The sequence below is a fragment of the Amblyraja radiata genome, chromosome 2, assembly GCF_010909765.2.
Source record: "Amblyraja radiata isolate CabotCenter1 chromosome 2, sAmbRad1.1.pri, whole genome shotgun sequence".
In the NCBI taxonomy this organism is placed as follows: Eukaryota; Metazoa; Chordata; class Chondrichthyes; order Rajiformes; family Rajidae; genus Amblyraja; species Amblyraja radiata.
Window position 1 is genome coordinate 103,932,239 of NC_045957.1, and position 144,179 is coordinate 104,076,417.

Below are 144,179 nucleotides of genomic sequence, written 5' to 3' on the forward strand. Positions count from 1 at the left end.
CATGGGACAGGTATAGGCAGCTGGGATCAAGTGCATCCCTGGAGGAGTTTTGGGAGCTAAGGAGTAAACTAAAAAAAGAAATCAGAGGGCAAAAGGGGGCCAGGAGATAGCTCTGGTGGGTAGCATTGAGGACAATCCCAAAAGATTTTATTAATACTTTGGGGGGGAAAGGGTAACTAGAGAGAGAGTGGGACCTCTCAGGAATCAAACCTGGAGCCAAATCTCTAGGGCCTGATCTATAGACAAAAGGTGCAGGAGTAGGCCATTTGGCCCTTCAAGCCAGCACCGCCATTCAATGCGATCATAGCTGATCATCCACAATCAGTACCCCGTTCCTGCCTTCTCCCCATATCCCCTGACTTCCTGCCTCTAGCATGTCCAAACCCTTAATAATCTTATATGTTTCAATAAGATTCCCTCTCACCCTTCTAAACTCCCGAGTATACAAGCCCAGCCAGCTCCATTCTTTCAGGATGACATTCCCGCTATCCCGGGAATTAACCTTGTGAACCCACACTGTACAACTGCAGAAGGACCTCTTTGCTCCTATACTCAACTCCTCTTGTTATGAAGGTCAACATGCCATTTGCTCTCTTTGCTGCCTGCTGTGCCTGATATATAGAAACATAGAAAATAGGTACAGGAGTAGGCTATTCAGCCCTTCGAGCCTGCATTCAATATGATCATGGCTGATCATCCAACTCAGTATCCTGTACCTGCCTTCTCTCCATACCCCCTGATCCCTTTAGCCACAAGGGCCACATCTAACTCCCTCTTAAATATAGCCAATGAACTGGCCTCAACTACTTTCTGTGGCAGAGAATTCCACAGATTCACCACTCTCTGTGTGAAAAATTCTCATCTCGATCCTAAAAGACTTCCCCCTTATCCTTAAACTGTGACCCCTTGTTCTGGACTTCCCCAACATCGGGAACAATTCTCTTGCAACCCGTCCAACCCCTTAAGAATTTTGTGCGTTTCTATAAGATCCCCCCTCAATCTTCTAAATTTGGATAGAACCCTAGTGAGACCACACCTAGAGTATTGTGTACAGTTTTGGTCCCCTAATTTGAGGAAGGACATTCTTGCTATTGAGGGAGTGCAGCGTAGGTTTACAAGGTTAATTCTCGGGATGGTGGGACTGTCATATGCTGAGAGAATGGAGCAGCTGGGCTTGTTCGCTCTGGAGTTCAGAAGGATGAGAGAGGATCTCATTGAAACATATAAAATTGTTAAGGGTTTGGACACGCTAGAGGCAGGAAACGTGTTCCTGATGTTGGGGGAGTCTAGAACCAGGGGCCACAGTTTAAGAATAAGGAGTAAGACATTTAGAACGGAGTATTATGTGCAGTTCATGGCACCATGTTATAGGAAAGATGTTGTCAAATTGGAAAGGGTGCAGAGAAGATTTACGAGGATGTTGCCGGGAATCAATGTCCTGAGCTGGAGAGAGAGGTTAAGCAGGCTAGGACTATTCCTTGTGGTGCAGGTGGATGAGTGATGATCTTATAGAGGTGTCCAAAATCATGGGAAGAATAGATGAGGTAGTTGCCCAGTGTAGGGGGATCAAGAACCAGGGGCCATAGGTTTAAGGTGAGTGAGGAAAGATTTAGTAAGAACCTGAGGAGTAACTTTTTCACACAGAGGGTGGTGGGTATACAGAATGAGGTGCCAGAGGAGATAGTTGAGGCAGGAACTATAGCAACTTTTAAGAAACTTTTGGACAGATACATGGATAGGACAGGTTTAGAGGGATATGGGCCAAATGCAGGCAGGTGGGACGAGTGTAGATGGGACATATTGATCGGTGTGGGGAAGTTGGGCTGAAAGGCAGTTTCCACTCTATGACCACATTACATATTATCTGTGTGTATTGTGTCCAAACCTGTAATGCTGCAGTAAGTAAGAATTTGTTCTGCTGTCGGTACGTATGACAATTTAACACTCTTGACTCTTGACTCTTAGATCTCTTGACTTGCCTTTACTTTCTATCCTCCTGCATTTGTTGAACTTCTTAAATAAGACCAGGCATATCAGATGAATCCTCGCACTTGAGTGATGTTCACCAGATAACATGAGAAAGCCGATTTAACCGATCTTATAGCATAATCCTGTAATGTGGAAGAAGATTATCCAAGAGGGAGACACACGAGACTGGATCCTCGAATCTTGAGCAAAAAACCCAATTCTAAGCCTCTTCAAGTTGGCGCAACTCTAAAGCTCTGTGTGTAAGTAATAGCCGTAACAATAAATATCAACACATAAATCCATGTCCACAATATAACCATTTGCCAACTCTTTTCAATGTGTGCTCTGTTAAAAAAGCCAAAAGGTATTTCAAGTTATGCAAGAGTAAAGTGATAGCTCTCTTTGATGAGGCAATTGTGACTTAAACATTGAACCATTGTTCACGTACACAGTATTTGCTTGAAATAGTTCAATCTTTTGGTGATTATTGAAGTTGATGGAGTGAAATTTAGACGACTGAAGAACAGGGTAGCTTTCAGCAGTAAAGGAGTGGTGTTTCTGATGGAGCATTGTTCATCTGGGGCTCAAGTTCAACTTCTGAAACATTTCTTTGCACTTGTTCCAATACCTAGGTTTACCTATCCAAAGCAGTATCCCATCCCTGCCTTCTCTCCATACCCCCTGATCCCTTTAGCCACAAGGGCCACATCTAACTCCCTCTTAAATATAGCCAATGAACTGGCCTCAACTACCTTCTGTGGCAGAGAATTCCACAGATTCACCACTCTCTGTGTAAAAAATGATTTTCTCATCTCGGTCCTAAAAGACTTCCCTCTTATCCTTAAACTGTGACCCCTAGTTCTGGACTTTCCCAACATCGGGAACAATCTTCCTGCATCTAGCCTGTCCAACCACTTAAGAATTTTGTAAGTTTCTATAAGATCCCCCCTCAATCTTCTGAATTCTAGCGTGTACAAGCCGGGTCTATCCAGTCTTTCTTCATATGAAAGATGACCCATTTCCACCAATACAGACAGACTGTGGTCTGTGAATGAGGACATCGAGGATCCAATTGCAGAGGGATGCACAGAGACACAGATCTGAGAGCTTGGTAACCAGCTTGGAGGGGATGATGGTATTAAATGCCGAGCTGTAGTCAATGAATAACAGCCTGACATATGAGTTTTTGTTGTCCAAATGGTCCAGAGCGGAGTGACGAGCCAGTGAGATCGCATCCACCGTTGATCTGTTGTGGCGGTAAGCGAAATGCAGTGGGTCCAGGTTTTTGTTGAGGTACGAGTTGATTTGCGCCATGATCAACCTCTCAAAGCACTTCATCACCACAGACGTTAGTGCCACTGGTTGATAGTCATTGAGGCACGTCACCTTGCTCTTCCTGGGCACTGGTTTTATTGATGCCCTTTTAAAGCTGGTGGGAACCTCAGAATTGAGAGGTTGAAAATGTCCGTAAAAACTCCAGCCAGTTGGTCCGCACAGGTTTTTACAACACGACCGGGTATACCATCAGGTCCAGGCGCTTTCCGAGGGTTCACCCCTCTGAAGGATTTTCTGACATTGGCCTCTGTGACTGTGACCGATATACCATCACGGCGGATGGGGGCTCAGGTAAGCACATCAGTGTTCTGCCTATCAAAGCGTGCGTAAAACGCATTGAGCTCGTCAGGGAGTGATGCTTCGCTGACATTTGAGCTGCCACCTGAATTCGCCTTATTGGAGATGATTGCATTCAAGCCCAGCCACAGTTGCCGAACATCCGTCTCATCCTCCAGCTTGGAGCAGAAGTCACTTTTGGCCTTTTTGATGGCCCTACCAAGGTCATATCTGGACTTCTTGTAGACCTCTGTATCTACAGACCTGCATGCCCGGGATCTGGTCATCAGAAGAGTGCGGATCTCATGGTTCATCCAAGGCTTCTGGTTAAGAAACATTCGGACGGTTTTTGTTGGAATGCAGTCCTCCCCACATTTCTTTATGAAGTCTGTAGCGACTGTGGCGTATTAATTCCCTGAACATTGCCCAGTCTACAGACTCCAAACAGTGCTGGAGTTGTTCCTCTGAGGGATTCCCCTGAGATCTGGAATTCCCTTACAGTCGGCACCTTCAACTCCGTTGCTGCTGGGAGATCCTGCCTGACGGCCACGATTCCAGACTCCATGAAGGCCTCCCCAGCCTTCGCTCCTCCATGAGCTCGGGGATTCCCCTCCCCACTTGCCCGTATTTGGCCCATATCCCTCTGAACTTTTCCTATCCATTTAACTGTCCAAATGTCTTTTATATGTTGTTATAATAGTTTAGTTTAGAGAAACAGCGTTGAAACAGGCCCGTCGACCCACCAAGTCCATCCCGACCAACGATCCCCACACACTTACACTATCCTACACTAGGCCAATTTACCATTATACCAAGCCAATTAACCTACAAACTTGTACGTCTTTGGAGTGTGGGAAGAAACTGGATATCCTGGAGTAAACCCACGCAGTTCACGGAAGAATGTATAAACTCCGTACAGAGAAACACCCGTAATTAGGATGGAACATAGGTCTCTGGCACTGTCGGCAACAACTCGACCACTGCGCCACCATGCTGAAAGTTACTTGCCTCAATCATCTCTTCTGGCAGCTCGTTCTATGTACCCACCACCCTCTGTATAAAATGTTGCCTCTCGGGTTCCTATTAAATCTTTCCCCTCACACTTTAAACTTATGTCCTCTGGTTCTTGATTCATCTACGCTGGATAAAAGACAGTGCATTCACCCTGTCTATCCTATCATAATTTTATACTCAGACATAAGATCACCCCTCAGCCTTCTGTGCTCTAAGGAATATAGTTCAAGCCTGCTCGACCTCTCCCTATAGCATAGGCCTCAAAACCTGGCAACATCCAAGTAAACCTTCTCTGCACTCTTTCTAGCTTAGTGACATCCTTCCTATAGTAGGGTGACTAAAACTGAACACAATACTCCAAATGCGGCCTTGTACAATGGTAACATAACATCCCAACTTCTTTACTCAATACTTTGACTGATGAAGGCCAAAGGACTGAAAGCCTCTTGACCATCCAATGCAGAGAAGATCTACCGGTGATACCACTTTCAGGGAACGAGATTCAGGGAACGAGATATACCAGCATTCCTAGATCCCTCTGTTGTCAATCAATCAATCAATCAGTTGTATTCGTCACTTGCATATAAAGTGCAAGTGAAATGAATTTGCCAGCAGCGGTACAATGAAAAAGAACACACAAAAACACAATTAAAATTTAACACAAACATCCACCACAGCATTCATCACTGTGGTGGAAGGCACAAAATCTGGCCAGTCATCCTCCATTTCCTCCCGTGGTCGGGACCTCAACCCTCCGCTGTCGCCAGTTGAATGAAAGTCAAGGTAAGTCCTGAAACGGTGCCTCCCCCACCGGAGACCGCGGCTTCATGTTGGTGTTGGCCGCAGGCCGGCGGTCGAAGATTTAAAGTCCCTGCCGCGCCGCAGCCAGAAGCACCGCAGACCGCAGGGTCGGCGGTCGAAGCTTCTCTCCAGGGGTCCCCGGCGATGGACCCCACTCCTGATGGTAAGTCCCCGCCGCGCCCGTGGTAGAAGTTGGCCATGGGCCGGCGGTGGGAGCTCTTCTCCCGGGTCACCCACGAGAGATCCCGGGCTGCAAACGCCGCGCCAGCTGGAGCTCTGTAGACCGCTGCTTCAGGCTGCCACGGGCCAGCGAATGGAGCACTCGCCTCCGGCGAGCCCTGGCGAGGCCTCACCCGCTCCACACAGAGAGTCCACGCTGCGCCCGCTGCGCCTGCTGCTGAAGCCCCGGCCGCGTCTCCGGGAAAGGCCGCACCGATCCTCGATGTTAGGCCACCGGGGAGGTGACATGGAAAAAGTCGCCTCTCCGTGGAGGAGGCGACCAAAGTGGTTTCCCCCTTACCCCCCCCCACACCACCCCCCACACAAAACACACAGAAACATTAAAAACATACATTTAAACACACTAAAAAAATTAAAAATGTAGAACAAACTGACACGCTGCTGGCAGGACTGCCAGCTTGCAGCGCCCCCCCACTGGGTATTGTTGTGCAACAATACCCAGGGCCCTACCATTCGATGTGAAGCACCTGCCCTGATTTGACTTTTCAAAATGCAACACCTCGCACTTCTCCACGTTAAACTCCAGCCCACTTGCCCAGCTGATCAAATTCCTGCTGTGATTATTGATGCCATCTTCGCTATCTAAGATAAACTTTAGTGCGATCTGCAAACTTACTTATCATGTCTTCAACATTGTCATGCCAATTGTTGATATGAACCACAAACCGCAATGGGCCCAGCTCCGATTCCCGAAGCACACCACGAGTCACAGGCCTCCAGGCTTCCTTCCATGAAGCCAATTCTCTATCCAGTCAGCTAGGTCTCCCTGGATCGCATCTGATCTAAACTCCCAGAGTAGCCTACCATGTGGAACATTATAAAGTGCCTTGCTGAAGTCCATATAAACACTGCCTATGGTTTTGCTTTCATCAGTCATTTTGATTACTTCTTCAAAAAATTCAATCAGATTCATAAAACATAATACTCCATGAACAAAATCATGCATTTTATAAATTATAGGATACTATGGCAGTCCTAGTCTATTTTGGGAAAGTTAAAATCTCTTATTATGTCAACCCTATTGATCCTGCAGCTGCCTGCAATCTCCTGGCATAATTGTTCTTTTAATTCCCGTTGAATATTTGGGGGCCTATCCACACTCCCAACAAGGTGATCATCCCTTCTACATTCCTCAGCTCCATCTTACTGGACAAACCATCAGTAATGTAATCTTGGACAACTGCCATGTCATTCCCCTTGCCTGCAGCACCTGTACCGTGGAACATTAAGTTGCCAGTCCTGTCCCTCTCTTAGCCAGGTTTCCACAACAGCTATAACATCCCAGTCGCACGATCCTATCCATGTCGTGAGTTCATCCACTTTACCTGCCAGACCTATCGCATTAAAATAAATGCAATTCTTTCCAACGCTCGCTCCATGCGGTGCCCCTTTCTATCCAGTCCACTAAACTATCTTTCATCAAATTCATATTGAATTTCAATCTCTCACTTGCCTCAGTCCTGCATTGGCCCTTCGGTCCAACTTGCACACAGCGACCAACTGTGCTGGATGGTTGCCCTGCGACCCTCTATACCTGCCTGTGTTTGGCCCACATCCTTCTAAACCTATCCTATCCTATCCATGTGTTGTACCTGTCCAAATGTTTTAAAAACAGTGCGATAGTACCTGCCATAACAGCCTCCTCTTACACCCCAGCTTGCACCCCAGCGGTATGAATATTGACTTCTCTAACTTCAAGTAACCATTGCTTTCCCACTCTCCATCCCTTCCCCCTTCCCAGTTCACCGACCAGTCTGACTGCCCGATTACATTTTATCTCTGTTTGCTTTGTTGTCACCTTCTCCTTGCTAACACAGAGCTATTATATATTTTCCTTGAACTACATCTCTTTTGATGTCTCGTTTTCACACACCTTACCCTTCCTTATCTCTGTGTCTCCCTCTCCCTGACTCTCAGTCTGAAGAAGGGTTACCGAAACATCACCCATTTCTTCTATCCAGGGATACTGCCTGTCCCACTGAGTTACTCCAGCATTTTGTGTCTACCTCCTCTGGCAGCTCATTCCACAAAATAACCACCCTTTATATAAAACAGTTGCCCCTCAGGTTCCGATTAAAGCTTTCCCCCCTCACACTAAACCTTTTCTTGATTCCCTTAATTTGAGTAAAATACCCTGTGCATTTATCCTATCTATTCCTCTCATGATATACACTCTTTAATTCCCCAGTAGATTTCTGTAACTGACTATTAAATCTCAACATTTTCCTTCCTATGGCAGTAACTTTCATGGGGGTCATGACATCAGGCTGTTTCTAACCAGTCTATCCCACCCCTGCTAACTGTCCCACCCACTGATAATCATTACACATAAAATAATATTTGATTACACAGTATTTAATAGAAACATTGAAAAATGAATTAACATAATTGAGTATTGCAGAACCTTGACCAGCATAGCAGCAATTTCAGGAAGCAGGAAAATAGACCCATGGAATTATACCATTCAAGCAGAGCTACATTTATTCTCATTCATGTAAGTATTAGTAAATAATGCACGAAACAGACTACTGAATGTTTATATACAGCTGCAAAGGAAATGATAAAAGAGGAGAAACACTGGAGATCCAGGATGTGTCATGTTAACTACACTTGCACAGGCTTGTGCAACTGGCAATTCACTGGTATTGCCAAAAGCAAACAAGCAGTCAGGACAAAGGAATGATAAAAATAAATTAAAAATATGAACAAATATGATGCAAAAAATGAAATGAAAAAATGAAGGTGTTTCTTTGTAGTTCAGTCTTAGTGAATTATTCCAGATTTATGAACAATGACCTGTGCAAACTAATTCAAACAGACTATTCTCTGACCAACATGTGTTATTATATTAAATAATACCGTGAAGTTGAAAAGATTTGCACTGAATTTTGGAGAAGCTTTGCCCTGAAGTGCGATTTATAATGAAGCAACTCGTTCAAGTTGGTAACTTTTTTTGAACTGAGTCATTCCAGCTTTTCATAGTATTGCGCTATGAAAATTTGAATCTAAAATGTGTTATTTTGGTGAGCAAAGAGATCTAGGAGTTTGTTGAAAGTGGTGTCACAGGTAGTTAGGGTGGTGAAGAAGACCTTTGACACGCTGACCTTCATTTGTCAGGGAACTAAGCATAGTTAGCGGGATATTACAGTGCCCTCCATAATGTTTGGGACAAGGACCCATCATTTATTTATTTACCTCTGTGCTCCACAATTTGAGATTTGTAAGAGAACAAAGCACATGTGATTAAAGTGCACATTGTCAGATTTAGATAAAGGCAATATTTATACATTTTGGTTCACCATGTAGAAATTACAGCAGTGTTTATAAATAGTTCCCACATTTCAGGGCACCATAATGTTTGGGACACGGCAATGTCATGTTAATGAAAGTAGTCATGTTTAGTATTTTGTTGCATATCCTTTGCATGTAATGACTGCTTGAAGCCTATGATTAATGGACATCACCAGTTGCTGGGTGTCTTCTCTGATGATGTTCTGCCAGGCCTGTATTGTAGCCATCTTTAGCTTATGCTTGTTTTGGAGGCTAGTCCCCTTCAGTTTTCTCGTCAGCATTTAAAAGGCATTAAAAGGAGTAGGCCATTCGAGCCAGCACTGCCATTCACTGTGATCAAGGCTGATCATCCACAATCAGAACCCGTTATGCCTTCTCTCCATATCCTTTCACTCCTCTATCTTTTAGAGATCTATCTAAATCTATCCAAATTGAAAGCATCCATTGAATTGGCCCACACTGCCTTCTGAGGCAGAGAATTCCACAGATTCACAACTCTCTGTGTGAAAAGGTTTTTCCTCATCTCCATTCTAAATGGCTTACCCTTTATTCTTAAACTGTGGCTCCTGGTTCTGGACTCTCCCAACATCAGGAACATGTTTCCTGCCTCTAGCGTGTCCAAACCCTTAATAATCTTATTTGTTTCAATATGACATCCTCTCATCCTTCTAAATTCCAGAGAATATAAGCCCAACCGCTCCATTCTATCAACATATGACAGTCCCACCATCCTGGGAATTAACCTCGTGAACCTACACTGCACTCCCTCATGATGACATGGACATCACACGCCGCAGCACTCGTGAGTAAGGCAAGGCAGCGCCTTTACCACCTCAGGCAATTGAGGAAATTCAGAGTGTCTCCGAGGATCCTCCAGTGCTTCTACTCAGCGGCTGTGGAAAGCATCTTGTCCGGAAATATTACAATCTGGTTAGGGAATTGCTCTGCCAGGACAAGAAGGCTCTGCAGAGAGTAGTGCGTTCGGCCGAACCCACTATGGGAACTTCACTCGCCCCTCTGCAGGAACTATACATCAGAAGGTGCAACTCCAGAGCCAATAAGATCATGGGAGACCCCTTCCACCCCTCCAACGGACTGTTCCAGTTGCTACGTTCAGGCAAACGCCTCCGTTGCCATGCTGTGAGAACGGAGAGGTTGAGAAGGAGTTTCTTCCCAGAGGCCATTCGTAGTGTAAACTCCTATCTCACCAGGGACTAACTTTACTGTACCACTCTACTGCTTTTTAAAAAGTTTGCTGGATTTTTTTCCTTTTTCCTTCCGCCCACAATATTAAATATGTAAACGTATATGTGATTCTGTTCCATTCTGTTTGTAGTTTGTTTGGTTGTTTGTTTGTTTGTCTTTTTGCACAAAACTCCACGAGCATTGGCACTTTTCATTTCACTGCACATCTCGTATGTGTATGTGACGAATAAACTTGACTTGACTTGACTCATTCGCAAGAATGTCCTTCCTCAAAATTGGAGACCACAACTGCACACAATACTCCAGGTGTGGTCTCATTGGGGCCCTGTACAACTGCAGAAGGTCCTCTTTGCTCCTATACTTAACTCCTCTTGTTACGAAGGTCAACATACCATTCGCTTTCTTCATTACCTGCTGTACCTGAATGCTTGCTTTCAGTGACTGATGAACAAGTCCCCCAGATCCCGTTGTACTTCCCCTTTTCTCAACTAGACACCATTCCGATAATAATCTGCCTTCCTGGTTTTGCCACTGGTTACTGACCTTTTGTGGCGGCAGAGGAGATGGACCCGGGGTGGACGGGTGGACGGGACCATCATTGCCGCAGAGGGCGGGCGGGGAAGAGGGGTGAGTGATGAGGGAGAGAGAGACGGGACGAGTGCCTACACTGGGCCTCCACTGAACACCCCCCGCGGCCGCCAATTTACTGTGAGGAGGGGAGAGAGAAGTTTGTGAGTGAGGTGGGACAGGCCGCCGCTGATGGGGCAGGAAGGGGCGTCGCCATCCTGGCTGTGGCATTGACTGACAGGAGAAGAGACCAATTTGCGTGGTGCTGACTGAAGGAATCGGGTACGCTTGTTTTTTAAGAATTTTAATCCTCAATAACTTTTACATTATACCACTGATCAGAATGAAGCTTGTTGCACTCACAGCACAAGAGAATGGTGAGTAACCTGGCGAAAAATCGTAGCACTATCGCATACCGTTTTTGCACAAATAGTAAACCACGCAAACCGGAAGAGCACAAGATCAGAGTTGTAGATATATATAGATAAATTATTAGCTAGTTGGTACAATTAGATTTTTTTATCTTGAGAATCGGAGGCTGAGAGGAGACTGATAGAAGTTTATAAAATTATGAGAGGGTAGTCAGTCAGTCTTTTTCACTGGGTGGAAATGTCAAGGACTAGAGGGCATAGCTTTTTGGTCAGAGGGGGTAAGTTAAAAAACGATGCGTGTGACAGGTTTTTTGCACAGAGAGTGGAAGCAGATATGACAGTTGTGTTTAAGAGGCTATTAACAAGCCACATAAACATGCATGGGATGGAGGGGTGTTGATCATGTGCAGGCAGAGGAGATTAGTTTAATTTGGCATCATGTTCAGCACAGACATCGTGGACTGAATACATTTTGTTCCTGTGCATACTGTTCTATGTTCTTTCCTGACATTTTAGTGCACCAATATCCTTGGGAATTTCCCTCAAAAGCTTTCTGGCTCAATACGTATTCTTGAGGCCAGCATCATTTCCCTTTCCACGATGCATCCTCCTTGGAAGGATTCTGCTTGTGCGAGTTCAAACATTCATTCAATTCGCAGTCTGGCAAGCAGGAAAAGTAATGCTGTTAGAGAATTCATTGCATTCATGATACCAATCATGTAAAAACTAATCAAAACCTAAACTGGGGAATAATTCTAAAAGTACAGAATGGGCACCTGGATAAAGACACCATAAATTTTAACCGTAAATCTGACATAGAGTTGAGACATCTCAGAAGGGAGTGGACAGATCAAGACATTGTAGTAGCTTCCTACATGTAATGACATTGAGTTGCATGAAATGCATTCTCATTTTGTTTGTGTATTGATCAGACAGAGAAGATTGGCTATACTTCGTGGAACCTTTCTGAGTTTACTATAATTGTAAGTAAAGATATTGGTGTTCCATCTTCAATTTTACCAGTGTCAGAGGTTATGGGGAGAAGGCAGGAGAATGGGGTTAGAGGGGAGAGATAGATCAGCCATGATTGAATGGCGGAGTAGACTTGATGGACTAATGGCCTAATTCAGCTCCTATCACATGACCATCTACATAAACCATTAGGAGGAACGTTGACATTTTAAGCTTTCCCTGAAGAGCTATTTGGCAATCGTGTACTTTTGGTGGAAGCATTGCTCTAATTGAATGTTATTCAGCAAACCATTGGTTTTGCATGATGTTCTCATAGCAGGCAATATTCCTCTTGGTAGAACTGAGTCATTGACAGCTTATGAAAATAAGAAGTTATTTGCACAGTTGCAGAACAGAACCATAAATTGGTTCCAGCAATGAAGAAGGCGATTTACCCCATAATTTATGTTAACTCAAAAGTGTTTAATTGTCTTCACACGACAGAGGAACAATAAAATATGTAGTTTCTGCAGTTTAAACAATAACAAGCAATTACGCAGATAATATATAATAACAAATGCAGATAATAATCATAACGCTAAGTAGCTCAAATAATGTTTAAAAAAATGAACTGGAACCAAAGACTCAGACCATAGAAGACCATAGTTGCTGAAGTTAGTGTTGTGTAGTGTTCAAGGCCCTGATGGTTGCTGGGAAGAAGTTCTTCTTGAACCTGGTGGTCATAGTTTTTAAGACATGTATTTTCCTCCCGATTGTAGTAGCAAAATAAGAATGGCCAGGGCGGTGTGGGTCTTTGATTATATTTTTAAGACAATACTTCCTACTGGTCTGTCCGATGGTGTAGAGATCAGTAGATGTGATGGACAGGGCAGTGTCTACCTCTCTCTGTAATCTCCTTAGTTTCTGAGTATTCAAGTTGCTGAATCAGGCTGTGATGCATCGTTCACTATGCTCTCTACCATCAACTTTGCAGATGGCACTAAAGTGGGTGGGATTGTAAGTAGTGAAAAAGGTTGTCAAAAATTACAGCAGGACCATGATCAATTGGGCAGTTGGGCTGAGGAATTTAACTCAGATAAAATGTGAATTGTTTCAAAGCTTATGCCCCTGTGTTACCTCTGCATGGTAGAATCGGTTCTTAGGTCTGGTGGTACGTTCAGACAATAGACAATAGGTGCAGGAGTAGGCCATTCGGCCCCTCGAGCCAGCACTGCCATTCAATGTGATCATGGCTGATCATCCCCAATCAGTACCCCGTTCCTACTTTCTCCCCATAATATAACCTCTCATCCTTCTAAACTCCAGAGTATACAAGCCCAACCGCTCCATTCTCTCAGCATATGACAGTCCCACCATTCCAGGAATTAACCTTGTAAACCTACACTGCACTCCCTCAATAGCAATAATGTCCTTCCACAAATTAGGAGACCAAAACTGCACACAATGCTCCAGGTGTGTTCTCACTAGGGCCCTATACAACTGCAGAAGGACCTCTTTGCTCCACTACTCAACTCCTCTTGTTATGAAGGCCAACATGCCATTCGCTTTCTTCACTGCATGCTTACTTTATAATTTACAGAAGCCAATTAACCTACAAACCTGTACGTGTGGGAGGAAATGAGTGCACCCACGTGGTCACAGGGAGAATGTGCACTCTGCATAGACAGCACCCGTTGTCAGGATCGAACCTGGGTCTCTGGCGCTGCAAGGCAGCAATTTTACTGCTGCTCTGCTGTGCTGCCCCTGTCATACCCAATTTTCCTTTAACCTATTACTCATTTTTGAAACTTATCTGTTAATGCTATAAGTAAATTTTAATAATTGAATTTATGCTTGGCACAGAAGCCTGTCCTATTTCAATAGCTCGGCCTTATTTGGCTATCCTTATCATCTGCTCATCCATTTTCGACATTAAGCAGCAAACAGCTAATCAGGAAGGATGAGGATCAGGCGTACTCCTGTTCCTTCAGTACTTTGTTTTAATTATGCTTTAGTAGCTTCACTGGTATCCCGTCTGCTTTGCCAGATGAGATAGTCTTTGTGGGCTCCTTTGTCCACAGCAGCTTAGATTGCCTTCTGGTTTCCTGTACTTCATTATTAAGAATGACTCGGCTACAACCCAGTGGAAAATCCACCCTCTTCCAAATCCAGCAGTCTTGGCACTCTGAGGCAACAGAAGATTTTAATAGCTATCAAAGTCCTTCCTAGCTAATCGGGGTGGAACTACCGATGATTACAGATATGATTCAATGGTGGGAAACTCTTGTGCCGTTTCCTCTAAATATTTACAGAAGATCATCTGGCAATAATAAGTGTTGGATGAGGAAGAAACTATTTTTTTATTTTACAAGGTCGAACAATTTATAGATAGATACTACAGCCCCCAGATAATCAACTGGAATTAGAAGAACAAATATGCCGGGTGATTGCAGGCAGCTGCAAGAGTAATAGAGTTAGAGCAGAGGATTTTTACTTTCCCAATATAGATTGGAACTAAAACTGTGCCAAGGGCTTAGGCTCAGAAAAAAAAAAAAAAAAATGCGACCAGTTGATTCTTCTAAAGTGTCATCTTTTGGGACTGAGTCCAAGTGGCAATTGCCTAGCTCCAAAATTTTCGATAACTCACAACTGGGTTTCCCAGCAGCTGAAAGTCCTCAACGCAAAGCTAAATCTGAGGGGAATGAACGTGATGACTGGCCCAAACCTTCTGCTTCTGATCCTCAATGTAAAATGCAATGAATGGTGTCTGATGCGGAGTGTGAATAGGTTAAAATCCATCAGGTGGACTCACTATTGTACAGCTATTGTTATGTTGCTCACTGAACTGTAATTAGATTGTACACTTTCAATTGTACTTTGTAGCTCAGATTATCAATGATGTTGCAATAATAAGAGGTTATTTTCTTGTTAACTGTGGTGAACAAGAAAACAAATGACGAACACACAATGCACAGATTTGGAATACCTTTTTTCTGCCAACATTGGTATTTCTTGTTTCTGATTCTACTTTCATAAAATGAATAGCGGCAGCAACATTTATGTCAAATAAATAAGGGTAATAGTTGAATTGTGTGAAATATTTCTGTATCACTTTCTGTAGCAATATTTAAACAACAGTTGGTAGTAAAAGAGGCTGTTTATTGAAGTATGACAAGGAGAATATGATACCTACAGACATGCAGCATGGAAAGAAACCCTTTATCCAATTAGCCCGTGCCCATCTAAGTCAATTCTATTTGCTCGCGTTTGGCCCATATGCCCCTCATTGGTTCCTATCCATGTACCTGTCCATATGTCTCTTAAATATTGGTATTATACCTACCTCAACCACTTAATCTGGGACGACAGATGGCACAATGGGCTAAGTGTTCGGCTGGCGACCAGAAGGTGGCCGGTTCGAATCCCGCTTGGAGTGCATACTGTCGTTGTGTCCTTGGGCAAGACACTTCACCCACCTTTGCCTGTGTGTGAATGTGTGTGAGTGATTGGTGGTGGTCGGAGGGGCCGTAGGCGCAGAATGGCAGCCACGCTTCCGTCAGTCTGCCCCAGGGCAGCTGTGGCTACAGAAGTAGCTTACCGCCATCGAGTGTGACTGAGGAGTGAATGAATAATGCGATGTAAAGCGCCTTGAGTATTAGAAAGGCGCTATATAAATCCCATCCATTATTATTATTAGGTGGGATGGAATTTGTCAAATGTCTTCAGGAACATTTCTTTGAGCAATATGTAGAGGACCCGACAAGGGAAAGGGCAGAGCTTGACCTACTCTTAGGAAATTGGGAAGAGCAAATGACAAAAGTGTCAATAGGTGAACCTTTTGGGACCAGTGACCATTGTTGTTCCATTAGCTTTAAAATACTTATGAATAAGAACAGGGTGGGCCTACAAGTTAAAATTCTGAATTGGTTCAAGGCCAACTTGAATGGTATTAAACAGGAACTTGCTAAAGTTGATTGGAGTAGGTTGTTTGCTGGCAGAGGGATGTCTGGAAAGTGGGATGCTTTTAAATGTGTGATAATGAGAGTTCAAGGCATGCATGTTCCTGTTAGAGTGAAGAACAAGGTGTAAGGAAGCTAGGATTATGAGAGAAATTGCATAGGTTCCAGTGGCGCTTCAAGTCGGCTGCCTCGCCTGCAGCGGGTTCGTTGTTTCGACTTTTTTTGTTTTTTTTAGAATGTCCAAAAGTATGTTTTAGTGTTCCTCTGTATGTCTTATGTGGGGGGTGTTGGGGGGGAATAGAGGGAAAACGTTTTCAGGCATCTAACCCGACAGAGATGCAGGTTTCTTCCTTTTCGCTTCTTCGTCCCCCCTTCCTCGCAGCCTCAGCTGGTTTGGTGCGGCCTTTCCCGGAATCGGGCCCAGAGCTTCAGCAGCGGTGCAGTGGGGACTTTAACATTGCGAGCCCTATACTTCAGTGGCCTACAACATCTTGGAGCCTCTGTCTGTGGAGCTTCTGACGGCAGGCATGGAGCAGACCTTCCATCATAGAGTGGGTGATCCCTCACCGGGGGTTGCCGGAGAAGAGCTCCGACCGCTGGCCCGCGGTCTACAACATCTGGAAGCCGCGGTCTCTGGTAAGGAGGTGGCCAATTTCGGAGCTCCGGGCCGTGGGGTGTGCTCGACCTCTCCCGAAGTCGGCGTTCCGATCATCCCGAGCAGAAGGCTTGAACACCGGGCCGTCCGTAGCGATGACTACGGAGGTTCAGGGCCCTGATCATGGGTGAACAAGGGAGGAGAAGGAGGAGGAGGACTGTCTGAACTGTATTGCTTTCCACCACAGTGAAGAATGCTGTGGGGGATGTCTGTGTTGAATTATGTTGTGTATTGCATCCTTATTGCATGTGGCAGATAAATTTGAACTTGAACTTGAACTTGAACTGGGATCTCGTGTATCCCTAAAGGACTGAGGAGCATACTTAAAGAAGGAAATCAGAAGGGTAAAAAGGGGGCAGGAGATTTTCTGGCAGATAATATTCAGGAGAATCCAAAGAGATTTTATGTACATTAAGGGAAAGAGGGTCATAGAAACATAGAAACATAGAAAGTAGGTGCGAGAGTAGACCACCAGGTCCGTCGAGCCCGCACCGCCATTCGCTCATGGCTGAACACTAAACAGACACACTTACCCACAAACAGTAGACACAAGACACAGAACACAAGACACTACCCTCCCCTTTATACCGCTATCACCCCTCTCCACCCCAAAAACCTCGTGATCTCCTGGGGGAGGCAAAAAACCGGATAAAAACCCAGGTCCAATTCGGGAAAAAAATCCGGGAAATTCCTCTCCGACCCCAATCTAGGCGATCGACACTTGTCCAGGAGATCACTCAGGTCTTACTATACTAACCATACCTAGGTCCATATCCCTGCCCTCTCCCCGTAGCCCCTTATCCCCTTGGCAGCTAAAAAACCATCTATTTTAGTCTTAAATATATTTAAAGTTTCTGCTTCCACTGCTCCCTGGGGCAGTGAATTCCATAAATTAACCACCCTCTGGGTGAAGAAGTTCTTCCTCATCTCAGTTTTAAAAGAGCCCCCCCTTATTCTGCAACTATGTCCCCTAGTTCTAGTTTCCCCGATCATTGGGAACATCCTCGGTGCATCCACCCGATCAAGGCCCCTCACGATCTTATATGTTTCAATGAGATCGCCTCTCATTCTTCTAAACTCCAAAGAGTAGAGTTCCAGCCTACTTAACCTTTCCTCATATGTCAATCCCCTCATTGCAGGAATTAATCTTGTAAACCTTCGCTGCACTGCCTCCAGGGCTAGTACATCCTTTCTTAAGTATGGACCCCAGAACTGTACACAGTATTCCAAATGTGGTCTCACTAATACTGTGTACAGCTGCAGCAAGACCTCCGTGTTTTTATACTCAATCCCCCTAGCAATAAAGGCCAAAACTCCATTGGCCTTCCTGATTGCTTGCTGCACCTGCATACTAACTTTTAGTGATTCATGTACTAATACCCCTAGATCCCTTTGCGTTGCATTACAACGCAGCTCCTCCTCATTTAGAAAATAACTTGCCCTATCATTTTTTTTCCCAAAGTGAATGACTTCACATTTATTAGTATTAAACTTCATCTGCCAAGTTGTTGCCCACTCACCTAGCTTATCTATATCCTTTTGCAGACTCTTCCTATCCTCCTCATCCCCTACTTTTCCTCCCATTTTTGTATCGTCCGCAAATTTTGATATATTACACTTGGTTCCCTCCTCCAAATCATTTATATAAATTGTGAACAACTGGGGTCCCAGCACCGACCCTTGCGGAACCCCGCTAGTTACCGGTTGCCATCCCGAGTATGAACCATTTATCCCCACTCTCTGCTTCCTATTTGTTAGCCAATCCTCTACCCATGCTAATATATTACCCCCAATTCCATAATTTTTTATTTTTAGCAATAGTCTCTTATGTGGCACCTTGTCAAAAGCCTTTTGGAAGTCCAAGTATACCACATCCACCGGTTCCCCTTTATCCACCCGGGTTGTTACTTCCTCAAAGAATTCGAGCAAATTCGTTAAACAGGACTTCCCCTTCACAAAACCATGCTGGTTCTGTCCGATGAAGTCATGTTTATCCAAGTGCCCCGTTAGTGTTTCTTTAATAATTGTCTCTAACATTTTACCCACCACCGATGTTAGACTAACCGGTCTATAGTTACCCGCTTTCTGTTTACTTCCTTTTTTAAATATAGGTGTTACATTGGCCATTTTCCAATCCACTGGGACCGTTCCTGCCTCCAGGGAGTTTTGGAAAATTATCACCAATGCATCCACAATCCCCACCGCTATCTCCCTCAAGACCCTTGGATGTAATCCATCAGGCCCAGGGGATTTATCCTCCTTCAGTCTCATTAATTTCCCTAATACCACCTCCTTGGTGATCTTAATAGTATTTAGCTCCTCCATTCCTACCGCCCCCTGTTTATCCAACGTTGGAATATTTTTTGTGTCTTCTATGGTGAAGACTGATACAAAATACTCGTTTAATGCCTTTGCCATTTCCATGTTCCCCACCAACAACTCTCCAGTCTCACCCTCCAATGGACCAACGTTCACCTTAGCCACCCTTTTTCTTTTTATATAGCTATAAAAACTCTTACTATTAGTTTTTATGTTGTTCGCTAAATTCCTTTCATAGTCTATTTTCCCCGTCTTAATTAATCTCTTAGTTATTTTTTGCTGACCTTTAAATGCTTCCCAATCCTCTACCCTCCCACTATCTCTGGCTACCTTATATGCCCTTGCCTTCAGCCGAATACTATCCTTTATAGTTTTACTGAGCCATGGCTGACTGTTCTTACCCTTACCCCTTTTTTTCTTCATAGGAATAAATTTTTCTTGAAGGTTATACAGTAGACCCTTAAACGTACACCACTGCTCATGTACCGTCTTATTCTTGAGTCTGCTATCCCAGTCAACTTTGATCAGCTCAGTCCTCATACCTTCATAATCCCCCTTATTTAGGCTAAGCACCCTAGCCTGAGTTTCAACCTGCTCCCCTTCTATTTGAATATGGAATTCGACCATATTGTGGTCACTTGTTCCCAACGAGTCCCTAACTATGACATTTTTAATTAATCCTGCTTCATTACACAGGACCAGATCCAAAATTGCCTCCCCCCTTGTCGGCTCTGTGACATACTGTTCTAGGAACCCGTCTCTAATACATTCTATAAATTCTTCCTCTAGTCTACCCTGCCCAGTTTGGTTTGCCCAATTAATATGAAAATTGAAGTCCCCCATGATTACAGCAGTTCCCTTTTTACATGCGTCAACTATTTGCAGATTTATGTTCTGACTAACAGCGTCACAGCTATTTGGAGGTCTATAAATTACACCCACTAGTGTTTTTTCCCCTTGTTTTTCTCTATCTGTACCCAAGCTGTTTCACTATCCTGATCCTTCAACGCAATATCCTTCCTCTCTATTGCCGTTATTCCCTCCCTTATTAAAAGGGCCACCCCTCCTCCCTTTCTTTCCTGTCTATCTTTCCTAATTGTCGAGTACCCCTCTATATTTAACTCCCAGTCCTGATCCCCTTGCAGCCATGTCTCCGTAATGGCCACGATATCATAACTATATATACTTAATTGCACCGTTAATTCATTTATCTTATTACGAATACTCCGTGCATTTAGATAAAGCACTTTCAGATGATTTTTACTACCCTTCCTTTCCGTTTTTGCCCCTTTTACATCTAGAGCTTTATCTTCACCCATTCTGTCTCCTGTCACATTTTGACTTTCCGCTTCCCCACTGATACCCTGCTCTATTTCCTCTACCCCTGCCGTTATTACCCCCCTTGATACCTCCCCCCCGCTACTTAGTTTAAAGACCTCTCTACTGCCCTAGTTATATGATTTGCCAGGACCCCAGTCCCAGCACCGTTCAGGTGAAGTCCGTCCTTACAGAACAGATCCCCCCTGTCCCAGTACTGGTGCCAGTGGCCCAAGAAACCAAACCCATTATTCCCACACCAGTCTTTGAGCCACGCATTCAGCTTTTTAATTTTACGTACCCTCGCCGATTTGGCCCGTGGCTCAGGTAGCAATCCGGAGATCAGTACCCTCGAGGTTCTGCTTTTTAATTTATTCCCTAACTGCTCAAACTCCTTCAGCAGATCCTCCTTCCTCGTCCTTCCTATGTCATTGGTCCCCACATGGACCACGACCACTGGATCCTCCCCCTCCCACTGCAAATTTCTCTCCAGCATCGCAGAGATATCCTTAACCCTAGCACCGGGTAGGCAACACAGCCTTCGGGACATGTTCTGCTGGCCGCAGAGAACCTTATCTACCCCCCGAATAATACTATCCCCTATCACTACGGCATTTCTTCTAACTCCCCCCTCTTGAATGGCCTCCTGATCCACGGTGCTGCAGCCAGGTTGCTCATCCCTCCCACAGCCCCTGATCCCGTCCTTACATTGAGTAAGAGCCTCGGTCATGCTCGTCAGGGACAAGGGCTGTGGCTCCTGCCGCATCTCCTCCTGGTTCCCCCTACCTGCCTCGCTTATGGCCACACCTTCCTTTCCTTGCTCACTGCCTACTGAATTAGTTAAACTGGTCGGTGTGACCATCCCCTGGCACAAAACATCCAGGTAATACTCCCCCTCCCTGATGTACCGCAGCGTATGAAGTTGGGTCTCCAGCTCATCAATGCGGAGCTGGAGTTCCTCTAGCCTCAAACACTTACTGCAGCTGTAGGGATCTTCTACATCAATGGTGTCGACAAATTCCCACATCTCGCAGTATTGGCACATCTCCTGACCGCCCATCTTATATAAATAATTAACTGGTCCTATTTAAGAATCCCCTACTGTATTGATACACCCCTTATTTATATAATCCTACCTCCTATAAATGGGAAAGTACTCACCCCAGCCGTAAATTACCTACTGGTTTGGCTGTCTAGTGGTAATTCCGTCCGCTCTTCCTGTCTGGTCCACTGCTCCCTTGCAGTGCGTGGCAAACCTCTTTGCCTCTGTTTTATATCTACAGTGCGTGGCAAACCTCTTTGCCAACCTCTTTGCCTCTGTTTTATATCTACAGTGCGTGGCAAACCTCTTTGCCAACCTCTTTGCCTCTGTTTTATATCTACAGTGCGTGGCAAACCTCTTTGCCTCTGTTAGTCTCTGTTAGTCTCTCGAGTCTCTCGAGCCGCGGCTCCGTCCGTCCTCCCTCGGCGACAGCACCTCTACTTGTTTTCCTGCAGACAGGCCAGGAGAAGCCAAAGATCAGCAGCACAAACAGCACCTGCCCGAAACCACAGATCTCTGGACTGAGCTGGGTCCACAATCAAAGGAGAAACAGCTGTGGACAATTAGCTTCTTCTTGCGTATGGCGTTGTTCTATTTAATCTTATTTGATTGTGCACGCCAGGTTGATTGCATTCATTGAAACAGGGCAGACCACGTAAAGGTTGCAATCTCCCACCCTGGAAAGAGGGTAATTAGAGAGAAAGAATAGGGCCCGTCTGGGCAAAGTCCGCAACGAGTATTTCTCCTCTGTTTTTACCATGGACATGGGAAGACTGGGAATTTGGGATGTGCTGAGGTTAATGCTGTGCTGGACTTCCTAAGGAATATGAAGGTAGATAAATCTCCTGGGCTTGATATATCCAAGGACACTGCGTAAGCTAGATATGATAATGGTATTTAAGAAACTTTTAGATAGGAACGGAAATGCAGGCAAAGGAGTTATATGGATCATGTTCAGGCAGGTGAGATCAGTTTAACAGCATCATGTTCAGCACAACGTGTACCGTTCTATGTTTTTAACGGTGCAGGTGCAGTTCACATCCAAACTCTTAGTTATCTGACAATTACAGCAGGTGCTTCTAGTGTGTCTCAACGTTTTTAAATTAGTCACTGATGTTCATATATATATATATATGGTAGGTTTAGGTCTGTTTTTCTGTTTCATTTATTTATTTCAATATGTAGTACATAGATGTGTATGTTCATAAGTTCATAAGCTACAGGAGGAGAATTAGGCCATTGGGCAATCAAGTCTACTCTGCCATTCAATCATGGCTGATCTATTTTTCCCTCTCAACCCCATTCTCCTGCCTTCTCCCCTTAACCCGTGATACCCATACTAATCAAGAACCTGTCAATCTCCGCCTTAAAAATATCCATTGGCTTGGCCTCAGCCTTCTGCGGCAATGAATTCCACAGATTCACCACCCTTGGTCCAACTTGTCTGCACCAGAAATTAACAACATGTTTGACAAGTTTAAAATACCTTTTTAATGTCCTTAATTTATTTTTAATCAAGATTAATTATTCGTCTTTTTCAATTACTTCTGGCACGAGTGACAGTGTAAAACCATCTGACAGTACAAACATTGACTGACTCTCTAGATCATCCTTCAGTCTTGTTCCTGGACAGGGCTTAGTTCCCATCACCTGTGGCCCAGTCACACTTGTGCCTTGTCGAAGGGATGAGGCGATGAAGACAATAGTGTGTGGTTGGAGATAGTACAGGTGGCGACTGTTATGTTCAGCACTGCATGTTTGCATAAATAGATAAGACAGCATATCAGCAATCCACACCATTTGTACAAATGCCAAAGAATGTTAGATGTGAATGTCATCACTATGTAATAAAGCCTCGGAAATTCTTAACATGATCTTTTCCGCATTTTCATTTCCAAATAAATGATCTAAGCCTTTGTCTTCTGTCTTCTCAAACTTCTTTTGACAACTCAGCATTTCACTCATATTTTTTTATTAGCTGTTATCTTTAAGCCTGTTTCACTACCCAAAAGGACACAAAGTCTTGGAGTAACTCAGCAGCTCACACAACATCTCTGGAGAACTTGGATAGTTGATGTTTCAAGTCGAGACCATATCTTATTGTTTTTTTTTTGCTGATGAGCTTGTCTGACATTCTCCTTCTTGCATTCCTCTTCTAGCAACTCCAACAACATAAGTAGGTAGAATGGTGAAGAAGTTCTATGTTATGGTTGCCTTCATCAGTTGACCGACTCTCAGGGATTCATATGGCAGAATTATAAAACTTTGGTTATGCTGAATTTGGATATTGTGTGCAGACCTGGTCACCTCATTGCAGGAAGGATGTGGAGGTTTTGGTGCTGGTGCAGAAAAGATTCACTAGAAGGCTGCTTGAATAAATCGAACAGTTGGATTGCTTTCTCTGGAGCATTGGAGGTTCTGGGAAAATCTGAAAGATGTTTATAAAATAATAGTTTTGGATAGGTTTGCAAGCAGAACCTTTATCACACGGTGGGAATGTCAAAGACCAGAGAGCATATCTTGAAGGTGAGAGAGGAAGATTGAAGGAAAAAATCTTTTACACCAAGAGTGGTGGGTTCCTGGAATATGCTGTCAGGGTTGGTAGAGGAAGTAGATGTGAGGCTTTTAGATAGATAGGCACATAGATATGCAGTGCTTTAGGGGATAAGGGGGAAATCCTTTAAAACCGAGATGAGAATAACTTTTTTCACACAGAGAGTGGTGAATCTCTGGAACTCCCTGCCACAGAGGGTAGTCGAGGCCAGTTCATTGGCTATATTTAAGAGGGAGTTAGATGTGGCCCTTGTGGCTAAGGGGATCAGAGGGTATGGAGAGAAGGCAGGTACGGGATACTGAGTTGGATGATCAGCCATGATCATATTGAATGGCGGTGCAGGCTCGAAGGGCCGAATGGCCTACTCCTGCACCTAATTTCTATGTTTCTATGTTTCTATATGGAAGTTTATCAAATCATGAGAGGCATAGATAGAGTCGACAGTCAGAATCTTTTTCCCAGGATGGCGATGTCAAGGGCATAGCTTCAAGATCAGTAGGCGACAGTTAAAGGAAGATGCGTGTGGCAAGTTTTTTCACATAGAGTATTAGGTGCTGGAATTCACTGCCATAGGTGATGGCGGAAGCAGATATGGCAATTGAATTTAAGAGGCTATTAGAAAGGTACATGAATTTGCATTGGAATGGAGGGGTCATAGAGTTATAGTCATGCAGCGTAAAACCAGGCCTTTTGCCCAACTTGCCCACGCCAACCAATATGTCCCATCTACACTGGTCCAGGTGCCTGTGTGAGGTATATATCATATTCATGCCAAGGAATTTAACTTGGCATTGTGTTTGGCACAGGCATTGTGGGTCGAAGGGCCTGTGGCTGTGGTCTACTGTTCTATGTTCTAAAGCCCTAATGCAATAATTTTTCCTCTTCATTGCTCTTTCCACCACTGAACCATGCTTTCCCCAAACCCAACCTCATATATCATGTAGGATGGGCTGTTTCCTTGGTTTGCTACCTGGGCAACAACTGGTCAAGTTCAAAATTTTCACCTTCACTCATTAGTTCTTGTTTTGTTTGGACTCGGGTATTTGCAGTGATAACTTAATTGTAGTGTTTACCCTCAGTTTTGTGTGTTTACGTTGTTATCCTCTTGAGCAACAGAAACATGTAGTGAAGCTGATCCTTAAACTAAGCAATTAACAATTACACAGACATTCAGTCTGCCAGCAAGTCTTAAAGTCACAGCATATAAACAGTAAATGCGTTCTTTACAAATCTATCGCTTTGGATATATATTTACTGTTTGGTAATGTATTTTGAAGACGTTACAACAATCTCATGAACATTCAGTCAGAGAAGGTGGTTCATCATCATTGTTGGAATTCTGCTTGGGGGTGGTAGTGTGGTAAGGTTGGGCATGTTTTTAAGGGAAGTGGTGGGATCTGGTGTAATTGTTGTGCTCTTTTGCACCATACTAGTATGGGGTAGAATTATACTTCAAAGCAGCATCTCACCAGCTGCACAGACTGTGTCTGGGACTTTCTTTCCAGCTTCACAAGTCATGGAATATCTGTTCAGGCATCTGCAGAGATGGCATTAACTGCAGGACCACCGCTCTCCTAACTCCTCCACATTTATCTCCACCCAGTTTGTCATTCTTGGAGCTTCTGTCAGAGTGAGATCTCCAGAGGTCGTGTATTCTACCATTGCTGCTTGATGTGCAAGTGCATTTTCTCTCTCACATGCACATGCTTACATACTCTGCCTCAGTCAACTGTACCCTTTACTTTAGCTTTTGTCAAGAATTGGATTCTTGCTGAATTTGTGGCCTGCATTTAAAATGGAGAAATGTAGTATGTGTTTGGAATCTGGAAGGACCTGTCTGCAGGTATGGATAAATACATGGAGGATAACTTTGCAAGGCTAGACGGCGGTGAAGACATGATGCTTCAAATGACTTAGTTCTGTGTTGAAACCATTCAATAATTCTAGTCAGATTCTGGTTGTGTCAAATAGTCCGGCCATTTAGCATTATCTTTTTTAACATCCATATCAGGAAAATCCAAATCATTTTGTTTATTTCTCTCCTGTCTATTGGGGAGAATATCTTCCGCTCACCACCTTGGCATGTCCCTGCAACATGTAAATTATAAATTAAAACATTTACAGCAGTTTCTGCAGTTTCTTAGATGCCTGTGTTGTGGCAGGGGAGGAAGTGGCTGTCGACTGGCAGAGCTGTCAACTGATGGGGAAATCTTATTGAAATTCAAGGCACTGGTGCCCACTCGTATTGTTTTTTTAAAAAGGCTTTGGAATTAGTTAGCAAGCATTTAATGAGCAGGTTTTCCCTCATCAATCTGATTCATCAATCAGGCAGTGAACTCAAGCGAAACAGAAAATATGAAAGATGAATTTGTCCAGCACTTGTTCTGTGGTTCATTAATGTAATTATTTTTTTTAATTATCTTTAGCACCCAAAGCAAAATATTTATTTCATGTAATAATTACATATACCTCCATGAGTCACGAACTGTTCACTTAACCGCATGGTCTTACACTGCTTCTGGCAATTCCCAGATTGCAACATTGTTCTGTTACTGAAAACTCTTCATAACCTGAAGTGTTGGTAAGTCGGAGTGAACAAAAACAGTGAGAGAGACAGGATTGCAGTAACAGCAGTGACAGAGGGGCAATCTGGTGTGGGAAGAGCAGTCACCAGCCAGCCTCACTGACTAAATGAGTGAAAGAGTGAGTCTGCTCGGTGCTCCCAGTTCTGCTCAGCTCCACTCAGCCCATGATTGTTGTCGCTCAGGGTAGGGGGATGGGGATAGATGACATGTGGCATTTCTCCATGCCCACCTAACAGAAGATGCCACAGCCCTGCGGCAGCCGGCAAATTCATCCCTATCCATCCCTCTGGTCTTTCAAACACTCGTTCATACCTGTTGGCGTCCACAGGTCGGGCGTTCATATCCCAGGGCAGACAGAATTTTACTTGGACAAGTATAAAGTGTTGCATTTTGGTAAGATTTACAAGCTTACATAAGAAATGGTAGACCCACGGAGAGTGCTGCAGGATAGAAAAACAAAGGGGTATAATACTGATATTTCCTAATTGTTATGATGGCTCAGCCTACCAGTCATAGAATCATAGTCACATAGCATGAAAACAGGCCCTTTGGCCCAACGACATGCTGTCCAAGATGCCCCATCTACACTAGTCCCACCTGCCCGTGTTTGCCCATATCCCTCTAAACCTTTCCTATCCATGTACCTGTCCAAATATATTTTAAATATTGTTATAGTATCTGTCTCAACTAGCTCCTCTGGCAACTCATTCCATGTGCCCACCACCCTCTGTGCGGAAAGGTTCCTATAAAATCTTTCCCCTCTCACCTTAAATCAATGTTCTCTGGTTCTTAATTCCCCTACCCTGGGTAAAAGGCTCTGTGCATTCACCCTATCTATTCCCCTCATGATCTTATACACCTCTATAAGATCACCCCTCATCCTCCTGCACTCCAAGGAATAGTCCTAGCTCCAAGGAATGTGTCCCAGGTTCTGAAGACAAATCTGAGAAATGCTGTGGTGAAAAATGAAAACAGCACCAGACAGCACTGATCAATGTACCCTACCCTCTGTAAGTGCCACCATCATGAACCATTAGATAAGGCTCACTTAAAAAAACAGACTTTTGAAGGAAATTGCACCATTTAAAATGTATGGAGTAGATACATATACTTCAGGGGACTAATGTGAATCTAATGATAGGAAAATGACAATTCAAAACCCTAATAGAGTAAGAAAAATATATGAACACAATTAATTCACTCAAATCTCCACCCTGTGAGTTTCTTGCGTGATCGCTGAGCTTGTGACAGAGTAACTGTTGGAGATGGTTCTCTATAACGAAGCAACAACTCAATTACTGATTAATTATACAACGTAAAATGTTTAGGCAAAGCTGACGGTCTTTGATCTTTAATTATCCAACAATTCCTACTTTTCCACATAACATTTGAAAGAGAATTCTAAGTGAAAAACTTTATTTTAAATGCATATTGTACATTGGATTTGTATTTAATGCAATAATGCTTATGTTTAATACATGTTACAGCAATTTTATTATTTTTTTCATTTAATGTATAGTTTCAATCAGTGGCTGGTGCTCACTTCGACCTTAGACCTTTAGCCACTAACTGCCACTCAGTCCATTCTTAACTGCATTACATTGAGCTGTGGAGAATACAGAACTTCTATTGAGACAATATTGAGCAAAGGTCCATGGCAAATTGTGTTTGCAAACTACTAAAGATTATATTAAATAATTTTCATACTATTTTGGATCTTTGATATTACCTAGATATATTTATTTTATATTTTATCTTTTATCTTTCAGTGCACAGTGTAGACAATGTCAGTAAAGTATATATATATATTTTTAAATGCTTAAGAAGGAAATATTCTTCCTGATGATCCAGACATTGCAGTACAACTGAGATCTCATCTAAAAGAATTGGTATTTGAAAAGTATTGTGAGGGTTTCTTGGTTTCTTGGGTTCTTTGTCCTCTAAAATATTCCAAATGGAATTTAAACTGGAGGTGGGGCAGGCCAAATGGGGTGAAATGCATCGGGCATTGGTGTAGGGCTGTGTGGAGCAACAAAGTCACTCAACGTAAAATGTTAGAAGGCAAAGCTGATGATCTGTTATCTTTAATTATCCAACAATTCCTACTTTTCTACATAACGTTTTCAGTGGAGAATTATGTGAAAAACTTTATTTTAAATGCATATTGTACAATGTATTTGTATTTAATGCAATAATGCTTATGTTTAATACATGTTACAGCAAATTTATTATTTTCTTCATTCAATGTATAGTTTAAATCTGTGGCTGGTGCTCACATCGACCTTCGACCTTCGACCTGTGGCCACTAACTGCCACTCAGTCCATTCTTAACTGCATTGCATTGAGCTGTGGAGAATACTTCTATTGAGACAATATTGAGCAAAAGTCCATGCAAATTGTGTTTGCAAAAGTAGGTAATATCTTTGATATTACCTAGATATATTTCTTTTATCTTTCAGTGCACAGTGTAGATAATGTCAGTAAAGTATTTTTGTCTAAGTATATATTTTTTCAACGAATGCTTATATTCTTCCTGATGCTTATATTCTTCCTGATGATCCAGACATTGCAGTACAACTGAGATCTCATCTAAAATAATTGGTATTTGAAAAGTATTGAGAGGGGCAGGCCAAATGGGGGTAAATGCATTGGGGATTGGTGTAGGGCTGTGTGGAGCAACAAAGTCACTCATCATCAACCATTACAAAAGTTATTAGCTCTCTTAATGCCACAAGTTTTGCCTGTTTAAGCACTGGCCTTTCTGCTGAACCTGTTACACTGTAAATGGCAAATGTTAAGTATCAAATTGGCTTTGTGATTTTTAGTAAGTTTGAGAAAGTTATAGGTTTGATTGCATTAAAACACTTTTTCCAATAGAGTAAAGCTGGCACGAACAGATTAGTCCTTGATGTGTTAGGCTAATTGTCTATATGTTGCAATTTATATATATTTCAAATAATTGGATTTTTAAATCTTTGAACAAATTTCAATGATTTGTTTGTTTTTAATTATGTTTAAATAGTTCTGAATGTTGTAGACAGTCGAGAATCATAGAACATAGAACAGTATGACACAGGAACAGGTCCTTTGGCCCGCAATGTCCATGCTGAGCATGTTGCCAAGTTAAACTAATCTCCTCTGCCTGCATGTGATCTATAACCCCCAATTTTCTGCATATCCACGTGCCTGTTCAAAAGCTTCATGACCAGGGTTAGTGTTGGCATGCTTACATTATTCTATCATGTCATTTGAGGGCCTACCTCGAATCCCAGACTACCTGGGCCAGTGAAGCCATCTTTTTTGAATGGACATTGATATATTTGGGAGAACGAGGGCATGGAATAGTTGGAACAGGCTAATCTCAAGGAAAAGCCAGGTTAATTTATTCACATATCCAAACACTGTATTGCCATATATGCCATTGTTGCAAGAGTTTTGAAATATCCGATTGCACGGTTTGAAAAATATATAATGTATTTACAAAACATATTATTCTGGTGCAATATTTGGGTCAAATATTGAGATTGCCTGAGCATTTTTCTTTTCTTTCCCAACCTTGTCGTATTCTTGTGACCATTCTGTCTACACATGGCGTTATGAGGATCAGCTTTAGAGCAAGCACAATGCATGGGATGATCATGGACAGGAGGTAACTTGGCGGAAGACCCCATTTATAACGCGAGAGATTTAAAAATTTATTCCAGCCCTGTAAAGCAGTGTGTACTGTGCACAGCAACACTGTGACGTGGCCGAGTTTTGACTGTAAAAATAAGAAAAAAATACTTTAGACAGGATTAAAAATTCATACTTAAGGCATAACACCATATTAAGCAATGTTCAGTATGTTTTTCATTGGTAGTAAGAACAATTAACTTCAAATACAGAAAGCCTGACTCAGCATTTGATATATAGGCTTATTTCCCCAAATGTTTTCTACTTCTGTTATGCTTTATTGGATATGCTAGTAAATAACACGTTAGCATAAAAATGATTAAACTTTTATAGTAACTGATGAAGTACCTGAACAAATCTGAATTCTCTCCAGTTCATTGCGTTGCTCACAGAGGAAAGGGAGGTTATTCCGAGCAAACAGAAGACTGAAAATCCCAAGACTCCAGATGCGTAAAACGCATCACTTCGCCAAATCCAGACCATCGCTATGTCTGTGGTTGAGTTCTTTTTCGTCTGGGTTGCAATGAAGAAATAAACTTGTTATATCTCAACGGGGCTATTCGACACATAAGTGCTGGAGTAACTCAGTGGGTGAAGCAACATCTCTGGAGAACATGGACAGGTGACATTTCGTGTTGCTATCTTTCTTCACACTAACGTGATGGTGGGAAGAAAGCTGGAAGAGACAAGTGACAGGACAAAGCCTTTCAAGTGATAACAGATGGGGGGGGGGGGGGGGAGGTTATGAAAGGCAAATGACTGTTCCAGCTGCTACGGTCAGGCAAACGCCTCCGCTGTCACGCTGTGAAAACAGAGAGGATGAGACGGAGTTTCTTCCCGCAGGCCGTCAGGACTGTAAACTCTTATCTCACTAGGGACTAATTTACTGTTCTAATTCTCTGTTGTGTTGTGTCTTTTTTTTTTAAAAAGTTTCTAACTTGTAAATACTGGTTCTGTTCTATTCTGTTCTGCTGTTTTTGCACAATCCGCAGGCATTGCCACTTTCATTTCACTGCACATCTTGTATGTGTATGTGACAAATAAACTTGAATTGACTTGATTGGACGAAGGCCAGAGATGAAAAGGCTAAAGGTGTGAAATCAGCATTGAGATCAGTTCTGGCCCAAAACATCACCTATCCATGTTCTCCAGAGATGCAACCTGATCCACTGAGTTACTCCAGCATATTGTGTCTTTCTTTTGTAAACCAGCATCTGCAGTTCATTGTTTCTACATAGGGCCATTTGACAGTACCACACTTACTTTCAGAAGGAAACAATTTCACTTCATATAACCATATAATATAATATAACCATATAACAATTACAGCACGGAAACAGGCCATCTCGACCCTTCTAGTCCGTGCCGAACTGAAATGCTGTAATCTTGAGCAAAACACAAAGTTCAGGAGGAATTCAGTGGGTCGGGCAGCATCTGTGGAGGGAATAGACAGATGATATTTTGGGTTGGGACCCTTCTTCAGAAGTCTTTTGACATGCTGACCTTCATCAGTCAGGGAGGGAATCGAGTATAGATTCGAAGTTGGGATTCAATGTTACATTTGTATAACCTGTTGGTGAGGCCACATTTGGAGTATTGTGTTCACCCTGCCACAGGAAAGATACCTGCTGGAAAGAGCGCAGAGAAGATTTACGAGGATGCTGCCAGTACTTGAGCGCCTGAGCTGCAGGAAAAGTTTGGACAGGTTAGGACTTTATTTTTTGCATTACATTATTTTGATAGGTGATCTTACAGAGGTGTATAGAATCATGAGGGGAATAGTTAGGGTGAATGCATAGACCCTTTTCCCAGAATAGGTGAATCAAGAACTAGAGGACAAAGATATAAGGTGAGCGGGAAAGAATTAATAGGAATCAGAGGGGCAACTTTTCTCACATTGTCGGTTGAGTATTGGGAAGTACTAATTGGTTATAGTGTGATTTTGATTGGAAACTGGAGACCCATGTAAAGGTCACATTAGGAATTGACAAGCAGAGAAAAATCAGTCTTGGTTAAAAAAGAAACTTTCTTTGCAACCTCCTGCAGTAATCAGAAACCCCATTTCTTAAGAAAATGCTGCCATGGAAAGCATTGACAAGTAATTGCTTCTCGTAGGGTCTCGACCCAAAATGTCATGTATTCCTTTCTTCCAGAGATGTTGATTTAAACCAGCAACTGCAGTTCTTTCCTACAAAAAATCTAGACTACACTTCTTCCCACCCTGCTTCCTGTAAATACGCTATCCCCTACTCCCAATTCCTCCGTCTAAGCCTCATCTGCGGCCAGGGTGAGGTTTTCCATACTAGATCATCGGAAATGTCCTCATTCTTTAGAAAACGGGGGTTCCCCTCTTCCATTATAGATGAAGCTCTCACCACGGTCTCCTCGATATCCAACTGCTCCGCTCTTGCACCCCCTCCCCCCACTCGCACCAAGGACAGAGTCCCCCTTGTCCTCACCTTCCACCCCATCAGCCGTCGCTTCCGCATATAATCCTCCAACACTTTTTCAACCTCCAACGGGATCCCACTACAGACCACATCTTCCCATCACCACCCCTTTCTGCTTACCGCAGAGCTCGTTCCCTCCGCAACTCCCTGGTCAACTCGTCCCTTCCCACCCAAACCACTCCCTCCCCAGGTACTTTCCCCTGCAACCGCAGGAGATGCAACACCTGTCCATTTACCTCCCAACTCAACTCCATCCACGGACCTCTTTTCAGGTGAGACAGAAATTCACTTTCATCTCCTCCAACCTCATCTACTGTATCCGCAGTTCCAAAATTGGAGGAACAGCACCTCATATTTCGCTTGGGGAGCTTATACCCCAGCGGTATGAACATTGACTTCTCTAACTTCAAATAGCCCTTGCTTTCCCTCTCTCTCCATCCCCTCCCCTTCCCAGTTCTCCCACCAGTCTTACTCTCTGACTACATTCTATCTTTGTCCCACCCATTCCCCTGACATCAGTCTTAAGAAGGGTCTCAACCCGAAACGTCACCCATTCCTTGTCTCCAGAGATGCTGCCTGTCTAGCAGTTTGTGTCTACCTTCGATTTAAACCAGCATCTGTAGTTCTTTCCTGCAGATGTGGCCTGACCTGATGTAACTCCAGCTTTTTGTGTCTGCTTCCATTGACAATTACGCAAAGGAGCTCTATTAAGAAATGTAACATGAAGCTTTATAACCATATAACCATATAACAATTACAGCACGGAAACAGGCCATCTCGGCCGTACAAGACCGTGCCGAACAATTATTTTCCCTTAGTCCCACCTGCCTGCACTCATACCATAACCCTCCATTCCCTTCTCATCCATATGCCTATCCAATTTATTTTTAAATGATACCAACGAACCTGCCTCCACCACTTCCACTGGAAGCTCATTCCACACCACTACCACCCTCTGAGTAAAGAAGTTCCCCCTCATGTTACCCCTAAACTTCTGTCCCTTAATTCTGAAGTCATGTCCTCTTATTTGAATCTTCCCTATTCTCAAAGGGAAAAGCTTGTCCACATCAACTCTGTCTATCCGTCTCATAATTTTAAAGACCTCTATCAAGTCCCCCCTTAACCTTCTGCGCTCCAGAGAATAAAGACCTAACTTATTCAACCTTTCTCTGTAACTTAGTTGTTGAAACCCAGGCAACATTCTAGTAAATCTCCTCTGTACTCTCTCTATTTTGTTGACTGTACTCTCTCTATTTTGTTGACTTTCAGTGTTTTTATATTGTAATAACAAAAATAATCTTCAAGCTATTAAAAATACCTTTATTTTTGAAAATCCTGCAGGAAGAATAATTTGGTTATCGCGAGACTGAAACTAGCTCTGACCGCTCTTTTCCCCATTGACACAATTGTTTCTATAATGCAGCTTTCTATAGCACGAGGTTTCATGGGAACAAGTTACCTGTATATAGTATTTGCATTCTACATAAAACACTACGTAATATCTCTCTACGGCAATGTGGAAAATTATGTGATCTAGATTGTGATTTTGTGTCATAATGGAGGATGAGTGATTTGGAACATTTTACAGTTCTCCTTGTTTTTATTTCCATTGGTCTGATCAAGAGTTAATAGTGACCATGTTAGATAGTGAATGAACTGTGCACAATGGAATTTCTGCTGATATCAATAGACAATAGATAATAGACAATAGGTGCAGGAGTAGGCCATTCGGCCCTTCGAGCCAGCACAATATGTTCATGGCTGATCATCCCCAATCAGTACCCTGTTCCTGTCTTCTCCCCATATCCCCTGACTCCGCTATCTTTAAGAGCCCTATCTAGCTCTCTCTTGAAAGTATCCAGAAAACCGACCTCCACCGCCCTCTGAGGCAGAGAATTCCACAGACCCACAACTCTCTGTGAGAAAAAGTGTTTCCTCGTCTCCGTTCTAAATGGCTTATCCCTTAATCTTAAACTGTGGCCCCTAGTTCTGGACTCCCCCAACATCGGGAACATGTTTCCTGCCTCTAGCGTGTCCAAACCCTTAACAATCTGATATGTTTCAATAAGATCTCCTCTCATCCTTCTAAACTCCAGAGTGTACAAGCCCAGCCGCTCCATTCTCTCAGCATATGACAGTCCCGCCATTCCTGGAATTAACCTTGTAAACCTACGCTGCACTCCCTCAATAGCAAGAATGTCCTTCCTCAAATTACGGGACCAAAATTGCACACAATACTCCAGGTGTGCTCTCACTAAGGCCCTGTACAACTGCAGAAGGAACCCTGCTCTCCCTGAAAACCTATAGGTTACAATTGCTCTGAAAGAAGTGGGTAGTGAGTAATTTCAGTGGAAATGCAATGACGCATATGATCTGTGATATATTACAAACACTAAAAAAATTAAAAAACTGATATTTGTTATAGCTACAAAGCAAAATAAAACAAAATGGTGGCAGGCTTCATTATGACAATGAAAACAGTGGCAGCATCTTAAGGGAATTATTTAGTTTTTGTGAAATCAGGAAACAAATTCAGTTGTGTTGCCACAGTGTCTGGGATTAACAACTGAGGTTGTGACAGGAGTCAACATTTGTGATTGTCTGGAGTACAAGGGGGAATTGGAAACATGGGAAGGAGTAAAAATCAGGGAACAATGAACAAAGGATTCAAAAACAATAACTAATTGTGTTAGCTAATTTCATCCACCAGGTTGTGTTAGCAACCTGGTGGATGAAATCTACATTCATGGGAAGAGGCATTGATCTCCAGTATTTGATAATATAATCAGACAAGTTGAACACCATGCTGACAGTTCATTATTACTCATTTTGTCTCATTCTGTATGAGCAATTTCAACCCATATGTTTCCAGTAAGTTCAATATAAGAAACAACATACTCTGAAACTCTGATGAAAGAGTCTTCAGTGTCTTGTTCTAACATTCATTGCTGGGGGTGGGAGATTGCAACCTTCACGTGGTCCACCCTGTTTCGACAAGTGCAATGAACCTGGTGTGCACAATCAAATAAGAGCAAATAGAACAAGTTGTCCTACAACTTTAGGCTGTGCACGCCATACGCAAGAAGAAGAAGATTCATTGCTGCATGCATGCCAGTAAGTAAATTTCAGCATTAATCTAAGATATGATCATGAATGTGGTATTCGCAGGTATTGATGGCAAAGTCTCTCAGGTCGAGTTCATATATCACCGAAGATCGCAACAACTATTCTTGCTCATAAGAACATAAGTAGGAAGTCATTTACTCAGTCAGTCTCCTCCAGATCCAAAACCATGCCCATTCCTGCCAATTTACCAGCCCTGAGCACCAGCTGGGAGGCATCCACATTTGAGGGAATTGTTAACAAATTATGTATTTTAGAGCACTGAGTATGTTTGAATCTTACTCAACGTATAGGTTGAAGAAATAATAAGTTAAGAGTAGGATTATGCATAAAGTCCTGGAGTAACTCAGCAGATCATACAAAATCTGTGGAGGAAATCGATAAGCAGTGTTTTGGGTGGGCCTCTCTCACAAAGGAGAAGGATCCTGACCCAAAACGTTGCTGATCCATTCGCTCCATGGATGCTGTCTGACCTGCTGAGTTACTCCTCCAGTTCATATTTTAGTTTTACTTGTAGAGATACAACATGAAATCAAGCCCTTCAGCCCACTGAGTCCACACTGACTATCGATCACCCCTTTCTTTTAGTTAAGGAGATATGGTTGCAGTCATGGCCACCAGTGCAACCACTGTCTTTAAACACCTTGGATTATCTTATTTTATATTATGGCTTAGAAAAGGGTAAGGAGATTATGGGAATGTTTGAGTTGCAGAATGAATGAATAAAGGAATGAATGAATGAATGAATGAATGAATGAATGAATGAATGAATGAATTCAGTCATTTATTCAATGGAGAAATTAATTCTGAATCCTTGCAAATGCCCCACTGAATCCTTGCAGATGCTTTCACAGAGTAGGAAAGGGATGGCTGTAAATGAACACAAAGCAAGTGATAAAAGATACAATAAATCTCACTGTTTGTTTATCCTAAAATCTTGTTCCCATTTTATGTATTTTACAGTCTTTCCAAGCTGCAGGTGGTCTTGGTCAGGAGGGATGTAACAGAGCTACCTTTGCCTCCTCAGTGTTTCTCTCTGGGTTATTGGCCATCTTACTCGAATGCTCCAGAGCCACTTGGGGAATGCAGAACCTACACCAAAGTTCTGCATATTCAGGTTCAGTGCAGCACGGTGACGTAGTGGTAGAGTTGCTGCCTTAGAGCAGGAGAGACTTGAGTTCAATCCTGACTATGAGTGCTTAAATGCGTGACCTGCGTGTATTTTCTCCGGGTGCTCCGGTTCCCTCACACCCTCCAAAGACCTACAGGTTTGTAGGTTAATTGGCTTCGGTGAAATTGTAAAAGTGTTGGACAGTGTTAGTGTGTGGGGATCGCTGGTCAGCGCCCGGTGGGCTCGGTGGGCCGAAGGGCCTTTTTCCACGCTGTATCTTGAAACTAAATTAAAAACTTACCATATCACCTATAATAGAATGGTATTCTAAAAAGGAATACAATACAGTAAACATGACTTACCTGTGCAATAATATATCGAGCATTTTTCAAATAAGTTGAGTACCTAAGTGGAATGATCAATGAATAGAATACATGAAGGAAGCCATAGGCAAAGGACATGAGTCCAAGTTGTTTTCGACACAGCATCCACTTGTCAAGCCAGTTAGGGAATCTCTTATATTTGGTCCCTCGGTAGAGCTGGAGGAATGCAGCAATCACACCTGGCAGGTAAACCAACCCAAGCAGAATGAGAGAGACAGCTGGAAAAATCTTATTGGGTATGGAAACCATCAACTGATAGGACTTATTTTCATTCTTTTGTACATAAGGATAGATGATTTTAATCAGCACAGAGTATAAGAAGAAGAACACAGTGAGACCAGCTGATATAATAAATGGGTATCTCCACATTGGAAAGAGCTGTAGCGGATAGTTCTCGACTTCTTCAGCTGCTAGGAGAGATCCCTGGTCTAAAGGAGTGAGGCCTAAACACCTGGCAATATCCACCACCTGCTGTTTGGATTTATTGTCATCACCACAGATAAAAACCTGTAATAAAGCACAATTGATTTTACTACTGGTGAAACTGCAAATACAAAATTCAATGTAATTAGCATAAGTTGTGAAATTATTATAAAAATACGATTAGCTGATCCGTGCAAACAACTCTCTTCCCATAATAAGTAGACATGTATGGCTGCCAAACACTTTAACCCCTTCCTTCCCTTACTGACCTTTCTGTCCTGGGCCACCTCCATTGTCAGAGTGAGGCCAAATGCAAATTTAAAGAACAGCACCTAATATTTTGCTTCGGCAGCTTACACCCAACGTTATGAAAGTTCATTTCTCTAACTTCAAATAACCCTTGCATCCCATCTCACTCTGTCCCTCCCCTACCCTTGTCATTGTATTGTCGTCCTATTTAGTTTCATTGTCTGTATAACTCATTTTCACCTAGTTTACAGCCAGGAATGGACCATGGTGGGCTCCACTTTTCCTTGACCATTGTTACTTTTTTGCATATCTTTCACTCATTTTTTCTATATCTCTATAACCGTATATATCTCTCGATATCCCTTCCCCTGACTCTCAGTCTGAAGAATGGTCTCGACCAGAAAGGTCACCTATTCCTTCTCTCCAGAGCTGCAGGCTGGCCGTCTGAGTTACTCCAGCTCTTAGTGTCTATCTTTGGTTTAAACCAGCATCTGCAGTACCTTCCGACACATGTGTGTGACCTTACCTGACTGTTAGCATCCAGACTGCCTGACTGGAGGGCCCAGGCAGAAACTGTGTTAAACCCCTTCACCACAATAGCTTTGGGGAGCAGCTGAGATAGATACTGTGCATTGGACTCTGGGTATTGATTCATTTTGAGGTTGTTGCTCACATCCACCAGCACTTTTCCATCAAGCAAATTGGACAGAGCCAGGAGGAAATCATAGTTCTCCCTGTGAACCGCCAGGAAAATGATCTTGGATTCTTTCAGGGCATCGGCGTGGGTAAGGACTTGAGCTCCACTTGGCAGCAAGGTGGAATTCTGTGGGTTTCGACTGCCAAATACCACTTGGTGACCTGACTTGAGTAGCCTTATACCTAAAGATCGGCCAAAGTCCCCAGTGCCAAAAATGCAAATTGTCTCCTGCTTCTGGTCCAACCTTTTTCTGTTGGTTGTTGGATTAAGTGTGATCATGTTCGATGAACTGATGTCCATCTCTGAAAAACATACAAAAAAAAATTTACTTTTTATAATATTTGCCAATTAATTTGATAGTTTTATTTTCAAACCAAACTTATCAGATGCACAAGTACAGTAAGGTACAAGTACGATGAAAATCCTGCTTGCAGCAGCTTCACAGGCATCTCTACCCAAACAACCACACTAAACCATAATTTATACTTTAATTATGCACGAATTGCACAAGTCTCCAAGACAATGAAAGCAAGTCCATGATAGTGCAAGAAATGATGCATTGTTCCGTTGCTGAAGTAAGATTAGGGTAGTACAGGATGGTTCAAGAACTGGATAGATGTAGGAAAGTAGCTATTCATGAACCTGATCATATTGGATTTCATGCTTTTGTATCCCCGACCGAACGCCAGCAACGAGAAGTGATCATTGACTGGATGGTAGGGATCATTAGTAATAAATGTCACCTTCTGAAGCAGCACCTCTTGTAGATGCTTTCAATGGTGGTGAGGCTGTACACGTGAGGAACTGGGCTAAGTCTACCACTCCCTGCAGCCTTGTCTTTTCCTGTGCATAAGAAACACCGTGACAGGCCATGATACAACCATAGAACATTGAGCATGGAATAATACAGCACAGAAATGTGTCGGAAGGACTGCAGATGCTGGTTTAAACCGAAGATAGATACAAAATGCTGGAGTAACTCAGTGGGACAGGCAGCATCTCTGGAGAGAAGGAATGGTTGACATTTTGAGTCGAGACCCTTCTTCAGACTAGTTAAGGGAAAGGGAAATGAGAGATATAACTGATGTAGAGAGATATAGAACAAATGAAGTAAAGATATGCAAAAAAGTAAAGATGATAAAGGAAACCGACCATCGTTAGCTGTTTGCTAGGTGAGAACGAGAACCTGTTTTGACTTGGGTGGTGGAGGGATGGAGAGAGAGGGAATGCAGGGGTTACTTGGTTAGAGAAATCAAATTCATACCAATGGGTTGTAAGCTGCCAAGCGAAATATGAGATGCTGTTCCTCCAATTTGCGTTTAGCCTCACTCTGATAATGGAGGAGGCCTGGGACAGATAGGTCAGTGTGAATGGGAAGGAGAATTAAAGTGTTTGGCAACTGCGAGATCAGGTAGGACTGAGTAAAGGTGCTCAGCGCCCAGTCTACATTTGGTTTCGCTGATGTATAACATCTTTTTTTTTTTTTCTATTCAATTCAATTTATTTGTCATTTGGACCCCTTGAGGTCCAAACGAAATGTTGTTTCTGCAGCCATACATTACAAAACAAAAAAGACCCGAGACACAACACAGTTTACACAAACATCCATCACATCGCTGTGATGGTAGGCAAAAAAAACGTATCTCTCCACTGCACTCTCCCCCCCATGTCAGAGTCAGAGTCAAAGTCAAAGCCCCCGGCTGGTGATGGCGATTGTCCCGCGGCCATTAAAGCCACGCCAAGTGATGCAAGGTCGCGCTCCGGGTCTTGTTGTTAGAGCACCCGGCGTGCGCTCGCAAAGTCCCGCGGCCATTCCAAGCCGCGCGGGGCGGTGCTGTAAGGCCCCGCTCCAGGTGCTCTTCAACCCCACAACTCGGGCGGGAGAAATCGCCGTTGCGGAAGCCCCGAAAAGCGGTCTCCCAGCAGGGACTCGCGGGCTCCCGGTGCCGCCGTCCGCCAAACCCGCAGTTGCAGCCTCCGAATCTCCGGGGGTCGGGTGGCAGCAGCGCAATACCACAGCTCCACCCGCTCCGGACTCGGCCAGCCCCGTGACGGTGAGTAGTCGGCAGCTCCGCAGCTGGAACCCCAGGTCGTTCCTGTTGGAGGCCGCTCCACGTTGCAGCCCCAACGACAACGGAGACCCGACAAAGAAAAGGTCGGGTCTCCCGTGCAGGGGAAATATTTTAAAGTTACCCCCTCCCCACCACACCCCCCTCCCACCCCCCCACACACATACCCCAACAAAAAAAAGAACAAAAACTACATAAAAACAAGACAAAAAATAATAAAAACACAGACGGACTGCAGAGGCCGCTGCTGATGAGAGTCGCGCCGCCCACAATTTGTTTACAATTTCTTGAACAATGGATACAGTAGATGAGGTTGGAGAAGGTGCAAGTGAACCTCTTCCTAACCTGAAAGGACTGTCGGGTTCAGAGTCGGGTACAGAGTCGAGGGAGGAGGTATAGGGACAGGTGTTGCATCTCCTGCGGTCGCAAGGGAAGGTACCTGGGGAGGGGGTGGTTTGAGTGTGAAGGGATGAGTTAACCAGGGAGTTGTGGAATGAATGTCTCAGCGGAATGCGGAAAGGGATGGAGATGTGAAGATGTGACTCGTGGTGGGATCTCATTGGAGGTGGCAAAAATGTTGGAGGATTATGTGTAGTATGCGACGGCTGATGGGGTGAAAGGTAAGGACTAGGGGGACTCTGTTACGGCTTGGGGGAGAAGTAGCAAGGGTAGAGTTTCGGGGTACGGAGGAGACACGTGTGACGGCCAGAGGGTTTGTAATAGAGTCTATAGTGTAATAGTGTAATTGTCTATTACAAAACCACTGACTCCCACAACTATCTCGACTATACTTCTTGCAACCCTGCTTCCTGCAAAGACTATCCCCTACTCACAATTCCTCCATCTACGCCGCATCTGTGCCCAAGATGAGGTTTTCTGTACCAGGACATCTGAGATGTACTCATTCTTTAGGGAATGGGGGTTCCTCTCTTCCATCATAGATAAGGCCCTCACACATGCCTCCTCTGTAACATTGTACCAAACCCCATTTCTCTTCATTATCTGATGATTTACGAGATTCTGGTGTAAGTTTGGTTCACTGCCACGTTGCCATGCCATTGCCATGGCTACCTTCGTTCACAACTTCTGGAGGTCACCACAATCCAGTTTTACCCTCCTTCTCTTTCAGTAACTTATTGTGGTCAGTATTCCCTCTGATTATTCCCTCAATAATCCCAAACCCTACAAATATATCCAAAAGGGCCTTCACCACCTGGCACATATCTTCCTACAAACAGAAAACTAAAGAAATCATCTATGGAATCTTACCGTGCCACCGCTGGTAGTGCTGCTGCCTAAAGGGCCTGTTCCACTGTACGAGGTAATGCCCTAATGACCTGGACAGGTTGAGTGAGTCAGCAGATGTGTGGCAGATGCAGTATAATATGCAGATTAATGTGAGGTTATCCACTATGGCGGCAAAAACAAAGGGGCAGGATATTATCTCAATGGGGGAGGTTAGTGTAAGGGGGAGGTACAGTGAGACCTGGGTGTCCTTGTACACCGGTCACTGAAAGCTGGCTTACAGGTACAGCAGGCAGTGAAGAAAGCTAATGGAATGTTGGCCTTCATAACAAGAGGATTTCAGTATAGGAGTAAAGAGGTTCTTCTGCAGTTGTGTAGGGCTCTGGTGAGACCACATCTGGAGTATTGTGTACAGTCTCCTAATTTGAGGAAGGACATCCTTGTGATTGAGGCAGTGCAGCGTAGGTTCACGAGATTGATCCCTGGGATGGCGGGACTGTCATATGAGGAAAGATTGAAAAGACTAGGCCTGTATTCACTGGAGTTTAGAAGGGGGGATCTTATAGAAACATATAAAATTATAAAAGGACTGGACAAGCTAGATGCAGGAAAAATTTTCCCAATGTTGGGCGAGTCCAGAACCAGGGGCCACAGTCTTAGAATAAAGGGGAGGTCATTTAAGAATGAGGTGAGAAAAAACTTTTTCACCCTGAGAGTTGTGAATTTATGGAATTCCCTGCCACAGAGGGCAGTGGAGGCCAAAGTCACTGGATGGATTTAAAAGAGAGTTAGATAGAGCTCTAGGGGCTAGTGGAGTCAAGGGATATGGGGAGAAGGCAGGCACGGGTTATTGATAGGGGCCGATCAGCCATGATCACAATGAATGGCGGTGCTGGCTCGAAGGGCCGAATGGCCGCCTCCTGCACCTATTTTCTATGTTTCTATGTTTCTATGTAATTCAAGAGTTCTCCCGAGTTTTCCCCTGATTTAAACTTGGAGAATGTCCGTAGCGGATCCGCAGGAGTTCGTGGATATCTCGTAGCGGCTCGTATGAGTAAAACAATACTCATGATGAAACGAATTGTTACTTTTTACTTGTACGAGCCGCTACGAGACATCCACAAACTCCTACGGACCCGCTACGAACATTCTCCGAGTTCGAATCAGGGGAAAACTCGGGAGAACTCTTGAATTACCTCGTACTTGGGACAGGTCCTTAACAGCACCAGAGATCCGGGTTCGATCCTGATCTCGGATGCTGTCTGTGTGGAGTTTGCACATTCTTCTTTTGTTATGTGGGTTTCTTCCAGGTGCTCTAATTTCTTCCCACATCCAAAAGACTTGTAGGTTTGTAGGTTTGTAGGTTAATTGACCTCTGTAAAATTGCCCCAAGTACATGGTGAGTGGATGTTAATGTGGGATAAGATAGAACAAACGTGATCAGGTGATCAATTATTGGTGTGGACTCAGTGGGCTGAAGGGCCTGTTTTTTTGATGTGTCTCTAAAACTAAAACAAATTAATAGAAATCAACTTGCAATCAATGGGAAGAATTGTCCCTTTAAATACACTCATGAGGCAGTCTTGTGTAATTAGTGCAACCATGCAGAGAAAGAGAGCTGGCTTACAGCATTCTGCTGCAACTGATTAACCATTGTAGTACTTTCCAACAAGATGTGCACATACTTGTTCTGCCAGATGTCATTTTCCGGCAAGTAGCCTTTAAGGGAGTTTTAGAATCACTGTTAGAATGTCCCAAAGTGTTTTACACCAATGAAAGCCAAGAAATTAATTCCATTAGCACCTAATTTTTATGAACAAATCACACATAATTGCAATTGTTCCTTGATTGGGTCAGAGATCATTTTTGGTGGAAATTCGACCCACTGGGAAATTGGTCCAGTTACATCCACACACCAGTCACCTATGTGGCTGATATTTTTCCAATACCAGTCATACACCTAATGATGTCACAAGTGACCCTCTGAGTGCATCCACCTTATGGACCTCAATCTGTGCATTCAATTGCAATTTACACCCTTCACTGAATATACAAAAACACACACACATACAAGCATGCACACGCAGGGACACAGATACAAATACATATACACACATACTTGCACATACACATACACGTGCATAGAACAGAGAACATAGTACATTGAACACTATGCAGCCCACAATGTCCGTGTCGAACACGATGCCAAGTTAAACTAATATTCTCCGCCTACACAATGATCCATGTTCCTCCATTCCTTACATTTCGAAATGCCTATCTAAAAACTTCTTAAATGCCATGATCGTATCTGCACGCTCACCAAAGATTCCCCATCCTTCCTATAAAGTGGCGACTAGAACTGCACACAATACTCCAAGTGTGGCCGAACCAAATATTCATCCATCTGTAATGTGACTTGCCAACCTTTACACTCAATGCCTCAACCAATATTCACTGTCCTACCCATGTGTGTTGCCAACTTTAAGGGAGTAATGTTTAGGGACCACAAGTGGACCCCAAGATCCATTTGTACATTAATGTTCTCAAGGGATTTGCCATTTACTGTACAATTTCCTCTTGCAATTGATCTCCAAAAATGTAACACTGTACACTTGGCTGGATTAAACTCTTATCTGCCATTTATCTTCCCAAATTACCATCTATAGATAATAGACAATTCTTCCCATATCTCTTGACTCCGCTATCTTTAAGAGCTCGATCTAATGGCCTGTCCCACTTAGGCAACTTTTTAGGCGACTGCAGGAGACAATGCAGTTGCCACGTATTCGCGGGTAGATGCCGGGGAGTCGCCTTCATGGCCGCGAGGAGTTCCCGCATTCTGGGAACTAGTCGCGGCCTCATTATGTTGAAAAATTAGCGGTGACTAGAATGAAGCTGCCATGGAGAGTAGCAAGAATGCTCGTGACGTAGGTGGGCCGCCAGGAGGTCCTAGTGGATTGCCAGGAGGTCGAAGGTTCTCGGAGGTTCTCGTAGGTTGTAGCCGGTGCTGACTGGTGAATTTCATTGGCTCATTGGGAAAAAAGAAGGTAAGCCTCTCCCCCACTCTTTTAAAAGCCTTACCGGACACCGTGCTTTAGCCATCTTAATTACGGTGCCAACCTTCCTGTTCATCACGGTGTGTCCGTATCACCTTGGCTTTGTACGGTGTGAATATTTTAGACAGCGCTCGCCCCACTTGCCCTGTTCCCCGCCCGCATAACGGGCTGGTGAAGGAAGCGTTTGTGTGTGTTTGTGCGTGTGTTCCACTCTGACAGCCGCCGATCCAGTTGCTGGTTTTTCAGGCGACTGCCGGCAACTTGACAGTAACCGGCAGTCCACTGAAAAATTGCATAAGTGGGACAGGCCCATAACTCTCTTGAAAGCATCCAGAGAATTGGCCTCCACTGCCTTCTGAGGCAAAGAATTCCACAGTTTTACAACTCTCTGGGTGAAAAGTTTGTTCCTTATCTCCGTTCTAAATGTCCTACCCCTTATTCTTAAACTGTGGCCCCTGGTTCTGGACTCCCCCAACATTGGGAACATGTTTCCTGCCTCTAGCATGCCCAATCCCTAATAATCTTATATGTTTCAATAAGATCGGTGGGGGCGCTGCAAGTCGGCGCCCTGTCAGCAGCGTGTCTGTTTTTTTCTACTTTTTTTGTTTTTTTAGTATGGTTTAATGTATGTTTTTAATGTTCCTCTGTGCGTTTTGTGTGGGGGGTGGTGTGGGGGGGTGAGGGGGAAACCGCTTTGGTCGCCTCCTCCACGGAGAGGCGACTTTTTTCAGATCGCCTCCCCCATGGCCTAACAATATGGATCGGCGCGGCCTTTCCCGGAAACGCGCCCGGGGCTTCAGTGGGGGGCGCAGCGTGGACTCTCGGCGTGGAGCGGGCGAGCCCTCGCTGGGGCTCGCCGGAGGGGAGCCCTCCGTTTCGCTGGCCCGCGGCAGCCGGCAGCCTGAAGCCGCGGTCTGCACAGCTCCAGCTGGCGCGGCGTCTGCAGCCCGGGATCTCACGTTGGCGACCCGGGGAGTAGAAGAAGCTTCCACCGCCGGCCCGCGGCCAACTTCTACCGCGGGCGCGGTGGCGACTTACCATCAATGGGGACCCCTGGAGGGGAGCTTCGTCTGTCGGCCCTGCGTTCTGCGGTACTTCTGGCTGCGGCGCGAACTTTAAATCTTCGACCACTGGCCTGTGACCTACACCAGCCTGAAGCCGCGGTCTCCAGTGGGGAAGAGCCGATCCTGGACTTACCTTGACTTTTACCTTGTCCTTTTACCATCTGGACGCCTGCAGCAATGGCTGCGGAGGGTTGAGGTCTCGACCACGGGGGAAAATGGAGGAGGACTGGCCAATTCCTGTGCCTTCCACCACAGTGATGAATGCTGTGGTGGATGTTTGTGTTACATTTTTATTGTGTTTGTGTGTTCTTTATCATTGTACCGCTGCTGACAAATTAATTTAACTTGCACTTTATGTGCAATGTGACGAACAAAACTGATTGTATTGTATTGTATTGTATTGATCCCCTCTCATCTTTCTAAATTCCAGTGTATACAAGCCCAGCCGCTCCATTCTATCAACATATGGCACCTACACTGCATCCCTTCAACAGCAAGAATGTCCTTCCTCAAATTTGAAGACCAAAACTGCACACAATACTCCAGGTGTGGTCTAACTAGGGCCCTGTCCAACTGCAGAAGGACCTCTTTGCTCCTATACTCAACTCCTCTCAACATGCCATTAGCTTTCTTCACTGCCTGCTGCACCTGCATGCTTACTTCCATTGACAGATGAATAAGGACCCTCAGATCTCGTTGTACTTCCCCTTTTCCCAACTTGACACCATTCAGATAATAATCTGCCTTCCTGTTTTTACCACTAAGATGGATAACCTCACATTTATCCGCATTAAACTGCATCTGCCACGCAGCTGCCCACTCACCCAACCTGTCCAAGTCACCCTGCATCCTCATAGCATCCTTCTCACAGTTCACACTGCCACCCAGCTTTGTGTCATCTGCAAATTTGCTAATGTTACTTTTAATGCCTTCATCTAAATCATTAATGTATATTGTAAATATCTGCGGTCCCAGCATCGAGCCTTGCGGTACTCCACTAGTTACTGCCTGCCATTCTGAAAGGGACCCGTTAATCCCTGCTCGTTGTTTCCTGTCTGCCAACTAATTTTCTATCCATGTCAGTACCCTACCCCCAATACCGTGTGCTCTAATTTTACCCACTGATCTCCTATGTGAGACCTTATCAAAGGCTTTCTGAAAATCCAGGTCCACTACACCCACTGGCTCTCCCTTGTCCATTTTCCTAGTTACATCATCAAAATATTCCAGAAGATTAGTCAAGCATGATTTCGTAAATCCATGCTGACTCAAATGTGCCTCTTTTTTTTCTTTTTCATCTTTTATAATTGACTCCAGCAACTTCCCCACCACCGATGTCAGGCTAACTGGTCTATAATTCCCTGTTTTCTCTCTCCCGCCTTTCTTAAAAAGTGGGATAACATTAGCTACCCTCTAATCCACAGGAACTGATCCTGAATGTATAGAACATTGGAAAATGATCACCAATGCATCCCCAATTTTTAAAGCTACTTCCTTAAGTACCTTGGGATGCAGACCATCAGGCCTTGGGGATTTAACAGCCTTCAGTCCCATCAGTCGACCCAACACTATTTCCTGCCTAATGTGAATTTCCTTCAGTTCCTCTGTCACCCTAGGTCCTCTGGCCACTAGTACATCTGGGAGATTGTTTGTGTCTTCCTTAGTGAAGACAGATCCAAAGTACCTGTTCAACTCATCTATAATCTGTTGTATTCTTCATCATAGAGTCATGGAGCACAGAAATAGGCAGTTGGTCCTTCTTGTCCATGCTGACAAAGTAGACATACTGGGCTAGTTCCGTTAGCCTGCATTTGCTTCATGGTTCTTTAAGCTCTTGATATCTGTCATAGAGTCATAGAGTGATACAGTGATACAGTGTGGAAACAGGCCCTTCGGCCCAACTCGCCCACTCCGGCCAACAATGTCGCAGCTACACTAGTCCCACTTGCCTGCGCTTGGTCCATATCCCTCCAAACCTGTCCTATCCATGTACCTGTCTAACTGTTCCTTAAATGATGGGATAGGTCCAGCTTCAACTACCTCCTCTGGCAGCTTGTTCCATACACCCACCATCCTTTGTGTGAAAGTTACCCCTCGAGTTCCTATTAAATCTTTTTCCCTTCACCTTGAACCTATGTCCTCTGGTCCTCGATTCCCCTACTCTGGGCAAAAGACTCTGTGCATCTACCGATCTATTCCTCTCATGATTTTGTATACCACTATAAGATCTCCCCTCATCCTCCTGTGCTCCATAGAATTGAGACCCAGCCTACTCAACCTCTCCCTATTGCTCACACCCTCTAGTCCTGGCAACATCCTCGTAAATCTTTTCTGAACCCTTTCAAGCTTGACAAATGTATTTTAAATTTGTATCTACTTCTATAGCTAATTCCAGCCATGAACACCCTATGATGAAAATATTTCCTCTGCTCCCCTCTTACATCTTTCCCCTCTTACATTAAAAATCATCTACTCTGGGAAAGCTTATGAGCATTTGCTTTATCCACGCCCTTCCCGATCTTGTACACCTCAACTTTCCATCTTCAACCTTTCCAACTTAATGACATCCTTCCCATATTGAGTGACCAGAACTGCATAGAGTACTCCAAGTGTGGCCTCACTAATTACTTGTACAGCTGCATCATAATGTGGAAGGCTACTCTTCCATACTAGCCTACCATGTGAAAGGCATTGCTATAGTCCGTATAGACAACATCCATTGCCCTGATCTCATCAATCCTTGTGGTTACCTTTAAAAGATTTATGAAACCCAATTTCACATGCACAAAGCATCCCTTTCGACTGTCCCTAAACAGTCCATTCCCATCCAAAGGTGGTAGATCCTGTCTCTAAGAACCACGTCCAACAGCTTTCCCTACACTGGTATCAGGCTCACCGACCTGTAGTTCCCTGGCTTTTCCTTGCTGGCCTTCTTACATATTGGTACAACAGTCTTCTGGAACTTCACCCGTGGCTAAAGATGCTGCAAGCATCTATGCAAAGACTTTCACAATTTTCTCCCTAACATCCCACAAGGTTCAAAGAGACACTTGGTTTAGCCCTGTGGATTTATCAACCTTAATGCATTTCAAATCCAACTGTAATGCCTCTTTGGTAATTGGTATCTGATCTGAGACATTTAAACTCCTATGCCACAATTCCTTAGTGTTTATGTTCTCCTCCTCTGTGAACATGTATTCATTTAATCTCCCCCATCTTCTGTGGCTCCACATGAATACAGTCAATAAGTATCATTCATTCATTCATTCATTCATTCATTCATTCATTCATTCATTCATTCATTCATTCATTCATTCATTCATTCATTCATTCAGTCATTCATATAAAGTGCTATCCAGAACTTAAAGGGAACCTATTCTTTCTAATTCCACCCATTTACTCTTAACTACTACTATCGTTTGTTGTTTGTTTTTTGAGTGTGTGTGTGTAGATATATATACATATATACACACACATAATCGTTCATCATATTGTTTACAGTGTACTATGATTACACGTTTTGTTGTGCTGAAGCAAGTAAGAATTTCATTGTTCTATCTGGGACATATGACAATAAAACACTCTTGACTTGACTCTTGTTATAAGAACCTGGAGTCTCGTAGGATTTTCCTTACCTTGCCTGCCAGTTCCTTTTAGGGGCTAGTGGAATCAAGGGATATGGGGAGAAGGCAGTCATGGGTTATTGATTGGGGACGATCAGCCATGATCACAATGAATGACGGTGCTGGCTCAAAGGGCCGAATGGCCTCCTCCTGCACCTATTTTCTATGTTTCTATGTTTCATGGCTTCATTTTGCCCAGCTGATGGCCTTCATATGTGAACTTGTTATACTTGTGGAGGGATTTGCTTGATCATGAAATGCCTCAGTTTTTCTGACCAGACCCTTAACATCTCTCATCATCCAAGGTTCCCTAAAGTTGTCAGCCTTGCCCATCACTCTAGCAGGATCAGAAACATGGAACCCCTGTACTCTGGCTATCTCAATTTTGTAAGCCTCCCATCTCACCGTTATCCCGTTTACCAGTAAACAAACTCTCCTAATTGACCACTGCAAGTCCCTTTCATTGCCTCTAAAATTGGCCTTGCCCTAATTTAGGACCTTAGCATGTGAGCCAGTCATATCTTTCAATATCAATATCAATATCAATCAATATCAGTTTTATTCGTCACTTGCACATAAAGTGCAAGTGAAATGAATTTGTCAGCAGTGGTACAATGAAAAAAGAACACACAAAAACACAATACAAATTTAACACAAACATCCCCCACAACATTCATCACTGTGGTGGAAGGCACAAAATTTGGCCAGTCCACCTCCATTTCCCCCCGTGGTCGGAACCTCAACCCTCCGCAGCCACCACTGGTCCAGATGTGCAGACAGGTAAAAGTCCAGGTAAGTCCAGAATCGGCACTTCCCCACCAGAGACCGCGGCTTCAAGTTGGTGTAGGCTGCAGGCCGGCGGTCGAAGATTTAAAGTCCCCGCCGCGCTGCAGCCAGAAGCACCGCAGACAGCAGGGCCGGCGGTCGAAGCTTCTCTCCAGGGATCCCCGGCGAGGGACCCCACTCCTGATGGTAAGTCCACGCCGGGCCCGCGGTAGAAGTTGGCCGCGGGCAGGCGGTCGGAGCTTCTTCTCCTCCTGGGTCCCCATGAGGGATCCCAGGCTGTGGACGCCGCGCCGGCTGGAGCTCTGCAGACCACGGCTTCAGGCTGCCGTGGGCCAGCGAACGGAGCTCTCCCCTCTGATGAGCCCCGGAGGGGGCTCACCCGCTCCACGCCGAGAGTCCGCGCGGCGCCCGCCGCTGAAGCCCCGGGCGCTTCTCCAGGAAAGGCCGCGCCGATCCTCGATGTTAGGCCACGGGGGAGGCGACATGGAAAAAGTCGCCTCTCCGTGGAGGAGGCAACCGAAATGGTTTCCCCATTACCCCCCCACACCACCCCCCACACAAGACACACAAAGAAACATTAAAAACATATATTAAAACACACTAAAAAAAATTAAAAAAGTTGAAAAGACTAACACGCTGCTGACAGGGCTGCTGGCTTGCAGCGCCCCCACCGACCTTGTTAACTACTTTAACAAATTACTTTAACAAACACCGACCCATAACTACTTTAAAACAAATAGAACTATGGTTACTGGTCCCAAAGTGCTCCTCCAATGACACTTGCTGTACCTTGCTCTCAAAGAGAGGAGGTCCACTTTTGTGTCCCCTCTAGAAGGGCCTTCTATATTTTAATTAAGGGCACTTTCTTGGACACATTTAACAAATTCTAAGCTCATTGTACTATGGGAGACTCAATCAGTATTAGGGAAGCTGAAATCTTCCACTAATACCACCCTCAAAAGCACATTGTGTTTTTATTTGGTAAACCAGCACCTGCAGTATCACCAATACCACACATACTTTTACAGCTATATTCTTCCGCATCTGCTCCTCTAATTCACGCTGACTTTTGAGAGGCCTATGATAAGGTTCCACTAGGACCACAAAGTGCAAATCACAGCAGACAAAAAAACATTGCCTCAAGGATAGAAAGTGTGGTAACTGGAGTAAGGTAGACAATTGTGATCCTTGCCAACAAGTGCTCGGATGACAGCAGTAGCATTTTGTAGTTAATGGATGATGCTCAGTTAGTAGGTTTGGTAAACAGTGAGATGGATAGTAAAAGACAACAGGAGGTTGTAGCTAAATAAATAGCAGAATGAAAAATCAAGCAATGGACAACATTTACAGAAGGAAGTGCAAAATGGCATATTTTCGCAGAAGGAACAATGACAGACAGTTTGGGCTGAATGGTGCAATTCTAAATGTTGGACAGGATTCGAGGGAATTGGATTCAGTTGAAATATAGAATCCTGGGCTTCATGACGGGGATGCAAAGAGAAATTGAAGCCACAATTGGAACATTGTGTTCATGTCTGTTCTCTACATTCAGGAAGGATTTTAGGTCCTGGGAGGAAAGTTCTGAAGATTTGCTGGTATGGTTCCAGGGAGAAGTATCTAAGACAAAAACTGCCATTGTTCTCTTTGGAGCAAATAAGGGTTGGTGGCTTGATAGAGGAGTACAAAAACGATGAACGTACAAAGGGTAAGTGAAGAGACGCTTTTCTCGTTAGATGACGATTAAGGGTCTATAGAACACATACTTCAAGTGACGGGCAAAAATACCAGAGTGATTTTTGGAAAAAATATTCTTAAAGAGATTGGCGTTGATCTGGAAGTCACTCCTAGATGAAAATTTGGATCCGCATTAGTTGAAACCTTTTTGGTTTACTGAGCTCGGGAAAGGAGAGGAAGGGTACGGAAGTAAGATCATTGCTTGTCCTTCTGCTAAATTTAGCCCTCTTTTGACTCAGAGGGCCAAAGGATCATCTCCATCATAATAATTATATGACTCTTTGATGTTCTGACCTAAATCTCAGTAAATGCTGTTTCTTGCTTTGAGTTGAGAAAAACGTGATCATCTGTACTACAGAGAAAACTTTAAAGATCTGAATCAAACCAGAAAAATTTGGTTTGAATGATAGAAGAACAAGAACACGAGACAGAAGAATGATAGAAGAACAAGAGCAAGTACAGCAAAAAAAAAAGCAATGTTTCCCAGTCATGCATCAGTCTGCACTAAACCAAAAGAGGTTTCAGTGTCAATGACAGTGTCCATGGAAAATAAAGGGTGATCTTGGAGACACAAGGGACTACAGATGCTGGAATATTGTATCATTCCGTGGGTCAAGCAACATCAGCGGTGGACATCCATAGGCGACATTTCAGGTTGAAACTTTTCTTCAGACTAATTATAGTATGGGGGAGAAACCTTTTTCTAACTTTCTCCCCTCTGCTTTAATCAGTCTGAAGAAGAGTCCTGACCTGAAACATCACCCATCCATGCCCGCCACAAATGCTGCTTGACCTGCTGAGTGACTCCGGCACTTTGTGTTTTGCTAAAAGCTGCTCTTATTTATCTATTTCAAACAAGCACTAAAATCTTACTTTGGCTGGTCGTTGGAAAGAGCCCCTTCAGCAGATTATTTGGAATCAGTTTGAGTAATGATTAGGGGTCTTAACCAGTGCCAATCTCCTTACAGAAACTTATTTGTCCTAAAGGTCTGGGAAGAGATGCAGATGTACTTATCGAGGCCTGTGTGTAACAGCTGGATGACATAGGTATCTGTGCTGTGCCAAGTGTTCCCAGGGACACACACTGAAACAAATATCATCTGCAACTGAGAGACCATTAATACAGTGAAAGACATAGTCTGTACGCTGACCTCACTGGTATTCTGAAGACAATCGTTGTCTAAGACCGAGTGCTGCTATCTAGCATGGTCAAAGGTCCAGGACTTTGTGTTAAAAGATATGCTGAAGCTGCATGCAACCATTACATGCGTTCTAAGTTAGAAGTGCAATTATACCTAAATTGCACATAAATTAACTGAAACCTGCACTAAAACTCCATGAACCATTTGCTCTGGTATTATAGATGAAGGATAACTGATGACATGATAACTAAGGAAATATGGACTTGTGCACTCTGTGTGATATGATATTGAATTTCTTTTAAATGTATATATTGAAATTTTCAAAAGTCATTTGTGAAACTACTATCAGCTTTCTGATAGCAGTTGCAATGGGTGAAGCAAAAGATTCATAAAACTTTTTAAATAATTTACAGAATGTACAAATAATTGTGTAAGAGGCTCTAAAAATATAATACATATCAAATATTCTTACCTTCTTTATCCTTGTTGTCCTGACTGTAAATAAAGGAAGTTAAAAGAACAAACTGTTTTTAACTTGAGTTGCTGGAGTTTATTTTCCAAACTGACCCGATATTTAAAGAAAATGAACTAGCCTCAGACGTCAGTGTGCTGTTTGCTCCACCTCTTTATCTCTGCCAGAACTCGAACTCTCCCACAAACCTGACCATATGCTATTTCAGCTTATCTGTGTACAACCCCTGGAAAATATCACATTCATTACCAAAAGTTTCTACACGTTTTCTCAACTACTAATTCTACATCTAATTTACTCCTCAATTAAATGAAAAGTGTTAATGTGTAATGACTGAGTTACTGAAGTCCAATAATAACAAGAAGAATGAGGTTCATTGCCAACATTTTTTTCAGTGAATTTGAATATCAAAGATAAAAGACTTGCTTTACCAATTTACCTGAATGGATATTTGCATTTGAAAATGAATTCTAACTGGTGTTGGCTAATTTTATCCCTATTTTAATGGATGTTTCAACTCATGAGATTAACTGACACATTTCAATAAACACTAGACAATAGGCGCAGGAGTAGGCCATTCGGCCCTTCGAGCCAGCAATGTGATCATGGCTGATCATCCCCAATCAGTACCCCGTTCCTGCCTTCTCCCCATATCCCCTGACTCCACTATCTTTAAGAGCACTATCTAACTCTCTCTTGAAAGTATCCAGAGAACCGGCCTCCACCGAAATGATGAAATGATAGACATGCTAGAGGCAGAGAATTCCATGGACCCACAACTCTCTGAGTGAAGAAGTGTTTCCTTGTCTCCGTTCTAAATGGCCTACCCCTTATTCTTGAACTGTGGCCCCTGGTTCTGGACACGCCCAACATCGGGAACATGTTTCCTGCCTCTAGCATGTCCATCATTTCATCATTTCTGTTGTGAATTAATGCACACTCATACTTCCACAGGAAGATGCACTAGCAGAGGTATTTCTCATAAATAATTAGTCATGGAGTAATAATCATAGTGATACAGTGTGGAAACAGGCCCTTCGGCCCAACTTGCCCACACATTTAAGAAACAGTTAGACAGGTACATGGATAGGACAGGTTTGGAGGGATATGGACCAAACATGCGCAGGTGGAACAAGTGTAGCTGGGACATGTTTGGTCCACACAAAATGCTGGAGTAACTCAGCGGGCCACGCAGCATCTCTGGAGAGAAGGAGTGGGTGATGTTTCAGGTCGAGACCCTTCTTCAGACCCTCTCTTCAGAGCTGCCTGTCCTGCTGAGTTACTCCAGCATTTTGTGGCTACCTTCGATTTAAACCAGCATCTGCAGTTCTTTCCTACATGTTTAGTCCACATCCCTCCAAACCAGTCCTATCCATGTCTAACTGTTTCTTAAATGTTGGGATAATCCCTGCCTCAACTACCTCCTCTGGCAGTTTATCCATACACCCACCACCCTTTGTGTGAAAAAGTTACCCTTCAGATTCCTATTGTATATTTTCCCCTTCACCTTAAACCTACTGTATATCCTCTGGTCCACGAATCACCTACTCTGGGTGATCTAGAGTACCTGGATAGACTACCTGATCTATTCCTCTCATTATTTTATACACCTCTATAAGATCAATTTGGTCGGTTATCAAATTGTAAACCGGCTGAGCTATTATTTGAATATACAGGTAGTTTGTTTGCATTACAGTTGCCTGTCCTGATGGCTGACTGCCAGATTATCCAACATTTCTGAAATTTCTGTTATTTTTGCTTTTCTCCATGTCTCTCCTTTTCCTGTTGTATTATTCCATCACTGTTGTAATGCCACAGAGGGTGGAATTCTTAACCTAAAAACAAGGTAGTTAGGTCAGCATTCCTAGACCACATTAAAAATAGTGAACATCATAAAAATAAATTAACCCCTAGCTATTTAACTATGGTGGATTATTGTTGCTTGCAAAATAAATACTTTATCCTGTCATTGTGCAAAAATAAGTCATATGTGAAGTCCGTTCATCATTTTCTTTTTTTTTCTGTTGATTTACTAAAGAATTTCTTGAGCTCAGAGAGTGACTGCCTGGAATTTTGCTTGCAGCATTGAAAGGATATGTCTATTTCTGGTGCTGTCGTCATCATGAGTATTTTTTTAACCGTGATTAAGTAAGTTTCAGTGAGGCAAGACACACCATGTAATTTACCTCAAATTTTAAAACGATGGAAATAAAAGTAACCAATTGCACATACTTCTTGGTGGATGATGAAATGTGGTGTTTTCCATGTGGAAATATTGTACAATTCCAGTTACTTCACCAACTGCAATCTATATTACTAAAAGTCTGATCTTGATCGCTTTTGGCCCACTGTGCTGCGATTTCCGAGAGAACGCCGCCACCTACGGCCGTCATTTTTGGCCACCTCGCTCAGAGCCCCCCTCCGCCTTCCTGGACCGGAAGATTTTTCCCATCGATGACAAATCAGAGAGATATTAATGTTTTAAAAAAATTCACCATTCTCTTTGCTGCCCCTGCTGGAGGGAGGGGGAGGGACTATAACACCAGGAAGTGGTGTGCCTCACTCAGTCTCTGCAAGATGGATAAAGCCAAAGGGTCACGTCTCTCTGAGCTCTGAATAACACTGAACACATGTTTTTTCAACTGTGTGTCCCCTTAATGTGGTTTGAAAATGAAACTATGGTTTGTTTGAAGTAAAAAGGCACTGCCTGCAAATGGTTGTTTGGGTACTTTGGCGAAGTTAAAAGGCACTATTTACTGCAAATGGTGGCTTGGGTGCTTTGGCTTGAAGTTGAAAGGCACTACTTACTGAAAATGGTGGCTTGGGTGCTTTGCCTTGAAGTTGAAAGGCACTACTTACTGCAAATGGTGGCTTGGGTGCTTTGGCTTGAAGTTAAAAGGCACTGCTGCAAATGCACTTACTTTCTGTTTGCACTTTATATTGATTTTAGATAAAATGCTATCACATACGGCTGTGATTTTTGACCATCTTACAGTCCCCCTCTGCTCAGCAGGTGCAGAAAATTCTTCCCATCAATGAAAAATAAAAGTGTTATTAGTGTTTAAAAAGTGTTGAGAATCTCTATCCTGTCAATCAAGCCATGAAGGCCACACCTTTTCCGGTGGGAGGGGGAGGGGTTATAAAACCCGGAAGTGTGGGTGTGGCTCAGTCTCTGCATGATGGGGATGGGAGAGGTCACGACTTTGTCTGAGCTGTGAATCAACTGAACACACTGAATGTCTACTGAACTGGAGTTTGGTGTTTTGTGTGGTTTTATGGTGGTTTCACCCTGCATGAAATGGTATGAAGCTGCATTTGAATTGGGTGGCCTTGCACCCTGCTTGAAATGGAATGAAACTGCACTTGAATTTGGTGGCCTTACACCCTGCTTGAAGTGGTAGGAAACTGCACTTGAATTTGGTGGCCTTGCACCCTGCTCAAAGTGGTAAGAAACTGCACTTGAATTTGGTGGCCTTGCACCCTGCTTGAAATGGAATTTCAAGGAATAGCTATGAGTCAACTGCCAGCCCACGAACCGTGAGTGAGCTGCCAACAGATCAGGCTTGAGGGACTGAGCTGCCACCCCAAGAACCCATACCAGCACTCCAGAAAGCCACCCCCCCCACTGGCCACCAATATTGGAATTGGTGGAGAGGTAGAATATTGCATCGGGGGACCAGCCCTCCCGTGTGAACACGGGACCCAATGGGTCCCACTTAGTCTAGTAATAATTAAAAACATCCCTTAAATGGTCCTTGAATGTAAATTGGATGTGCATTACCATCTAACTGATAGGGACGTTATCAGAAAAGGTTGTATTGAAGAAGATCATTTTTGTTAAATACTAATCTGCTAAAAGATTGCAAAATCAGATCAGGTTCCTCCGTGGAGTTATAAAAACAAACACCGGTACAGAAGGAAGCTATTTCCCCATCATATTCATGCCATATGAGATATAAACACAAATTCACATCATACAGCGTTGATCATCTTATCATTGTGCCCAACAACTTTATTATGAAGCAAAACACAAAGTGCAGGTGTAACTCAGCGAATCAGGCAGCATCTATGCAAAGAATGGATAATCAACATTTCGGGAGGGGACCCTTCTTCAGACTCAATCTGAAGAAGTGTTCCGACTCGAAACATCTCTTATCCATTCCCTCCACAGATGCTGCCTGCATGTGCAGCTGGAATCCTAAGAAAATGTCAGTAATATATCTGAAACAGGGATACATGGATGTGATCGTTAAGAAAGCAAATGGGAGTTTCTAACTAATGTCCGAAGTATAGAATTTAACAATGGGAAATCATGTAAAATTATACAAAACGCTGGATCGAGACTGGATAGAGTATTGCTTTCTGGATCCCACATTACTAGTGGAGTGTGACCACATCCAAGAGGAAACTAGGGATTTACAGGATGTTGTTAAAGCTAAAGATTTCTGATTATACAAAAAAAAACATTAGTTTAGATATTTTTCTTTAGCAAGGAAAAAGCTGAGGAGAAATTTAATTGAGGTAGAAATAAAGTTAAAGGAAAGCCAGACAGAAAAGAAAAAAATGTATTACCTTTGGCAAAGCATTCAGGAATAAAAGGCATAGATTTACACAACACAAGACACAATACAATTTATTTGTCACTTGAACCTCATAGAGGCTCAAATGAAATGTTGTTTCTACAATCATACACACAAGAAAAAAAGACCCAAGACACAACACAATTTACACAGACATCCATCACAGCGCATCTCCTCCTCGCTGTGATGGAAGGCAAAAAAAATTATCTCTCCCCTGCACTCCCCATTCCCCTCCCGATGTCAGAGTCAAAGCCCCCGGCGGGCGATGGCAATTGTCCCGCGGCCATTAACGCCGCGCCGGGTGATGCAAGGCCGCGCTCCGGATCTTGTTGTTGGAGCCCCCGGCGGGCGCTAGCAAAGTCCCGCAGCCGTTGAAGCCGCGCCGGGCGATGTAAGGCCCCACTCCAGGTACTCCTCGACCCCGCGACTCGGGCGGGAGAAGTCGCCGTTGCGGAAGCCCCGAAAAGCGGTCTCCCAGCAGGGACCCGCGGGCTCCCGGTGTCATTGTCCACCGGACCTGCGGTAAGCCTCCGAATCCCCGGGGTCGGGTCGCAGCAGCGCGCCACCACCGTTCCTCCCGCTCCGAACTCGGCCAGCTCTTCGATGGTGATTAAAGTCCGCAGCTCCGCGACTGGAGCCCTAGGTCGTTCCTGCCGGAGGCCGCTCCACGTTGCAGCCCCAATGACAACGGAGACCCGACAGGGAAAAGGTCGGGTTCTCCGTGCAGGGGAAAGATTTTTAAAGTTTCCCCCCCACCCCCCGCCCCGCCCCCCCCCCCACACACACACACACATACCCCATCAAAAAAAAAAAAAAACTACATTAAAACGGGACAAAAAATAACAAAAAGACAGACGGACTGCAGAGGCCGCTGCGACGTGAGTCGCGCTGCCCACTGGATTTAAGGTGAAGGGTAAAAAAAGAGGAAACTTAAGGATTTTTATTCTCTGCAGAGTGGTGGGACTAATAAGCACATGAGTCATGCAGTACAGAAACATGTCCTTTGGCCCATCTCGTCCATGCTGACCAAATGTTAATCCAATTTTCCCATGTTTGGCCCATATCCCTGTACCTGTGCACATGTGTTTTATGGACATAAGTTCACGTTCATAATTTGTGGGAGCAGAATTATAAATTGTACCCGAGCTTTTTGATGTCACTCTTGGATTAAATGCTGCTTTGATGTTAAAAGCTGCTACTCTGACCTCAGGTGAAGATGCATCAAACATTTCCAGTTTTAAGAGTTGACCAAGGAACAGGTGACAAATCCATTCTCAGAGCGTGAGGTTTTGTCCTTTTATTTTAACAATGAATCTCTTTTAACCACACTTGGCTCGGTCCCCATGGTTCAGGAAGCAGTCCAAAGCAAGATTGGCTGAATCCCAGTGTAAAGTCTCTTTGGTGTACTGACTGTGGGTCAGGAGGAAGAAAAGAGTTTCCTCCAAACTTGATACACCCACGTTTCCCGTCAGAAGCATTTCATTCACCTGGCTTCATCAAGCGTGCATGCAAAATTGTTTTGCAGGCAGAATATTATTTTTCTTGTTATTTGTGTAATTTATTTTATACAATATGTATTTTTTGCTTTCTATTTTTCATTTTATTTAGTACTGTTTATAACTATTTTTATTATTTTATTATTAATATTATTTAGTTTCAATTATCATTTATATTTTAGTATTTTTATTTTTTCATTTGTTTTTTCATTAATTTTATTTCAATGTTCCTTTGAAGGGATGCCTGAGGCAAGAAGATGCCTGTCAGGAAAATTTTAATGGAATCATGAATTGGCTGGTGATTTATCATTTTTTGGCTGTTGGTCACTTTCAGAAATTTTGTTTTGTATTTGTTATCACTCTGGAAATTCCACTTGGTCTAAACAGAGAAAGAATGTTCTCATCGTGAATGTTAGTCAGCTGACCTACAGATGGTTCAGCTATGGGGTAATCTCCTAGGCTGGCTTCAGGCTGCAGTACACAAGAGAATAGCAAGGAAACAGAAACAGATGTCAAGGCAGCCTGCAAAAGTGGGAACAGCTGTCAGTGGGGGGAAGGAGGGGAGGGCATTGTGCAGGACCCACAGTGGATAGTTGTAGAGCACTTCTCCTGTATCAGCTCAAGTCCTGCCCTGTTTAACTGGATTGACAGTCATTGCCCGATGCCAGATGAAGCCTTGCATCAGGGCAACAGCTGCTCTGTCATTACTGGCCTCAGCATTATCACAAACTCCTTTTGGGCTACAACTTCTTCTTAAACTGCCCCTTGAGATTGAAGGAGATTACTTCCACTCCAGTTTTGTGGTTTCTGTGATGACCAATGTGGTCATTGTGGGATTCACCAATTCTCCTACAGATGGGACAAATTGTGGCCTATTTGAGAGATGTGGCACTTCATTGCAGTTTACACAAGGCCTCTGTGTGATCTTGCTGCAAAGTCAAGATTCTCAGTCAAAGAGGCTGACATTCCACCGACATTTATCACTTTTATAGTCTTCTTTGTACAAGGCATTGGTGAGACCATAGATGAAGTATTGTGTAGAAAGGAACTGCAGATGCTAATTTACACTGAAGATAAACACAAAATGCTGGAGTAACTCAGCAGGTCAGGCAGCATTTCTGGAGAAAACCCTTCTTCAGACTGAGAGTTGGGGGGAAGGAAACTAGAGGTATGAAAAGGTTCAGAACAAATCAGAGCTGGCACCAACGACCAAGGAAAGTCCTGCCTGCTACACTTCCGCATCCTTATATCACTTTGTTATCACCTCTTCCACAGCCAATAATGAACCATTGTGGGCTCTACCTTTCCTTGGTCATCGGTGCTGGCACTGACTTGTTCTGAACCTTTTCATACCTCTAGTTTTCCTCCCCTGTGACTCTCAGTCTGAAGAAAGATTTTGACCCAAAACGTTACCTATTCCTTTTCTTCAGAGATGGTGCCCGACCCGCTGAGTTACTCCAGCATTTTGTGTCTATCTTTGGAGTATTGTGTTCAGCTTTGGACATCCTGCTAAAGTAAAGATCTTGCTAAGCTGGAAAGAGTGCATAGAACATTTACGAGGATGTTGCCAGGACTGGAGCGCCTAGGTCAAAGAGGTTGGGCAGGCTAGGACTTTATTCCTTGGAGCACAGGAGAATGAGCTTTCTGTACAAAAGGTTGTTGAACTTCCATGTTCCAAACATTTGTATGTGCAACACCGTGTCCCCCTTGTGGCTCTTTACCTGGACTGGTAAGATGGAGAAGATGCAGGCTTTATCACCGGCCCCAATATGCACACACATCTCAGATGAGGAAAGCATCACTCACAGTTGGCTTCTCATTCTGTTCTGTATGCTCCGGCTTCTTCTCTGTGTTCTTCTGTTCAGTGTGAAGTATTTCAGGATGATCTTGTTTGCACACATCACCAGTGATACGAATCTAGTAGTCTTTAGCTATGTGTCCTTTCTTCTCGATCAGTGGACACCGTTCCAATGTGTGCCACTCCTTCTTGATGTATTGACCTTAAGTATACTGATCCTCACATTGGCTTCTGCCAGCTTCATCTCTCGTTCCAACTGTTCCATCTCTCGTTTGAAATGTTCCTCTAGTGCCTCAAGCTCAAGCTCCAGCTTGGCATTGATTGCTGTCAGTGCTGTCTCTCTTTTCAATTGTGCTTCTTGGGCCTCAAGCTCAAGCTTTTTCTTCAGGATGGCAACCCACACCAAGCGAGCAGCCTCTTCTGCCTAAGCTTTAGACATACTGGTTCACTGTTCCTTTAAGACGTGTTGACGTAATTACGTAATGATGTAATGATGTATTGACGTAATGCCGTATGCTTCCAGACTGGAATTCAAAACAATCTGAGCGGGAATTAAAAACATCAGATAGGGTTGAGATTCTGAAGGTCACTGTTCCGTGTGCGGACGTGGCGCCGACGGATGAGAGGCCGAAGCAAAGAAGTCGAAGCCAAAGAACCGAATGGAAACGAGGCCGCAACGCCAATAAACCGAAAGATTACGAAGGCGAAACGCCTACTAACCGAAAGGATGGGACGCCTAAAAGCCAACGAACCGTTGAGCGGCGGTCGGTCCTTTGGCTTGTAGGCGACGCTGCCTTTCGGGTAGATGGCGTTTCGACAGAGAGGCCATTTGGTAAGTTTGCTTTTAGGCGATGCAGCTTTTCGGTTTGTTGGCTTTTAGACACCCCGCCCTTTCGGTTAGTTTGCATTTAGGCGTCCCATCCTTTCAGTTAGTAGGTGTTTTGTCTAGGGACTCTTTCGGTTTATTGGCGTTTCGGCCTCGTTTCCATTCCGTTCTTTGGCTTTGACTTCTTTGCTTCGGCTTCTTGACTGTTGGTGTCACGTCCGGTACCCACTGTTCATGTCTCCACAGTAACAGTCATTTTCAATACAGCTACTTGCAGCTTTCCAATAAAGGTTAATGCAGCTTTTCTAATACAGCCTTCTTGGCCGTTCCTATACAGGTTTACTTATAGCTGTATGTTTACTCACGATTCCCTGCGCGTTGGCGTTTGAAGTTTCCAATCATCGTTCTTCAGATCCCGCAGGAGTCGACCTTGTTGAGTTGACGGTATCAGGCAGATCCTTTATTCCAGATTTTTAAGCTCCAGTTTCATTCATAGAGGGCAGTTCTTACTTTAACGTAATGGCAATTTCAAGCTTTTCCAATGTCCAACTTTCCTTTGCCGTTACAACACAGGCAGGGAGGAGTGATCATACGCAGAAGATAAAAGAAACTGATCCTCGAGTCGTTCTTTCCAGTTTCCAATTGATTCTTTATTGAAGTAGTTGTACGGCCAAAGAAGTGAACATACCAGATCCTCTTTATTCATATGCAAATTGTAACTTTCCGTTCCGTTCAGCTCCAGTCTGATCTAGCCACTCCCCGTGACTAAACTATATATAACGTTCATCTACATATCAAAAGCCCACCACCAAGCATCCAAAATAATACTACTATAAATATCTAGACAAAATAATAAAATATGCAAATAGTAACTAGCCTAAGCAGGAATGGCTCCTACACAGACCTTATCGAGGTGATACGATCATGAGAGGAATAGATAGGGAAGATGCACAGAGTCTTTTAGCCAGAATCAGGGAATCAAGAACCAGAGGACATAGGTTTAAGTTGAGGGAAAACATTTATGAGAAACCTGAGGGGCAACTCTTTCATTCAGAGGGTGGTAGATATATGGAACAATCTGCCAGAGGAGGTGGTTGAGGCAGGTACTATAATAACATTTAAAAGACATTTGGCCAAGAACACGGATTGGAAAGGTTTAGAGGAATTATGGGCCACATGCAGGCAGGTGGAACTAGTGTAGATGGGGCATCTTAGTTGGCATGAGCAAGTTGGGCCAAAGACCCTGTTTCCATGCTGTATGACTCCGTGAATCTAGTAGTCTTCTGTCCTCATCTGCTTCAAGGAAACCTGCATCATTTCAGTCCCCAAGAAAAATAAAGTGAACTGCCTCTATGGCTAGCCACCCAATAACTCTTACATCATGAAGTGCTTTGAAAGATTGATAATAGCCTACATCTGTGCAAGTTGCTGGACAATCTAGATCCCCCACAATTCTTGTACTCAAAACATAGGTTAATGGAGGACGCCATCTCCCTTGCATTAAATTCAGCCCCGGATCACCATGATAATAAGGACATCTATGTCAGCATGCTATTCATTGACAACAGCTCAGCTTTCAACATTATAAAACAAAATAAGCTCATCCTTAAACTTCTGGATTGTGACTTTGGAGCCTCCAAATGTAAACCGGCATCTCAGGCAGACCTCAGTTGGTTGGAATTGGTCATAACATTTCTTTCACCCTGACCCTCATCACTGGTGCCCCACAGGGTTGTGCACTGAGTCGCTAGCTCATTTACCTGCACATTCATGAGTCAGTCGCCAAGTACAATGCCAGCACGATTTTTAAATTTGCCAATTATAACACAAATGTTGGCTGAATCCACAACAATGAATCGACGAAGTACAGGAAAGACATCGAGAACGTAGCACCATAGTGTGAGGAAAACATTGTAGCCCTTAACATCAGCAAGACAATAGAATTTTGATCTATGGAAGCGAAGGGGTGAATACAACCCTACTGCCATAAACAAAACCTCTACAGATGAACTAAGAAAGCATTCAGATTCCTAGCTATCATCTATATACACACACAGGGGCAATTTACAGTGGACAATTAACCTACCAATCTACACCTCTTTGGGATGTGGGAGGAAATCCAAATGGTCACAAGTGAACTTGCACACTACAAGGACAGCATTAGAGGTCAGGATTTAACTCAGTTGACTGGAAATATCAGACAGCTGTGCCACTATGCTACGCATTATGTTCAAGATGGGGACTCTTATACATTAGCGCCCGTTGTTCAAGATGTGGACTCATACATTGGGCGAGACCAAACGCAGGCTGGGCGATCGTTTCGCAGAACACCTTCGCTCAGCCCGCCTGAACCTACTTGATTCCGGTTGCTGGACACTTTAATTCTCCTTCCCATTCCTACACAGACCTTTCTGTCCTAGGTCTCCGCCATTGTCAGAGTGCAGCTAAACGCAAATTGGAGGAACAATATCTCATATTTTGCTTGGGCAGCTTACAGCCCAGTGGTATGAATATTGATTTATCTCACTTCAGGTAGCCCTGGCATTCCCTCTCTCTCTCTATCTCTCCCCCACCCAAGTCACACAGGCTTCTCATTTTCACCCTACAAACAGCTAACAATGGCCTGTTTCCTTTATCATACATTTTTGCAGTAGGAATGGGTGACGTTTCTTTGTCCTGATCAGTCTGAAGAAGGGTCTCGACCCAAAACATCACCCATTCCTTCTCTCCAGAGATGCTGCCTGTCTCGCTAAGTTCATCCAGCATTTTGTGTCTACCTTCAATTTAAACCAGCATCTGCAGTTCTTTCCTACACACTTTCTCTGCTTTGCAATGCTCCTTTTGGTGGAAAAAGCATTCCCCTCAAAGGTTTGAACATTTCTATTAACCTCCTTCATCTTTCCTGTTCCAAAGAGTAAAATCTCAGCTTCTGGCCAGCTTCTGATCTCCCTTCCGTAACTGAAGTATCTCAGTACAGGTAACATTCTAATAAATTGTTCCCATTCCTTCCTTAAGGCCCTGATTTCCAAGTACAGAATATCGTTCTTCAGTGGAGAACTAACCAATGATTTACAAAGATCATTCTTACTTTTGTGCTTCATTGTTCTATTTATGGATTCTAGGTTTGCGTGGATATTATTTAACTTGTTAGCAGCTTGTCCCATCACCTTTAAAGACTTGCATATGTGAATTCCCAGACCTTTGTATTTCTGTAATGCATGATCAGAAGATTTATCCATAATTACACACTACAAGTTATTGGAAAAGTCATCTTTATTTTTTTTTTAAACTTTTGTTTTATTATATCATCAAACATCTATAATTCTACAGACGGTATGTAGACCTCTAGCATTTATGGTCTGTATTGGAAATTCATGTGCTCTAAATGCTCTATCCACTAATGACAAATACTAGTGAATTGTGAGAGATGTATTGTGAGATACAGATATATGTAAATTCCATGTATATATTTTCACTGTGTAAAGCTATGTATTGAAAGAAATAAGGAATAAGATTCAATAGGTGGATTGTGTGGAACACTCCAGAGTTCTTTTTTTTTTCTTTTTTTTTTTTTTTAATTTGTTTATTTTATTAGAAGTTAATACAGTACAAAACAGTACAGTGGAACCTAATTTTAAGTGCCAACTATGTCATACCGTAATCCATTCTATGTACAACCTCTAGTTTTATGTTATGAGAAGGAAGTAAGCAAGACAAGAAAAAGACAACAATAGAAAGGGGAAAAAGTGGAAAAATAGATGGTAGAGAGTAGAAAAACGTGAAGTGTGTATATAAAAAATAAAAATAAATAAAAAAGAAAAAAAGAAAAAGTGGAAAGTAGAAATAGAAGAGAAGGCCCCTTAAAAGAGAATTTTTCAAATCTATATTCGGAGATGTAGATCTATCCACGTCCTGAACTGAAATCAGCAATACTATGGTACCACTGCATCACATGATTCCAAAAAGTCGATGAAAAGAGACCAACTCCTTAAGAATTGGTCATATTTATCTATTAGTCGGAGTCTCATTTCTTCAAGGCGTGCTATGTCCATCATATTCCTAATCCACATTTTAACAGTTGGTATGGTTGTATTTTTCCAAAATTTAAGTATCAATTTCTTTCCAATTATTAACCCATAATTAAAAAAAACATTTTGGTCTTTATTTAAATTGGTATCTTCTCCTATTATTCCAAATATAATCCATTCCATTTTGGGTTCTATTCTTGACTTGAAGAGCTTTGTAAATATATCAAATATATCACTCCAAAATTTATTTAACTTTGTACATCCTACAAATGAATGTGTTAAATTAGCGTTTTGAAACAAACATTTATCGCATCTGGGAGAGACGTTTGGATAAAATTTATTCAACCTCGTTTTTGAATAATATAGTCTATGTAATAATTTGAATTGAATTAAATTATGTCTTGCATTAATAGAACAGTTATGTGTATTCATCAAATACTTTTCCCATCTATCCTTCGAGATCTTTATCATTAGCTCATGTTCCCAATCTTCCCTTAGTGCTTCTGTTGAGGGTGATTCTCTATATAATATATTATTATAAAAGTATGATATTAATTTTTGTGAATCAGCCTTAATATTCATTGCTTCTTCTAAAGGGTCTAAAAATATAGTTTGAAATCTATGTGTATATTTCTTCATAAAGTCACATACCTGTATATATTTAAAATATTGATTATCCTTCAATTTAAATTTTAATTTTAATTGTTGAAATGATAACAGTTTACTCAATTCATACATATCCCCTACTTTCCTAATCCCCAGTCTATCCCATTGTTGATATGTGTTGTCGATGAGAGAAGGTTTGAATGCAGGGTTGTTCAATAGTGGGGTTAGTACTGATAAATTATTTAATTTCAAGGATACTTTTATTTGTTTCCAAATTCTTATTATATTGTGAATAATTGGGTTCTTCTTATATATTATACTATTCAATTTTATCGGTGAGAGCAGGATCGTTCCTATATCGTGCGGATAGCACTCCTCTTTCTCCATTCTTATCCACTCCAACTGCTGAGTGGAACTATCCAGCCAGTACATTATGTTCTTAATATGCACTGCCCAGTAGTAATACATAAAGTTAGGTAATGATAAACCCCCATCTTCTTTAGATTTGCACAAATGCTTTCGTTGAATTCAATGTGTTCTGTAATCCCATATAAAATTAGTGATAGTGGAATCTAGTTTTTTGAAAAAATATTTTGGAATATATATTGGGATCGCTTGAAACAAATATATTAATTGTGGTAAGAAAGTCATTTTTATAGCGTTAATTCTACCTATCAATGAGAGCGGAAGCGTTTTCCAAAATTTAATCATATCATTCAGTTTATTTAATAGTGGTATAAAATTGGCACTAAATAATGATTTGTGTCTTCTTGTAATTTGAATACCCAGATACTTGAATTTTTCTGTTGCAATTTTGAAGGGGAATTTTAGTAAGTGTCTCGAATCCTGTGGTTTTAAAGACATAATTTCGCTTTTATTCCAATTTATTCTATATCCTGAAAAAGAGCCGAATTCCTCAATTAGTGTTAATAAGGTGGGTACACTCGTTTGTGTATTAGTAATATATAAAAGGATATCATCAGCATATAGTGAAATTTTATTCTTTGAGTCCTTAGTGTTATATCCGTGAATATTCGGGTGATTTCTAATCTTTTCGACCAACGGTTCTATCATAAGGGCAAATAGCAATGGTGATAAGGCACACCCTTGCCTATTACCCCTTGATAAGTAACATTTTGGAGATAGCGTATTGTTAGTTAGTATTCTTGCCGTTGGTCTATCGTAAAGTAGTTTAACCCATCTAATAAAATTCTCTCCCATATTGAATTTTTGGAGTACCGTGTATAAATACTGCCATTCTACTTCATCAAATGCCTTCTCTGCATCCAGCGTGACAACTGAAATATCTTCATTGTCCTCATTATGAGAGTACATTATATTGAAAAGCCTTCTCAAATTATTAAATGATTGTCTTTTGGGTAAAAATCCCGTTTGATCCGTATTTATTAAATTGTTAATATAATTATTTAGCCTTCTAGCTAGAATCTTTGCTAAAATTTTCTGATCCATATTTAGAAGTGAAATAGCTCTATAAGAACCCGGTTCATCTAAATCTTTATCTTTTTTTGGTATAAGTGTTATTGTTGCTTCTCCTAGGGTTTCTGGTAGTTTATTTTCAGTATAAGCCTGCGTATATAAATTGAATAATCTTGGTACAATTGACTCCCGAAATCTTTTATAAAATTCATTACTAAAACCGTCTGGTCCTGGGGTCTTCCCATTTTTCTGTGAGTTTATTGTTTGTTTTATTTCTTCATTAGTAATCCGTGCTCCTAATTGCTCTTGTTCTGAACTATCCAATTTTGGGAGCTTGCAATTATCTAAAAAATTTGTCATTTTACTTACATCTGTATTTATTTTAGTTGTATATAAATTGTGATAAAATTGGGCAAACCTCTTATTAATATCCTTAGGCAGTGTTAAAAACTCACCCTTATCCGATCGGGTTAAACCAGCAGTTCCTTCTGACACAACCTGATAACCTTGTTTTCAGTTAATCTCCATAGCAACCAGTTTATCCTATCCTTCCCCACCGACTCTACAACTGAGAATCAACCTGTTTTCTTTCTTTCCTAGTTCTGTTTAAGTGACAAAATGTGTAAGAAGGAACTGCAGATGCTGGTTTAAATCGAAGATAGACACAAAATGCTGGAGTAACTCAGCGGGACAGGCTGCATCTCTGGAGAGAAGGAATGGGTGACGTTTCTTTGTCCTGATCAGTCTGAAGAAGGGTCTCGACCCAAAACATCACCCATTCCTTTTCTCCAGAGATGCTGCCTGTCTCGCTGAGTTCATCCAGCATTTTGTGTCTACCTTCAATTTAAACCAGCATCTGCAGTTCTTTCCTACACACTTTCTCTGCTTTGCAATGCTCCTTTTGGTGGAAAAAGCTTTCCCCTCAAAGTTTTGAACATTTCTATTAACCTCCTTCATCTTTCCTGTTCCAAAGAGTAAAATCTCAGCTTCTCTGATCTCCCTTCCGTAACTGAAGTATCTCAGTACAGGTAACATTCTAATAAATTGTCCCCGTTCCTTCCTTAAGGCCCTGATTTCCAAGTACAGAATATCGTTCTTCAGTGGAGAACTAACCAATGATTTACAAAGATCATTCTTACTTTTGTGCTTCATTGTTCTATTTATGGATTCTAGGTTTGCGTGGATATTATTTAACTTGTTAGCAGCTTGTCCCATCACCTTTAAAGACTTGCATATGTGAATTCCCAGACCTTTGTATTTCTGTAATGCATGATCAGAAGATTTATCCATAATTACACACTACAAGTTATTGGAAAAGTCATCTTTATTTTTTTTTTAAACTTTTGTTTTATTATATCATCAAACATCTATAATTCTACAGACGGTATGTAGACCTCTAGCATTTATGGTCTGTATTGGAAATTCATGTGCTCTAAATGTTCTATCCACTAATGACAAATACTAGTGAATTGTGAGAGATGTATTGTGAGATACAGATATATGTAAATTCCATGTATATATTTTCACTGTGTAAAGCTATGTATTGAAAGAAATAAGGAATAAGATTCAATAGGTGGATTGTGTGGAGCATTCCAGAGTTCTTAATCTAAACTTGCTTGATTTCTATGCTTTTACAATTTATTGTAGGACATTTGTTTAAAAATTGAAAGCCGTCTATGGAGAAATAAGCATTTTGCAAAGAAATTGAATCCTTGTCACTTATTGTAATCTTTCTACATTGTGCCCAGCAAAGCTACATGCTGTGCTGTCTGGAACAAAACCTAAACAGCTGCAAGAACTCAGCGGGTCAAGAAACATCTGTGGGGGCAAGGAGGTGATTGACATTTCGGGTCGAGACCCTGCATCTGGATTGAGAGTGTAGAGAGAAAATAGCCAGTATATTGACAGAAAAGAAAGTGAAGAAAGCGAATGGCATGTTGGCCTTTATAACAAGAGGAATCGAATATGGGAGCAAAGAGGTCCTTCTGCAGGTGTACAGAGCCCTAGTGAGACCACACCTGGAGTATTGTGTGCAGTTTTGGTCCCCTAATTTGAGGAAGGACATCCTTGCTATTGAGGGAGTGCAGCAAAGGTTTACAAGGTTAATTTCCGGGATGGCGGGACTGTCATATGCTGAGAGAATGGAGCAGCTGGACTTGTACACACTGGAGTTTAGGATGAGAGGGAATCTCATTTAAACATATAAGATTGTTAAGGGCTTGGACATGCTAGAGGCAGGAAATATGTTCCCGATGTTGGGGGAGTCCAGAACCAGGGGCCACAGTTTAAGAATAAGGAGTAAGCTATTTAGAAGGGAGACGAGTAAACACTTTTTCTCACAGAGAGTGGTGAGTCTGTGGAATTCTCTGCCTCAGAGGGCGGTGAAGGCCGGTTCTCTGGATGCTTTCAAGAGAGAGCTAGATAGGTCTCTTAAAAATAGCGAAGTCAGGGGATATGGGGAGAAGGCAGGAACGGGTACTGATTGGGGATGATCAGCCATGATCACGGTGAATGGTGGTGCTGGCTCGAAGGGCCAAATGGCCTACTCCTGCACCGATTGTCTATTGTCTATTGAGAGAGGTGAGATAGGGGCTGGTGGTAATAGGTGGAAGCAGATGAGGGGAGGGATGATGAGCAAATGAACAAATGGGGAGTATTGAGACATAGGCGGAAACAATAAGTGAGCTAAGATGGCAGATGGAACCAAGTAAGGGAGAGGGGAATGGTGAACCTAGAGAGAAGAAATCCAGTGGATAAGCATATGCCGGTGGGCGGCGCGACTCACGTCGCAGCGGCCTCTGCAGTCCGTCTGTCTTTTTTTTATTTTTTGTCCCGTTTTAATGTAGTTTTTATATTTTTTTGATGGGGTGTGTGTGTGTGTGTGTGTGTGTGTGTGGGGGGGAACTTTTAAAATCTTTCCCCTGCATGGAGAACCCGACCTTTTCCCTGTCGGGTCTCCGTTGTCATTGGGGCTGCAACGTGGAGCGGCCTCCAGCAGGAACGACCTAGGGCTCCAGTCGCGGAGCTGCGGACCTACTCACCATGGTAGAGCTGGCCGAGTTCGGAGCGGGTGGAGCGGTGGTGGCGCGCTGCTGCGACCCGACCCCGGGGATTCGGAGGCTTACCGCAGGTCCGGTGGACGGTGATATCGGGAGCCCGCGGGGCCCTGCTGGGAGACCGCTTTTCGGAGCTTCCGCAACGGCGACTTCACCCGCCCGAGTCGCGGGGTCGAGGAGTGCCTGGAGCGGGGCCTTACATCACCGCCCGGCATGGCTTCAATGGCTGCGGGACTTTGCTAGCGCCCGCCGGGGGCTCCAGCAACAAGACCCGGAGCAGGGCCTTGCATCACCCGGGGCGGCGTTAATGGCCGCGGGACAATTGCCATCGCCCGCCGGGGGCTTTGACTCTGACATCGGGAGGAGAATGGGGAGTGCAGGGGAGAGATAAGTTTTTTTGCCTTCCGTCACAGCGAGGAGGAGATGCGCTGTGATGGATGTCTGTGTAAATTGTGTTGTGTCTTGGGTCTTTTTTTCTTGTGTGTATGACTGCAGAAACAACATTTCATTTGAGCCTCTATGAGGTTCAAGTGACAAATAAATAGTATTGTGTATTGTGTATTGTGTATATGCATGACGGGCAGATGGAGGAAAGGAAGAGGAAACAAACCAGACCTCTTTCCATTCGATCCATTTACATTTCAAGCTGGCTCTGCAAGGTCAGCAGCATAATGAAGGACCACTCTCACCCTGGCCACTTCCTCTTCTCCCTTCTCCTATCAGGCAGGGAGTAGAGAGATGTAAAAATGCATATCTCCAGATTCAGGGACAGTTTCTTTCCAGATGTTATCAGCCTGACAAAACTTTTCATATGGATTCAATTGGGAATGGAACAGTCTTGTTTTAGTTTGTGGTTCTGGTGTGAATATAATAAATGTGTTTGTTTTATTTCATGCTTTTTAGCATAGCCTCTGATTGGGTGTAGGCTCAATAGGTAGACAATATTCAACGCATGAAAGAAAAAGTAAAATTCAATTTCTTGCCGCTAGTGTTGCAGAATCCAATAAGATGCCAACCAAATATCATAACGTTACTGTCATAATGTTTAAGAGACATTTGGATAGGTACATGAATAGGATAGGTTTAAAGGGTATTGGGCCAAGCTCGGGCAGGAGGGACTAGTGTAGATGGGGCATGTTGGTCGGCATGGGCACGTTGGGCTGAAGGGCCTGTTTCCATGCTGTGGGACTCTATGACTCAAATCACACTACAAACTGGTTAGACTATTTGCCTTCCCACTATTTCACACAAACGTTCCTGACCTCTCACTATAATATTTTTCCATTCCTACATTGATATAACAAGCTATCAACAAACGCCTCTGGAATACAATGGGCTCTGGCCTATTGCTTATGTAGTTATGAAGGGCATTTCAATAGTTATAATTTTTGAGAGCATATCTCATATCTTTTTTTTTTTTATTTTTTTTATTAGAAGTACGGTAAATTACAATAACACACAACACATATATCTTAATACATTTTTTGTACCGCTTCATTTTTTTTTTTTTTTAAAGCTTTAAGAAAAAGATAGAAGTAAGGAAAGTAAAGAAGGTGCGCAAGAGTTGTGAAGTGCAGGAGAGTGTTGGGAAAAGAAAGCCCCTTAGAAAAGAAGTTAGAGAAGGAAGTAAATCATTATATCTTTTTTGGAGTCCAGGAAAATGTAGGAATAAAAGCTGGCTTACAGCTACAGCTTAATTTGTTTGACATGGGACTTCTACATCGAGCAACATTGGAGTCTTTAGACCCTCATTTTATATTTAATTTGAAGCAGATCCCAGATCCATACAACTCTGCTTCACCTCTTGCAAACAAATATCATGCATGAGAAAAAGGGCAAAAACCAGGGGAACAAAACCTCCCAACCGGCCTTTGTGCCAATCAGGTGAAGCATCTCTCAGGTGACCCATACTGTCTCAGTTCAGTGGCCTTCAGTGAGCCAGGCATTCCCCTGGCATGAGCCACCTGAGCAAGGCCCAGTACTTGCAAGTGGGCAGGGTTTAGTAGTGTCAGCAGCTGCTGGCTTTGGAAGAGCTGACAACCTGCTGCCCAAAAAAGAAAATAACACAAGTCCTCTGACCAGATGAATGGCATCGTTTTGTGGTGATGTTGCCAAGCAAAGCGTGTATTGTTGAAGTAGTGATAATTGTGATGCAAGCCCTGCTTAAATTGCTTAATTAAGGGGTAATGAATATTAATCTAAACCCCCTCATTTTTGTAACCCGCAAATAAGCATAACAGAAGGAAAATATGCCATTTTAATACCTATGCTGCTTCAGGGATGGATACTCTTACCCCCCACCCCTTCAATGGAAATCATAGAAATTAACAGGCAAGAGGCAGAGACATGGCATCATTTCTGCCCATTTATCTTCAGATTGACTGATCAATTCCTTGTCAAAGGAAATCTTCATCCAAAGCTTCTTCAATGCAATGCTTTGTGAACTTACACCAGAGCCTGCTTGGTTTTTGGTATCCTCTCCCAGCCCTGCCTGATTCTGATGATCATTCTGTCTACACACGGGGTGATTTGAATCAGTTTTAGGACCAGTACAACGCAGGGAATTACAATGGCCAGCATGTATGCTTGTGGAAGCCCCCATCTGTACCATTTTGATTGTAGAAATCTGTCCCAACCAAATAAAGTAGCATGTGCAGTACATAGTAGGAGGGTCATATGGCCCAACTTGGACTGTAAGACAACAGAGATATAATTTAGTTAATTTTCATTTATAACAGTATTCATAAAATTTACTTTATATTTCTGAGTATTTTCCAACACATAAAAGCAGTTGCTGCCGCACATTTAACTTCTCGACTAACATGATGAACTCAAGGCGACTCCGGACTGTCAAAACCGCCACAGCCAGACATAAAAACAACTTTTTTTCCCATGAGTAGTAGCTCTACTCAATAACCAAACGTCTCTAGCCTCATTTTGCTCTGGTATATTATTTCATTCACATGTTTAAACTATAATGCTTTATTAATAATGTTTAATGTTTTATATGTCATTCTTAATTGTTACTGTATGTCATGTTGCAACTTGCGAGCAGATCACCAAGGCAAATTCCTTGTATGTGTACATACTTGGCCAATAAACGTATTCATTCTTTCTTCATTCATTTCCAAATGTAAAAAATAACACTCTAAATAATCTTGTGTTTTTGTGATTTTGTAATCAGTAATATTTTTTCTTCATTCATTTTAAGGATCAGCATGAATATTTTAGCTGTATGGAGTTCAAGTGAATCGAATATGGGGAATTGCTTAGAAAGTATATCTGCAGCAGATGAGTGAATGAAATCTGCTTGAGCATACTATAATTAGCATGTTGTCTATTTTAAAATATTATCTGATGTTTTTTCTTTTTCCTTTTTCTTTTTTTTCTTTAGTTTAGTGGGGTTTTGTTTTTTCCTTTTCTTTTTGTCTTTTTATCTTTGTGTTTTTTTCTACATTTATAAGTTTTCTTTTAAAGATTTAACTATGTTTGCATAGAGACCGGGAGGTCTATATTCAATGTGTATTTTGACACTGGTCTCATATTAGGTTATACCTGTCCTGATCCCCATGTACCAATATCATTGTTATGTTTATCATTATTGTTTTTGCCCTGTTTTTTATGTTTTATTTTTGTTTTTTTGGAAAAAAAACCAATAGAAAGATTTTAAAAGAAATGATGTGCAGATCAAAGTTACCAGTTCAACGGAGATACACAGGAAATAATACCTGGACAAATCGGAATTCTCTCCAATTTACAGCATTGCTGACAGACGGAAAGGATGTGATGCCCAGAAGAATGTAAAGACCAAATCCCAACATTCCTAATGCGAAGTATACGTCAACACGCCAGGACAGCACTTTGCTTAGCTCCATCGTTTTATTCATCTTTGACTGCAGGGACAACATTAAAATAACGGAGTGAAGACTGTGCAACATTTATTATAACCCCATGACAGAGAAGTATTGAAGCCTGCATTCATGCAGATGGTGATGGATTTGAACCTTAACTCCATTTATCAGCTTCAATCCTGGCCATTTGATCTCCTTATCGAATAGAAAGTCATCAGTGTCTTAATTGTCCTAGCAACCCCTGCATTATGGGACTTAGAATTCCAGAGTTCTGCTAGCCTTTGTTTCCCAGTTTCCCTCTGAAGAAATTTCAACTGCTGAAAATTGAACATCGATGTTACGTATTAAAATGGATGATTATAGAAACTTACATGCTTATAAAACAAAATAATGTACATGAACATATTTAATGGAATAGTATCACATTGAGCAATATTTCCACACATTGTTCACCAGGAGATCCTACATTGCTCTAGGCATTTACTCTGAATGCAAGCAGTGGCCATCTTTGGCATTCTCATCAGTAAGAGGAAAATGTATTTCCTTTTCCTGTGATACTGCAAAGTAGAAACCAATGTCTTAATATTTATTTTCAGACTTATTACTATGCTTCACCCGGATTCGATCTTGACTACGGGTGCTATATGTACGGAATTTGTACATTTTCCCTGTGACCGCATGGGTTTGCCTTGTTTCCTTGGGTGCTCCAGTTTCGCCCCACGCTCCAAATGATAATATCAGGCATTTTGGGTGCTTGACAAAATGGAAGATTTCTGCTTCTGTAAAACCTGCTTGCCATCTTTTGCAAAAGCTGTAAAGACCATGAGGATCATGGCTCCAGTGTCTGTAGCCTGGGACGAGGTTGAATGGTGGTTGATGTCTAGATGGCCATTAATTGTTAATATGTATGAGATTTTGCAGAAGGAGCTACGTCCTGTTGCAAATGCATGCTTGGGATTGGTTGGGAAATGATAGGTTACAATAATGTTGCAGACTATGTTGCATGGCACCGTTACTTATGATTGGTCAAGGAGAGGGGCCTTACCAAAACTGTTTACTTTACCTGGTATAATGTTACTTTACTTAGCAGAATTGTTTCCCACTAAGTACTTTTTATCGAAACTATGTTATGTGATGTTTTGTAATTGGGTTAGGGAACTGTCATTCAATGTATTTTGTAATCCTTATTGATAATTGGCTTGTAGGGGTTGCCCCCCCACCCCCCTGTGTTTTCACTCCAAGGGTCTGTAAGGGTATAAAAGAGGGCAGAGCGCATTGGGGTGTGCTGATCTTCCGGGACAGCGCATTGGGGTGTGCTGATCTTCTGGGACAGCGCATTGGGGTGTGCTGATCTTCCGGGACAGCGCATTGGAGGGTGCTGATCTTCTGGAGTTGTTCTATTCACACAAGGCTGATGGGCTCGAATGAGCAGAGATATGGATCAGGTATTGGACCAGGTATTGGAGGGCAGTGGAGGCAGGTTCTCTGGATGCTTTCAAGAGAGAGCTAGATAGGGCTCTTAAAAATAGCGGAGTCAGGGGATATGGCGAGAAGGCAGGAATGGGTACTGATTGGGGATGATCAGCCCTGATCACATTAAATGGCGGTGCAGACTCGAAGGGCCGAATGGCCTACTCCTGCACCTATTGTCTATTGTCTATTGCATTAGTGCTGTATAATTAAGAGTTGGATTCCAGTGTTTCGTATTCGGTGTTTGGCTGAACCAGACTAGAGGGGTAAGATTAGGACCGGAATTACACAAAGACATACAGGTTTGCAGGTTAATTGGCTCCGGTAAAACAATTAATATATGGGGATCGCTGTTGGTGTGGACTCAGAGAGCTGAAGGGTCTACTTTCACGATGTATCTCTAAACTAAACCTGAAATATTAACTCGATTTCTTGTTTCATAGATGCTATTGTTTCTAGCTTTTTTGTTTTCATCTGAAAAATTTTATTTGCTAAATCTTTAAAATCTCTTAAAATTATTAAGAGCAAAGCTCTTGCAGTACCTCAGATAGAGAAGGACATACATGGATAATGTTCTTACCTCTACAATCATAGAGTGTATCCAACGCCACCTAACCGATATTCTGGTTGGTATGATGAACGTGTAGAGAACGTGTAGAAAAGCATAGGCAAGTGCCACAAGTCCCAGTTGTTTGCGGCACAACATCCACCTGTCAAGCCAGTTAGGGAATCTCTTATACTTGGTCCCTCTGTGCAGCTGAATAAAAGCAGCAATCACACCTGGCAGGTAAACCAGACTAAGCAGGATGAGGGAGACATTTGGGAAGATGCGATTAGGAACTGAAATTGCAAGCTTGTAGGAAACATCTCTATTTTTTGTCACATATGGATGGATCACATCAATCACCACACAGTAAACAAAGAAGAATACTGTGAGACCGAATGCAATAGCAAGTGGCAGCCTCCACATTGGAAAGAGTTGCAACGGATAGTTCTCCATTTCTTTAGCTGCCTGAAGGGATCCCCGGTCTAAAGGAGTGAGGCCTAAACTCCTGGCAACATCCATCACCTGCTGTTTAGATTTATCATCATCACCACAGACAAAGACCTGAAACAAAGTACAATTATTTTTAGTACTAGCGAAATTATGGATGTTCAGCAAAATAAAGTATGGTAATTCTCAAAAATAGATTGCTGATTCTTGTAGACAATAGGATTAATTGGTCTTCACGTGAAATTTATTATAAAAATGTAATTAGTTGATCCATACAGACAACTTTCTTCCCATAAGTAGACATGTATGTGACCTTACCTGAGTGTTAGCATCCAGACTGCCTGACTGGAGGGCCCAGGCAGAAACTGTGTTAAACCCCTTCACCACAATAGCTTTAGGGAGCAGCTGAGATAGATACTGTGCATTGGACTCTGGGTATTGATTCATTCTGAGGTTGTTGCTCACATCCACCAGCACTTTTCCATCAAGCAAATTGGACAGAGCCAGGAGGAAATCATAGTTCTCCCTGTGAACCGCCAGGAAAATGATCTTGGATTCTTTCAGGGCATCGGCGTGGGTAAGGACTTGAGCTCCACTTGGCAGCAAGGTGGAATTCTGTGGGTTTCGACTGCCAAATATCACTGGGTGACCTGACTGGAGCAGCCTCATACCCAAAGATCGGCCTAAGTCCCCAGTGCCAAAAATGCAAATTGTCTCACGCTTACGGTCATTTTCACCAACTGTAGCTTTTTCAGACATTTCCATCTGAAAAAAAGAGAAATGTAGGAGTTATTGAATAATCTGAAAACATTTATTTTGCAATTGGCATTTAGAGGTTATTTAGTGCTAGTCTCAACCTTGGCAAAGGGAAAAGCAGCAATTTTATTACAAATCTGCACCGACCCAGTGTGTCTCAACATTTGGTACGTTCCTTCTTCTTCTGTGTTGTTACTCTATTCATTCGCTTCCTCTAACCCAGAAATGAAAAGGATATTATGAAATGTAATTTTAATTCCACACAAGTACCAGATAACTCTTTCGAAAACCCTTCGAGATGCCAGAGAAAGTAGAACCGCAGATGCTGGTTTAACAAGGAATGATGCAAAATTCTGGAATAACTCAATAGATCAGGCAGGATCCCTGGAGAATATAGATAGACCTTTTAGATTGGAACCCTTCTTCAGACGGAAGAAACATCACCTATCAATATTTTTGAGGATGCTGCCTGACCCATGCAGTTATTCCAACATTTTGTGTTTTGCCAGTAAAAGTAGTTGAGGCAGGTACAATATTAACATTTAAAATATATTTGGACAAGTACATGAAGAAGTAGGTTGATGCAGGCATCAGCAAGGCATTTGTGTAGGAAGGAACTGCAGTTACTGGGTTACACCGAAGATAGACACAAAATGTCCGAGTAACTCAGCGGGATCGGCAGCATCTCTGGACAGAAAGGTTGACCTGAAAAGTCACCCATTCCTTCTATCCAGAGATGTTGCCTGTCCCGTCGAGTTACTCCAGCATTTTGTGTCATAAGGTCATAAGAAATAGGAGTAGAATTAGGCCATTTAGCCCATCAAATCTACTTGGCCATTCAATCATGGCTAATCTATCTCTTCCTCCGAACTCCATTCTCCTGCCTTCTCCCCATAACCTCTGACACCTGTACTAATCAAGAATCTATCTATCTCTGCCTTAAAAAATATCCACTGACCTGGCCTCCACAGCCTTCTTTTGCAAATAATTCCACAGATTCACCACCCTCTGACTAAAGACATCTCTCCTCATCTCCTTCCTAAAAAAATGTTATTTAATTCTGAAGCTATGACCTCTAGTCCTAGACCCTCCCACTAGTGGAAACACCTCTCCACATCCACTCTATCCAAGCCTTTCACTGTTCTGTATGTTTCAATGAGGTCCCCCCTCATTCTTCTAAACTCCAGCGAGTACAGGCCCAGTGCAACAAACGCTCATCATAGGTTAACCTACTCATTCCGGGGGGTCATTCTTATGTGTCAATCTTCGGTGTACACCAGCATCTGCAGATCCTTCCTACACACTCGCTTTAACCCACCCAAGCATTAAAGAGGTTAGTGATATTAGTAACAGGTTTGGGAGTTGTGCAATGTTAGATGAAAAATGTGACCAACATGTATCAGTCGAATCCCAGTGCCAGGCCAATATCCCCAGAATGACACTAGTTAAAGTTAACTGTCTCTAATTTGTAAACACAAATTGCTTACACTTTAATTTGAGCTCGGTCATGGCAAAGGGATTGCAAAGACGATTTCTAAAAGAGGAAATACTTCAAAGATGTTTTCAGATATTCCTTGAAAAAAATGAAACCTTATCTTTGGAGTTTTTGTCTCCTACTGTTCAAAATGGATGAACATTTGAGAGAGGATTAAGAATCCTTGAATTACGTTGCAGAAATAGTGGATAATGTGCATTACCTCTCATATTACATCCATCTGCCCCTCCCCCTTCCCCCTCAAACACTTCCTGGCCTATCTGTAGCCAAATATGTACATCTTATATTGGCCTCTTGGTTTCCTCAGAACCCACAGAGCAGGGCAGAAGGAATGAATGACCCAAGAAGATCACTTTATGAAGACTTTATGTTGATTGTTCATTTAATGCATCACATGTTATACCATATTATTATGCACAAACCTCAGCACTATTTAATACATATGGTTAAACTTTTTATTTGTTCCAAATACTTTGAGGTTGTGAAAAATTGGCATCTAAAAGTAATTTTTCTTCTCTGCCATTTTACACAATAAATTGAGAGCACATGAGCAAAGAAAGATTTAGTAGAATGCAAAAGGCAAGGGGTCACAGTCTGCAACAAAATATACTTCTATGTAATATAACATTGTCTAACTGAGCTTCTTGGAGCAGAATGAAACAGAAATGTGAAAACAATTTTACCTGCATGCACTGCAAAGAAATTCCATTGATCTAAGGTAAAACTGATTTAAATAAAACTTCCATTATGTTACCAAGTCCAGCACAGTATATTATCACCTTTCCAGTCAAAATAGTGCTGGGGTGTGCAATTGATTCTGATCTACATATATTAATCAGTTCCTGCTTACTTGAGATAGACAGCACTGAGATCTACAGATGAGTAAAACAGCAGGCGAGAGGGCAGAAAACGATGGCAAGTACTGCTCTGTAATTTCTGAACAATTACTGCCCTGTTCCAGAATGTTATATTGTTCCCCTACCCCCCCCCCCCCCCCCCCCCCCCCCCCCCATCTATGCTCAAACTTGAAAAAGTACTCACAGGTTACGGCAAATATTTATCCTGCAACTAATTGCTGACTTCGGAATGCATAGAAAATGAGTAGATTGATTAAAAAAGATTAAACTAACAAATTCCAATTGTTATTTATACTATTCTGTGACTATAGCATTAAAAACTAATACACAGAAAACAGCATCGTTGATTATTAAAATAAAGGTATTCATGTAACATGTTTCATTACCTTTTTCATCTGTTTTATTTCAAAACAGTCCGATTCACCACAAAAATAAAATCCTATAGAACAGAAATCGTCATGAACTAGTTAGAAAGTTACATTCTCTGTCTTCTGTGCAAGATCTTCTGCACAAGATCATCCTGCAGATTCTTCAGACCTGGCAGACTTTGTAGTCTTTAAATAACTGATTGCGTAATTCTGGATGACAATTTGTTTTGATTTAATTCCAAACTGTTCACTTCATGCAGATTTCCCAACAATTGTGGGGCAATCCCAATAGCTGCTGTGCTGTTAACTGCTCTTTCCTGTACATGTACACCACAGACAGACGTAACAGCATTCCACCAGCATCATCAATCACTCCCTGCAAAAAATGAGCACTGCCAGCTGAAAACAGAATGTGTAACTTGTTATTGAAAAGTTTATTATGCCAAGTTGAGGAGCGCTACAAGTTATTTTCACTGACAGCAGCACGACAATTTGAAAATAATTTAGGTTATTGATTGCAGGAACAAAATCATATTTCAAATCTTAATTTATTTACAGCTTCTCGGCACATGAGGTTGTAATTACATTACTTCTAATATGCAGAAAGTCAGAGATAGAGACAGAGGGACTATTGTTACTGTTGGTGATTTACAGGTGACTGAAAAGTAGTAAATGTACTAAGTGAATTTCACGGATTTTTGCTAATGTTTTGGGATTTGTGTTTCTTAACTTCCACTCTGTGGAAATTTCAAATAAGCAGCATTTATTGTCATGTATTGTCTTTTCGCTGACTGGATAGCACTGAATTTTACAAGAATGATTCCAGGAATAAGTTAGCATATGATGAGCGTTTGAAGCACTGTGCTTCTACTCGCTGGAGTTTAGAAGGTTGAGGGGGGACCTCATTGAAACTTACAGAATAATGAAAGGCATAGATAGAGTGGATGTGGAAAGGATGTATCCACTGGTGGGAGAGTCTAGGACCAGAGGTCATAGCCTCAGAATTAAAGGGCGCTCTTTTAAAAAAGGAGGTGAGGAGGAACTTCTTTAGTCAGAGGGCAGTTAATCTGTGGAACTCATTGCCACAGAGGGCTATGGAGGCCAAGTCAGTGAATATTTTTAAGGTAGAGATAGACAAGTTCTTGATTAGAATGGGTGTCAAGGTTTATGGGTAGAAGGTAGGAAAATGGGATTAGGTGGCAGAGATCAGTCATGATTGACTGGCGAAGTAGACTCGATAGGCCAAATGACCTAATTCTACTCCTATTACTTGTGAGCAAGCAACAAAAGCATTTCATTGTACCTTGGTACATGTGACAATAAACTAAACTAAACATTTATTGCACACCTTTGTGTAAATAGTCAATATGGCTGTGTACTTAAATTTCAAAAAAACAAAGCTGACTGTACCAACTGGAAAAATAGACCCTAGTTCCAAAATTCAACATATATTTGCATTTATTGTTGCAGCACTGTTGTCCACTGACAGTAACTTTGATTTTATGAGATTAATTGGTGAGATTTCAGATACCGAGGGAGAATGGGTGGAGGCACTTGAAAGAGCATTTCTTAGCAAACTGATAGGTGTGGGTTGGGGTGTTAACCCAGTTTCTCCTCAAACCACTGTCGACCCATGGGAATGGGAAGGGTTTTACAAGCTCCTTTTAAGTTGGCTTTTATGTGCGCAACGACTGAGCAATGAAACTAATGGAGAATGGTAATGAAAAATCGTAAGATGTGAAAACACTCAGTGGGACAGATAGCATATGTGGAACGAGAAGCAGTATAAATGTTTCAGGTACTATAATAACATTTAAAAGACAGGTATGTGGATAGGAAAGGTTTAGAGGGATACTAGACTAAGTGTGATCCATTGGGTCCCATGTTGACACATGAGGGCAGGTCCCCAACGCAATATTTCACCTCTCCACCAATTCCAATATTGCTGGCTGGGGGGGAGGGGGGCTTTCTGGAGCGCTAGTATGGGTGTTGTGGGCCGAAGGGACTGGTTTCTAGAGGGTTAGTATGGACATTGTGGGCCGAATGGATTCTTGGGCTGGCAGCTCAGTCACTCAGGCCTGGTGGGCTGGCAGCGCAGTCACTCAGGCCTGGTGGGCTGGCAGCTCAGAAACTGCCAGAAATTGTGCCCCAAACAGGTGAGAGAATCTGTGAGAGAGAAGGGGGAGAGGGTGGAGAATCAATTTTAGACATTTTTCATCTTTATCTGCAGATCACAGCAATAAAGGAGGAAAGTCTATCCTGGCCTAGATCTCACAGGGAGCAAATGAAGGGAGGGAGAAAAATACTGGGGTGAGGTTTAATACCGGGGTGAGGTTTAATACCGGGGTGAGGGGGAATACTTACTGATGGGCCGAAGGGACTCCTGGGCTAATACAGGCCTAATGGGCCGAAGGGGCTTTAAAACAAAAATCTGAGTGGAATCTCAGTGAAAGGCACTTTTTCTGGACTTTACCTGGCCTGGCATGGGCCTTTTGGGCTAAAATGCTCCACCTGGGCTAATACGGGCATTTTTGGCAAAAATGGGCTGGTTTCTCAGCTAATAGGTGCCTTGTGGGTTGAAATTAGTGGTTTCAGGCAGGCCAAACAACTCATTTCATTTCACTTCCATTGCCATTGCAGTTTCAAGCACAGGGCAGTCCAAGCCAAACGGCTGATTGCATTTTCACTTAATTTTCATTGCCATTGCACTTACAAGCACAGGGCAGGCACAAGCCAAACAGCTGATTGCATTTTCACTTCATTTCCATTGACATTGCACTTTTAAGCACAAGGCAGGCTCAAGCCAAACAGTCATTGCATTTTCGCTTCATTTCTATTGCCATTGCACTTTCCAGCATAGGGCAGGCTCAAGTCAAACAGCTCATTGCATTTTCACTACATTTCCTTTGCCATTGCAGTTTCAAGCACATGACAGGATCAAGCCAAACAGCTCATTGCATTTTCACTTCATTTCCATTGCACTTTCAAGCACAGGGCTGGCCAAACAACTCATTTCATTTTCATTAAGGGCTAACAAATCATTTATTCAAGTACATTGCATACTCACAGTGTTCTGTAGTTTCCCAGCTCATACAGAGGCCTCTCCCTCGCCATCTTGCAGACAGACTGAGCCTCGCCCACACTTCCAGGTTTTATATTCTCTCCCCCCTCCCACCGGAAGGGGCGTGGCCTTCATGGCAGTGATTGACAGGAGAGAGAATCTCAGGATTTTTTAAACACTAATAAGTCTTTTATTTTTCATCGATGGGTAAAATCCTCAGGGCATGCGCAGCAGAGGAGGACTCTGAGTAAGATGGCCAAAAAATCACAGCCATATGTGGTAGCGTTTTTTCAAAAATCAAAGCACAGTACAAACAGGAAGTGGTCAAGATGAGACTTTTAATTATATAGATGGGTCAAACACAGGCAAATGAGGCTAGCTTGATCAGCATGGGTGGGATGGGCTGAATGGCCTGTTTAGGTGCTTTCATCAATTCATCACTGGACTCTCATCAATTTGCATACAGGGCAAATAGATCAACAGAGGATGCCGTCTCTCTGGCTCTTCACACTGTCCTGACTCACCTGGATAGGCAGGGCACGTACGTGAGGATCCTCTTCATAGAATATAGCTCTGCATTCAATACGGTCATCCCCACCAAGCTCACCACCAAACTCCACCAGCTAGGCCTCAGCTCGCCGATATGCGATTGGATCCTGAATTTTCTGACGGAGTGACCGCAGGCAGTGAGACTGGGCCCGTACCTGTCCTCCACTATCACCCTGAGCACCGGCACACCACAGAGCTGTGTACTGAGCCCCATGCTCTACTCCCTCTTCACTCACAACTGTGTTCCTGCATTCAACACCAACACCATCGTGAAGTTTGCAGACGACACAACAGTGATTGGGCTGATCACCGACGGTGATGAAACAAAATACAGAGCGGAGGTGCAGAACCTGGCGGACTGGTGCGCATGTAACAACTTGTCACTAAACACCTCCAAGACCAAGGAGCTGATTATCGACTTCAGGAGGTCACACAATGGAGAATACGCCCCAATCTCCATCTACGGGGACAGTGTGGAGAGAGTGTCCAGCTTTAAGTTTCTGGGCACTCACATTTCTGAGGACCTCACATGGTCCACCAACACCGCTGCGCTGGTCAAGAAGGCACAGCAACGACTGTTCTTCCTGAGGACATTAAAAAAGACTGGTCTGCCCCAACAGCTGCTGACAACCTTCTACCGCTGCACCACAGAGAGCATATTAACGTATGGCATCTCTGTGTGGTGTCTCAGCTGCACGGAGGCGGAGAGGAGAGCTCTTCAGCGCGTCGCCCACAGAGCGCAGAAGATTATTGAGACACAGCTACCAGCCTTGGAGGGCATCTACCACACACGGTGCCTCAGGAAGACGTTAGCATCCATAGACTCCTCACACCCTTGTAATGGACTGGTCGAACTACTTCCCTCCAGCAGACGTTACAAGGCTTTCTACGCCCGAACCTCCAGACTCAGGAACAGCTTCATTCCCGGAGCTATGGCGGCTCTGAACCGGCCCTGCTGAGTGCCCCCCATCCCCCCTGGACTGTCTCCCTCGGACACATCTGCACTTTAGTCTGTTTGAACTGTTTTGACTATTTTACTGTTCTTTTTACAAACCATGTTCTCGGGGTATCTAAATCTAAATTGTATTAGTTATTTAAGTTATGACATCAGATGGAAGCTGCATACCAAATCTTGTTGCGCTTATGTGCAATGACAATAAAGTATATTATTATTATTATTATTATTATTTTTATTATTAGTCTCTATTATATGTCTATGAATATGTTCCTGTGGATTCCTTGTCTGTGATGGAGTAACTTAAAAATTGTGTAGAAAAACAAATGAGAAACACTTTCCTAAAAGTGTGTCCAATTTATTTGAAGTTCTTAGACTGAGTTTAAACTATTGTGTTCTATCAGACTCCTGCTGCATTATTGAGATACATTGGAACAAATGAACTTTGATGAAATCCTCAAGTCTTCCGGTGTTTATAACGACTTCCTGTCTCTCATTGACTTGTTTATAGTTCTTTTGTATACATCCTCAAGCCAACTTTATGCAAATTGTTCATTCATTTAATCACATTTTATGCCGCTTATTAACCACAAATCCCTGTTGTATTTCTTTCATAAGGCTACTCTTTTTATTGTTACATCTTCAGACCAACAAAAAATATTTTTCAGTTCCTTTTACACAAAGGTTGAATTACTTTTTTTGAGCCTCACGTTGTTCTCATGAATTTCCTGAATATTTTTTCATGGAATGAGAGATTTTCTTCCTCTGTGGTAATTGAATCATTTAAGTTCCTTGGAAACATCATCTCCAGGGACCTTCAATGGGAGGCCACCATCAACTCCAGTCAAAAAGGCCCAACAGAGGATGTACTTCCTGCGGCAGCAGAGAAAACAAAATCTGTCACAGGCAATGATAGTCCAGTTTTATACTGCCATCATAGAGTCTGTTCTCACCTTCTCCATCATGGTCTGGTTTGGCTCAGCCACCAAGCATGACATATGGAGGCTGCAGCACATCGTTCGATCAGCTGAGAAGGTTGTTAGCTGCAACCTTCCCCCATTGATGAACTGTACACTGCAAGGGCCAGGAAGCGAGCGGGTAAGATCATCTCTGACCCCTCTCACCCTGGCCACAAACTCTTTGACGCACTTCCCTCTGGAAGGCGACCCCGGACTGTCAAAGCCGCCACAAGTTGTTTACTGTATATTGTGTTGGTACTTGCGAGCAAAGCAATAAGGCAAATTCCTTGTATGTATACATACTTGGCTAATAAAATGTATTCAATTCAATTCAACTACTCCTTCATAGCATAATCTAGTCAACATGTTATATGTGGTGGCTTGAAATATTTTGGGTGATGACTTTAACCTCTGAAACAGTTTCGTATACAGAACGTAGAACAGTACAGCACAAGTACAGACCCTTCGGCCCTCAAGGAACATGATATCGAGACCAATTTATCTACCTGCATATAATCCCTATCCCACCAATCCTGCATATTGAATTGAATTGAATTGAATTGAATACCTTTATTGTCATTCAGACCTTACGGTCTGAACGAAATTTCGTGCCTGCAGTCATACATACAATCATACTATAATAAACAACACTAAACACAAATTAACATCCACCACAGTGTATCCTCCAAACACCTCCTCACTGTGGTGGAGGCAAAAGTCTTAGGGCTGCAGTCTCTTCCCACCTCTTCTCCCTCTGCGCTGAGGCGATTCCCCACCCAATCCAAAAGTCTCTTGAATGCCATTATCGTATTTACTTCAACCACCAGTTACACCAGTGCATTCCAGGCACTTAACACCCTCTGTGTAAAACGGTTACCCTGCATGTCTCCTTTAAACTCTGCCCCTCTCACCTTAAAGCTATACCCTCTTGTATTTGGCTTTCCACCCTTGAAAAAAGGTTCTAATTTGTCTACACTATGTCTCTCATAATGTTATACACTTCTTTCGGATCTCCACACAACATCCGGCATTCTAGAGAAAACAATCGAAGTCTGCTCAAACTATAGCTAATATCCCCTAATCGAGGCAGCATCTGGTAAACCTCTTCAGTATCCCATCCAAAGCCTCCACCATCCTTCCTGTATTGGGATGACCAGAGTACACACAATATTCCAAATGCAGCCTAAGTACAGTAAGTAAAGCTGCCTCTCTGACTCTTATACTCAATGGCCAACACAAGCATACCAATTGCCTTCTTTACCACTCTATCTACGTGTTGCCACTTTCAAGGAATTATGGACTTGGATCCAAAATCCCTCTGTATATCAATGCTGCTAAAGGGCCTGTCCCACTGTACGAGGTAATTCAAGAGTTCTCCTGAGTTCTCCCGATTCGAGCTGGTGTAATGTACGTAGCGGGTATGTAGGGGCTCGTACGAGTAAAAAGTAACAATTTTTTTCATCACGAGTATTTTTTTACTCGTGGACATTTTTCACAGTGTTGAAAAAATGTCACGGATTTACCGGATACCTACCGTTACTCGTACGAGCCGCTACGTGACATCCATGAGCTCCTACGTACCCGCTATGTACATTACACGAGCTCGAATCAGGGGAGAACTCTTGAATTACCTCGTAGAGTGGGACAGACCCTTAAGGGTCTTGTCAGTAATTATATATTAATTGTATATTTTTCATTACATTTAACCTCCCTACAATGAAGGCCCTCAATTCCTGATAAGATACTTGTAAATCTTTTCTGCTATTTTTCCAGTTTAAGGTTTTTTCTTCCTATTTCGTCCTATTTTTTTCTTTACCAGGCCCCCCCCCACCCCCCCCTACTCTCTTGCTTCACTTGGCTTAAGTTGTTTTTATGCTGATCAATTTCTCCTTCAGTTCCATTTACATTTGCCAAGTAAAAAGAAGAGTTATAGGAACTCAATTGGGTCCAAGCTATACTTACCTCTGTGAGATACAATCTTGTTTCAATTCCACTCAAAACTCCTCCTTCAACTCGATAAATAAACCATTATGTTGGCACTACAACATCATGCTTTTCTGGCAGCTCAAACATTTTTTTAATTCTTTGTTGCTCATTTCCACATTGCTCTCCAATGTGACACTTCCATTCCTTTTCTTGCTTCATGTATCCCCATATCAGAAGACCAGGACCACAACAACGCTATGATATCCCACAACTAGGGGAGCACAATGGCACAGCGGTGGAGTTGCTGTTTCACAGCGCCAGAGATCCGGGTTCAATCCTGACCTCGAGTACCGTCTATGTGAAGTTTGTTCTTTCTCTCCATGACTGTGTGCGTTTCCTCCAGGTGCTTTGGTTTCCTCTCACATCCTAAATACATCCAGTTTGTAGGTTAATCACCCTCTGTAAATTGCCCCCAGTGTGCAGTGGGGTAACTAGTGTGAATGGGTCAGTGTGTACATGGTGGGCCGAAAGGTCTGTTTCCATGGTGTATCTCTAAGCTAAACTACCTTAAATAACCTCCTTGCATCCTGTTCCATGTAAGGACTCAGTTCCATTGCCCAAATGTTCTGGCTCATTTGTTTCTGTTCTAATAGTTATAAATTTCACACAAGACTTTCTGAAATATTGTCCTTTTCCCTCAATTATTGTTTGAACCATAACACCATAACTTCCAGATCTCTCAACTGTGTCTGATCCATTTTCCATATCTTCACTCTCATCTTCTCTCTTTTCAAATAGAACTAAGCCACCAGCTTCCATTTTCAACTAATCATCGCCCACAATCTATAACAGATCCAAAATGTTGCCATTACTTGATAGATTTCCTCACTCCTCCTCTTTCAGCAGTCTGAAGTGACCATTCCCACTGTGATATATTGGTGCACTCTTCCATCTCCATCAACATCCATGCCTCTTCTCAAAACATCTTCAAATGGTTGCAGGAAAATCAAAATCCACCATTTCCCTTCTCACCATCCAAGGACCCCAAGATTCCCTCCATAAATAGCCGCATTTTTCTGACTGAGTGTAGTTCAAAACGTGGTCTCCTCTGCACTGCGAAAAGAAAACAACAAAAAAACACAGAAGGATGACTGCACTCTGGAGCACTCACTTCCATTCAGTCCACAAAGTGAAACTGAGCTTCTAATAGTCTGTCACTTTAATTCTCCATCGCTCTTCCCTGCTGCCCTTTTATTATTCGCTCACTACAGTCATTTACAATGCTCAATGTAACCTTGAGGAACAGGACCTGACCTTTACATTTGACAAACTACAGCCTTCAGGTAACCTCTGACTGTTAGATTTCACATTTCCAGTCTCCAGTTGTTTTTCTCTCACCTTATATAAGATTCCCTTAATATTCAGAAATCTATCAATCTCTGTTTTTGAATGAACTCAGTCTGAGGGTCTACAGTCCACAGTTGTTGAGAATTCTAAATTCTGGCATTCATTAGTTCGATGTTGTTACAAGGGAACAGGTTCAAGGATCTGACTAATAGAACAGAAAAAGGCTCACTTGTCCGTTTCGTTACAAATCAGATTTATTGGCAAGAGAGAACATAAAGAATACTTGTCTCGGTATGCATGGGGCCCATTTTACAGCAGCACACCTCTCTCTCTCTCTCTCTGCCTCCATCCGCATCGCTGATCGCAATCCAGCCAGTCGGTGAACCCCTCTCGTCAAAGAACGAACTCATGGCTTACAGGCAGAAATCAGCCGTTGAAATAATTGCCGTCAAGTCCTGGACAATAGCGCCGCTTCCAAATTCAAACTGCAACCAATGGCAGGGGCCTGCATCCGAGCAAGCCCCCCCCCCCCCCGAAAACAAAGATAATACACAAAGTGCTACCGGCCGCAAACTCGGTTTAAGCAAAGCTCTACCGGCTTGGCGCGTGGAGCTTAAAACATAGCGTACCGGCCACAGCGCTATCAGCCACGGACTGTTTGTGCAAAGCTCTTATTACAGATGTTATCCCACTTTCTCATCTACTTCTTATATACTCCAGCAATTTACAGAGGGCAGTTAATCTACAAACCTGCACAACTTTGGGATGTGGGAGAAAACCGGAGCACCTGAAAGAAACACATCCCCAGGTATTCTGTGATAACCACCTTCACTATAGATTCGAGTACCTTCCCCACCACTGAAAATAAGTTGCAGGATAGTGGTTTCTGTTTTGACTCTCCTTCCATTCTTCAATAGTGATCTCAAATTTATAGCCTTTCAATCCATTGAAATAATTCCAGAATGAATAGAATTTTAGAAGGAGACAATCAGAATGTTCACTTTCTCAATCTTCAAAACTCTGGGATATACATAATCGATCTTTGGGATTTATTGGCTTTACTCCTCAACAACTTCTCTTTTGATTCCTCTCACTTTCTACAAATCAAAGGTTTACATCCTTGACATCATCAAATTGAATAAAGCATTATTGTATATATGTACCAGAGAGTTGTGAATCCGTGGTTTTCACCCAGACAGTTGTGATCCTGTGTAATTCCCTGCCTCAGAAGGCAGTGGAGGCCAATTCTCTAGTTACAATACAATACAATACAAATTTATTGTCATTTGAGCCTCAGTGAGACTCAAACGAAATTTCGTTTACACAGCCATACAAACAAAGACAATGTCCTACAGACATGCACACAATTAAATTCACACAAACATCCATCACAGTGAACCCACTGTGATGGAAGGCAAAGTCTTTTCTCTCCCCTGCTCACAATTTCTCTCCCGATGTCCAAGCCCCAGGCGGGTGATGATAAGTCCCACGGCCATTTTAGGCCGCGCGGGGCGATTTACGGCCCCGCTCCCGGTCTGAAAGTACAAGGTTGGAACCCCCACGGGCGATGGTGAGTCCCACGGCCATGAAGCCGCGCCAGGTGATGTACGGTCCCGTTCCGGGTCGTTCCAACCCCGCGACACGGGCTGGAGAAGTCGCGTTGCAGGAGCTCCGGGAAGCGGTCTCTCTCTCCCCCCGGACCCGCGAGTTCCCGATGTCCCAGTCCACCGGACCTGCGGCTGCGTTGCTGGAGCCTCCGAGCCCCAGGAGTCGAGTCGCAGCAGCGAGTCACCACCGCTCCCCACGCTCCGAGGCCGGCCAGCCCCACGATGGTGAGTAGTCCGCAGCTCAGCAGCTCCGCATTCTCCCGAGCCCCCGGGTCGTTCAGGCTGGAGGCCGCTCCACGGTGCTAGGCCCCAACGACAACGGAGACCCGACAGGGAAAAGGTCGGGTCTCCCAGACAGGGAAGAGATTTTAATTAGTTTCCCCCTGCCCCCCACATATACACATTTAAAACTAGTATTAAAAAACACCAAACACTACATTTAACTAGACAAAAAAAAAAAAAAAGACAGACAGGCTGTAGGGGCCGCTGCAACGGGTGAGTCGCGTCAAGTTAATTTCAAGAGAGATTAGATAGAGTTCTTAAAGAGAGTGGAGTCAAAGGATATGGGGGGAAGGCAGAAACGGGGTACTGATTATGGATCAACCAGGATCACAGTGAATGGTGGTGCTGGCTGAATGGGCTGAATGGCCAACTCCTGCACCTATTGTTTATTGCCTATGGTAACTGTATCCTTTACAAAGGACTTAAACAATAAGCAATTTCGATATTCCGACTGCGCATGCCCAGGCCATATGTCACTTGCCATAAACATTGTTGGTAGCTGAGCAGCTGAACCTTCGTTTCATCTGTATTTGATTCTTCAAGATAAAATACTGCTTTCAAACTGATTTAGTTGTATTTATTGTTCCTTTGTACAAAGCCATGATGATTTGGTTGTTTTTATTACTTTATGCTTCGGTGAGTGAGCGGGTGTGCAGACCTGCATTTCATCCGTGTTCGGGGCCGGGGCCGGGCCCGAGTCTCCGGCGCTGCGGGCATTGTTGAGTTGCTGCTGGGCTATCCACTCACCCCCCCCCCCCGCCCTCCCCGGGGGTGTCCCGTCCCTGTTCATGAGCGGCCGGAGGTGTCTGGGGTCGCCCTGGGCTGGCGGGGCACGGGCAGCCCCGGAGTTGCAGCCGGCGCGGAGAGGTGGCGCTGGCTCTGGCTCGGCTCTGCTCTGAATCCCAGGAGGACCGTCGGCTGCGCCTCCCTCTTTGTCCATTGGCTGTCGGTTGGCCCCCTCGGTTCCGGTGGGGGTGAACACCGGTGGGGTTCATCGGCGGGGATGCACACGGGGTGCTGCGGTGGCTCGGTGGGTCGGGCAACATCTCTGGAGAAGGGTCTAGACCAGAAACGTCACCCATTCCTTTCTCTGGGGATGCTGCCGGTCCAGCTGAGTTGCTGCAGCACTTTGTGGCTGGTGCTCGGCTTTCGCCGGCGCCGAGGGTGTTGGCTGGCGGCTGCTGGGTGGGGCGGGGGGTGCGGCTGGCAATCCCCAGCCAGTCGGGAAGCAGGTTCTTTGGGAGTTGGAGCGGGGTTGGGCTGGAGTTGGTGATTCTTCTCCGCGCTGGCTGTGGGCCTGGGGCCGCGCGGTGTCCTGTTGGTCTGGGGCTGTCGGTTGGCCAGGCGGAGTTGAGCTGGGGTCGGCGCTTCTTCTCCGTGCTGGCTATGGGCCCGGGGCCGCCAGTGTCCCGTCGGTCCGTGGTCACCCCGGACACTTCCAGCTTACCCCTGGGCAGGGATGGGACACTCGGGGGGGGGGGGGGGGTGAAACGGGGCGGTCCAGTGGTGGTCCTGGTTCGATCCTGGCTGCAGATGAGGCGCGGATCTGTCTCTCCCATCTCCCATGCACGTGCCCCCTCTCTCTCGCAGTTACACCCCACTTTCCCGCTACCTGGCACCCCCGTTCCTCAGATTAAATATATTTTTACACATAAATTATGAATAAAGATAAGAATTTATACAGCTTATATAGCCAAATCTTCGTTCGCTTTTCCTTTATGGTGAATGACCTTTGACAAATCCCATGATTCCTTGCGTTTTTCTGTATACCAAACTCGCTTATAATACCTGGTGCCTGGTGGAACCATTTCATTTTTTTAATTAAATGCCATGTATCTACTCAGACAATAAATTCTCATTTATAAAGTTTTTTGTTTCCTATTAAACTCTTGAGAAAATGATGAACACTACTTTTAAATCAAGATGAACTTAACTTGCCCTTGCTCAATTTCAGACTTACCTCCTCAAAGAATTCCTACAAGTCTTACAGCATGACTAATCACCTCTAGTACAATGGTGCCTATTTCTACTAAGGCTGTGGTATTTATGGCTTTTCAAAATAAAATAATGTGAAACTTTAATTCCACTGTAGGATTACTAAAGTGTGGTTACCTGGTCCATATCAGGAATCATTTGTTAAGTCATCCACTTCAGCCTGAGAAACATCTATTAAAGCAATATTAGTTCTCTGAGATTAAATGAAATCTTTCTTTTCAGTGTCTGATTAACACAATCTTTACTGAATACTGTCTTGATCAGTGGGGGTGCTGCAAGACGGCTGCCCTGCCAACAGCGTGTTCGTTATTTCAACTTTTTTTGTTTTTTTTTGGTGTGTCTAGTGTTGGTTTAGGTGTTGTATTTATCTTGTATCTTGAAAAGAGGCCCTTCAGCCCAGCTTGCCCATACCGGCCAACATGGCCCCGCTACACTAGTTCCACCAGCCCGCGTTTGGTTCATATCCCTCCAAACCTGTCCTGTTCATCTACCTGTCTATCTGTTTCTTAAATGTTGGAATAGTCCCTGCCTCAACTACCTCGTCTGGCAGCTTGTTCCACACACCCACCACCGTTTGTGTGAAAAAGTTACCCCTCAGATTCCTGTTAAATCTTTACCCCTTCACCTTAAACCTATGTCCTCTGGTCCTCGATTCACCTACTCTGGGCAAGAGACTGTGCATCTACCTGATCTATTCCTCTCATGATTTTATACACCTCAATAACATCACTCCTCATCCTCCTGCGCTCCAAGGAATAAAGTCCCAGCCTACTCAACCTCACCCTATAGCTCAGACCCTCTAGCCCTGGCAACATCCTTGCAAATCTTCTCTGTACCCTTTACAGCTTGACATCTTCCTGTAACATGGTGCCCAGAACTGAACACAATACTCTAAATACTTATACAACTGTAACAGGACCTCCTACTTCTATACACAATACTTTGACTGATGAAGGCCAATGTGCCAAAAGCCTTTTTGACCACCCTATCTACGTGCGACTCCACCTTCAAGGAACCATGCACCTGCACTCTGAGATCCTGCCGCTCCACAACACTCCCCAGAGCCCTACCATTCACTGCGTAGCTCCTGCCCATGTTAGACTTCCCAAAATGCAACACCTCACATTTCTCTGTATTCCCTTGATATATTCTCTTGATGTGCATCAAATGACATCATGTGCACACATGACTGTGCTGCCAGATTCAGGGACAACAGAATTATAACATTCGCAGATGACACCACAGTGGTGGGACTCATCAGTGGAGATGATGAATCAATGTACAGGGAGGAAGTGAAACAACTAGTGGACCGGTGCGTCAACAACAATTTAGCATTAAACCTCGACAAAACAAAGGAGATGATTGTTGATTTCAGGAGGTCGCAGCCAAAACACACACCCCTCAACATCAGTGGCACTACAGTGGAGAGAGTGGAGAGCATAAAGTTCCTCGGAGTGCAAATTACAGACAGCCTCACCTGGTCCAGGAACAACACTGGGATTGTCAAACAGGCCCATCAGCGACTGCACTTCCTGAGGAAACTCAAACAGGCCCATCAGCGACTGCACTTCCTGAGGAAACTCAAACAGGCCTCACTCCCCACCAACATCCTCAGGACTTTTTATAGGGGCACGGTGGAGTCTGTACTCACGTACTGCATGAACACGTGGTATTCCAACTGTAACTGCTCAGACAGGAAGGCTCTGCAGAGGGTAGTGAGGGGAGCAGAGAGGATCATTGGCGTCTCCCTACCCTCGGTACAAGAACTGTTCCAGAGCCGCTGTCTGAAAAAAACTCTGGGAATAGCTAAGGACAAACTGCACCCCCTCCACACACACCTGGATCTCCTGCTGCTACCAGACTGCGAAACAGCTTCCTGCCACTGGCAGTGAGGCTGCTAAACAGTCACTGCACCTGATTCTGCGGCTTTGCACTGACAATTTAATAACTCTGGCAATGGCCAATCAAATCAGCTGCCCTGGACATTTTAATGACTGTTTTTACTGTATTTTAATGTTGCTGTTTTACCTGCTTTTAACTATTTATACTGTTTCATCAGGGACTGGATTGTTTTTACTGTTATTATGTGTGAAATGTTTAAGTTTCATGTGCGATGCTCCGATATTCCCTGGGAAACTTCTTCTCATTTTGAACTGTACAATTGTTGCTTTGCAAGATGACAATAAAGGTTGATTTGATTTAATTGATTTGATTTGATTTGAAATTGCCAATCTGTAAACCTTACAATCCATTTGGCATGGAATGTTTTGGCCAAAGTTGAAGATCCTCAAATTTGATCTTGGAAATAGTCCTGGTCCTTAAATGAAATAGATAACTTGCATGTTGTTTTCACATGGAGTGGGAAATTGATAATTAATATGCTGTCATCTACATTTTTCTCTCCGGAATGCTTTGTATTAGTGTGAAACACAGCAAGGCAATGAGATCCACTGCTTTTCCAATAAACATCTTCAGAGAGAATGCCTAAAATACTCAAATGCAACTAATAATCTGATAGACTCCTTTGTTTTCAAGCAAAACAATGCATATTCTATCCAGAAATTTGCTCACTTAAACTGCAACACTTACAATTCCATACCTGTAGTATTTGGTATCCTTTTGATTTGTGTCTCAATACATTTAATTTTCTCATTTGAAACTGAATGTCCAACCAATGTTCATGTGTTGGAGACAAAGTAATTGCAGAAGCTAGACTCCTGAGTAAAACACAAAGTACTGGAGTAACTAAGTGGACCGGGTAGCATTTGTGGAGGGAATAAATAGGCAACATCTTTGGTCAGGATGCTTCTTCAGTCTTGAGTCCTTTCTTTCCTGAACGGATGCTGCTGAGTTTGTGTTTTGCTGCAGTATTCATGCATTATTCAGTTAAGGGCCTGTCCCACCAGCATGCGATTGCATGCGTCTAGCGCGACCAAACGTGGTCGCTTGAGGCGTACGACCTCGTGGGACCGGTCCCAATTTGAACCGCGGAGGGGTATGGAGTTGTGCGGGGCTGTTCCCGACATCATACTCACCAATTAGCTGGGCAGGAGGTGGGCCGATTGAATTTGGACGTCGCACGGCGTCGGCGGTGACTTCATCACGCAACGGCACGCTGGGCGGTGACGTCATCGCGCAACACCACGCGCTAGGCGTACGCCGTCAAGACGCTGCGTGCAACGTCAAGACGCTGCGTACGACATCAAGACGCTGCGTACGACATCAGCAGCATGTCAGGACACTGCATACTCCCGTCGAGGAGCTGCGTACAGCCTCAATGCGGCTGTGGGCCAACAGGCCATTGTTGCGTGGGATTTTCGGACAGTGCAAGATTTTTGGAGCCCAGCGCGATGTCGGGACCAGCCCCGCACAAATCCGCCGATCGAAGTGGGACCGGTCCCGCGAGGCCGTACGCCTCAAGCGACCACGTTTGGTCGCGCTAGACGCATGCTATCGCATGCTGGTGGGACAGGCCCTTTAGTGAGTGGATGACAACCAAGTGGGAAGCTGTACTGCTGGAGATAAACACTATTGCAGTTGGGGAGGTGGGGGGAATGGGAGGGGGATGGGTGTTGTCCTATTGTTAGTGTCCAAATAAATCTGTAATTTGAAAAAAGAGATATAATGGAAAGTTCAAATGTTTCCACCAATTTATGTCACACACATTGCTCTAATGTCTTCACAATTGACCTGTATGGCTCATTAGCATTAGTTTATAATAATTATAATTATAAGAACTATCACCTTGGAATGTAATGGGGAAAGCAGAACAATAAATCTGTTAATTACAGAAAGTAGAACCACTTACTATTCAGGAATTCAAATTGAAGCACATGAGGGTTGATAGATGACAGAAGGCATGTCTTGTTTCCATGGACTCTAGAAAAAGCAGCCCATAATAAGGGAATAAGAACAGAAAATACTGGAAGTAGTCATGATTTGTTAAAGGAGCAACAGAGTTTATGTTTCAACTTGACGATCTTTCATCAAGCACTGCGTACAACAGAAGGCTGGGAGTTTCCCACAAAAGTGAATAGATCAATAGTTAAACAATAGACAATAGACAATAGGTGCAGGAGTAGGCCATTTGGCCCTTCGAGCTTTAACTCTGATTACCGTTAGCTCTTCAAGGATATCATAGATCTTGTGACAGGAGCAGAATTAGACCATTCGGCTCATAAAGTCTACTCGTTCATTCAATCATGGCTGATCTGTCTCTTCATCCTGACCCCATTCTCCTGCCTTCTCCCCATAACCCTTGACACCCGTACTAATCAAGAATCTATCTGCCTTAAAAACATCCATTGACTTGATCCCCACAGCCTTCTGTTGCAAATAATTCCACAGATTCAACACCCTCTGACTAAAGAAATTCCTCCTCATCTCCTTCTTAAAGGAACAAATTCTGAGGCTATGTCGTCTGTGTCTAGACTCTCCCGCTAAGAAAACATCCTCTCCACATTCATTCTCTCGAAGCCTTTCACTTGGATATTCAGTTTGGATAGATATTCAGTTCAGAGCATCATACGTCTGCTTATTGGTTGATAATAAGAAACTGAAAAGGAAAAGGAGAAAATACATTTAAAAAATGAGTGAAAGCCCTATTGCATAATTTGAAAGGCATTTTATTATACCTATCGTTTAGTAATATATTACTTAATTTATATTTGAAGCAGTTTTTTTAAAAAGCTACTATTATATAGGATGATAAACCACTGATCATTGAAGTAAAATAAAATGTACATAAGAAATGCCTGCAATAAATGGACAATAATATTCACCAGGGACATTGTGACAAGGTACATGTCAGTCACACATCATTATTTGTTACTCAACAATCCAACTTAGAACAAAGACATATGTGCATTGGATTCAGAGGTCATGGAAAGTTCAAACCGTTTCCAACATCTTCAGTCATAAATAATAAATGCTCCAGTCCTTATGACACATGAGCACTATTTTGAAATAATTGAGAAAGTAATGGTGGAAATGGAATAATGGATCAATTAATGACAGATGATTGAGTTTCATATTTATAATGGGGTTATATTCAAATGTTCATAATTTTCCATTCAAACTGTGGCTACTATGTCTATTGTTATTGTACAATAAGTGAGTCTCAGTATCATGTCTTGGTTGTCTGTCTGTCCTGCTGAGTTACTCCAGCCTTTTTGTGTCTTTGGTGTAAACAAACATCTACAGCTCCTTCCAACACACCATGTCGTGATTGCTTTGTGCATGTTTAAAATAATATTGCAAAAAGGAATCGGTATGAACATTCCTGTACTCGAACTGCATTTTATATTTCTTCACTTTACTTATAATAATCCAGTCAGCATAGGTGTTTAATGGCTGTAAGCATTGTAGGATTATTTAGAATGTTGAACCACAGAAATTTCAGGATCATTGCACTTTGGAATGCATGCTAATAATTCAGAGACTTTTTTGGCTAGAATTAAAGGCGGGAGGGAGGAAGGTAGCGGGGTGTGGGGGTAGTCCACGTGGGGTGCCAGGGAGGGAAGAGAGAGGGGGGATAACATCTAAGCAAAATCGATCACAATGCTATCAGAGTTTAGGTAAAAGTTGGGACCTACCTAAATAATTAGGACAGCACAGAGGTAGAACTGCTATGTCACAGCGCCAGAGACCTAGGTTTGATCCTGACTATGGGTGCTGTCTGTGCGGAGTTTGTACATTCTCCCTGGGACTGCTTGGGTTTACTCCAGGTGCTCCGGTTTCCTTTCACATTCCAAAGATGTGCAGGTTTGTAGGTCAATTCGCTTCTGTAAATTGCCCCTAGTCTGTAGAATGCAAAACTAAGATAAGAAGTGTACGGGTGATCGATGGTCGGTGGGCCAAAGTCCACACTGTATCTCTAAACTAAAACAAAGGTCAAAGCAATAATTGGCAAAGGAATCAATAGAGCCCAAATATACTTCAGCAAACAACCAATACCACGAGAACATATGAATTAGGACCAGAAACAAGGAACTGGAGATATTGGTTCAAAAAAAGACAAAGTGCTCAAGTATCTCAGTGGGTCAGGCAGTATCTCCGAAGAACATGTGTAAGGGACATTTTGGGTCGGGACCGTTGCATTTCAAAAGATTTCTGCTAACCTAATATATCACATCCACTGATTTCTTTCTTCAAGGTTCTATTAGTCAAAAACCCAAAGAACTCCAAAAGATCAGTTAAACATGATTTTTCCTTCGCAGTCTGAAGAAGGGTTTCGGCCCGAAACGTCGCCTATTTCCTTCGCTCCATAGATGCTGCTGCACCCGCTGAGTTTCCCCAGCAATTTTGTGTACCTTCGATATTCCAGCATCTGCAGTTCCCTTTTGAACACATGATTTTTCCTTCGTTCAGTCCTGTTATTTTCCCAGCCACAACTGTGCATCACACTTTAGGAAATATGTAAAGGTTGTTGAGATGCTGCAAAAAGAATTTTCTAAAATGATTCCAGGGATTAAGTAGATTTATATGTGGATAGACTGTGATTCTTGGATCAGAGATAATTGAAGATGGATCAGTGAGAGGTACTGTATTAAAAAAACATGGAGGTATGGACAATGCAGATGGAGGGAAATTGTTCTCATTTGCGAAGGGGCTATTGACCAAAGATGATTGGCTAAAGGAACCATACTAACATTAGGAAAAACATGTATTTATGCACCATGTGGTTAGTGTGCAGAAAGCACTGCCAAGGTAGTAATAGAAGCAGTCAATTTTCATGGTCAAAAGGTGGCAGGATAAATATCTCAAAGTAAATAATTTTCAGATTACAGGGAAAGGACAGGGAAGTGGAATAAATTGGATTGTTTATATAAAGATTCAATGAACTCAATAGTCTCCTTCCAGGATATAACCAAAAACAAGATAGAACACTAAAGGAAACTGCAGATAAAGCTGAAGGTTCCACTCGAAGTCACACACCCAAAACAAATGAGGGAATATGCCACAGGTTCTCCATTGTCCCTGGTTCTAAATCCTGTATACCGAGAAGAGGAGATAACATAAGGGAAGGTGGGAGATATTAAACAGAAATAGCAGTGCATGTACAAGATAACAAAAGGTAAAAAAAAGGTAACACCAAAGAAGTATTATCAGAATTTAAAAAAAATAATTTTGGAAGAATGATGGGGATTTGGAATAAAATTTCTATAAATGCTCATTTTCTAAAATTGTTGATCTCAGTGTTAAATCTAGAAAGTTGTAATGTGAGGAAACAAGTATCCGATGATAAGATGGTTCATTGTTTTCATTCACATGGTGCACGGGGCTCAGGTCAGAGAGGTCAAAAAGTGAGGTGAAAGATTAATCTGTGACTCTCTTGTTTATCAAGCACCCAATTGCCTTTGCTTTAAAAATATTTGATTGCCTTTTGAGGAAGAGAGTTCCAAAGGCTCATAGAACTATAGAATAATAAACAAGCTTTCGGCCCACTAAGTTTATCCCATTTGTCCAAGTTAGGTCCATATCCCTCCAAATCTTTCCTAACCGTGTACTTGTTCAAATGTATTTTCAATGTCATTATTATAACTGCCTCAGCTACTTTCCATGGCAGCTTGTTCCAGATATTCACAACTCGATGAGTGAAGAAATTGCCCATTAAAGTCCACTTTCACCCTTTCCCCTCTCGCCTTAAATCCATGCTCCGTAGATCCATCTCAAGCCCTCTTGTTGCTGTCTTGATTCCCTTATTAAGTGTACTCCTGCACTTCTTATGGTAATTGAGGAATTTGCTTGATCCCGACTGCCTAAACCTGGTGTAAACCTCTTTTTTTTTTTACAGATTAGAGCCCCATTACTGGTATTGGTTTATTATTGTTATGTGAGGTTATCCATTTTGGTGACAAAAACAGGAAAGCAGACTATTATCTAAATGGTGGCCGACTAGGAAAAGGGGAGATGCAGCGAGACCTGGGTGTCATGGTACACCAGTCATTGAAAGTAGGCATGCAGGTGCAGCAGGCAGTGAAGAAAGCAAATGGTATGTTAGCTTTCATAGCAAAAGGATTTGAGTATAGGAGCAGGGAGGTTCTACTGCAGTTGTACAGGGTCTTGGTGAGACCACACCTGGAGTATTGCGTACAGTTTTGGTCTCCAAATCTGAGGAAGGACATTATTGCCATAGAGGGAGTGCAGAGAAGGTTCACCAGACTGATTCCTGGGATGTCAGGACTGTCTTATGAAGAAAGACTGGATAGACTTGGTTTATACTCTCTAGAATTTAGGAGATTGAGAGGGGATCTTATAGAAACTTATAAAATTCTTAAGGGGTTGGACAGGCTAGATGCAGGAAGATTGCTCCCGATGTTGGGGAAGTCCAGGACAAGGGGTCACAGCTTAAGGATAAGGGGGAAATCCTTTAAAACCGAGATGAGAAGAACTTTTTTCACACAGAGAGTGGTGAATCTCTGGAACTCTCTGCCACAGAGGGTAGTCGAGGCCAGTTCATTGGCTATATTTAAGAGGGAGTTAGATGTGGCCCTTGTGGCTAAGGGGATCAGAGGGTATGGAGAGAAGGCAGGTACGGGATACTGAGTTGGATGATTAGCCATGATCATATTGAATGGCGGTGCAGGCTCGAAGGGCCGAATGGCCTACTCCTGCACCTATTTTCTATGTTTCTATGTTTCTATGTGTACTAAGACACTGTGAAAAACGTTGAGCAATAAGAAAACTGCTGGAGAAACTCTGTGGGCTAGGCAGCTTGTGTGGAGGGAAATGAACAGAAGGTGTTTCAGGTTGATTTCCTTCTTCAGACTGAAGCTACTTCCACAGGTACTGCCTGATCTGCTAAATTTCCCCAGAAGTTTGTATTTTGCTCAATATTCCAGCATTTGTGGTCTCGAGTGTTCAACATCTTAGTAGTACACTCCATACAAAACCAGCAGATCTCACTCTTTACTGTATACACTCTAAAAACTCCAAGACTTCTTTTGACAGTCACTTCCACGTTGGTGATTATCATCAGTTGGGAAGGAAAATGCATTAGATGTATGGAATGGAAGTTCACTGCCACGTAACATATTATTCTAACATGGAAAAATATTGCTGCTCCTTATTGCTGCAAGGCTATAATCCTCAAACTGTCATCTACCCAATGTATTTTGGAAGTAGCTTCTATATTAGGTTTGTTCAGATCAGGAGGGTGGCCAACCAGTAGTCATGATGGGGGAATAAATACTGGCCTAACCAGTGATGCCCACATCAGGTGAATGAATGAACATTTTCCTCATCTCAGGTAACACAAACGATTTAGGGTATGCAGGATCGGGGCTAAACCTTTGGACCTGTGGTTTTCAAATAGCACTACATGCAAATAACGTTTATGGTGGCTGCATTTGACTGCATCAAAAACAAGGCAGTAATGTAAATCATATGCAATGAAATGCAAGTGGCCTCAGTATCTTGCACTCATTGTGGGTGTAGAGCTCAGAGCCTAATAGTCTTCAGGAAAATATAATGCCTCAGATTCATGATCTTTTATTTAAGTACCAATTGTCTGTATACATAAGCTTATAGAGCTAGGAGTTTTATTGAGTTTTGATCTTATGATTAAAAAATATATATCTGGAGAAGATAGTTAGTGTTTTTTATGTGTAGTAATGAAGGTGGTGTTTAGCATCATGTCAACTGCCCTCATGAAATGGGCTTACTAAAACATAAATGTGGAGTAAGATCTATTTTCCTTTAGATAGCTGTATTTCTTGAAATAAAAAAAATTCTCTCCCAAAATTAGGAATCCCTATCCTTCCTGGGATAAAAAGGGAAGAATCGTAGTCCAACAAAAGTGAAAAAAATACAAAGTGGCTGCTTAAAATGTTAAGTAGCATCCTCTCAGTCAATCCAATGGTTCCATGTGCTCATACAAAATTGGATTGGTTAAAAAAAATGGTCAGCTAGTTTACCATTGTCATTTTGCAGCACTCGCATAGACAATTTCGCTCCCTTTATGACCATAAATGAAAGGAATTTGATGGTTATTGAAAAGTTGCTTATGAAACATTTAATCCAATGAGAATACCAAGAATTCAAAATATATATATATATATATAAATATAAATTTTTTTTGATGGTGTGGTGGAGCAGCGGTAGAGTTGCTGCCCTCCAGCGCTTGCAGCGCCAGAGGTCCGGGTTCGATCCCGACTATGGTCTCCCCGTGACCTGCTTGGGTTTTCTCCGAGATCTTTGGTTTCCTCCCACACTCCAAAGACGTACAGGTATGTGGGTAAATTGGCTTGTTATAAATGTAAATTGTCCCAAGTGTGTGTAGAATAGTGTTAATGTGTGGGAAACGGTGAGCAGCCGAAGGGCCGGTTTCCTCACTGTATCTCTAAACTACACTAAACTGGGATATCTGAAAGTTGCTTAAACTGTAGCATTAAAATAGCAAATGCTCTAAAATAATACACATATTATATTAAAATAACAATAAAATATAATACATTTTAAAAACAAGCACAGTAGTACGTTACCTCAATAGTTTTGAAACTAGGGAAACCAGGAATTTCCTGCAAGAACGAAAACATATCTCTCCAGTGCCATCTACTGTTTAAAAAATACAATTTGTTGTTAATTGGAGGTTAATGTTGGTGATAGGTTATGTTCTTTTTATTGTTTATTTTTAATGTATTACATTTTGTACAAATCCCCAGTACTTTCATTACTCCATCACAGTACTTGTTAATAGACAGTCAGCTCTTCCTCCAGCCATAGAAAGTTAGCTATCAATTAAAAGGCAAGACTTGCGATATTCTTCTGGAGGATATGTAATATTTTACTAATCTATTGTACAGCTGGATGTTGAGGGGATAAAAAAATGTGGGCTGACAGGAATACTTCCATCCTATAGTTTTCAGTCTGAGGAAGGGTTCTGAACCAAAACCTCACCCATCCTTTATCTCCTGAGATGCTGCCTCACCCACTGAATTACTCCAGCACTTTGTGTCATCAATAATTTTCAATGTTGGTTACAATTACACTTTATATGGTCAGTAAATCTATGAACAATATGCTTAACGAAATTAAATAAGATGATATATATGATGATAACCAATTTATCATTCTAATTAGTTTTTCTTCTTCTACTTTGATGCCCAAATAGCTGCAGAAATAATGAATGAAAGAGGAAATAGCTGACCATTTTTTACCCATCAGACCTTTGCTTTACTCGCAGATTTCATAAATTATTCCATTTCTCATACTGATCCACAACTCTGGGTGACAAATACTTCAATGTTCTCTCTCGTACATTGAAAGAGTATTATGTGGGCTGCCTGTGGTAGACTCTGTGACTCTGCTCCCTGCCTACAAACAAAAATTGAAGAGGAAGGATCCGGTGCAGAGAGTTGCGAAATTATGTTCAACAGACACGGATGACATCTTACGCGACTGCTTTGAGTCAGTGGACTGGTCCATATTCAGGGATTCCACAGATAACCTGAATGGCTGACTTCATCAGCAAGTGCGTGGATGACTGTGTGCCGACAAAGTCAATCCGAGTGTTCCCCAACTGGAAACCTTGGATGAACCGTGAGGTACATTAATTGGTTAAGGCCAGGACACAAAGAAATGTGAGGGGTTGCATTTTGGGATGTCTAACAAGGGCAGGATCTACACAGTGAATGGTAGGCCACTGGGAGTGTTGTAGAGCAGAGGGATCTAGGAGTGCAGGTGCATGGTTCCTTGAAGGTCAAGTCACAGCTAGATAAGTTGGTCAAAAAGGTTTTTGGAACATTGGCCTGCATTTGTCAGAGTATTTCACACAAAGGGTGGTGGGTGTATGAAACAAGCTGCCAGGGGAGGTAGTTGAGGCTGGGACTATCTCAATGTTTAAGACACAGTTAGACAGGTACATGGATAGGACAAGTTTGGAGGGATATGGACCAAGCACAGGCAGGTGGGACTAGTGTAGCTGGGACATGTTGGCCCATGTGGGCAAGTTGGGCCAAAAGGTCTGTTTCCACACTGTATCACTGAACATCATGGAGCTTGCAATCCCTTTGTCAGGGATCAACTTCAGGAGCTCCAATCGCAGGAGCTTCGATCGTCCCGATGTGGGAGCTTCGATCGTCCCGACGTGGGAGCTTCGATCGTCCCGACGTGGGAGCTTCGATCGACCTGACTGCGGATGATTCGACTGCCCGTCCCTGGGAGAAAAGGAGGGAAGAAGATAAGACTTTATTGCCTTCCATCACAGTGCGCTGTGATGGATGTTTATGTTAATTTTTATGTAGTTGTGTGTCTTGCTGCATTTGTGGTATGCATGTATGGCAAATCAAATTCCTTGTATGTTCTTACAGACGTGGCTAATAAATTATTTGTATCTTGTATGACTCTATGTCTGCTGCATTACAAGTCAAACGATCCAGAGAAGGACCTCTATGATCTCCGCAAAGCATTCAAGGATGCCAAGAGTCAATACTGGGCAGACTTGAATCCCATAATTATACACAGACGCATGGAGAATGTGGCAAAGTCTGAATAAGACAACTGGCTGCAAAGCAAGGTCAGGCAACATCATTGGTGATAGTGCAAACCTACCCGATGAACTGAATGCTTTCTCTGCTCGCTTCGAACAGAAGGCCAACAGGGCAATGACACCTGGCCCTTCAGACTCTAGTGTGCCTCTCCCCAGGGTGACAGTAGCAGAGGTTAAATTATTGAGGGTAATCCCACAAAAAGCAACTGGCGGAGTTCCTGGCTTTGTCATTAGTAGCTGCGAAGACCAGCCAGCGGCGATATTTGCGGACATCTTTAATCTCTCCCTACTCTGTTCTGAGGTATCCACCTGCTTCAAGACCATCATCAACCTAGTGCCGAAGAATAGCAAGACCTCAATGAACAAATGATTACCGCCCAGTGGCATTGACATCCACCATCATGAAATGTTTTGAGAGGCTAGTTATTGACCCACTGCAGTTCGCCTACCACCACAACAGGTCCATGGATAATGCTATCGACCTAGCCCTGCACTCATCCCTAGAACACCTGGATAAGAGAGACACCTCTGTCAGACTCCTATTGATAGACTACAGCTCAGCCTTTAATACCATTATGCCTTGGTGTCAGCACTCATGTCTGCAACTGGGTCATTGACTCCCTGACCAACAGTCCCCAATCAGTGAGGATAGGGGACAAATCATCCTCTGCGATAATCCTCAACATGGGGGCTCCGCAAGGATGAATTCTCAGCCTCCTTCTTTACTTCTTGTTCACCCACGACTCTGCAGCCATGTACAAATCTAATTACATTTCAAATTAGAAGATGACACCACCATTGTTGACCAAATATCAAATAATGATGAGACGGAGTATAGGAAGAAGATCGAGATCCTCTTGTCCTGGTGTCGAGACATTAAACCTTTCTCTCAATGTCAGCAAGACAGAGATAGTGATCAACTTCAGGAACCGAAGCGGTACACATACCCCAGTTTGCATTGACTGTGTCTAAGTAGAGATGGTTGAAAACTTCAAATTCCCAGGAGTCAATATCACCAACAACATCTCTTGGACGACCCATATTGAAGCAATGACCAAGAAAGCACACCTATGCCTCTACTTCCTTAGAAGGCTTAGGAAGTTTGACATATCACCAATAACTCTCACGAACTTCTACAAATGCACCATAGAAAGTATATTATCAGGATGGATCACAGCTTGGTTTGGGAACAGCTCCATCCAAGACCGCAAGAAATTGCAGACGCAGCCCAGACCATCACACAAACCAATCTCTCTTCTATTGACGCCATTTATACCTCTCGCTGCCTCGGCAAGGCCAGCAAAATAATAAAGGACGAGTCGCACCCTGGCCTTTCCCTCTTCTCCCCTCTCCCATCAGGCAAAAAATATTGAAGAGTGAAGGCGCACACCATCAGATTGAGGGACAGTTTCTTCCCAGCTTTTATCAGGCAACTGAATCATTCTACCACAACCAGAGAGCAGTGCTGAGCTACTATCTACATCTTTGATGACCCTCAGACTATCCTTGATCAGACTTTGCTGGCTTTACCTTGCACTAAACGTTATTCCCTTATCATGTATCTATACATTGTAAGTGGATCGATTGTAATCATGTATTTCTGCTGACTGGTGAGCACGCAACAAAAGCTTTTCACTGTACCTCGGTACACGTGGCAATAAACTAAACTAAACCAAAGTAAATTTATTGTATTACATTTTTAATGGTGTGGCGTGTGTCTTGGAATAAAGCACGGAGTCGTGTTTAGAGAGAGACACTTTTTATTCTGATCCTCCCGGTTGTAGGGAAGACCAAACGAGAGAAAGATGGCACCCAAACCCCAGCCTTTAAAGCCTCCGGCTAAGGGCCGCCTCCGGACTGAACCACTCCTGTGCCGAGGGGTTCGACACTAAGGTGGCACGACCCTTGGGAGCCGCCACAGGACCCCCCCCCCAGAACCAGAGGCACGAAACGCACCGGCGGGCGAACGACCCGGCCGGCCCGTGTGCGGAAGTTAGCCGCTCGTGGGGCTTGCGGAGGCATAGGTGGAGGGACAGGACGAGGGACCGGCGGGAGGACAGGTGGAGTGACAGGCGGAGGGAGCCGTGAAGGGGGGCGCCCTCGGGGCCGAGGTTGGGCAACCAGCACCGGCTGGTCAATGTCCAGGTGTGCCGGCTTCAACCGGTCGATCGACACTGCCTCCGGCCGGCCCCCCATGTCCAGGACAAAAGTCGACTGCCCGTGTTCCAGCACTCGGAACGGACCCTCGTACAGCCTCTGGAGTGGAGTCCGGTGGGCATCACGGCGCAGGAAGACGTACGGGCAGTCCCTGAGGGCTGATGGCACGTGTGGGCGAAATGTCCCATGGCGGGACGTCGGGACGGGTGCGAGCCTGCCAACTTGCTCGCGAAGGCGCTGTAGGGTGGATGAGGGCGTTCCCTGCTGCCCCGGCGCCGACGGCACGAACTCCCCGGGCACCGTGAGTGGCGACCCGTAAACGAGCTCCGCCGATGATGAGCCCAAGTCCTCTTTGGGAGCAGTCCGGATGCCCAGCATGACCCACGGCAACTCGTCCATCCAGTCCGGGCCGGAGAGTCGTGCCTTCAGTGCTGCCTTCAGCTGCCGGTGGAATCTCTCCACCAGACCGTTAGCTTGCGGGTGGTAAGCCGTGGTGTGGTGTAGCCGCACCCCCAGCAAGTGAGCCATGGCTGACCACAGCTCGGAGGTGAACTGTGGCCCCCGGTCTGAGGAGATGTGCGCCGGCACCCCGAAGCGAGCAATCCAGTGCGCGGACAACGCACGAGCACACGTAGCTGTTGAGGTATTGGTCAACGGAATGGCCTCCGGCCACCGCGTGAAGCGGTCCACCATTGTAAGCAGGTGGGTGATGCCCCGGGACGGCGGGAGAGGCCCTACAATGTCTATGTGGAGATGGTCGAACCGCCGGTGAGGTAGACCAAACTCCTGGAGCGGCGCACGGACATGGCGCTGGATTTTTGCCGTCTGGCACGGAATGCAGGTGCGAGCCCAATGGCCAACCTGCTTGCGCAGACCGTGCCACATGAAACGAGCAGCCACTAGTGCCGTTGTCGCCCGGATTGATGGGTGAGCCAGTCCGTGGATCACCTCGAACACCCTCCGGCGCCAGGTGGCAGGGACGATGGGGCGCGGCTGACCGGACGACACATCGCACAGGATTGTTTCTCCCCCAGGACCGAGAGGGACATCCTCAAGGCGGAGGCCGGAGATGGCAGTCCGGTAGGCGGGCACCTCATCGTCCGTGAGCTGTGCCGCCGCCAGAGCAGAATAGTCCATTCCGGGCGCCACCTCGAACACGGCGTTGATAGCGGGCCGGGACAATGCGTCGGCCACCCGGTTGTCTTTCCCCTTGATGTAGCAGATAGATGTAGTGTACTCCGATATATAGGCCAATTGCCGCTGCTGACGTGCGGACCAGGGATCGGAAACTTTCTGCAGGGCGAAAGTGAGCGGCTTATGGTCGGTGTAGGCGGTGAACGGGCGGCCCTCCAGGAAGTAACGAAAATGGCGCACAGCCAGGTACAGAGCCAGGAGCTCACGATCGAACGCGCTGTACTTGGTCTGCGCACGGTTAAGGTGCCGACTGAAGAAGGCCAGGGGCCGCCAACCTCCGCCCGTCAGCTGCTCCAGCACAGCACCAACCGCCGACTCCGAGGCGTCCACCGTGAGAGCAGTCTGGGCATCTCCCCGCGGGTGTACCAGCAGTACGGCCCGAGCAAGGGCCTCCTTCGCGCCGTCAAAAGCTGCCTCCGCCTCGTGGGTCCACTCAACGCTCTTGTGCTGCCCACCCGCCAGAAGTTGATACAGGGGCCGCATGATGTGGGCCGCGGATGGCACGAAACGATGATAAAACGCCACCATGCCGACAAATTCCTGCAGGCCACGCACCGTGCGTGGGCGGGGAAACCGGCGGATGGCGTCGACCCTGTCAGGCAGGGGAACCGCGCCTTGCGCAGTCACGCGGTGGCCGAGGAAGTCAATTTCATTCACCCCAAAACGGCACTTGTCCAGGTTGATGGCCAAACCATGCTCGCTGAGCCGCTGACAGAGCTGTCGAAGGTGAGCACAGTGTTCCTGTTGCGAGCGGCTGGCCACCAGGATGTCGTCCAGGTACACGAACACGAAATCGAGGCCGCGACAAACCCCGTCCATGAGGCGCTGAAAGGCCTGTGCTGCGTTTTTGAGGCCGAACGGCATCCGAGTAAACTCGAAAAGCCCGAATGGCGTGATGATCGCCGTCTTCGGCACATCATCCGGGTGAACTGGGATCTGATTATAACCCCGTACCAAATCCACTTTGGAAAAAATCGTGGCCCCAGCCAAATGGGCCGTGAAGTCCTGGATGTGGGGTACGGGGTATCGATCCGCTGTTGTTGCCGCGTTCAACCGTCGGTAATCCCCACATGGCCGCCAGCCTCCGCTTGACTTGGGGACCATGTGGAGTGGGGACGCCCAAGGGCTGCTTGAAGGGCGGACGATCCCCAAGGCCTCCATCGTGCGGAATTCCCGCCGTGCCAGACGCAGTTTATCTGGTGGCAGTCGCCGTGCTCGTGCATGGAGTGGTGGGCCAGTAGTCGGGATATAATGCAACACTCCGTGGCTGGGGGTTGCTGATTGAAACTGCGGAGTGAGAATGTCCGGGAACGCAGCCAAGATACGTGCAAATCGGGAGTCCACGGACGCCAGTGGCCGTCCCACCGGTTGATCCACACGCAACGTGATCGGCTCCATCGTAGTGGCGTTGATCAAACGCTGACGTCCGACGTCCACCATGAGGGAATGCGCCCGGAGGAAATCGGCCCCGAGCAATGGTTGGGAGACGTCGGCAATGGTGAAGCTCCATGAGAAATGGCAGGAGCCGAGCACGATGGGAACCATCCGCAGTCCATATGTGCGGATGGGGCTGCCGTTCGCCGCGGTGAGGACGGGCCCCCGCTTACCGGAACGAATGTCGGCCAGCGAAGGGGGCAGGACGCTGAGCTCCGCTCCTGTATCCACGAGGAAGCGGGTCCCGGAGCGCCGATCCCAGGCAAAAAGGCGATGAATTTGGCCGGCCGCCGCGGGGACTATTGGCAGCCGGCCCAGGCGTTTCCCGGGAATGTGCATGGCTGGCGGCATTGTTGTGCTGCAGCACCCCAGCGTTGATGGTAGTAGCACCAACGTCTCCTGTTGGAGTCACTTGGAGCTTGCCTGCTCCTGCTGGTGGTGCCTGCAGCTTGCTGGCGCTGGACTGCAGGTGCAGTACCCCTCACTGCCGCTGGGGGGCGATCGTACGGGCCGTCGGGCTGGAGCTGTCACTCCTTCCACATCTCCCCCGCCCCACCGGGGGAATTCGGGAGCTGCTGGGGTGACATCATCGGCGTACCTGCTGACGGCGAGCGCGTTGACGTCATCAGGGCGCGTCGACCTCAGCGCGACCCCGTCTCTGCTGACGCCCAGCGCGCTGACGTCATCAGGGCGCGCCATCCACAGGGCGTCGGCGCGCCTCCCGAGGGCCCGAAGGTCGGCAAACGAGACGTCGGTGAGCTGCAGACGAATGTAGGCCGGCAGCAGATGCAGGTATGTATACTCAAACATCAGGCACGGCGTGTGCCCGTCTAGTAGAGCCACCATCTCCTTTAGGAGGTAAGATGGCCGCCGTTCGCCTAGGCCCCCCATATGCACGAGCCTACCAGCACGCTCCATCCTACTCAGTCCGTAAATCTGGAGCAGGAGCTCTTTCAGGCCGAGGTATTTATCATTGTCCGGGGGGTCTGCGAGGAAGTCCGTGACCTCTTCAGCCGCATCCTGGTCGAGGGCTCCCACCAGGTAGTAGAAACGGGTGGCATCGACCGTGATGCCCCGCAGGTTGAACTGGGCCTCCGCCTGCTGGAACCAGATGAGCGGCCGGGTGGTCCAGAACTTGGGCAGTTTAACGGAGACCGCGTCCAGAGACAGGGCCAGGCCGGCCTGTGAGGAGGTAGGGCTTTCTCTTCTCTCCATCATGACGCCAATGGAGCGTCGGGGTCACCAATGTGGCGTGTGTCTTGGAATAAAGCACGGAGTCGTGTTTAGAGAGAGACACTTTTTATTCTGATCCTCCCGGTTGTAGGGAAGACCAAACGAGAGAAAGATGGCACCCAAACCCCAGCCTTTAAAGCCTCCGGCTAAGGGCCGCCTCCGGACTGAACCACTCCTGTGCCGAGGGGTTCGACACTAAGGTGGCACGACCCTTGGGAGCCGCCACAATGGTATATTTATCTGTTGTATTCTTGCATTTAGTGTTCCTGTAAAGCTGCAGCAAGCATGATAGGCTGAGCCAGAAGATTAAGAAGCACGGGAATAACAGTGACTTAACTGTATGGATTCAGGTATAAGTTGGCACTGATAGAGGTGGAGGCCAATAAGTCTCAAAAGAAGGTCAGGCAGAGAGAGGTGAAGAAATGTGGTGAAGCTGATTGGGATTGTACAATAGGATCCCAATCACAAATGGAGATAGACGAACAGACATGTACGCAGAATAGTGAAAGATGCCAAAGCCACGATTTAGTGGGTGATTTTAACCTCCCCAATATTGACTGGAATTTGCTCAGTGCAGACTTAGATGGGACATAGTTTGTTAGGTGTATCCAAGAGGGCTTCTTGAAACAGTATGTGAATAACACAATCTGAGAAGGGAACATATTGAATCTTGTAGATAGAAACAAAGTGCTGGAGTAATTCAGCCGGTCAGGCAGCACCTCTGGAGAAAAAGGATGGGTGCCGTTTCAGGTCGGGATCTTCTTCAGACTGGAAGTATAGGGAAGGAAACTGGGGGGAAAAAAAGGCCAGAAAAAAGTAGGTCAAGCAACAGATGACTAAGGAAGGGTGGAGTCCATGATGGCCCATTGTTGGCTGGGGAAGAGGTGATAAAGGATGTGAACAGTGGAATTAGTAGGACGACTAGGGTGGGGGAGGGATGGATGGAGGGAATGCAAGGTTTACTAGAAATTAGAGAAATCAACATTCATACCACTGGGTATGAACCATAAACTTATTACCCTATGAGCTTCATGCAATTAAAGAATTTCATTGCACCCTGACGCACATGACATAAACTAATCTGAATTATTTTCAGTCACCTGCCATTGGGTTGAGTGATCAGAGGGAGAGTGCTGAAGAGCAGATTGCAAGGAAAGAGGTGAGTGAGCGCATGATCTGGAAACAAGAAGGAAGTTGGAGAAAGACTGAAAATTAATTTGGAGGTTATCAGGATTTTCAATAGTAGATTGGGAGAAAAGAACAATTGAAGTGGGAGGACTGGAGAGAGCAATTACTAAAGTTGATAACATTAAAATAAGGAAATAAAGCAACATATTCTCAATGTGTTTAATCTGAAATAAATAAAGAAAATCCTGGAAATCTCAGCATGGAATACGTATGGATGAGAAACTAATTAGGCCCATGTCTGGGCAGTGATGAATCTCTCGAATTCTCTACTGAAGCTAGATCATTGAGGTTATTTAAAGGGGACTTAGATATATTTTTGAAAGATGAAGAAATTGAGGGCTCAGGGGAAATGACACATAAGAGATGAGGTCTGGAACAGACCAGCCGTGATCACAAAGAATGACCCGGGTTCGATTCCGACTACGGGTGCTATCTGTATGGAGTTTGTGCATTCTCTCCGTGATCTCGTGGCCTTTCTTCGAGATCTTCGGTTTCCTCTCACACCCCAAAGACATACAGGTTTGTAGGTTAATTGGCTTGGGTTTGTATACTTGATATGTATAAATTGTTCCTAGTGTGTGTAGGCTTCTGTTAATGTGCGGGGATCGCTGATCGATGCGGACTCAGTAGGCCGAAGGGCCTGTTTCCGTGCTGTATCTCTAAATTATACTAAATAATGATGCGGCAGGCTTGAGGGGCCTCTCCCTGCTGCTATTTTCTTTTATCTTACTAGACCAAGTGCAGACCCATTGGGCCGCACCCCCAACACAATATTCCCCCAAACTGCGCATGTGCGACTGCCGCGTTCAAAGTTGTGTCGTTGTCGGCTGAAATGAAGTAAACATTAATAAAGTGAATAGAGGACCTGTGAAGGCATTTGTAAAGTAGAAGGAAACTTACACGTGGAGCCATTGGTTCCCCGTTGTGAGGCCAGGCAAGTACACGCGATTTAAAAAAAAGAAATTTGGGATCACATTGTGACATCATTGTGACGTCCAACGCGGCTGACGAACAGGGCAAGTGGAAAAGTGATTTGGAAAAGTGATTTTTGGAAAGTTTAAAATGTGAAGAACTTGCAAAAAATATACCATCAATCTGAACGAAACTTGTTTCATTTACATCACAGGACAATGGGGAGTGAGGTGGGCCAAAAATTGTAGTGCTATCATGTACCATTTTGGTGGGATTTTGAGAAAACGCGCACTCATACATATATACAATCAAACATACAAGAGAGTTTTAGTAATATACTAGACTAAGTGGGACATGTTGGGTCCCAGCATCACAAGGGAGGGCTGGTCCCCCAACGCAATATTCCACCTCTCCAGATTCCAATATTGGTGGCCAGTGGGGAGGGGGGGGGGGGGGGTTATGGGGCGCTAGTATGGGTGTTGTGTGCTGAAGGCACTGGTTTCCAGAGGGCTAGTATGGACATTGTGGGTCGAATGGATTCTTGGGCTGGCGGCTCAGTCACTCAAGCCTGTTGTGCTGGCAGCTCACTCACGGCTGGTGGGCTCGCAGTTGACTAACGGCTATTCCTTGAAATTCCATTTCAAGCACGGTGCAAGGGCACCAAATTCAAGTGCAGTTTCATACCATTTCAAGCAGGGTGCAAGACCACTAAAGACAGCGAGTCGTGACCTCTCCCTCCCCCATCTTGCAGAGACAGAGCCACGGCCACACTTTCGGGTTATATAGTCCCTCCCCCCCATCCCACATGAAGGGGCGTGGCCTTCATGGCATAATTGACAGGAGAGAGAATCTCAACATGTTTTAAACACTAATTTCTCTTTTACTTTTCAATAATGGGAAAAATCCTCAGCACCTGATGAGCGGAGGGGGGCTCTGAGTATATTGGCCAAAAATCACAGCCGTACGTGGTACCGTTCCTTTCTAAAATCCATATAAAGCATAAACAGGAAGTGGTCAAGATTAAACTTTTAATTATAAAGAAGGCAAAGCAGCTCTAATTAGGCAAGGCAGCACTAATTCAGCAATGCAGCGCAAATTAGTCAAGGCAGCTCGAATTTGGCAAGGCAGCTCGAATTAGGCAAGGCAGCTTGCTTTCGCACTTTCAAAACCAAAGGCAACACAGCTTGCTTCAGCACTTTCAAAACAAAAGGCAACACAGCTTGCTTTAGCACTTTCAAAACCAAAGGAAAGGCAGCTTGCTTTAGCACTTTCAAAACCAAAGGCAAGGCAGCTTGCTTTAGCACTTTCAAAACCAAAGGAAAGGCAGCTTGCTTTAGCACTTTCAAAACCAAAGGCAAGGTAGCTTGCTTTAGCACTTTCAAAACCAAAGGCAATGCAGTTTACTTTAGCACCTTCAATACCAAAGGCAACACAGCTTGCTTTAGCACTTTCAAAACCAAAGGCAACCCAGCTTGCTTTAGCACTTTCAAAACGAAAGGCAACACAGCTTTAGCACTTTCAAACCAAAACATACTTTTGCATTTTCAAACTACATTTTCTAAGATAGGGGTCACCGTCCTGCAGCTGTTCGTTTTTCACTCTTTTTTAAAAAAAATAGTGAGTTTTAGTGTTTTGTTTTTGGAGCTCTAGTCTTTTTTATGTGGGGGGTGGGGGTAGGAAGGGGGAAACTACTTTTCAGGGTCCCTACCTGGTCGGAGAGGCAGCTTTTCTCCGGGCTGCACTTTCGATCCGTCCTCGTGGCCTACTAGCGTGCCTGGAGCGGCGTTTTCCTAAGGGGACCGCCCAGTACTTCGGCTTCGGCGGCGGTACAGCGCTGGAGTGCTATTGCCGAGCAGGCGCTGCCTTGCCCGGGTCGCCGCTTTGGAACTCCGGTATACTGAGACCGCCGAGAAAAACATAGCGAAGCTGGGGTCTGTGGAGCGGCCAGCGCTGGCTTTAACATCGGGAGCCTGGGATCTCTCGCCGAGATCGCCAGTGGTGGAGCTCCATCCGGCGTGGCCTTGTTGGCTTTCGAAGCCGCGGTCTCCGGTAAGGGAAGCGGCCGTTCCAGTAGCAATGTTACAAAATTTTGAGATTTTAAAAATCAAGTCTGTAATTTATCCCATCAGATAAAGCATAAAAATAAGTTTAATTTGATACCTAATTCACTTTCATATCTCAAGTATTTAAAAAGTTATGGCCATTTTCATACTGGGAAATGAGCATCTTGTTCCCTATTGATTTTCTATGGACATAACAAAAAAGCTGTGATCGTGAACAGTCAAAAGCCCATAACTTTCTTAAAAATTAAGAGAACTGAATGAAATTTTCAGTTATCATAGATTGAAGCATTCTGAAACAAATATAAAATAATCTTACTTGGATGACCTGAAATTAAAGCATATAATTAGTTAGTTACCTAATTGTAGCTAATTTCAGACTTCAATTACTAGATCTAAACATCTATCCATTTCTTAATAAATGATTAACATTTTTAAATAGCCTAAATGTCCAAATAATATTCACAAATAATTCACAATAAAACATGATTTTTAAATCTCATTTACATTAATTTATAGACCAAATGGAAGGAATTTAGTGTTTAATTGCTGTAAATAAATGCCCATTTAAATCAGCTTTCCAGTGGGTCCCTGTGGAACGCGCTGGTTTAGAACGTTCACATTGCGGTAGATTTGTGCCCCAAATGCCGAGAAAAATACTGCGCGATATAATGGGCCCAAATTGAGCTACTCGCAATATTAAACTTTGTATAAAGGGATCTTTAGAAGCCCTTTTTAATGTAAAAATATACAACCTAACTTCTGCTATTTGCTTTATGAGACCCTGCGGTTGCTGGCGGTCGCGGGTTTAGAGATTGATTTTTAAACTACTATAACTATTATTCAAGGCCTTTAAACCTAATAATAGCTTTTGCGACGGGGTCTTCCAGCGATTTTTCGTTAATAATTAACTAGGCTGAACATTTTCGATTGGAACAGCTTAGAGAAAATCGCGTTTTAAACCCGCCCCCTCTAAACGGCGCCAAAATCGCGCACACCCTCAGCAGCAGATCTTCAACGACGCTTCAGGTAGGCTTTGCAACATACCTAGTTCCAGGGTTCCCATGCCACTGAGATCATTCTCCCGACGCCGGAACACCATCACCCGGCGAGAACGGCTTGAACATCGGGCCTCCGTAAAGGCAACTGTGGAGGCCTCAATAGGCCCGACTATGGGTGGACAAGGGATGGGGACTGGACAGTGTGCCTTCCCTCATAATGGGAACCATTGTGGGGGGATGTTTTTTTGTTTAAATTTCTTTATTACCGTTATGTCTGTATTCTTTCTTTATGTGCTGCATTGGCAAGAAGCATTTCACTACACCTAGGTGTATGTGACCAAAAACATAACCTTTGAACCTTTGAACCACATTAAGGGCACTGACAGGTCAGTAAAACCACACAGTTTAGTTGACATGTGTTCAGTGTTATTCACAGCTCGGACTGAGAATTGCGACCTCTCGCTCCCCCATCTTGCAGAGAACTGAGACACCTCTACACTTCCGTGTTTTATAGTCCCTCTGGAAGGGGCATGGCCTTCAGGAGAGAGAATCTCAACATTTTTTAAACAGTAATCACTCTTTTATTTTTCATCGATGGGAAAAATCCTCTTGTCCTGCGCAGCGGAGGGGGACTCTGAGTAAGATGGCTAAAAATCACAGCCGTAACTGGCAGCGTTTTTTCTAAAATCAATATACAGAACAGGAAGTGGTCAAGATCAGACTTTTACTAATATAGATATGCTGGACCAAGTGTGGACCCGTTGGGCCCACTCCCACAACCCAATATTCCACCAAACTGTGTATGCGCAGCTGCCGTGTACAAGTTGTGTCGTTGTCAGCTGAAATTAAGTTAGAGTTAATAAAGTGAATAGAGGACCTGTGGAAGCGTTTGTAAAGTAGATGGAAACGTACCCGTGGAGCCGGTGGGTCCCCGTTGTGAAGCCAAGCAAGTACACGCAAAAAAAAACACATGGCGATTAGAAAAAAAGGAAATTCGGGATCCCATTGTGACGTCATTGTGACTTTGAACGCAGCTGACGGGCAGGGCAAGTGATTTGAAAAGTGATTTTTGTAAAGTTTAAAATGTCAATAACTTGTAAAATATACCATAAATCTGAACAAAACTTGTTTCATTTACATCACAGGACAATGGTGAGTAAGGTGGGCCAAAAATGTTGGCGGGGTTTCGGGATATCACACAGGAACTGAGTGAAATCCAGGTTAGTCGGGAAGTTGTGTTAGGTAAATTGAATTGATTAAAGGCCGATAAATCCCCAGGGCCAGATAAGCTGCATCCCAGAGTACTTAAGGATGTAGCCCCAGAAATAGTGGATGCATTAGTGATAATTTTTCAAAACTCTTTAGATTCTGGAGTAGTTCCTGAGGATTGGAGGGTAGCTAATGTAACCCCACTTTTTAAAAAGGGAGGGAGAGCGAAAACAGGGAATTACAGATCAGTTAGTCTAACATCGGTAGTGGGGAAAATACTAGAGTCATTTATTAAAGATGGGATAGCAGCACATTTGGAAAGTGGTGAAATCATTGGACAAAGTCAGCATGGATTTATTTGTTCCCGTCTCCTCTTACTCTAAATATAATCATGTCAGTATTAGGTTCCATTTTTATCTTAAATAACTTTGTGAATATATCAAATATATCACACCAAAATTTATGAAGTTTTGTACAAGAAACAAATATTGGCATTTTTAGAAAGACATTTATCACAGATGGAAGAGATATTTGGATAAAATTTATTCAACCTAGTTTTTGAATAATATAATCTATGTAATATTTTAAATTGAATTATAATCTCATATCAAAGTTTCCAAAATAAAAAGAATACGATAGAACAAGGGACTTTAGAAAAGGAAATTAAACTATTAGAATTAGATAACGCAAACGACCCAACTACAAATAAACATAATAAGATCACATTATTGAAATTTAAACTTAATCGAATATTATCGGCAAGAGTAATAAGATTATTTCAAATTACAAAACAGGCACAGTTTGAATTTGGTGATAAACCACATAAACTTCTAGCGAGACAATTGAAGAAACAAGAAAAGGAAAAGACTATTACTAAAATCAAATCAGAGAATGGGGAACTATTAACGTTACCCAAGGATATTAATAAAAGGTTTGCTCACTTTTAACAAAACTTATATACATCTAAAACTAAAATAGAAGACAATAAAATTATTGATTTTTTAGATAATTGCAATCTGCCAAAACTGGATATTTTAGAACAAGAGGAATTAGGAGCTCAGATCACAAGTGAAGAAATAAGTGAAACAATAAAAGAACTGAAAAACGGGAAAACGCCAGGACCAGATGGTTTTAACAACGAATTTTATAAAGGTTTTCAGGAGTTAATGGTCCCACGGTTACTTAAATTATATACGTATGCATTTACCGAAAATAAATTACCAGAAACACTAGCAGAATCCACAATTACGCTAAAAAATTAATATATTTAGCCATATCACTCCTAAATACAGATCAGAAAATTTTAGCAAAGATTTTAGCAAGAAGATTGAGTAAATATATTAATAAATTGATAAATCCGGACCAAACGGGGTTTATATCTAAAAGACAATCATCTAACAATCTGAGACGCCTATTTAATATAATGTATTCATACAAAACGGAAAAGGAAGACTTATCAGTTATATCTTTGGATGCAGAGAAAGCATTTGATCAGGTAGAATGGCAGTATTTATAGAAAGTACTCCAAAAATTTAATATGGGAGATAATTTTATTAGATGGGTAAAATTACTATATGATAAACCAATGGCAAGAATACTAACTAATAATATGTTATCTCCAAAATTTCAATTATCGAGGGGCAATAGGCAGGGTTGTGTTTTATCATCCCTGCTATTTGGCCTTATGATAGAGCCGCTTGCTGAAAGAATAAGAAGGCATCCGAATATTCAGGGATATAATACTAATGACTCTAGTAATAAAATTTCACTATATGCGGATGATATACTTTAATATATTACAAATTCACAAACGACCATCCCGAATTTATTAAATCTAAAAGAGGAATTCGACTCTTTTTCTGGTTATAGAATAAACTGGAATAAAAATGAAATTATGTCACTAAAACCCCAGAAAGCGAATCACCTATTAAAATTTCCATTTAAAATTGCAACGGAAAAGTTTAAGTATTTGGGTATCCAAGTTACTAGAAGATATAAATCATTATTTAATGCTAATTTTATTCCATTATTAAATAAATTGAATGCTCTGATTAAATTTTGGAGAGCGCTCCCACTATCATTAATTGGCAGAATAAATGCTATAAAAATGATAGCTCTACCACAAATAATAGATTCCAATCTATACCAATATATATACCAAAATATTTAAAAAAAAATTAGAATCGAATTTACTAATTTTATTTGGGATTATAAAGCATATAGAATTAAAAGAAACCATGTGCAATCTTGTGCCTAATTTTTTATATTATTATTGGGCAGTGCATATTAAGAATATAATTTACTGGTTGGATATTGCTGCTCAACAGTTGGAATGGATAAGAATTGAGAAAGAGGATTGCTCTCCTTACGATTTAGGAGCGATCATCTTCTCCCCAAAAAAATAGAATAATATATTATATAAGAAGAATCCAATTATACATAATACAATACGAATCAGGAAACAAATAAAATTAACTTTAAAATTAAGAAACCTATCAGTGCTAACACCAATAGTGAATAACCCAGTATTTAAACCATCTGGTATGGATAAAACATATAGACAATGGGAAAGAGTGGGAATTAAAAAGGTAGGTGACTTGTATGAAATGGGAAATTTATTATCATTCCAACAACTAAAATCAAAATTTAAATTGAATAACAACCAATATTTTAAATATCTACAGGTATGTGATTTTATGAAGAAATATATACCAAGATTTCAAAGTATAATTTTAGATCCACTGGAAGAAGCAATGAATATCAAGGCGGAGTCACAAAAATTAATATCATACTTATATAACAGTATTTTAAACATAGAATTACCATCAACAGAGGCAATTAGAGAAGACTGGGAAAAATAATTAATGACAAAAATCTCAAAAGAAACATGGGAAAAGTATTTGATATATATACATAAATGTTCGCTTAATGCTAGACACAATTTAATTCAATATCTGGACTTTCAGAAGGCTTTCGACAAGGTCCCACATAAGAGATTAGAATGCAAATTTAAAGCACACGGTATTGGGGGTTCAGTATTGATGTGGATAGAGAACTGGCTAGCAGACAGGAAGGAAAGAGTAGGAGTAAACGGATCCTTTTCACAATGGCAGGCAGTGACTAGTGGGGTACCGCAAGGCTCAGTGCTGGGACCCCAGCTATTTACAATATATATTAATGATTTGGACGAGGGAATTGAATGCAACATCTCCAAGTTTGCAGATGACACGAAGCTGGGTGCAGTGTTAGCTGTGAGGAGGATGCTAGGAGGCTGCAAGGTGACTTGGATAGGTTGGGTGAGTGGGCAATGGCAGATAGCAGATGCAGTATAATGTGGATAAATGTGAGGTTATCCACTTTGGTGGCAAGAACAGGAAAGTAGACTATTATCTGAATGGAGGCCGATTAGGAAAAGGGGAGATGCAACGAAACCAGGGTGTCATGGTACACCAGTCATTGAAAGTAGGCATGACAGGTACAGCAAGCAGTGAAGAAAGCGAATGGTATGTTAGCATTCATAGCAAAATGATTTGAGTATAGGAGCAGGGAGGTTCTACTGCAGTTGTACAGGGCCTTGGTGAGACCACACCTGGAGTATTGTGTACAGTTTTGGTCTCCTAATCTGAGGAAAGACATTCTTGCCCTAGAGGGAGTACAGAGAAGGTTCACCAGACTGATTTCTGGGATGTCAGGACTTTCATATGAAGAAAGACTGAATAGACTCGGCTTGTACTCGCTAGAATTTAGAAGATTGAGGGGGATCTTATAGAAACTTACAAAATTTTTAAGGGGTTGGACAGGCTAGGAGCAGGAAGATTGTTCCCAACGTTGGGGAAGTCCAGAACAAGGGGTCACAGTTTAAGGATAAGGGGGAAGTCTTTTAGGACCGAGATGAGAATAACATTTTTCACACAGAGAGTGTTGAATCTGTGGAATTCTCTGCCACAGAAGGTAGTTGAGGCCAGTTCATTGGCTATATTTAAGAGGGAGTTAGATGTGGCCCTTGTGGCTAAAGGGATCAGGGGGTATGGAGAGAAGGCAGGTACAGGATACTGAGTTGAATGATCAGCCATGATCTTATTGAATGGCGGTGCAGGCTCGAAGGGCCGAATGGCCTACTCCTGCACCTATTTTCTATGTTACATGCATGCACTCGTACAAACGAACAAACAGTTTTAGTAATATACTAGATCAAGTGGGACCCATCGGTCCCATTCCCCCAATGCACCCGTTCCCTACCCGTAGCCCCCACGGGAGGCGTGGTCCTCCAACTCAATCCGTTCCCAAACGTAAGATTCCAGCACACCCCTTGCCTCCCTCAGCAGTGCTCTTTAAAAAAAATCCAATTGCACTTGCCCTGCGTGTTGCAATAGCAATTCGCCCTCCCCCTGCTAGCTGAGCCATTGTGACATCATCAGTTGAAGCTGGTCGTTTTTGATTTTTTTAAACTTTAATCAGTAATAAGTTGAGAAATAAAGCATATAGTGTTCAGTGAAAGTGATCTTTGCCTCGAGGGGGGAAATGTGAATCAGAATGTGTAAAAATCTTGTGAAAGTTGTTATTTTTAAAGCTTTAATCGTGAATAACATGTCAAATATAGGATGAAATCTTCAGTGAAGATGATCACTGCTAGCTGAGCCATTTTGACGTCATCAGTGAAAGCTAGTCATTTTAAATTCAGTCCTTTGATGTTTTTAAACTTCTTACTTACTTTTAATAAATTGAGAAATAAAGCATAAACTGTTCAGTGAGGGTGGTCTCTGCCACGGTGGGAAATATGTGAATCAGAATATGTGAAAATCTTGTGAAAGTTGGTATTTTTAAAGCTTTAAGCGCGAATAACATCAAATACAGGATGAAATCTTCAGTGAGGCTGATCTCTGCTCGTTGAGCCATTGCGATGTCATCAGTTGAAGCTGGTTGTTTTAATTTCAAAGTGTTTTGACTTTTTTAGACTTTTAATCAGTAGTCGAGAATAAGTCGAGAAATAAAGCATAAAATGTTCAGATAAGGTGGTCCCAGCCTCGAGGGGAAAAATGTCAATCGGAATATGTAAAAATGTGATCGTTACCGCGTAGTGTTTTTGCGAAGATGTAAAGACAACCACATATACACTCACACATATACACATGTACAAGATCAGACTTTTAATAAGTATATGATAGATGTAATATTTGTTATGATAAAAGTGATTGACATGAAACAGCAAGTCCATTTCTCTCTTCACAGATGTTTCCTGATTGACCAAATATAAAGAAAAAGCAGCGTATCTTTAGAAAGATCGGTGTTCTGGGCTCCTCAGCAGCATAAACCCAAATAAGGATCACAATTTAACATGTTTTGGAAGATGCCTCAATTATGTATCGAGCACCCACTTATCACAATCGCAATCATACTTTATTAGCCAAGTATGTTTTGCAACATTCGAGGAATTTGATTTGCCATACAGTCATTCTAATAAAAAGCAACAGAACACACAAAATACATTTAACATAAACATACACCACAGTGACTCCTCCACATTGCTCACTGTGATGGAAGGCAAAAAATAGTTCAATCTCTTCCCTTCATTGTTCTCCCGCGGTCGGGGGCCTCGAGCCTTCCGTTGACGAGACGATCTTGACTCCCGTAGCTGGCGGTGAGGGCCCTCTGCGTCAGGGCGATCAAGCTCCTGCATCGGAGGGATGTCAGCTCCCCGCGCTGGCGATCGACTCCGGGTCGGGGCTGGTCGAAACCTTCTGCGACTTGGAAGCTCCCGACATCAGTCTCTTACCCGAGACTGCGAGCTCCTGATGTTAAAGTCCGTTGGAACATCAATCCCAGGCAAGGGATCGGCCCTGATGATAAGTCCACGCCCCGCGGTGGGGCTCAAAGTCAGTCCCGAGCAAGGCCTCCAGCTCCATGATGTTAGCGACCAGAGATACGATCTGAAAAACAATCGCATCTCCAGCAAGGTAAGAGATTGAAAAAAGTTTCCCCCAACCCCCACAAAACAAACCAGAGAACATTAACATATACTTTTAAAAACACACTAAAAATAACAAAAAAGACGTAAAGAAAGACAGACTGTTGGTGAGGCTGCCATTGCTGACGGCGCCACCTGGTGGATCACCTAAGAGATCGTGAACCAAAATACTGGCGAACTGAATGCTAAAACAAAATCAAACAGATGATATCATTGTGCGCCCAGAAAGTAGATCTCTACCCCTAATAATTGGATTTAAAATGAAATTTGGTTAAATATTTGTGTCACACACCAACCTGACTTGGAAATATAATGCCAGTTCCTTTATTGCCACTGGGTCTCAATCATCTACACCTCATGCTGCCTCAGAAAAGCAGCCAACATAAACAAAGCCTTGTCCATCCTGTCATTTCTTCTTAGCCCCATTCCTGTCAGGCAGAAGACACAGCTGCTTTATAGTGCACATCACCAGACTCAGAAACAACTGCTTCCCCTCTGATATCAGGCTTCTGAACAGTCCTTCTGTAAGCTATTTTTTATTCACATATCCCCCATTGTGGATATTGAACTTTTGTCTGTGGAACTGCTGCACCACAATGCTATATTATGCACTCTGTATCTTTCCCTTTGCTCTACCTATTGTACTTATTTTGGCTTGATTGTATTTATGTATAGTATTAAGTTTTCAGGCTTATAAGCACACAACGCTTTTCACTGTACCTCAGCACACATGACAATAATAAACCTAAACCTAAAATCTTAGAACTACTGATATAAAACAGCATTGTGGGAGTACCTTGATCAGGACTGCAGTGATCAGAAGGACTGCGGAGCTGTTATTAGGAACTGAATTCTACCACAACCAGATAGCAGTGCTGAACTACTACTTTGGTGACTCTCAGACTATCCTTGATTGGACTTGCTGGCTTACCTTGCACAAAACGTTATTCCTTGATCATGTATATATACACATAGTAAATAGATCGATTGTAATCATGTATTGTCTTTCTGCTGACTGGTTAGCATGCAACATAAGCTTTTCACTGTACCTCAGTACACGTGACAATAAACTAAATTGAATGCAAGAAGCCAGCAGATTAGGTTGATCAACCAGATGGGCGGCATGATGGTGCAGCGATAGAATTACTGCATTACAGCGCCAGAGACCCAAGTTCGATCCTAACTCTGGGTGTTTGTCTATACGGAGATTGTACGTCCTCGCTGTGGCCTGCGTGGGTCCCTAGTGTGCGTAGGATAGCGTTAGTTTTGCGGGGATTGCTGGTCAGCATGGACTCAGTGAGCCTGTTTACACGCTGTGCCTCTAAACTAAAAAAAAATTAAACCAAGATGATCAATTCCTAAATAAGGACAATTAAGGAAGGAGTAAAAAGTGCTGGAGTTGCCACTGATTTCATCGTACTAAAAAATCAATTAAAAGGGGTGTAATGAGGATTTCAGTTTCTTTATAATTTAAGAACTTAACTATTGAGAATGATTAGTAATTATGATATTTTTGAATGTTCCGGGTGACAGAATCATTCAAAGTTTTGTGGGTGGGATTTATTCTGAACATCCCTTCTCGTCTTCCTGGAATCTTTTCCAAGGGAGGCTACATCAACCCTCAAAGCATTGGCTTAAAGTATGCAATTAAATTCTCCCCACATGTTTTCATCGGGAGAACCATGTGTGGCAAGTCTGAACAGTTCACGGCTCACTCTTGACTGTATAATATGGACCACCTCTTGTGTTTCGCCTCAGCCTTCACTAAGCCCACAACCAATGCAATTTTCTTTTAGCAGTAAGTTGCAAGGATACATCCTATACCACTGGCAAAATAGAGCTACAAAGAGTGGCCCTAACCATCCTCAACATTGACTCTGACCAGCAAAATTCCCCGACAGCAACTCAATCATTGTCAAGGAAGGTCCATGATGATTATCATCCAATGTCCTCAAACATTTTGATTTCCACGTGGAAGAAACGTCAAGGTTAACAATGGAGCAGGTAGTTGTGCATAGGGTTTAAAATGGATCATTAGTACCACTGCTCAGTCTTTCTCAATCATTAAGTAAGTGTTGGAAGGTGTCACTAACAGAGATATGATCCCAACTGTAACTTGGATTCTGGTGGACTGGTGGTTTTCCAGATTTCATTTCTGTCTTGGTCAAGGTCCGAGGTTAAGCAACTGCAAAACTCCAGAATGGGGTTGAAAGGGAAAGATAGGTCTGCCATGGCAGAGTAGACTTGTTTGGCCAAATGTTCTGCTCCTATAACGTATGTTTGTCCCTTGCACAAAGGAAGTGCTTTGTGCTTGTTGGAGGGCAATCAACTCAGCCAAGGGACTCACACCACCACATCAAGGTTCCAATGCAAGTTGCACAAAAATTGTTGTGAAAATGTCATCATTCTTTCAACATTGCTTGCATACAATTTCAGATCTCTCAGCAGAATAGTAGCAGGTGCGGCGTCACTACACACATTGTGGCGTTCCAAAATTGCTGCTCACCACCATCCATCTTCAATTGGATATTTCATTATGCAAGGAATTGCTCCAATGCTGCCAAATGGCTGATAATCTCCACAATGTACTAATCTGGAATGTTCTCCATGGAAAAATCTATTACCAGTAAGATGAAATATACTTGAAGACCTTCTACCCACTTATCAAAATACAGCACGTTGAGCCCAGGTGATTGCACTTGTCAATGGTGATCCAACACAAAATCAACAATTCGGGGATTGTAAGCATAACAGACGATTTGTTGAGGCCCGCTGCACACATTCACCACCACCACCACCACCACCACCACCACCACAAACTTTGCAGAGACCAATCCTTGTATTAAAAAAAACAACAGAAGAAGACTCCACCACTGATCAGGACAGGCAATTCATGATTTGCGAGGAAGCTGAGGGTGCGGTGGGGGATACAGTCAGAAATGAGTTGGCTCTGCTCGGGATGCCACCGCAATTGAGTGCAAGGGGTGAGAAGATGCACGTGTAGGAGATCAGGTCCCCCATCTCCCACCACCCAACCCCAGCCGGTCCCGTCTCGCCAGCTGGTGGGCGGAAGATGGCTGACGGCTTCGCTCCATCCAGCGAGGATAGCAGTCCCCAGGTAAACGCAGCAGATGGGTCAGTGGTCAAGCGCGATGGTCATCCCGTCCCATCCACCGTGTCTGCCGCGTGCACTGGGTCGCCCGGAGCCGGGGCTGCGGCGCGCGCCTGCTCCAGGTGTGCGGCGATTGTCAGCAGGTTCCCGGGCGTTAAACAGGACGGCGCCGGCAACCCTCCGCATCCCTCTTCATGGTAGGCTCCGTCCGCAGTCCACGTTAGCAATCATCGAAATCATTCTCATCCTCTCCGCATTTCAAGGTAGGGTTGCATGTTTGGCCTTTTACAACAATGAAAGAAACTCGCGTTGATTTTAAATGCTGAACCGGCGACAACTGCAGGAAGCTTTGTGGTATCTGGAACATCTTTGTTGATTTAAACACGGCTTTTTTTCAAATGGGAATGCATCGCAATATTACCCATGTATGCATGTTTTTTTTTCTCACATTAGCATCAATACTTGTACATTTTTTGCATCACAATTGTGGCAGTTGATGAATCAGCAAAACAGGGATTACTCTGTCCTTAATCAATGGAGGATACCCAGGTTGAGGCTCTGCCGAGGAACTTCCAGGAATTTACTTAGCTTCCAGGCCGTTATTTTGTAACCGAGGCGGAAAAGTATCGAAAGGAAATTTACAGATATCCGTAAAGCCCCTGAAAATAGGATACAGTCCGTTAGTGACCCACATAAACAACAGACCAGACGTCATCTGAATATCAAGTTGTTAAACTCGGTTTGGGGTCATTCTGGGCAGGGCAATCATGTGACATTTTAGCCATGTGACATGTGCAAAAGACATCGGAGCAAAATTTGTACAAGTGCAAAAGTTGCTGCATTTACTTTGGGTCTTCTGTGGTTAATTATTTCTCCAGATGTTTTTGCACCATTAAAAGTTCTGATAATTCTCAGAGATTTGATCATTTATATAACCATATAACAATTACAGCACGGAAACAGGCCATCTCGGCCCTACAAGTCCGTGCCGAACACTTATTTTCCCCTAGTCCCATCTACCTGCACTCAGACCATAACCCTCCATTCCTTTCCCATCCATATACCTATCCAATTTATTTTTAAATGATAGAATCGAACCTGCCTCCACCACTTCCACTGGAAGCTCATTCCACACAGCTATAACTCTGAGTAAAGAAGTTCCCCCTCATGTTACCCCTAAACTTCTGTCCCTTAATTCTGAAGTCATGTCCTCTTGTTTGAATCTTCCCTACTCTCAATGGGAAAAGCTTATCCACGTCATCTCTGTCTATCCCTCTCATCATTTTAAAGACCGCTATCAAGTCCCCCCTTAACCTTCTGCGCTCCAAAGAATAAAGACCTAACTTATTCAACCTTTCTCTGTAACTTAGTTGCTGAAACCCAGGCACCATTCTAGTAAATCTCCTCTGTACTCTCTCTATTTTGTTGACATCCTTCCTATAATTGGGCGACCAAAATTGTACACCATACTCCAGAATTGGTCTCACCAATGCCTTGTACAATTTTAACATTACATCCCAACTTCTATACTCAATGCTCTGATTTATAAAGGCTAGCATACCAAAAGCTTTCTTTACCACCCTATCTACATGAGATTCCACCTTCAGGGAACTATGCACAGTTATTCCTAGATCCATCTGTTCAACTGCATTCCTCAATTCGCTACCATTTACCATGTACGTCCTATTTTGATTTGTCCTGCCAAGATGTAGCATTAAACGCCATCTGCCATCTTTCAGCCCATTCTTCCAAATGGCCTAAATCTCTCTGTAGATTTTGGAAATCTACTTCTTTATCCACAACACCACCTATCTTAGTATCATCTGCATACTTACTAATCCAATTTACCAAACCATCATCCAGATCATTGATGTACATGACAAACAACAGTGGACCCAACGCAGATCCCTGAGGCACCCCACTAGTCACCTGCCTCCAACCTGACAAACAGCCATCCACCATTACTCTCTGGCATCTCCCATTCAGCCACTGTTGAATCCATCTTGCTACTCCTGCATTAATACCCAACAATTGAACCTTCTTAACCAACCTTCCATGAGGAACCTTGTCAATTGATGTAATGATCACATGAGACTTAATCATAAAGGGCCTGTCCCACTGTACGAGGTAATTCAAGAGTTCTCCCGAGTTTCCCCTGATTCGAACTCGGAGAATTACGGTAATAGCCGCTCGTAGGTACTCGGGGCTCTCGTGGACATTTTTCAACATGTTGAAAAAAACTTCACGAGCTTACCGCGTTTCCCGAGTACCTGCCGTTAGCGTTATGAGCCGCTAAGAGACGTCCCGAGCTCTGACGTACCCGCTAAGTACATTCTACGTACTTACCACGAGTTTGATTTATTTTTAAAAACTCGGGAGAGCCCTTGGGTAAACTCGTATAGTGCGAAAAGACCCTTTAGAATCATAGAATCGTACAGTACGGAAACAGGCTCTTCTGCCTAACTTGCCCATGTCAACCAAGATGCCCAATCTACACTAGTCCCACCTGCCCGCATTTGTTTGGTCCATATCCCTCTAAATCTTCCCTATCCGTGTACCTGTCCAAATGTCCAATATTCACAATGAGGTTGGTTGGAAAATTGGGCTTGTGACCAAGCTTACGGAAGGATTGTTCAGAAGTCTGATAACAATAGGGAAGAATATGCTTTTTGAGTCTGGTGGTATGCACTTTCATGCTTCTGTATCTTCTGCGATGGAGTATCATTGATTTCTACACCAGAACAAAAAAGCTTATTAATTGTTTTTTGGGGAGTAGCATTGGATCACTTCTGGCATTGTGCAGTGCAATGTTCTTTTCCAGGAATCAGCACACGCATTGTTATTGTCCACATCCTGCCTGCGTTAGACATCATGCTATGATGAGGTGAATTAAATTGGAATGTTGATGGCAAGGACATTGGAACAGTTGAACTTGGTGGGGGCTAGAACACTTCCTTTCACAATTCCTTCAGCACTGATTTCTGTCCAACAACTGCATCCACCTTCCTTTATTCTGAGTTTGTGTGCAATCAATGCAAAGGCTTACATTATCTTCCTTTGACAGCACAACACTGGGACTGTTGATTCTCTTTGTGAGGCATGAATGACTCTGCAGCAATAGAGTTGCTGCCTTACAGCGAATGCAGCACTGGAGACCCGGGATCGATCCCGATTACTGGTGCTGTCTATACGGTGTTTGTACGTTCTCCCCGTGACCTGCGTGGGTTTTCTCCGAGATCTTCGGTTTCCTCCCACATTCCAAAGATGTACAGGTTTGTAGGTTAATTGGCTTGGTAAATGTAAAAATTGTCCCTAGTGGGTGTAGGATAGTGTTAATGTGCAGGGATCGCTGGTCGGCGCGGACCCGGTGGGCCGAAGGGCCTGTTTCCGTGCTGTATCTCTAACATAAACTAAACTAAACTATTGCAGGAACACTTCAATTTTACAGTCTGAAGTCCCATTCACTTGATATGCTTCAGATGTGTTGTCTCACCATATAACTTTAATTTCTAGAAACCTTCTGTGACTCATTTTATTCACTCAACTATCTTGATATTGGTGAGCCAAAATATTGTTGTTGCAGGTTGATTGGAGCCCAGGATACACAGAGTCTTCCCAGCTAACTACAACTCTGAGACACTGAACTAGAAACTCAATTACATAGAATATGCCTATTTGGAGTAGGCAATTGAACTATGGTGCCAATTCAAATGTAATTCTTATATGGCATAATTGCACACTTCTTTGAGTGTAGAATGTGCAGGTGAGCAGAGCACGTAGATCATGCAGACATCACATCAAACTGCACATTGTCCAATTGACTGTGAAATTGATTCATATTTGTGCACTTAACAGTCTATGTCGACCTTCCACTGGAAAGCAGTTCTGAAAACCAGGGACAAGAGCAATATTTACATAGAACAAATCCTTCAGCCTACAATGTCTGCCAAACATGATGCTAAGACCAACGCTTATCTGCCTGCTTATAATCTACATTCCTCCATTACCTGCATATTTATATGCCTATCCAAATGTCTCATGCCATTATTGTATCTGCCTCTACCACCACCTTCAGCAGTGTGTTTCAGGCACTCTCACCCTCTGTGTAAAAAGAAAACTTGCCCCACTCGTCCTCTTCAAACATTGCCCCTCTTATCTTAATCTATTGGGGTTGATCGGCAGATAGTTTGACAAAAGCTAGAGATGAAAAGAGACGTGTAATAAAAGTTGTGAATTGTGAAGCTAGAGGAAGGAATGTAGGAGAAATAGGTCTGTCCAGGTGGGGCCCAAGGGAGAGAGGGAGGGAAATAAAATGGGGGATGGGGGTGTAAATACATGTAGTTCTGCTATTATGCAATAGTTGCAGAGGGTGGTAAATCTTTGTGTTCTAGAAGATCATGTTATAAAGACAATTGTGTCAATGATGAAAAGGGGGTTAGGAGCCAAAGAGTTACTCACAATAACAACGTTATTTCTCCTGCACAATTTTTAAAACTAAAGGCCATTTCAATAGCAATGCTTATTTCTGTTACTCCAAGCTAAAAACACTAAAGGCTGACTAGAGACACAAGAAACTGCAGATGCTGAAATCCTGAGCAAAAAAATAAAGTATGAATATCGAATTATTTAATTTATTTAATACCACCTGTACCCCCCCCCCCCTTGTTTCCCAGCCAAACGCCCCTGGTGTGCCCCCATTTCTTCCACCTTCTCTCAGCACCCCATCACGTTTCTCCTTCCCTGCCTCCGCACATTCATCTCCCATCCCTGTCCAATATTTCTTTGAATACCCCCTTTCCCCTCCTCCACCCATATCGTTCCCTCTGGATTTACATTTTACTCCTCCTCTTCTTTCCTTATCTTTCTTTTTACCTCCAACATTTGTCACTGTCTCCACCTATCTGCAAATCATCCCCCTTCAGCTGTACCCACTAACACTTGCTCAGCGTTATGCCAACCCCACCTCTCTTATTCAGTTTTCTCCCATCTATTCCATCAGTCTGAGGAAGGGTCTAGACCCAAAACGTCCACAGATGTTGCGTGGCTGGCTGAGTTCCTCCAGCATTTTGTTTTATGCAAAAGCCCATATTTTAGAGTGATTATTAGAGTATCATTGCACATGTGTCATGAGTGTTTAACTGTCATATGTACCAAAAATGAAACAATTAAATTCTTGCTAGCAGCAGCAAGCACAGAAGCAATTGTTTCTCTATTTCAGTGACTAAAGTAGCAGTTGTGTTCCTGAGAGGCAACAGTATCTGATTACAGCAGGAAATAAGTCTTTTCCCCTGTAGCATTGTTATACTTTTGTCGTATGCAAGATTTCAGGAATGGATATTTTGCTCTCTGCAGTATTTTGAAAGATTCATTATAGGAGTTGATGGCTAACTCATGAGGGGAATCAATGGAATTGGTCTGTAAATGCCTCCATCCTCCTGCTCCAGTTCTCACTCTGAAACTCCTCCTTTCGCTTCCTTTGGTTAGAAAACATCTCGGTGATGCTCCAAGCTGAGCTCAAAGAGCGAGAGCTGGACTGAGACACCCATATTTGCAGCCTTGAAAGCGATCCTGTTAGTTTAGTTTAGTTTATTGTTACGTGTTTCGAGGAACAGTGAACATTTTTTGTTGCATGCTAACCAGTCAGAGGAAAGACTACACGTGATTACAATCGAGCCATCCACAGTATACAGATGCATGATAAAGGGAATAACGTTTAGTGCAAGATAAAGATTTAGTGCCTTGACCTGAATGTTCATGAAAATTCACCCCAAGAACCCCCAGCCATGTTAATGCAATAAACTTAGCTTCAAAAGACTCCCCCAACAAATCTCTGAATACTGGTAGTTTTGCTATAATGCTTGCTGCCATAACACAAGTTGGATATAATGTGAATGATTAATTAGGAATCACTGAATTATGCAGGCTGAATTGGTTAACAAAGTGGAGAAACACACAACAATTATTTTGGAAATGAACAAGGAGAAAAAAAAACACTACCTCGAAATTAAATGGCAGAGGGATTGATAAAAATACATCTATTGATTCTCCTGAACACATCATCAGTGATGTAACCTGGGGGCATTGGGTGCTTTGGGTCTTTCAACATCAGACACCCTCACCCAGGCGACCCAGCCGTGGTTGATCAGACCACGACGTGTTCAGGTGGTATTCGCTCCTCCCCATGGACCTCCTCTCCTAATCCAGAGCCATCTCGAGGCTTTCTCCGCTGCCTCTGTGGTGTTCTTGATGGCTCTTCTCCTCTCCATTCCGTTGATGCCCAGTGCACTCAAGGCTTTGTAGAGCGATTGCCCTGCAAAACCTCCGCAGCCAACCTCGAGGGGCATACACCTTGCCTTCCAGCCCTGCTTACGGCAGTCTATGACCAGTTCTTCATATTTGGCCATCTTCCTCTCGTGGGCCTCGTCCAGACGGTCCTCCCACGGCACTGTCAGTGCCAACAAGACAATGTTTTTGCTCGTCTCTGAGACCAGGAGGATGTCTGGCCTCGGTGTGGTCATGGCGATGTGCTGTGGAAACTTCAGCTGTTTCACCAGGTCTACAGAAAGCTGCCAGTCCTGCGCAGTCGCCAGGATTCCTGACAGATTCCTGGCTGCTGTGGTTCTTGGCAGCTGGACTCCGACCTTCACAAAGGTGATCATCTGGGTGGTGGGGCGTTCTCGTCTGCAGCTGCTGATTCCCATGCTGATGGCTTCTGCAATGGGTTTAAGAACCTGGTCGTAATGCAAGGTGTACCGGCCCTGCCCAAGAGCCTTTGGGCAGCAGCTGAGGATGTGTTCCAATGTCCCCTTGCCTGTGCATTGTGGGCAATTGGGAGATTCCGCTTTGCCCCAGATGAAGAGGTTCGATGGGCTGGGCAAGACATCGTACACTGCGTGGACCAGGAACGCTGTGGTTCAGCCTGCCAGAGCTCAGTTCATGTGACTTTTCGGTCCATGGCCTGCTCCCACCTTGTCCAGGCCTCCTGCTGTCTCAATCCAACCACTCTGGTACACCTCTCCTCCTCCACCACTGCCCTCACTTCCTCCTGGGCCAGCCTGCGCCTCTCCTTCCCCTTAGCCTTGTCAAATTGGGGAGGTGGGAAGATTCCCAGACCAGCTCTTACTTAAAATACTTGTTTCCTGCTGTAATCTCGCACTGTTGTCTCTCAAGAATGCAACTGCTACTTTAGTCACATTGAAATAGAGAAACAATCACAAACTATGCCACAGTAGATCATATAATAATTCTGAAGTATTATGCGAAAATGTTTGTGAAAACTAAATGAGGAATCATTAACAAGAATTATGTACAGATCAAGGTCGTGGTTCCAAGCTTCAGAATGATTCCATACTGCTACTGATTTTTGTCCTATATCACAATTGGCAAATCACTGCTGCATGTGGGACGTCACACGTATCTTCTTAAAGAGAGGAGACCTCACCTGATCTTTTACTGATCCTGTGAGCTAAAGTATGCATGGGTGCTTTCCCTGCATTGTGAGCTTCCTCAAAGCCCAGATTTCCATTAACTGTATTCGTAGGCTTACAAAGATCTATTTAGATACCTTTCTGTAGCAATGTTACAACATTTTGAGATTTTAAAAATCAAGTCTGCAATTTATCCCATCAGATAAAGCATAAAAAGAAGTTTAATTTGACACCTAATTCACTGTCATATCTTTAGTATTAGAAATGTTATGGCCATTTTCATACTCGGAAATTAGCATTTTGTTCCCTATTGCTTTTCCATTGACAACACAAATGCTGTGATCGAGGACAGTCAAAAGCCCATAACCTTCTTAAAAATTAAGAGATTGAAAGAAATTTTCAGTTATTATAGATTGAAGCATTCTGAAACAAATATGAAACAATCTTACTTGGATGACCTGAAATTAAAGCATATAATTAGTTATTTGCCTAATTGTAGCTAATTACAAAATTCAATTACTAGATCTAAACATCTATCCATTTCTTTTTCCAAATTTTTTTTTTTAATTGCCTAAGTGTCCAAATAACATTCACACAAGAATTCACAACATAACATGATTTTTAAAGCTCATTGTCATGAATTTATAGGCCAAATGGAAAGAATTTAATGTTTAATTCCCGTAAATTAATGGCCATTTATATCATCTTGCGAGTGGGTTTTTGTGGAACGCGATCGATTGGAACGTTGCGGATATGGTGAGTTTGAACCCCATATCGGCAGGAAAAACACTGCCGGTTCGTATGGGGCCATAATAACATTTTCGCCAATGAAATTGGATTAAAGTCATCCTAAGAAGCACGTTTATATGTAAAATAAACGACTTACCTTGTGTTTTGTCCCCTACATGAGATCCGTTCCGTTGTCGGCGTTGACGCCGTTAGAAGTCGCTTTTTTATTTTATTCCTGAGATTAAATTGTCCCGCAATTTTAAAAAAACAAAAAACTTCTGAGAACGCAAGTCGTAACGATTTTTCAGCATCAGCTGGCAGGCCGAGAAAATATATCTCGGACAGGCAGGAGAAAACGGCATTTTAATCCCACCTCCCCCCCCCCCCCTTCAAAGGCGCCAAAGTCGCGCACACGGCCAATGGCAGAACTGTAGCGCCGCTGAAGGTAAGTATTGTAACATAGCTACTTTCTGCACATAGGCCCAGAGGATAATTTCAATGGTTCAATAGTTCAATCTTTTCTTTATCACGTGTGCCAAAGTACAGCGAAATAATTTTTTTAACATACAGCTCCGCAAGACTATCACCACACATAAACCCAATCCCTAGGTTCGTACAGGTTGTACAGAGCAGAGAAGGCAGGAGAATGGAGTTAGGATGGAGAGATAGATCAGCCATGATTGAATGGTGGAGCAGACTTGATGGGCTGAAAGGCTGAATTCTGCCCCTATCACTTATGATCTTATGATCCCACTGACTCTATATGCAAGAGTCTCCATTTTGGCATCACTCTACAGTCCCAGCTGCAGCTGGCCACAAAAGTCTGTAGCAGCTGTTGCCTCCATTTCAGTCATCCCATGATCTGTTGTCCATCTCCTTGCATGACCCTCTTCAGCCTTTGTTCCCTAGGGGGTTTCTCCCATAGCCAACTTTGAGGGTGTGGAAGATAAGACTCACCCGGTTCTTTTACCGGGCCTATTGTCCAGCGTCCTCCTCTCCGCAGCTTCCCTCTCCGGGCGGGTTTTCAGTTCCATGGTGGGCGAGCCAGGCTTGCCGTTGGGACATGGCAGCGGTTCACTGGGAGTCCTCCTCGCCATGCATGGCTTGCTGGATATCCTTCTGGCTGTGCGATTTTGACCATCATGTACAAAAAATATGCCCCTCCCACGCATCGTCCAACAGCAGCCTTTCAAGATACCATAGGAATATTTTCCTGCTCCTTCACTGTCCAGTCCAACCCCCTCCCTCTGAATTTGTAGACAGTAACTGTTGAAAAAACAGATGCGTTTGAACTTCTGTTGGAATGAATTTGAAGATAGGATGGAAATTGAACAAAATTTGAATTGAACATAATGATACAATGATACAGCAATGATACAATTTATTTGTTGAGGTTCAAACGAAATTTGGTTTCTGCAGTCATACAAACAAGTAGAAGAACCAAGACACAACACAATTTACACAAACATCCATCACAGCGAATCTCCTCCTCACTGTGATGGAAGGCAAAGTCTTATCTCTCCCCTGCACTCCCCATTCTCCTCCCGATAATTTGGATTTTAATTTGGATAAGGAGTTTGGAGAGGAAAAGTAATGTATTTCAGGCCCAAAGTAGCAGCCAGCAGGACAAGTGCAGGAAGTATTAATGGGAGAGCATTTAGGTAGGAATGATGATAAACTTTAGATGAACCGTGGAACAGGATGGCGACTCCAAGGTTAAGGAAACAATTGGAGAAGGGTCACTTGCAATGGGATGACAATACATCTGGCACAGATAAATTGTTCCAGGCATTGAACAATAGGAGACCTTTAAAGTGGAGATGTTTTTGCCAATGTATTCACTGCATTTTGTCCTATTTTTGTGAAGAATAAGAGTAGGGAAGCTGAGGACCGAGGACTAAAAAGATAACGGTAAAATTGAGAGAAAAAAGAGAATATATGATAAAAACAGAAAATGCTGGAAATATTCGGCAGGTGGGGTGACATCTGTGGGAGGAAGAATAGAGTCAATGTTTCAGGTCATAGGTCCTCGGTCAGTACTGCGAAGGAGACAAAAATAACTTGTTAAACTACAGCTTTCCCAGTACTGATGAAGGACCTTCAACCTCAAACATTGACTCTGTTTGTCTTCCCCTAGATGTGGCTTGACCTGCTGTTTTTCCAGCATTTTCTATTTTTTGTTTTAGATTTGTAGCATCTGCCGATTGATTGATTTTTAACATAACTGTGAACCAGGCTTATTACCGAGAGCTCAAAAGGAATATTAAAAAGAAATATAATGACTGAAGACTGGGTATTTGAAAGAATTGCATTCAAAGATGTTCCTAGTGCTAATCCCTGAAATATTCTACCAGTCACAACCTATCAATCTGAAGGATCCATTTATACTGTTCAATAACCAATTCACTTACTTACATATGTAACCCTCATATGCTAACCTTGTAAATCAACTTGAAAGCCTTCTTAAAAACTCAAATATATCACATCCACTTGTTCTCCTCTTAACTACAGCTTGTAACATTCTCAAATAACTTCAGAAGAAGTCAAACATGGTTTTCCTTTCATAAATCTATATTGATCGTGCATTATCCATTTATTCTTTTAAAAGTGTGCTTTTACATAATTTGTTGGAGATTCCAGCAACTTCCCTACCACTGATGTCAGGTTAACAGTCAGCAGTTTTATGGTCTTTAGACTTTAGAGATACAGGATGGAAACAGGCCCTTCGGCCCACCAAGTCCGCGCCGACCAACTCGTGATCGACACTAGCACTATCCTACATATTAGGGACAAGTTTTTACAATTTTCCCCAAACCAATTAATGAACGAATCTGCATGTCCTTGGAGTGTGGGAGGAAACTGAGCACCCGTAGAAAACCCACGTGGTCACAGGGAGAATGTACAAATTCTGTACAGACAGCCCTGTAGTCATGATGGAACCTGGGTCTTTGGTGCTGTAAATCAGCAACTCTACTGCTGCGCCACTCTGTTGCCCCAAGTGTCTCTTTCCTTAGAGTGAAGCCCGTTTAATATCTTCAAATCACTAGAACAATTCCAAAATGCACAGAAACTTGGAAGTTAGTAACCAGAATGTCCACTTGCTCCAAATAGATCTCTGCTGAAAACGTATCGGGTGGCGCCGCGCGCGGCAGCCTCGCCAGCAGTCTGTTCGTCCTTTCACCCTTTCTGTTATTTTTAGTCTAAAAGTATGTTCCTGGAGGTTTCTTGTTCTTTTCTATGTGGGGGAGGTGGCGAGGGGAAGGGGGAATCTGTTTCCCAGTCGCTTCCTGGTCGGGATGTGTCTATTCTCCGAGTCGCATCTTCGTCCCACCCCACCATCTGGATTGGCGCGGCCTTTCCTACCGGAGACCGGCCAGATCTCCAGCAGCGGCGCAGCGCTGAATTCCATCGTGGAGCAGGATGATGCCTTACCGGGGATCGCCGTGTTGAGGTTCCGGAGTGTTGGACCAGCTGATTACATCGTGGAGCTGTGGTCTGCGGGCGGTGCTGACTTTAACATCGTGGAGCCTGGGATCTTTGCCGAGGGTCGCCAGTGTTGAAGCTCCGCCCAGGTCGGCCTGTGGACTTCGGGAGCCGCGGTCTCCGGTAGGAAGTGGCTGATTTGGAAACTCCAAGCCACTGAGAGTGTTCTCGTTCCGACACCGGAGCTCCGCTCATCCCGGCGAGAGGGCCTGAAACATCGGGCCACCGTAGTGGCGACTGCGGAGGGCCCAAAGGCCCTGACCACAGGTAAACAAAGAGGAAGATGACTGAACTTTATTGCCTTCCCTCACAGTGGGAAACGTTGATTCTGCTGTGTGGGGATGTTCATGTTAAATTCTATCGTGTATTGTGTTCTTATTATTCGTATGGCTGTATGGTAATTCAAATCGCACTGTACCAATTGGTGCATGTGATAATAAATGTCTCTTGAACTCTTGAACTCTCTTGAGATATAGCTTTAAGGTGAGGGGGCAACATTTAGAGGAGATGTGCAGGACAAATTTTTGCATCCACAGGGCTCTCACAACTTTTTTTCCCCTGTTGCCAGCCGGGCAACCTAGGCAGCTTTTTAGGTTGCCGAATGACAGTTTAGGTGGTCATTTAAGACGGCTTGCATGGCGCATGCGATAATGTGCTCGGACGAAGTGCGTACCAGTCGGAATTATGCTCAATGAAGCATTCGCATGTTATTTCTGCTTCAAATAAAGTCACAAACTAAACATATTCACCAATCAAGACATGATATATATCACAATGACGCAGCAAAATTATAATACAGTATCTCAACTCTTTTTACACATTGCAATGAATGCAATTTCTATTATTTCTTTCCACTTCCAAACAAAAATGTGGTTGGATTATTCAGCGGATGAACAACCTGTGTCAATAAATCCTGGACCAGGGTAACGCATATGCTTAACCATGCACACTACAGATTGATGCAAGAATGTTTTCTGTGAAGGACCGAAAATTATCATGACATGGCTATAGCATGGGTCTTTTCCTCTTGATTCTTCAATCATCACTCTCTGTTGTGCCCAGTCACAGCAAGGTAAGTTGATAAATAATTTAATCGATCTGTTTGACACCTTTGAAGGTAGACACAGTAACAACATCAAGAGGGGAAAAATAGGTACATAATATATATCTTCTGCTCGAGGATTTTGTAATTTAAAAGTAATAAAGAGAATGGAAGTGTACTTTGATTTTCTTTTTCTTGTAACATACTTGTTACTGTATTATTATTATTATTATTATTATTATTATTACCTGACCAGACCTCTGTGCCCACTACGAAGATGAGTCATGGAAGTAGGCGACTATATTGAATCAATCATGGAACTTGGCAAGTGCGATTGCCCAGAAGGGCAATAAAAATGGCTGGTGGTTTTTTTTTGTGGGGGGGGGGAGAGATATCAACTTTAAATGAACAGAAATATATTTGTGAGAACTCGTGTAACTTTTCTGCTTGATATTTAAACCATCTCCTGAAAAGCAAAGTAAACCCAGAGCTGTTCAAATACATCTAAAAGTCACTTTAATTGTCATCTGAGTCGCTCTCGAGCTGAGCATCCTCCTCATCAGACTTGTCACTGTCAGGGTGAGATCCTGAAGCAGATGCTGCAGCTGGGTCTTCTCCCGTGTCAGGCCTCCTTGCCCTCCTGCATGGCACAAGCTGATGGCTGGCCAGGGATCAAAGTCCTTGATGTTACTGGCATGCAGCATGATGAGGAGCTGGTCCGTCACCTGGTCGTCCTGGCTTCTGATGGTGGTCTTCAGCTGCTTCAGCCGGCTGAAGCCTCGCTCGGCCTCAGCGGAACTTTCCAGTATGGTAAGGACGAGGTCAAGGAGAGTGTAGATGTTGGGTAGCTCTTCTGGTGTGGGACTTCAGGAACACCATGCTGTATCACAACAACCCTTTCCACAACATGGCTGTTACTTAGCATTACACTGGAGCATTAGGGGAAGCTTCACTGCCCATATTTCGGGGTGGGTTTCTGATGAAAAAGTCGGGGAGGACTGGTAAGCGAGAGAGAGACAGAGAGAGACAGAGAAGAGAGACGGAAAGAGCAGAGACAGAGATAGACAGAGATGGAGACAGAGACAGATAGAAAGACAGGGACAGAGACAGGTACATGGATAAGACAGGTTTGGAGGGGTATGGACCAAACACGGGCAGGTGGCTTCGCAGTTTCTCTCCCCCTCCCGTGGGGTGAGGGATTTAAGGGCCTGTCCCACTTGGGCGACATTTTCGGCAACAGCCTGAAAAGAGGTTGTCGCGTCATGGTTGGGTCGTGACGCGTGGTGACGCACGGTGACGCATGTAGTGACGCGCGGTGTCTCCCTCTCGCCCCAGGATTTTGGAATGTTCAGAATCCAGGGGCGACATTTGGTTATCTCATCATGTCGTGCGCCCTGTCACACGCTGACGTAAGCTGTCCTGCAGGTGACGCCCGGTTAGGGTTAGGTGTAGGGTTGGGGTTAGGGACCACAGATGGGCTGTAAAATATTCTTGCTTCAATGCATAGATTTTAAACATTGATATATTAAAATTAATACAATAAAATCAATTGTGCAAAAAAAAAGATGTCTGAATCGTTCGGTTTTATTTTGTATTGGTCCGCTTCCAGATCCAAGTCAGCATCTCTAACTTTTCGCAGGGGTGGATTCAGTGAGTGTAGACTGAACTCCCCTCTCCCCTCCACCCCCCTCCCACCCTCATCCCTCCTTCTCCACTCCCCCTCTTCCTCCTCCCCGCTCCTCTCTTCTACCTCTTCTCCACTCCCCCCCCCCCCTCCCCTCACATCCCCTTCTCCCCCTCTCCCTTCTCCCATTTTCCAAGCCCCCCCCCCTCCCACTTTCCCCATTTGTGGGCCCAGCCTGTGACAAGAAGATTCCACTAATAGTACTGCACAAAGTCTACTCCACATCATCTGTTTTAGTAACATTGACTATGGGATAAATACAGACTTTGGGAACAACACCCCCCAAAGGCGCACAGGTTTTCATAAATTGTCCTTGTTGGTCATTGGTCGCAGTCTGGGTCCACAAATGGGGGGCGTCGGGGAAAGTGGGGGTGGGGGGGGGGGGTTGGAGAAGGGAGGGAGAGGTGGAGAATGGGATGTGAGGGGAGTGGGGGGGTGGAGAAGGGGAAGAAGAGTGAAGTGGGGAGAAGGGAGAAAGAGGGGGGTAAGGGAAGAAGGGAAGAAGCGGCTCAGGCGCTCGACACCGCTGCAAATTGTTCTGTTGCTGTTGTTTCCTTAAAGGACTTGCACCGCTTTGCGATTTGTGTCGACTGCAGAGCATCAGTGACTGACGCCCGTAAAACTGTCACTGACGCTTCACAGTCCCCCCAAAAAAATCGCAAAGTGGGACAGGCCCTTTAAGGGAACAACAGCAACAGAACAATTTGCAGCGGTGTCGGCGCCAATCCGCTGCCTGAGCCGCTGGTTCACAAACAATAAGCAACTCCACAGGGCAAGGCAGGAGCTCTCTGAGAAACGCCGTCACAGTTTGCATCAGGCCGTCCGCTTGCCAAGCCGGGCAAAATTACACGGCTTTTAGGATGCCCGGTGAGACTTTAGGCGGCCATTGGCACCCGGGCAACCGTTAATTTTGAGCCCTTACATTTAAAAGGCTTTTAGATAGGCACGTAGATATATAAAGAACTAGACCAAGTGCAGACCCGTTGGGTCTGTTCCCCCAACGTGCGGTTGTGTGGGGGGGGGGGGAGGTGGCATGCAGCGTCACATACTAACTATCTCCCCCCCACCCGCACTCATGCTAATTACCCCCCTTGATATTTTATTAATATTATTAATTTGCTCCTTTTACCCCATAACCACCCTATCTACTGACGCATTGCCCCCAACTTGCAGTCACATCTAGAGAGGGAGGGAGGGGGGGGTACAGAGTGAGGGCAGAGAGGGAAGGGGCAGAGACACAGAGAGAGGGGCAAGAGGGAGAGGGGGGTGGCGAGGAGGAGAAGAGGGAGGGTGGGTGAGAGGGGAAAGGGGGGTGGAGGGGAGGAGAGAGAGAGGGTGAGAGTGAGGGGAGAGGTGAGGGGAGAGGGGAGGGGGGAGAGGTGAGGGGAGAGGGGAGGGGGGGAGAGGTGAGGGGAGGGGGAGAGGTGGGGAGCAGGGAGGGTAGGGGGTAGGGGTGTGTGGAGGGGAGGGGGGTTTAGGGGAGGGACGGTGGGGGAGGGGATGGAGGGGAGGAGTGGGAGAAAAAGAGGGGAGAAAGGGAGGGGGGGGAGAGGAGGGGGGGGAGGAGAAGGGGGGGGGAGAGGAGAAGGGGGGAGAGAGGAGGGGGAGAGAGGAGAGGGGGGGAGGAGAGGGGGGAGTGAGGGGGTGTGCTGAGAGGGGTGAGGTGAGGGGAGGGGGAGAGGTGGGGAGCAGGGAGGGGGAGGGGGAGGGGGGCTGGAGGGAAGGGGGTAGGGGTGTGTGGAGGGGAGGGGGGTTTAGGGGAGAGACGGCGGGGGAAGGGATGGAGGGGAGGAGGGGGAGAAAAAGAGGG

General features: G+C 43.6%; 2 protein-coding genes across 3 annotated transcripts; both read right to left on the minus strand.

The window, feature by feature from the left end:
- Positions 1 to 27,781: 27,781 nt before the first annotated feature.
- Positions 27,782 to 53,859, minus strand: LOC116966433 (metalloreductase STEAP4-like). The gene is made up of 5 exons (XM_033012684.1): positions 53,751 to 53,859; positions 38,389 to 38,861; positions 37,170 to 37,697; positions 30,472 to 30,636; positions 27,782 to 30,211 (listed from the first exon to the last, which is right to left on the minus strand). The coding sequence occupies exons 2-5, from the start codon at positions 38,857 to 38,859 to the stop codon at positions 29,963 to 29,965; spliced, it is 1,413 nt and encodes a 470-aa protein (XP_032868575.1). The 5' UTR covers positions 38,860 to 38,861; positions 53,751 to 53,859; the 3' UTR covers positions 27,782 to 29,962.
- A 20,073-nt stretch (positions 53,860 to 73,932) lies between these two features.
- Positions 73,933 to 81,722, minus strand: steap4 (STEAP4 metalloreductase). Of its 2 annotated transcripts, XM_033012690.1 has the most exons (5): positions 81,387 to 81,719; positions 78,211 to 78,657; positions 77,479 to 78,006; positions 75,306 to 75,470; positions 73,933 to 74,268 (listed from the first exon to the last, which is right to left on the minus strand). In XM_033012690.1, exons 1-5 carry the CDS (start codon positions 81,393 to 81,395, stop codon positions 74,023 to 74,025), a joined length of 1,395 nt encoding a protein of 464 aa, XP_032868581.1. In that variant the 5' UTR covers positions 81,396 to 81,719; the 3' UTR covers positions 73,933 to 74,022. The 2 variants fall into 2 exon arrangements, with proteins under 2 accessions (XP_032868581.1, XP_032868590.1); XM_033012699.1 differs by lacking the exons at positions 73,933 to 74,268; positions 75,306 to 75,470 and adding an exon at positions 75,477 to 75,745 and having other exon boundaries at positions 81,387 to 81,722.
- Between the last annotated feature and the right edge of the window lie 62,457 nt (positions 81,723 to 144,179).

What these genes read in the sequence shown, in the direction of transcription:
- LOC116966433 (XM_033012684.1), bottom strand. Translation starts at nt 38,859, where the DNA reads ATGGACATCAGTTCATCGAACATGATCACACTTAATCCAACAACCAAC. An exon ending in CTCGATATATTATTGCACAG is followed by an intron (nt 30,637 to 37,169) that starts GTAAGTCATGTT and finishes ATTGCAACCCAG; the next exon opens with ACGAAAAAGAACTCAACCAC. An exon ending in GAGAATTCAGATTTGTTCAG is followed by an intron (nt 30,212 to 30,471) that starts GTACTTCATCAG and finishes TTATTTTTACAG; the next exon opens with TCAAAACTCGGCCACGTCAC.
- steap4 (XM_033012690.1), bottom strand. An exon ending in TACACTCTATGATTGTAGAG is followed by an intron (nt 75,471 to 77,478) that starts GTAAGAACATTA and finishes TTGTCCCTGCAG; the next exon opens with TCAAAGATGAATAAAACGAT. An exon ending in GAGAATTCCGATTTGTCCAG is followed by an intron (nt 74,269 to 75,305) that starts GTATTATTTCCT and finishes GTTGTCTTACAG; the next exon opens with TCCAAGTTGGGCCATATGAC.